The 105,815-nt window shown below is 34.8% G+C and overlaps 14 protein-coding genes and 1 long non-coding RNA gene across 24 annotated transcripts; 9 read left to right on the top strand and 6 right to left on the bottom strand.

The window, feature by feature from the left end:
* Positions 1 to 2,940: 2,940 nt before the first annotated feature.
* On the top strand, positions 2,941 to 5,701 carry LOC130747625 (F-box/kelch-repeat protein At3g23880-like). Its single transcript, XM_057600602.1, has 2 exons — positions 2,941 to 4,095; positions 5,089 to 5,701. Exon 1 carries the CDS (start codon positions 2,948 to 2,950, stop codon positions 4,091 to 4,093), a length of 1,146 nt encoding a protein of 381 aa, XP_057456585.1. The 5' UTR covers positions 2,941 to 2,947; the 3' UTR covers positions 4,094 to 4,095; positions 5,089 to 5,701.
* A 4,274-nt stretch (positions 5,702 to 9,975) lies between these two features.
* Positions 9,976 to 11,288, top strand: LOC130747626 (metacaspase-7-like). The gene is made up of 2 exons (XM_057600603.1): positions 9,976 to 10,509; positions 10,639 to 11,288. The coding sequence occupies exons 1-2, from the start codon at positions 10,188 to 10,190 to the stop codon at positions 11,139 to 11,141; spliced, it is 825 nt and encodes a 274-aa protein (XP_057456586.1). The 5' UTR covers positions 9,976 to 10,187; the 3' UTR covers positions 11,142 to 11,288.
* A 145-nt stretch (positions 11,289 to 11,433) lies between these two features.
* On the bottom strand, positions 11,434 to 14,227 carry LOC130747624 (probable amidase At4g34880). The gene is made up of 5 exons (XM_057600601.1): positions 13,466 to 14,227; positions 12,797 to 13,011; positions 12,441 to 12,683; positions 12,065 to 12,263; positions 11,434 to 11,859 (listed from the first exon to the last, which is right to left on the bottom strand). Exons 1-5 carry the CDS (start codon positions 14,012 to 14,014, stop codon positions 11,506 to 11,508), a joined length of 1,560 nt encoding a protein of 519 aa, XP_057456584.1. The 5' UTR covers positions 14,015 to 14,227; the 3' UTR covers positions 11,434 to 11,505.
* A 4,056-nt stretch (positions 14,228 to 18,283) lies between these two features.
* Positions 18,284 to 20,933, bottom strand: LOC130747628 (eukaryotic translation initiation factor 4B3). The gene is made up of 2 exons (XM_057600606.1): positions 19,607 to 20,933; positions 18,284 to 18,670 (listed from the first exon to the last, which is right to left on the bottom strand). Exons 1-2 carry the CDS (start codon positions 20,830 to 20,832, stop codon positions 18,631 to 18,633), a joined length of 1,266 nt encoding a protein of 421 aa, XP_057456589.1. The 5' UTR covers positions 20,833 to 20,933; the 3' UTR covers positions 18,284 to 18,630.
* A 2,006-nt stretch (positions 20,934 to 22,939) lies between these two features.
* LOC130747629 (probable magnesium transporter NIPA6) lies at positions 22,940 to 26,125 on the bottom strand. The gene is made up of 9 exons (XM_057600607.1): positions 25,804 to 26,125; positions 25,646 to 25,702; positions 25,469 to 25,559; positions 25,120 to 25,280; positions 24,898 to 25,025; positions 24,643 to 24,780; positions 23,956 to 24,048; positions 23,721 to 23,838; positions 22,940 to 23,593 (listed from the first exon to the last, which is right to left on the bottom strand). The coding sequence occupies exons 1-9, from the start codon at positions 25,925 to 25,927 to the stop codon at positions 23,487 to 23,489; spliced, it is 1,017 nt and encodes a 338-aa protein (XP_057456590.1). The 5' UTR covers positions 25,928 to 26,125; the 3' UTR covers positions 22,940 to 23,486.
* Positions 26,126 to 31,505: 5,380 nt separating this feature from the next.
* Positions 31,506 to 34,894, top strand: LOC130747630 (endo-1,4-beta-xylanase 5-like). Its single transcript, XM_057600608.1, has 7 exons — positions 31,506 to 31,651; positions 32,327 to 32,373; positions 32,475 to 32,694; positions 32,826 to 32,989; positions 33,133 to 33,231; positions 33,390 to 34,181; positions 34,408 to 34,894. Exons 1-7 carry the CDS (start codon positions 31,579 to 31,581, stop codon positions 34,765 to 34,767), a joined length of 1,755 nt encoding a protein of 584 aa, XP_057456591.1. The 5' UTR covers positions 31,506 to 31,578; the 3' UTR covers positions 34,768 to 34,894.
* A 2,381-nt stretch (positions 34,895 to 37,275) lies between these two features.
* On the top strand, positions 37,276 to 41,411 carry LOC130743055 (endo-1,4-beta-xylanase 5-like). The gene is made up of 7 exons (XM_057595161.1): positions 37,276 to 37,318; positions 38,390 to 38,436; positions 38,532 to 38,751; positions 38,918 to 39,081; positions 39,365 to 39,463; positions 39,607 to 40,398; positions 41,052 to 41,411. Exons 1-7 carry the CDS (start codon positions 37,276 to 37,278, stop codon positions 41,409 to 41,411), a joined length of 1,725 nt encoding a protein of 574 aa, XP_057451144.1.
* Positions 41,412 to 43,842: 2,431 nt separating this feature from the next.
* On the top strand, positions 43,843 to 50,486 carry LOC130747632 (inactive leucine-rich repeat receptor-like serine/threonine-protein kinase At1g60630). Of its 3 annotated transcripts, XM_057600612.1 has the most exons (4): positions 43,843 to 44,115; positions 44,249 to 46,197; positions 48,596 to 49,263; positions 49,939 to 50,486. In XM_057600612.1, exons 2-3 carry the CDS (start codon positions 44,799 to 44,801, stop codon positions 49,258 to 49,260), a joined length of 2,064 nt encoding a protein of 687 aa, XP_057456595.1. In that variant the 5' UTR covers positions 43,843 to 44,115; positions 44,249 to 44,798; the 3' UTR covers positions 49,261 to 49,263; positions 49,939 to 50,486. The 3 variants fall into 3 exon arrangements, with proteins under 3 accessions (XP_057456595.1, XP_057456593.1, XP_057456594.1); XM_057600610.1 differs by lacking the exon at positions 49,939 to 50,486 and having other exon boundaries at positions 43,844 to 44,115; positions 48,596 to 49,577; XM_057600611.1 differs by lacking the exon at positions 49,939 to 50,486 and having other exon boundaries at positions 43,844 to 44,107; positions 48,596 to 49,577.
* An 896-nt stretch (positions 50,487 to 51,382) lies between these two features.
* LOC130747634 (uncharacterized) lies at positions 51,383 to 58,182 on the top strand. Of its 5 annotated transcripts, XM_057600616.1 has the most exons (10): positions 51,383 to 51,717; positions 51,837 to 51,911; positions 51,989 to 52,638; positions 53,197 to 53,296; positions 53,975 to 54,031; positions 54,641 to 54,758; positions 56,402 to 56,484; positions 57,189 to 57,250; positions 57,363 to 57,459; positions 57,543 to 58,182. In XM_057600616.1, the coding sequence occupies exons 3-9, from the start codon at positions 52,307 to 52,309 to the stop codon at positions 57,457 to 57,459; spliced, it is 849 nt and encodes a 282-aa protein (XP_057456599.1). In that variant the 5' UTR covers positions 51,383 to 51,717; positions 51,837 to 51,911; positions 51,989 to 52,306; the 3' UTR covers positions 57,543 to 58,182. The 5 variants fall into 5 exon arrangements, with proteins under 5 accessions (XP_057456599.1, XP_057456596.1, XP_057456597.1 ...); XM_057600613.1 differs by having other exon boundaries at positions 51,837 to 52,638; XM_057600614.1 differs by having other exon boundaries at positions 51,837 to 52,638; positions 57,553 to 58,182.
* A 3,104-nt stretch (positions 58,183 to 61,286) lies between these two features.
* On the top strand, positions 61,287 to 64,419 carry LOC130747635 (gibberellin 2-beta-dioxygenase 6-like). The gene is made up of 3 exons (XM_057600619.1): positions 61,287 to 61,843; positions 62,617 to 62,941; positions 63,995 to 64,419. Exons 1-3 carry the CDS (start codon positions 61,386 to 61,388, stop codon positions 64,223 to 64,225), a joined length of 1,014 nt encoding a protein of 337 aa, XP_057456602.1. The 5' UTR covers positions 61,287 to 61,385; the 3' UTR covers positions 64,226 to 64,419.
* An 864-nt stretch (positions 64,420 to 65,283) lies between these two features.
* LOC130747636 (cell wall integrity transcriptional regulator CAS5-like) lies at positions 65,284 to 67,588 on the bottom strand. Its single transcript, XM_057600620.1, has 3 exons — positions 67,413 to 67,588; positions 66,650 to 67,083; positions 65,284 to 66,418 (listed from the first exon to the last, which is right to left on the bottom strand). The coding sequence occupies exons 2-3, from the start codon at positions 67,079 to 67,081 to the stop codon at positions 66,116 to 66,118; spliced, it is 735 nt and encodes a 244-aa protein (XP_057456603.1). The 5' UTR covers positions 67,082 to 67,083; positions 67,413 to 67,588; the 3' UTR covers positions 65,284 to 66,115.
* Positions 67,589 to 68,640: 1,052 nt separating this feature from the next.
* LOC130747637 (ADP-ribosylation factor GTPase-activating protein AGD4-like) lies at positions 68,641 to 80,171 on the bottom strand. 4 transcript variants are annotated; one of them, XM_057600621.1, is made up of 19 exons: positions 79,984 to 80,171; positions 79,005 to 79,081; positions 78,280 to 78,380; positions 77,722 to 77,792; positions 77,266 to 77,328; positions 77,080 to 77,124; positions 76,596 to 76,661; positions 75,591 to 75,638; positions 75,396 to 75,491; positions 75,258 to 75,299; positions 74,173 to 74,391; positions 73,900 to 74,031; positions 73,607 to 73,825; positions 73,215 to 73,301; positions 72,843 to 73,115; positions 72,327 to 72,448; positions 72,061 to 72,142; positions 69,269 to 69,690; positions 68,641 to 69,031 (listed from the first exon to the last, which is right to left on the bottom strand). In XM_057600621.1, exons 1-19 carry the CDS (start codon positions 80,032 to 80,034, stop codon positions 68,917 to 68,919), a joined length of 2,331 nt encoding a protein of 776 aa, XP_057456604.1. In that variant the 5' UTR covers positions 80,035 to 80,171; the 3' UTR covers positions 68,641 to 68,916. The 4 variants fall into 4 exon arrangements, with proteins under 4 accessions (XP_057456604.1, XP_057456605.1, XP_057456606.1 ...); XM_057600622.1 differs by having other exon boundaries at positions 72,061 to 72,139; positions 79,984 to 80,170; XM_057600623.1 differs by lacking the exon at positions 79,984 to 80,171 and having other exon boundaries at positions 78,280 to 78,375; positions 79,005 to 79,072.
* A 651-nt stretch (positions 80,172 to 80,822) lies between these two features.
* Positions 80,823 to 83,026, bottom strand: LOC130747638 (pentatricopeptide repeat-containing protein At1g50270). Its single transcript, XM_057600625.1, has one exon. The coding sequence runs from the start codon at positions 82,973 to 82,975 to the stop codon at positions 81,263 to 81,265; it is 1,713 nt and encodes a 570-aa protein (XP_057456608.1). The 5' UTR covers positions 82,976 to 83,026; the 3' UTR covers positions 80,823 to 81,262.
* Positions 83,027 to 90,781: 7,755 nt separating this feature from the next.
* Positions 90,782 to 91,382, top strand: LOC130743057 (uncharacterized). Its single transcript, XR_009021337.1, has 2 exons — positions 90,782 to 90,897; positions 91,040 to 91,382. It is a non-coding gene; the product is annotated as an uncharacterized LOC130743057 (long non-coding RNA).
* A 4,673-nt stretch (positions 91,383 to 96,055) lies between these two features.
* On the top strand, positions 96,056 to 97,495 carry LOC130745059 (uncharacterized). Its single transcript, XM_057597205.1, has one exon. The coding sequence runs from the start codon at positions 96,056 to 96,058 to the stop codon at positions 97,493 to 97,495; it is 1,440 nt and encodes a 479-aa protein (XP_057453188.1).
* The last annotated feature ends 8,320 nt before the right edge of the window (positions 97,496 to 105,815 follow it).

A 105,815-nucleotide genomic window follows, 5' to 3' on the forward strand; every position in this document is an offset into this window, starting at 1 on the left:
CTACAGTTATGCCTTTTACTTCATACTTCTTTGCATATAATTTTTTCATGTGCATTATGGTTCATCTGGTTTATTACAGATTGTTTAGCATAGATGGAGACTATGAACTAGTGGTTGAGCTTGCTGACCTCCATATGTTTTAACAAATGTCTTTTTCTTCATAAAGACTATTATATGTTGTTATTTACATGGTTCTGATCCTTGTACTAAGGTAATATCTAAGAAGATCTTAAGTTAACTTCATGATTAAGTTTCCATGCAACAATGGCACTACACAAGTTATACATGAATAGTTCACAAATGACTTTTGTTGTTCTATGAATTATAATAGTAAAAGTTGGAAGCTAAATACAGTTAAGAGGTCGTTCATTCATATTTGTAAATACAAGAGCCATATAGATAAGAGTTAGCAACTTTTTATTTGATGCAAAGGAAGAACTGTTCAGTACATCCATGGTTATATTGTTTGGCTTCTAACTTTCAGTTCCAGTTTGTTCAGAGATAAAAAAAAAATGTACAGTATCATTTCTTTTTCTTTTAGCTCCCTATAACTTGTAGGAATCACTCATTTGTTTGCAATTTTCAATTGTTATTGGAGGAGCAAAACTTGAGACATGGCGTAGAAAGGCTATATGGAACCATGTGAAAGACTTCCATTTCCTTTGAAACACTGATCATGTAGGCTTTGAAACATTGTGCATACTTTTAGTCTTCATGAGCATGTTTTTATTATAACCTGGCTTGTTCTGTCAGTGTTGACTTTTACTATTTGGCAAAAGTACCTATTCAAGCACTTACTATTCTTCATACTCTTTCTTAGTGCATGGAGAAAAAATTGTTTGTTTTCTTTATTTTGTAGGTGAGGGCATCATCTTCAATAAACTGAAAGGATTGGAGAGTTATATCAAATGAAGCTGTCACTCACCTTGTTAAGTGAAAGTTGAGGTAAGTTTTTCTTGTTTACCTCTTTGTTCTTTTATTTTCTGGAATTTTTCATACATAGTATGATGAAGGGACATGATATCAACTGAATTTAGTCATGGTCTTCGATCTTCATCTTTTCTGATTTCTTTGCATTCCCCTTCACCTTTTTAGATTGATTGCTCTTAATGTAAGTGCCACTATTAATTCATTCTTGACTTCTTGAATAGTTTATTGATTAGATTCTTGTAATCCTTACATTTAGGAAAGATAATGTTAGTATAAATTGTAAGGTTTGTATTATAAATATTACTTAGCAAATTGAGTTGTTCTGCATTTTGCTTTTTTTCTTTCATTTTCCTAACTTTCCAGTGGAGTTAATTGTTCTTGTTGTTCTTAGACTGTCACTCCTTTTCGCTTTGTTGAATAATTTTTCTGTTTTTGGACGAAAGGAAGATTAAATTCACTACTTGAGAGGTTATGAAAAGAACTTACTGGAGGCGAAAGAATTTAAAATATTTTTTTTAATCAAAATTCACTACTTGCGGCGGTTGTAAACCGCCACCAATTTGGATAACACTGCGGCGGTTGAAACCGCCGCGGATCGTATTAGAAACTCCACAAACAAAAGTATACTGCGGCGGTGTAAACCGAACCGCCGCAATTTGCTAGATGTCTTTAGCGGCGGCTATTCCAGCGGTTGGTTCAAACCGCCGCAGAACGCTTGGCGACGCTAGTAACTGCGACGGTTGGCAAACCGCCGCGAGAAGCGTACTGCGGCGGTTTAAACCGCCGCAAAATGCCCTGACAACCGCCGCATAATGCCCTTTTTTTTTGTAGTGATACTTTTTTTTTCTCACATACTTTTTTTCAATCATCATACGTATTTCTCTAAGCTCTTATTTTTTATTATGATTACATTGAGCTTCCATCTCATTTTTCATCTTCCAATCACATTCAATGGGAGAAAATTGAAGGAGTATAAAATACATGGGTATGAAATCACATTAATCATTTAGTCAGAAAGTCAATAAACTTGATACATTAGAACAAAATCTATAATGGATATAGGGAATAATTAAGAAATTTCCAAAAGATACAACCTGCAAGCTCAGGCACGTTGCTGCTCAATCCCTTCAACCTCATGCAACTCAGGTGCAACATCATGTTGGAATGTTCTTTGCTTAGTTCTTTTCCTTGGTTCAGCATCACATATTGGTGCACGGTTCACATGGTTTTGGCTAGGAACTCTGTTCCACATAATCATTCTTAGCCTGAAACATGCAGCTGATTCCTTATACAATGTCTACGAAACAGGCAGCTTCAAGGGCATCTTTGAGGAGGCTCTATGCGAACATGGAGAAATTACGTACCCGTTTAAAAAACGGTTAAATATGTTTTTTTTGTCTCGAACTATAGCAAGTTTTTGGTTTTCATTTCTATACTAAACTATCTCGATCAGTTTTAACTCCCTTAACTTGTTGGATTGGTTCATTTTCATCCATTGACTAATTTGACATGTGAGGTGGCAGGCCAAACATGCATGGAGATAAAACTTGATGTGCAAATTTTCCAGATTTTAAATCATTTTAATTACACGTGTAAATTTTTAATGATGTTGGCGGAATCATGCATGGCTGCAGCTTCCCTCTATTTCCATAAAAAACTTAAGATAGTCCACTTTGGAAAACCAATATATTTTCTTTTTAGAATAAAGGGAAAAAAACGAATTTTAACCGTAAAAGTAAAAGAAAGAGTAGATTATTTCTAGAGATCTCTAACAGAATGATTATAGTGGGTTGTTATTTTTCAAATAATTTGATTTCAGTTTTTTTAAAATGATAAAATCTTATTAATTATTTTTTTATAATTTAAAAATACATTTTAAAAGAATTTGAAACAGTCTCACTTGAAAGCCAAAAATGCCAGAACTCCTAGTCGTAAGGGAATATAGTTGAGGTAATATATAAGAAGCGTAACTCTTTATGCGAATGGAGTAGCCTTTTTCGGCAACCACCAACTAACCATGGAACACCCACGTCCGTTTCTCCCTGAAGAACTCGGGGTAGAAATCTTATCATGGCTTCCAGTAAAATCCTTAGTGCGATTCAGGTGTGTTTCTAAGTCATGGAACTCTACTATCTCTGATTCTCAGTTCATCAAACTTCACCTTCACCGATCTTATTCTACAAGAAACTTAGATTTGGCCCACCTCCGCTCACTGATAACTTTGCCATTGGAAAACCGTCCAGCAATTGTAGAAACAAGGCCAAGTTGTCTTTTAGAGTACGGCTTCGTTGAAACCTTCAACGGGTTAATTTGTTTGCGTTTTGTATCAGAATATGACCGTGAACTTAAACACTACGTCTCTCGTGTCCGTTTATGGAACCCAGCCACGAGGTCATCGTCTCAACCTTCACCACCTCTAATTCACCCCACCACCTGTTGTTATTTTGGGTTTGGTTGTGATTCTTCAACTGACACCTACAAGGTGGTGGCAGTGATGTTCTCTCAGCATCGGTTCGATCAAGATCGGGAGAAAACGGTGCATGTTTACAACATGGGTGCTACTTGTTGGAGAACAATTCAAGTTCCCCTTCTTCCCTGTATGGATCATGCAAGTGGTGCAGTTTATGTCAGCAACTCTCTTAACTGGGTAGTAGCTCTAACTTGGGATGTAATAATCTATGGGAAAGGTGAATTATTTAACTATGATCCGTACATGATTTTTTCGTTTGATTTGGGAGAAGAAAAATGTGTACAACTGTCATTGCCTTATTGTTCTCGACGTAGAGATGAATTCAACGATTTTATGCCAACTCTTGGGGTTTTGAGAGGTTGTCTATGTATTTGTCAAACTCAAGACAAGAAGATACATTTTGAGATTTGGCATATGAAGGAGTTTGGAGTGCACGAGTCTTGGACTTTGTTGTTTAACATTGCTAACTATGAAAGTATTACTCGAAATATAGATCGATGGCCCTGTCTTACAATGTACATGTCTGAGAATGATGATATCTTGTTGTTGTCAAAATCTATTTATCACCCATACGAAGCACAAGCAGTTCTCTATACACACAAAGACAATGACTTACAAGTCATGAACATTGCTAAAGACATTGGTGATTTCTATGCCAATAATTACATTGAAAGCTTGGTTTCACCTTATTAAAAGTAAGTGACATTTAGTTATCATCCTTGGACTTTATTATTAAATCATGTATCATGCATCCAGACTCTTACGATCATTGTACACTGAAGTTACTTCAATGAAATCAGCTTATAAAAAAAAACTTCAATGAAATCAATTTTCTTTTTTCTTCCATGGTCGTTCACTCGTTTGTATCAATTTGGTATGCACTTATCAGATTCACATGTAAATTTCATTTGAAGGGAAAGTGTAACAATGAAGGTTGAAGTATTGAATTAGATCATGCGAGGAAGTTAAGGATAGTCATAGGTTGTATATTATATTAAATCTTGTGATTGTAAATTTGGTTCCATTGCTTTAAACAGATTTGTGTTGAAACTTGTGTAGTTCAACTTATTTTCCTTTTCCATTACTGTACTTTTGGAGTTTTGATTTGCTTTGATGATCCAACTTTCTGAATTTGACTTTTATTCTATCATTGTTTGATATTTACTTTATATATGCATGGTGTGAGTGGTGACTACATTATCATTTCTTATCCAGTATATGTTTGGTCGTCTATAGTGTGTTAACTATAGGTTACATGAGTTCGTTTAAACAAGTGATCTTGGATGAAGTTTCAAAACATCAGTTGCAACTAGCTACCTTATTATTTGGTTCGATGAAACTAGGATAGCTTGTAATATTTTCCTTGAATAAAGACTGTTCAAAGCAGAGGACATCTTAATATGGTGAAAATGTAAATGATTATCAGCGCTTTATCTAATAGGTGCAAAATTTTGTGATGGCATTTGGTTTGAAACAACTTTTATTTACATTTAAGCATGGCTAAAACAAATAAGCAACCATAGTTTTAGCCATGCTTAATAAAATGGTTTCAAATCCGTTTTTAATGCAATTGGTGCAGATTGCATATGGCTTTACCCACTTTTAATTTGTTACACGTTTTTGTGATAAATGGTTGAAATCAGCTTGTTGGTGGTCACTTTTCTGATATTACTATTTTCCAAATGTAGGAGTATTAAGAGAGATGGAGGAATGCTTGCTTCAGATGTTGGATGACTTTGTCACTCAGAATAGCATATTGGATCTTTACTCTTTTGTTTCCTTGCATCTCCTTGTTGACCGAAGCTATATATCAATGAATGCTATCATGTTAGCAATAATAGATATTATAAATATGCTTTGCTAAAATTTATTCATGATGGATTGGAGGGAAGTGTCAAATACTATTCTTTCACAATTTCTGTAGTTGTTCTGGCTCCTCCCTTCACAAGACTAGTCTTGTTATATCTTATGATCATCACTTTACTACTCAGAAAATGGGTGAGATTAATTGATCAAGTTATTTTGTCTGAGCTACCAACACCAGCTCCATCATGTTGTTCCCTTGAATCCAAATTTTTACTTTTTAACAACTGAGAAATTCCCCTTTTGGTCTCAAAGTCCATCTTACCATCCTATAAACCAACGCTCTCCAACTCCAAGCTGTCATTTTTTCCAACATTTTTGTACATTTCATACATACAATTACAGTGCCTAGTTTCATCTCCAAGAATTGAGAGAAGAAGAATTAGGAAAGTCTGAAGCATTGCCTTTCATATGGTTCAAAATAGTAAAGTATTTTGGTGAAGAATGTAATGATGGAAGTCTAAGAATGTGTTTGGATTTCAGTTTGTAAAACAGAATTTGTGTGAATGTAGATTTGCAAATCAGAGTTTGAGTTAATGTTGCCTGGTTGTAATGTGATTTATGTTTGGATACTTTTATTTCAAAACAAAGTTTCATAAAATGAATCTTATTTGGATAATAATTGTTAAAAGCACTTTTAAGTTGTATAATTACTAAAAAGGGTATGAGTTTTATAATTAAATTAATATAAAAATATAATTTGATTATTTTTTAACTACAGTGAAATTCATAAATAAGCACATTTAGATGAAAGAACCATAGAAAAGAAGAACACTTAGAGAAAAGACTCATTTAGAAAAAAATAAGATCATTATCCTCTAATACCATGCACAATGAAATTCGTAAATAAACAAAGTCACAAAGGCTATGTTTGGTACGCCTAGCTGAAAGTTCAAAAGCTACGTAATTGAAACAAAATTGTTTGGTAAAACTAACTGTTGAACAAGCTGAAATTGTAAAATGACTTAAAAGAACATACTTGTATAATTCTTTTTATATTTAACATTACTTTATTTTCACATTAATACATATATGATATTAATATCAAAATTATTATAAATGTTTTAATTTCACCAAGGTATTTATCATCTTAAAAATACAATATTAATTTTTACTTATTTAATTTTATATATTTTTATTAAATTAAATAGAATAAAACAAATAATTTGTAATTTGTAACATAAAATTATTTGTTTTATTCCAAAGTAGTAATTATTTGTGTGGTATGCATATGAGACAAGTGTGATAATTGATAAGTAAATAAATTCAGTAAAAAACATATAAGACTAAAGGTGAAATTTTAATAAAATAATAAGGATAAAAGTGAGAATATATTTAATAAGCTATAGGCTATGTTTGACATGTTTAGCTGATAAGGAGAAAGGAGAGGAGATTATGACAATGGAGAAAGGAGAGGGTCAATTATGACAATGTGATCGTGTTGATTAGTTTCAATCTATCTATCTATTTATTACAATATAGAAATTGTGAAGCGAGCAATGTAGCAGCCCAAAGATTTTTTATGTAGTGCACCAAAGAAGGGAGTGATGGTCTTTCCTTTGATTGGGAGTCTGGTCTTGCAGAGTTGGTTGGGGACTTCAAAATCCATTTTCACAATTGCCAAGGAGTTTTTCCCTAATATAAATTTGGGTTAAATATTCTTTCCGTCCCTAAACGATAGCGAATTTTTGGTTTCCGTCCCTGAACTAAAATTACGATGGTTTCCATCCCTGTACTTAGTAAACCGTTTGTTTTTTACCCTTTGACCATGTTGACTGCTCATGTGTGATTCTAGCGTGTTGGTCAGTGCTGGTGTGGCGGTAATTATGCCGGTTTTTCAATTTTTTTATTTTTATCAACAGAAAATCCTTTTTTTTTATTTATTTTTTATCACCTTCATATTTACCCCCTAATCATCAATTTAGGGTTTTCAGATAATTTGAGAAAGGGATCGAGACAGACATGGAAGAGAGGAGGCGAAGGCTGTGAAGGTTGCAGCGTGCTCAAATCGAAGGGCGACGAAGAGGTGATTTATGCAGTTGGCACTACCGATAATAGCGTTTGTTGCTTTATGCAGTTGTAACGTTTTATTATTTTATGATTTTTGGTTGGCATACAGATTCAGAGACAGAGCTTAATTGGATCACTCACTCAACCACCATTGAAGAAACAAGTGAGTGAACAAAGATGAAGTGATGATGATTTATAGAAACCAACAACGTGATTAGAAGCTAAGTGAGTAGTGAGGCTACTATGGAGATGTTGTCTTTGCCATTAAACCTTGAAACCACATTCCCTGACAGAGGCAGCGGTTGTTTGAAGCTCACGCCGTTTTCTGGGTTCTTCCTTCGTCATCCAGTAACAGCTGCGGCCAACCCTCGAATGGCATCTTCATCGCTGCCAGAAAGACATTCCTACCATCTGTGCAAGACACCAAACATTCGTTGCTCGCGTGAAATAAGGGCCCGATGGAGATGGAGGACTGGGCGACTCCGGCACAGACGCGATGATCACACTCTCTGATATTTGAGGACGACCCTAGATCGCCGAGAACTCCCCACGTTTTCCTTCGCCGCTTTAACATTCTTAGGCCGACCGTGAGGACAGGGTATCGGAGGGGAAAATCAAAAGCGGGATCATCACCAAAGTCAGCAACATTCACCTTAAGATAAAGTGCACTCTTTAGAAATTGATCTCTAGACCTTCCCACCCTAACCTATATGTCTCTCAACTCGTACCACTTGAAGTATTATATTATTTGGGGACATTTATATATAATTTGGAAATAGTACCCTAGTTTACTAATTAAATACTAATTTTGTGACCAATACAATTTTTCTGTGTGTCGTAGAATCATGAATTTAAAACCCTTACTTATCAAAGAATAATGCCATGGCATTCCAATGACAGGTATAATCTATATGAATTTTCGGTGTAAAATAATTTTTTTACAACACTAAATAAAATGATATCACATAGCATCAAACATTATCTTTTGGAATTAATTCTATTAAAAAAAACATTTGGAATTAATTTTAGGATAATTACCTAATATAGAAGGATCAACAAAATTTCATACCAAAATCACATGCATGATTATTTTAGAGATAAATATGAAAATGGTCCCTAAACTATGAGCGAAAGTTGGTTTTGGTCCCTCGCCGACGTAACTTCTGGAAATAGTCCCTCCGGTGCGGCGAAACACCGTGCCTGAGATTTGGTCAGCCATTTCCGGCACGGTGGTTCGCCTCACCGGAGGGACTATTTCCGGAAGTTACGCCGGCGAGGGACCAAAACCAGCTTTCACTCATAGTTCAGGGACCATTTTCATATTTATCCCATTATTTTTTTTGGTACATCGGAAAATTAACAAAACAGAGAGAAGAAACTAAGGAACACCTAAGGAATCCTTGAGCAGTAGAACTTGAAGCTCTGAGCTTGGGGATTCTACTATCCGCAAGCCGGTAGGGGGGGAGAGGGCTCCTTGCCGTGCAAGCCAATCCGCTGAAGCATTCCCCTCACGCGGCACCCAATCTAGGGAAACCGTCCACTCCCTAGCCAATTTATGCAATAAGAATTAGCTCTTTAAGATTATTTCGTTGAGAAATAATCAAATATACTTTCAAATTTGATAAATTTTTCACTTGAGTATCATCTCTCGTTCATAAGTGTGTCAATTTTTTTAAAATCCATTTTCAATTTCGACACAAGTGTACTCTGTCAGTTGTTTATCTTAAGTCACTTTTTGTAAGTTTTTTTCTTTAATATAAGACTTTTTTTTAACATTGAAAAGAATATAAGTCATTTTCTAATATCTATAAAACATTATATAAATTATTCTCAATTTACCCTCATATTTAATATGAAATAGATGGTGAAATTTTAAAATATTTGGTGAGAGAATTCATAAAAAGTTAAACAAGGATAATTTAGGAAAGTTAATAAGTTTTTTACAAATTTATTGTTGAAAATTAAGTAAAAGTGACTTATATATTCATAAAGAGAGTATAAATTAAAAGTTTCAATTTAAAAATCCAATTAACCAAATTTTATGACCGCAACCAGCACCCACCGGTTTATAAAGAGTAATGATATATACACACCTTATTTTTTAAACACTCAATTTCCACTTCTTTTTATTTCTATCTCTCTCATCTTATCATCTATCACATCGCATATTTTCTCTTTCTTACTTTTTCTTTTCTTCCTAACTCTCTCATCATTCCACCTCTTCACCTCAAAAGAGAGGTGTGGATAAAATATTACCCGTTTATAAATGTATCAAATAAACACCCCATAATAAATTGACATGAGATTCATTAATCATAATTTTTTTTTCAACCGCCTAATTAAAATAAATGCAACTTTACTTTATCATATAAAAAAATTAAAATGAAATTCTAGGGTATAGGTTTGGTACAGTCCTATATATATCTATCAATCACTTAAAGTCTTAAACACTTATTTTTATTTCTTTTTGGGATAAATACGTGTATGACTATTAATTGCTAGTCTGCTAGATGTAGTTGTTATTGATTGGTCCTTGGAGTGAGGCATGGATCGTTGATTGATGGAGGGCTGTGATGGTACCATGCTATGATCCAACGGTCCATGAGAGAGAGATGAAGCACAAACCGCCAAAACCACATGGTTTGGTAAAACCGTGGGCAAAACCGCTTGGCCATGCTCAACACGCTATCATACGGTCTGCTACTCTGCTGCCCCATGCCCAACAACTCACATGCAGCACTCTCTTTGTTCCAATGAGTCCAAACTCATTTCTTTCATCCTTTCAAATTTTTTCCCTTTCTTGCAAATGTACTGGCTGTTGAATTAAATACCAAAAAAATGAAGTTCAATCTCAACCTCTATATACCCCAACATTTCCATCTTCATTCTCCACTCCATTGTGTTAAACTTAAAAATGAAGAAAGCACTTATGATTGGTATCAAGTATCCAAACCAAGTTCCAAGCGAACAAGTGATAAGCAGCTACAATAATATTGACACTGTCCGGGATAAGCTTGTTACACTTAAAGGATTCGACCACAAGAATATCACCATCCTAAAGGATGATGGTGAAACGGATCCCCCAACTCAAAAGAACATAGAAATGTACGTGGATTCCGCTGTTACAGCTGCAATGAGCACGGGTGATAAGCTCTTGATTTATTTCAGCGCCCATGGCCGTCATGACAAAGAGGGTGAGTTGGGAATACTTGCCAGCGACCTTCAAGTCGTACCAGGTATATTTCTTTTCCTGCGCTATTATGAAAATCAGAAAGTTTTTATCCCTTCCACCTTTCGTTTCCTTTACTATTTAAGTTCTAATGGTTGACTTATTTATTCATTCACCTTTAATTTATTTTCCATAGGTCGCTTCTTCAGAAATCTGCTTAATCCAGCTAGAGAGAAGACCCGTGTTACTATGATATGTGAAGTTTGCGAATCAAGCGCCTTCTTTCCAAAGGACTACTTTGGAAGTAGGCCCTTTGGAACTATGGTCGATTCAGCAAAGGAATCTCTACAGCTATTCATTGGTACAAAACCCATTGCAAAGGGTCTTGTCTTTTTTAGTGCAAGTAGAGAATTGAGTGGAGTTGAAAGAAGCCTCCCCAAGGAAGAGAGAGAAAAGCTCCTTGCTGTGCAGAAATGTGCTTCTAAGGGAGTAGAGGTCACTTGCCCCCTTGGGGTTTTCACCGCTGAGTTGGTAAATTGCTTGGTGGAAGCTGATAAGGAGGGAAGAAGGATCACTAATAGAGAGCTTATAAACTCTATTCAGTGTCAAATTGAACTGAATAAGGGCGTGAACAGCTCTAAACAAATTGCGGGCATGGAAGGGGATGATTGTCTGGAAGATTTTTATTTTTCAGATTGATATGAATGTAACTTTAACTTTTTAAATGTTTTAATTTAGGCAAGCTTAAAAATGCTGTTTGTGTTTTAAACAGCAGCCATGCTCCCCTATAATGACCAATAATAAAATGCTATGATGCCATGTCATCTTTTTGACTAGTAAATTTTATATTATAAACTTTAGTCCCCAACTTTTTAAGTTTTTCATTTTAGCCCCAAGTTTTTATATACTGCATGTATCTTTTAAGAAAATTTCATCTAAAATGGTTCAATTCCACTCTGCGAAATAACACTACATACATAAATTTATCCAAACTAGACCTGATTTTATTGATCAATTCTTAAATCATCTGTTATCCTTCAGTACATGGTATCCCTTTGGTAAATTAAAAATTAGGTGGAGGCTTCCTTGCCTTAGTAGCTTGCTCAAAGTCATAAGCAATCTCAATTAATTTTGGCTCAGTTCCCTTTAACCCCCCAAAAGAGATGCCAAATGGCAATCCATTGCTATCATACCCAGCTGGGACAGTGATTGCAGGATACCCTCCAATTGCTAAAACCCTAGAAGCATCAGAGCCTAAGGTCACTAGTGCATCCAATTGATTCTCCTTCATCAGCTTCTCAAACCCATTTTGTGATAATTGCTTCATCATCTCCATTGCCACATATTCCTTTTGTCCAAAGCCATTGGTCATATTTGATGCAATAAACAAATCCTGTCCAAACTCATTTGTCTTTTCCTACAAATGCACAAATAGTTCATTATTGCTAAATCAAATTAAGAAATTGATAAAGCCAAAATATAATGTTTTTCAAATGATAGTTTCAAATATTATAAATATAAGATATAAATGATTGATCAAATAAATTTAATGAATATAAAAAAAAATTACTGTCATATAGAAGATATATATAATTAACTGAGTGATAGTGGATTGTACTTACTAAACCAGGGTTATTGAAGTTGAACTCAATAATCTCAGTTAATGACCTCACAGGAGAAGAAACAAGTTCTTGCAGATACTCATTGATGGACAACTTGAACTCTGCTAGTAAGGCTATTGCTTCACCACTTTGGAAAGGATTGAGAATAATGGTCACATTTGCTATTTCCAAATTATCTACCACTGTTGCACCTCTTTGCCTTCAAATTGAAAAAGCAACATAATTGATCTCAGTGTTCATATTAAACAAATTTTCCCTTTTTTTTGCATTTTAATGTATAAAAATATAGTGTGTGCCAGTGAAGCTTAATTAGCAAAGAAGGCCATGGCAATGTGGTATTATTCTCAAGCAATTGGTGAGCACTGTTTTTATTTACCTTAACACATTAAGATGATCATCAAAGATGGAAATGGCATTGGATCCATTAAAGGACTTGAAAAAAGGGTCCCTCACAACACCAAGTTTCTTTCCTTTAAGCCCTTCTTTCTTGAGGAACTGCTTATAACCACCTTGAGGTATAAACTTGGCTGCTGACTCTGTAGCTTCAGAGTCTCTGGGATCAAACCCAACAATCACATCAAGCACATGAACTGCATCTGAAACTGTCCTGCATATTGGCCTACACAAGTGCAAAAACACATATCAACCTTCAGCAAGCTAATAAGTGATGTATGTTAATATGAAAACAGAACAAAACAGGGGAAGACAGAGCAAACCAGAGCAAGTTGTTACCCAATTGTATCCTGACGAGGTGAAACTGGTATGACACCTGCTCTGCTAATGAGTCCAACGGTGGGCTTGAACCCCACTACTGAGTTGTGATCAGCTGGGCAGATAATGGAGCCATCAGTTTCAGTCCCCAGTGAAACTGCAACCATGTTTGTTGCCACTGAAATAGCGGGTCCAGAGCTAGAACCACATGGACTTTGAGACTCCACATAAGGATTCTGTTTATTAGAAAAATTCACCATTTCGTTACATACTATTCTAATGAAATTATCTACAAGAGAAGTGAAAAATGTAATAGATTGGTTCTGGGTTGGGGCTACAATCAATTTTTGGTGCAGTGACTCCCATTAAGGTTCTCCACCTTAAAATAAAGATCAAATTATTTTAACTTCAATGCAATAAATTATATGTAAATCATGTTCTTAGAATTGATTTGCGCAATGTTAGTTGACTGAGATTGCTTAACTGCACAATGATTGCACCAAAAATTGATTGTCAGATGGTAATGTGATATGAAAATTGAAAAAAAAATCCATGCAAAAGTTAAAGTTGACATGAAGTTTGTTTGTATCAGAGTGAAGAACATTTGTTAGAATTTTTCTACTAAAACATGCACTAGATAAACAACAATATAAAACTCTTTGATCCGCATCCAAACAGACTCATACTAACCAATGCTTGTCCACCTCTGGCGCACCAAGCTTGTGGCATGGTGGAAGAACGAACCCCATACCACTCACTGAGACTAGCTTTCCCAAGAATCACAGCACCAACGTCTCTCAGCTTCGCCACCACGTGCGCGTCTCGTGGAACCCTTGACCCGAGCAACGCAAAAGACCCTGCCGTGGTGTTCAGCTCATCCGCGGTGGCAATGCTGTCCTTGAGCAGCACGGGCACCCCGTGCAGCAATGAACGGTTCTGATTTCCTCGCCTTCTCTCGCGATCAGCCTGGTCCGCTTGATCAAGCGCGTCCGGATTGACTTCCAGCACGGCGCGAAGTGTAGGATTGAGGGCTTGAATCCTCTGCAGGTAGAAGTCAACAAGTTTCCTGGACGTTAGGTGGTTTTGTGTGAAGGCTTTTTGTATGTCCTCTATAGTGGCTTCCTTGATGTTGAAGCTGAACCCTTCTTCATACTCAACTGCATTGATCACATCTCTGAAAACCACTGCTAATAACACCACACAGACATAAAACTTAGCTGTTGTTGTAATTGTTCCCATCTTTTGATTTGTTGAAACCAAGGCAAGATGGAAACTAAAGCTACTAGCAACTATACTATATATACCAAGTTTAATACATTAATGTGTCACATTTGACATTTATATATACATTAAGCTCAGAAGCTGAGCCTACAGGACACAGGCTACATGGGATTAGGCTGGGCTCGCCGGCGCTACCTTAGAAGACCACATGTGAAAGCTTCTTCAGCAGGATCACATATTCACAACTGAATACTACAAAGTTACAAATTACAATAAGGCATTTTTAATTGGTTTTGAGATAAAAGTACTAATATCCCTCTTTGCGGTCCCCTATCCCTTTTAATTATGGCAGCTAATAGTGGAAGGAATATACATATAGTATATGTACATGCTCAAGGAATATACATATATATGCATTCAACTCTGATTCATTCATACGCACCACTTAGGAGGAAAGAGATCATCTTCTTCATAAACACCATACATATAGTATTGATTAACTAGCTAGATTGAAAGCTGATTATGTTTGGAGATTTGTGAACTTCAATTTCTTGTTCGAAGGAGAAATGTTTATGAAGAAACCACGTATAGTATTTTTTTGAAAAGAAAAGTGATTTTGAAAGACTTAAACCAAACAGAAAGTGTAAGTCTTAAGACGGAAAGAATTTTCAAAATTATTGAGACCTCAATAATTATTGATTCTAAAGTGCTATATCTATAGACTAAGATTTCTTAAGGTTTTTATACGACTGCAAAGTTCAAATAATGAAATCTTATCTTATTCTAATCTATAAAATATAATTCTAAAATCATATCCAAACATCTCAATAAAATTTTAAATTTTTAAATATATTTACAGTCATTTCTGACGAGAAACTGAAAAAGTGAGGGTAAATATCTCAATATATCAAAATTCTAATCTTACTATTTTAATATTCAACAAAATATATGTTGAGATAAGATATTAGGAGATATCTATTCGTATTATTTTCCGGAGAAAAATATCTATAAGCATATATATATCTACTGAGTTGAGTTGAGACATGGTAGTGGTTGTTCAGAAAGTAAAATGTTTATTTAGTAATTTGTAGATGGATATTTTAACATTTAAATATCTAAATAGAGCACAAATATAATTTCACTTTTTTAGATGTTACTAGTTTTAATAGCAAAATATATCCCGTAAAAAATAACAAAATATATCATATAAAAATAGATGTACGACTTTTATGTTATAATATCATAAGTTTTACTATGTTTTGTTATTGATATTGATTAATATATTTAGAATATAAAAAAATATTATTTAGTTACACACGGTTGGACCACGGTTCAACCTCAGTCCAACCAATAAACATTAAACCGGTGTCGTTCTATAAACATTCAGTAGTATTCATTCATTAAATCGATAAAGTCATAACTAGAGTAAACTTATTGGGTATTTTCAGTAGATTTCAAGAATTTTTAATGAATTCCATATTAATTTACTTCAGCATCACACAAAAAGTTGAGTTCAAATCAAATTTTCTTCAAATAGTATAGCACGACCAATTTCATGGAAATTCTTCAAAAAAACCTAAACATTCATTTAATCATATTTCTTAAGTTGGCCAACTAAACATCACATCATGATGCCCTTATATGAAAATTCTCTCAAATTTTTGTATCTATTTAATATGATATTTTTTATTGCACCAAATTATCTCCACAATCATGAGATTATTCTCAACTCTGAAATCACATTAAAAGGTATTCTTTCCTCAATAAATTCTTCTCGAATATCAATGTTTGAAATTGATTGAAAATTACGGGAAAAAAATTTAAAGGCAAACAAAAGAAAACATCATGATTCATGAAACAGAGCATTCATGCTCACAAGCGAAAGGGAGGAAGAGAGATTACTTGTTGGAGTCAATCGTAGTGGTAGGGACAGTGAAAGCTTGGACGGGTATCTGGCAAGTACAGGGCTGTAACTTCCTCAAGCATGGCTTAAAACAACCTAACAGAGAAAAAGATGAGTTCAGAAAGATGAAACTAAAAATTTATAATACAAGAGGGAAAGAGAAAAAGAACTTGATAGAAGAGGAAATCACACTTAATAGTAAGCGTTTTCATAAACAATCAAATTCAATTAGAACTAAAAAAAAAATTGCAAACATATATAATTTTGTTTGTAAATATATTATATCATTCATACTTACATATTAACAGATTTATACATTATTATATGACAATTAGAGTAAATATTTCAAGTAATTAAATATGCTTCAAAGTGAACACATGTGATCATAATCTTTAAAATATTGGTTATATTATAATTTGTGAATATTATATATTTCAAGTAATTATTTCTCATTGTATTAATATTATATATTATATAATTTTAGATTTATATACTATAATCTCAAATGGGGAAAAGTTAAACTGAAATAAAAAAATCAATCCAATCCAAATCACTATAATTTGGAGTTCGCTGATGAGGGAGGAGGATAATGGGATCCTCAGAAGTTGAGATAAAATGGGGTGGAAGTTGCAAAGAAGAGAGGGAAGATGAATTGAAAGTGATTCTACAACAATTAAATGTCATAGTGAAACCGTCAAAAAAAATTAAATGACATTTATTGTTTGCGTTGAATTTGAGTCGATGTTTTTACGATAAGAGGATCAGAGAGAGCCACAAATATGAGGGACAGTGACGACTTGGAGGTTAGTGACGAGCCTGAAACGGAAAGAGAAATAGTGGTAGAAGGGTGAAGAGAAGGGTGGAAATATGAATTGAAAGTGATGGCATGACAACTACTCATGACTTAGGTAAGGTTGGAGATGGAAGTCGAGCTGGAAGGCGGCGGAAAGAGAGGATGGTGGTAGGAGGGTGCAAAGAAGAGAGGGAATGAAATTAAAAGTGATGGCATTGAATGTTTAAAGAACTTGCATGTCCTAGAGAGTCCTTTAAGTAAATAAATGTCATTTATTGTGTTGCATTGATTTTGAGTCAACGTTGTTACAATAGGATGACGAGGGAGATTTAAAGAGATGAGGTACAATGGCGATTTGGAGTTCGCTGATGAGGGAGGAGGATAGTGGGAGCCTTAGAAGTTGAGATAGAAAGAGAATGGGGTGGAAGGTGCAAAGAAGAGGAAAATGAATTGAAAGTGATTCTACAACAATTAAATGTCATAGTGAAACTGTAAAAAAAAATTAAATGACACTTTTTGTTTGCGTTGAATTTGAGTCGATGTTTTTACAACAAGAGGATCAGAGAGAGCCACAAATATAAGGGACAGTGACGACTTGGAGGTTAGTGACGAGCCTGAAACGGAAAGAGAAATGGTGGTAGAAGGGTGAAGAGAAGGGTGGAAAAATGAATTGATGGCATGACATCTACTCATGACTTAGGTAAGGTTGGAGATGGAAGTCGAGCTGAGTGTCCTTGAAACTAGTGACTTAGGCTCCCCAAATACAAGAAAAAACAAGGTACAAGTAGCAGAAGGCAAAGGGGAGCCACTGCAGACTCAGAGTTACTTGCATATAGCCCTTACAGTAAATACAGTTACAGTACGATAAAGCCCACACTATACAGGCAAAGGTCAAAATCCCAACTAGAACCCATGACAGACAGATAATGCCCAAAACCATGTCATTCAAGTACTGTAGCGTGAACACACATGACAGATGCTTGAAATTTCCTTCCAATCCAATGCCAAAGTTGAAAATAAATCGTAAGACATACCCAAGGTAGCAGAGGAACAATGACTGTCCAAGGCACCACATCTAACATTCCAACCCACCTTTGACATCAATGCTCATTCTCCCACAGTATTCATCAGGAAACAGGAGAATAAATATGGCGAACTCATATCATAATACAATTGAATCAGCTTCTTCATGGTTGAATTAACTGGCGAATTCCAGAGGGCTGCACTTGATGCTTACATTGGTGTCTACATTCATTAAGCACATGTTTAGTTTTTTTCTAAATCTTCATATAGGAGCTTTCTAATATACAGGGGTTCATAGTGAATTGGACGCAGTTCCAAACATACTTAGTATGCCCTCAAAGTGTTAGGCTTAGGACTTTGACTTAGTGAAATTACAAATTAGAAAGTTACTTTGCAAATAGACTATACGAGCTATTATGTTCACAACACTTTACTATGTTACAAGGTAACCAGCCAAGCATCCGTTGCACAATGTTATCTTATGGAAAAATAAAACCCATGTTCTCTTTAGAGAAAAACATGGCAAGAATCTGAATATTTGGAGCTCACAATCCAATAGGCATACAAATATTAAACATAAATATCATTGAACATAGAAGGGGAACGAGGAAAACATAAGACACCAAAATCGGCAGTTCACCGCCTAAGCGTATACAGAATATGAAAGGTGAAAATCAAAACCAAACTTCGGCGACATTCAGCTACAAACATAGCCATAAAAACTAAGACTGCCTAAGCTACCAGCATCCCTATCAAAAATGTCTTCAACAGTTTCCGTATAGTGTTTCACAATAAAACATATCATAATTGAAGACAAAACTTCAATGGAAACAAAAAAATTAAGTTTTTGATGTTCAATTTTCTTTTCCAACTCTCGCTAATCAGTCTGCAGAGATAAAAGTAATTGAGAGCTCTTCAGTTTTCTTCAACGTGTTCTTCCTCCACTTTCTCAGCACTGCATTAACAGGGTAAGAAGCTCAGCAGCGTTATTAGTATGTCAAATAGGCAAAATAATTCAAGGAAACAAGCTCCAGCGCTTGCATATAAGATTTTGTTGCATGCTCTAAACACGGTGTAGGATTATGCTAATTCCATTCCAACATTGACATTTCAAACTGGGCTAATTGATGATGGAGTCAATCACTCACATGATATCATATGTTGATATTTTTTTATTTCCTAATTAAAAAATGAGGCTTAGTATGTAAGTGAGTGATGAGTGCATCATTAATCAAGGCCAAAATGTAAAAACATGAATAGAATGAACAATAATCTCTTATACATAATGCACCCGGAAGCATATAACAATCTCTACTTGCATAGAGCTAGGATCTTCAACCAATGTATATTATCAGGCTGGCTGAATGATCCAAAACATCATAAAATGCATGTCCTCAAGAGAAACAGCACCGTTATATACACTTAAACCAAAAAATCAACATAAAGACAGGATGCAAGATCAAATGCAGTGTGAACCTAAGCTAAGAAACTGTTAAAATCTCAACAAACACTGATAAATTTATTCAAATAAGCATATCTTATTTGCGTTTCATAGAGTAGCATATGCACAAATGAACTTATGAGCACAGAATTTATTGACAGGCAAGCCAAAAGTGAAGCAACAGGTTGGATGGAACATTGCTGAGCACACATCACAACATGCAAATTAACAGCCCCAAGCCATTTGTTCACTAAGTTTCCAGCTTTTGGTATCAGCTAGAAGGTGAGTGTTGAGTCAGCACTATCAAAAGAAGCTCATTGTAGTCAGAAACACCCCATCTTCAAATTAGCATAAAAGATGCATGAAGCAAGTAACAAAGCTTAATAGCTAATATCATTAACAAATAATAAAGGTAACCACAACCATGATGGTTTGAAATTCTTAACAAACCTTTTTGGACGAACATCATCAATCAGAGCCTTCCTCCAACTCCTCTCAGTCTTCTCTTCTGGCAATCTAGCACCTCCATTGCTAGATCCAAAACCCTTTTTCACAGGCAAATCCACTGTCTCCTTAATCTTCACGCTCTCGAGCTGCTCATCAATCTTCTTCCAATCTTGCCCTTTCTCAGCCAAAACCTGCTCCCTCGGCCTCGCCTCTCCAAAGGGGTTCACACCTTTAGGCTTCCCCACTTTCCCAGGACCAGTTTCCTCGGTCTCATTACTCGCCGACAGTGACCGAGGTTGCAGCACAAGCCTCGGCCTTGCACCAACAACACCAGCACTCTCAGTTCTGTCACTTCCAACGCTGAATTCCCCTTTCTTCTTGTTCCAATTATCCGAATCCGCACCACCGCTGGTACCAAACCCCACCTTCCTCTCCCCCTCAAACCCACCGCCGCCACCACCAACACCAACATTCTCAGTTCTCTCACTCCCAACGCTGAATTCACCTTTCTTCTTGTTCCAATTATCCGAATCTGCACCACCACTGGTACCAAACCCTACCTTCCTCTCCCTCTCAAACCCTCCCCCACCACCGGAGCTAAACCTCCGCCCCTCCGACGGGGCAAAGCTCTTACTCGAAACCCATCTATCCGATTCATCAGCACGCGACTGCGAATCGAAAAACCCGCCTCTCTCCTTCTCCCTATCCCTCCTCTCAAACCCATTCCCAGTCGATTTCTTCCCAGCAGCCCAGTTATCAACTTCATCAGCACGCGACGGCTCAATCTCGCGATTCGAATCCCTAAACGAACCACCGTTCCTCCGGCTCTCATCAGAAACCCTAGACGAACCCCATCTCGAACTGGAATCCTCGCCGCCGGAATTCCGGTTGGATCGGTCACCACCATACGACCTGAACCCACCTCCGAGGTGGGTCCGGTCGAGCTCCTCAGCGGTTCGCTCGCGCGGACCGGTTGGCAGCTCAACGGGATCTTCGTGGCGGGTGAAGAGGGAGTCAGGCTTGGCAGCGAACTCAGCCAAGGAAAGAGTCTGGGCCTTCTTCTTCTTGGGCTTGGTGGCAGCGGCGACGGCGAGGGGAGGGAAGTCGGCAACGGCGGTGTCGTTTGTGGTGGTTTTGATGTCGTTTTGTTGAAGGAGTTCCTCTTCGTGTTGCTCGGAATCAAGTGCCCATGCTCCGGGCTTGGACCACGCAGACACAGTAGCCGCCATTCTCTTCTTCTTCTTCGCAACCCTGTTTCTTTCGATTGCGTTTTTTGGCAGCAAAACACAGAGGTTCGGCGCTAACGGTGGATAGATGTTATATACGACATCGGATGCTGGAGGTTTGGACTATGATGTTTTGATGAACGGTCTGGATTAGTTCCTTCTTTCATCTAAATTAGTACTAGTAAGATTTTTTGTTTGAAGAAATGGAAACTGAAATTTGAAGAAAAAAGAAAATAGGGTTTTAGGATTTGATAAAAAATCAATACAAACTAGGAAAAAAATAAGATAACGATTAAAAGTTTATTTGATTTGAGTAAAAGAGGATAAGATTATTTGGCTAAGCTTGGAGCGTCTAGCCGTCTACTACGAGCATGTTTGTATTTCAGTTGCGCTCACTCAACCGCCAACTCTACTCCATTCCCACTTTCACGTTCAATGCCTTGGAAAGCCGCACTTCAATGCTGTTGAACGCCAGCTTGGTGAGAAACTCAAACATGCACTACGACCGCTAGTAGTTTTTGGGTGGTGTTCAAACAAGTTGACACTATAGGATGAGAATTTGAATTTATTTTAAAATTAGTAGAATTACAAGAAAAAGTTGAAAAATATTTTGAATTTGATATTTAAAAATAAAGGATTAGAAATTAATATTTGAAAGTATTTCAATTTAGATAATCTTTTTTTTTTTTAAAGTTCAATTTAGATAATCACAATGTAGGAGAATATCATTCTCATTCTTATGCTTAAGGCTCACCACACACACACAATAAGAGAATAAAGAAAATATAAAAGTGTATGTTATTTGACAGTATAGAAAATCATAGCCAAAACTCCAAAATGAGTGGGTGGAGGAGGGAAAGAGGAGGTGTCTTTTTTGGTACAGAAAAGAGAGAGGACTGAGGAGGTATCTGAGGATGGATTTGGATCATGTGCAGTTTAACTTTTAACTTCAACAGATCTTAGCCACAGAATATTACATGTTTTATAATCAAATTAACAATATAAATGTAATGGTTTATTTTCTCACAATTGGATTAAACTGCAGCGCCGCAGCGGGAATGCAGTTTGAGAATTTTGGATACTCTCGTTGTACTAAGCACCCAGTACTCTTACTACAAAATTAGAGTTAACTCTCAATTTTGAAAAGTTTTTTTTTTTTGAGTTCGAACCCTTCTCATTGTCATTACAATGCATATCCCACAAATTCACCACCTAAGCTATCTATAACTCATGAACTAACCTTAATCATAATTGGAGAATTTTTTTCAATACTTTCATAATGTATACTTGGTAAGTTATTCCTATTTTTAAAAATTCAACTGAAAAATGAGTAAAACTGTCAAATAAATTGTGATAGGTGATATTCTGTAACGCTAAAAACTGGTTCTACCATTAGAGCTAGAAATTGGTCAAGCTGGGCATGAATCCAACCTACTTTTCAAACTTAACTTATGTGTAACTTACTTACATAATATTGACATTTTTCCAAACGCCTGGTTAATTTGTCCCTGTTAAGTCGATGTCGATCTTAATCTGTATAGGACTTTAATTTCAAGATCACAAGAGAGGAATAGGTATTGTAATGACCAAAGCATATTTATCCATATTGGGTTTATTTACGCCTTAATTTTTCTTTCCACTTTATCTAATGCTCAAACGTCGTTGAGTACCTGACTAAAATTTTAGGAACAGAAAGGTATGGACGCAAGTGATAGAGATGAATGTCTGATTGGTTTCCCAATACGCAAAAGAAGACATAAGATTTTGTGACGTGACTTCAACGCAAATTAGCTTTGAATTCAATGAAAAGTCAAATACACTATAGTTCATCAGAAAAGGCATATATACCTATGATCATTATCAGTGCATGAGAGTGTTTGCTTTGAATCGAAGCAACAATTTAAAGACTTATCTATAAATCACATTCAGTAAGATAGAACAACAAAGATTCAAAGATGCCATACAAAAGCACCTTAGACTCGCCAACAACATATGCTTTGGTGCGAACAAACTGAACTGTGCACACATAGTGTTGTCAACTATCATTTCCATTTGGATCTTTATTAGCTAATGCTCGAATCTTAACAAAGAAATCATGATAAAAAGTAGATAACAAAACCACATCCATCAAATTAGGCAAGCATTTGTTGCAGAAGATGAGAAGAAAAATATTTCCAATAATTTTAGCAGAAGCCGACAAAATACAATCAACATCATTTACCAAATTCGCAAAAAGAAACTATACAAATCTAATTTAGATGAGAAAATACTTACCAGACAATATAGACAATTACTCACTTTCTGCAGAAATTGAAAAAGTAAAATCACATTGACCCCCATGGACAGTAGAACAGGCCATGAGATCGCTCCAAAAATCTCAATGGTTGCAATGAGACACAGCAATCCTATTTCAGTTTCAAACGATCCAGCACTTGAACCACGTTTAGCGTATCACACGAGTTTTCAGATGGCTCCATCGAACAGCCACATGTGCAACACGGCCTGTGGAGAAATGGTCAGAAACTATAGCACCATGGGATGCTTGAATTTAAGCTCTCCAGGATCTAAGACATGCAATCCAAACAGCAAATGCACCAGATCATGGACCCAGGGCAGGCTCAATTCATAGTATTGTTGATAGAACATGCTCTCTTACATCAACCTCGAAAAGAAACACGTTCATAATCCGAATCACGTATAAAGATCATGTGTTCATCCTCAATGCACTTCGTTGAATCCTCACCAATATACCATGTCAAGTTCCCTGCATCAAATAAATAAGATATCATACCATCACTTCATCAGATTTAATTGTCACTGCAGGTTGTGAGACAGTCTAAAATGCATTAGCATAGAAGGCATCTGATTGGAAGTAACATTTTACTCTGTACCTTGCATATTACGTTCTTCCTTTTCTCTAGTCCCATGCAGTATGATTGTTCCTGAAAGAACAGTGATGAATCCACATATTTCAGAGGCTATGCTGCTGGCATCCTGACCTGACCAATCCTGCATGGGAAATCAATAAAAGCAAATAGCCAAGCTTGTCATATCCTAGTTTCCAATAAAATGAAAAGTTTGATACATCACTGAATGAATCCAAAAAATACGAATCTATAACCATACCTTGAACATTATTACACTGGCAATAATAGTGAGAGTTGTGAACATTACATAATATACAGGAGAAACAATTGCTGCATTAAATGTATCCAGAGCCTGATACATGGTAAAAAAAAAAAAAAAATTAGTTCAAGAGTTGTCAATAGAATAAGGGAGTCAAAGATATACCATAGAGCAATGACAAGAAAATTAATGTCAGTGGGAACTCAAAGACAAAGATCAGTTGGGAAAACATTATTACAACTAATTCTGTTCATTAGTTTGCAACTTCGTATCAAAGGGTGAAACTTTGGATCAAGTATAACGTATTTAGATGGAAACACTCAATACTAAATATGATTGAACCAAACAAAGCGTTGTTCACAAGATAGCCTTTTACAGTTCTATGTTTTTTGGATCATGTTTAAATTGGATCAGTCCTGTAAATAGATAGCATTTTAAATAGCTCTGCTCTTTTGCTCTTTTTATTAAAAGGAACACCAATTACTGCGTTTTGATCAGTTTTCCTCTTATTAAATAAAAAGAAAAGACGCTTTGCCTTATGGAACCATACTAGAAATAAGAAATCATAGATCATCCATCAAGTCCAAGGCTAAACTGGAAATTGTTTTGCCTTCAGCACATTAATAAACAACAGCTTATAATTTCAGTCATAAGTTGCACCAGCTGAATTCATAACTCTGCACTCACCTTGTTAAGGTAATTCAATTGTGTAAGGACACATATTGTGGCCACGGAAACAAAAAACCAAGTCTGAGGATAAGCTGCTTGACTTATCCCATCAAGTGTAAGCTTTATTGCAATTCCAATGGCCTTTATGCTCACAACCTGAATAATGTAAAAAAAAATCAATGATGAACAGACTAAGTACACAGTTCATTTCATTACAATATTAATATGAAACCTTGAAACTGCCATCTACATGATTGGTACAAACTTCATTACCGTGAGTGAGCCCATTAATGAGCAAATTCCCAAGTAGACGAGCATATTAGTCTGTCCGTAACGAGGTTCAAAGTGTAAAATCAAGGCCAAAACTGCTGAAACTGTTGCTACTGCATAAACCACGAATGCTGTTGCAAAGAAAGGATCAAGAACAACAATTACCAGACTGGATACGAATTAATTAAATTCAAGAGTAACATAAAACAGGAAATAGAATTCAACCTGGTTCAGTGGCCAGATTCCATACTTCTAGGACAGAGTTTGGAGTATGCTCTTGCGGCGCATGGATGACAATAACAATCGATCCCACAATGCAAGATACACACCCCACCACCCCCATCTGCTGAAGCCGTTCCTTCAACAAGAAGTGAGCCAAAACAGCACTGGCAACACATGCCGGACACATTAGTTCCTATCTAAAAGCAACCTTCTACATTCAATTCATGTTTAGTTCCACCGGAAAATGCTTTAAAATCACTTCTAGTTAAAAGTTACAAGTCTTAGCTTCTGACTAAACATGTCCGTATTCTGTGCAAATTGCGAAACCAAATATATACTAAATCAATATTACCTGACAATAATACTAAGTGCACCAAGGGGAGTAACCAGAACTGCTGGAGCATAGATATAAGCAACAAAATTTGCAATCTCCCCAATAATCACTGAAAACAGTGTAAGAAACCAAACAGTTCAAGATCCATGTGAGTTTCATTTCAAAATCAAACCAAAGCAGCTTTGTAAAACTTACTTGTTACCATGCCAGCCCACCAAAGTGGTTCAAGTAGATAAGTGTAACCACCAACTCCTGCAAAATTTCAAAGAAACAAAGAACTCAAATCACAAGCAATAATTACAAATCCGATCTAGAATTGATGATTGTTGATTGAATTGATGAAAATGGAGGACCTGCACGGGTTCCATGGGAAGCAGCACGCTTAAGACCCTTCTTCTTCAAGATGAAGCTTGCGCCGATGAATGCACTTGAACCCACCGCCAGTACCAACCCCTTGCTGTTCTCCGAAACCCCCATGGATGACTACGACGTCGTTGCTGCGGTTGGATTTCCCGCCAAAACAACAGATTGCAACTTGTTCTTCGGAAGAGAAATTCAAGTGATTGAATCTGATAGATGAAGAGAGAAAGAGAAGAGTAGTCGCTATTAGCAGCAGCAAAAGCAAAAGCACTTTTATAATTCACTTTTTTGCTTCTTGTGAATGTGATTATTGACAAAATGAAATAAATAGTAGGAAGTACTTGCCATGTCAGAAGTTTCCGCCGTTATACAGCGGGGATGTAGTTGTCTCTGGCGACAAATCCGCTTTCAGATCTGCTTGTTAAATGCTGGTAATCCATGTCATACAATTCACTGTTTTTTTTAAGGTGAATGTTTTTTTTTTAAACTACAAATATCCTCTATTGAGATAATTTATTTCACTCAAGAGCAAGTAAAAATTGAAAGTATTGAGATAATTTATTTGACTCAAGTGCAAGTAAAAATTAAAATTCTTTCGCATGAGAATGCAGCTTCTTTAAAATTCAAACAGTTACCTTTAATTACTGTGAGCAGATATTCATTAGGTAACTAATATATGCATGTTTGTGTATACATGTAGAAAATAATTGTATTGGAAAAAATGAAATTGAGGAGGTGTGAACTATAACTAATTTTATTTTCACACACTTGATGTATAGGTATACTAGCAAGAGGAAAAAGAGAAAGAAATGTATAACATAATATATGATGAGATAAAAAAAACAAAAGTGAAATCAAAATGAAAAAAGAGAAGTTAAAAAAAAAAGACAAAAGAGAAAATAAATCTCTAATTATATATCGAAATACTAACGGGTGATTAGTTCAAGTGGTATATGCTTGATTTTCTTAAGTAAGATAACGGGTTTGATTTTCTTGCGAGAGTTAGTCATCTCATATTGTAGATGTTTTCGGCTCAAACAAGATTATCTCTAAAAAATGACACATATCTTAAAAATAAAAATTATGTATCAAATTGATAAGTGATATGTAACAAAAGAAAGTATACTTTCGAAAAAAAAAACAGAAGAAACTATAAATAATGAAAAAGGGACGATATCATTTATACACAACACGTTTTTTTTAATATGGAGCTTACAAAGTACATAAAGAGAATAAAATAAATGCATTAATGTATTTGCCCTTGCCGTCTGAACTGGCAATGGAAGGAAGCTTCCCCGTGTAATTTCCCAGGCATGAGAAGACCAGTAGAAAGGTATACGCGTACAAACTTCGTGTACTATTTTAAATAATATCTTCATTTCAAAACTTGTATTGTTAAGTTTACGCGCAAAATTTAAAAATCATTAGTTAATTTATAATTCGATCAAAACAATCTTAACTTTTTTACATTGAGTAGACTAAGACCAAAGAAAAGAACTACATAAGAGCAGAGTGTGGGAAAAAATTCCCATACAATCAAACATAATAAGGTTCGAATACTTAGAATGAGGACCCTCAAAGCAATGAGTGCCTACAGCAAGGTCATGAGCATATTAGACAAACTGTCACCAACTTTGTTTGCTTCACGTTGAACATGGACACAAAGGATCTCTCACTCTTCATACATCATGACTCTAATCTGATTCACCAAAGAAGCATAAAGGTGCAAACTAGTACAACCTTCATTAACAAGTTTCACAACAACTAGAGAATCGATTTCCACAATAATTTTGTCCGGAGCGAGAGTAACCATTGTGAAAATAGCACAAAGATCGACCTAAAGAACATTAGAAGACCCAATATTTCAGCTAAAGCCAGACACCCATCGACTATTTGAGTCTCTATAGACACCATCGTAGCATGCTGACAAAGAAGGACCCCTAACCAAGCTATTTGTATTACACTTCAAACACAAGAGGGGGAGGGGAAGCCCACATAGATTTGACGGTACCCGCGAGGAGCAGGGGCCAAGGGGACTTGAAGCACGTTGTGACTCTGCAACAAATAAACTTGTGCCTTCAGCACTAAGAAGAAGACATGTTGCAGATCAAAAGTTTCACCCTTGAAATTGCACCTCACACTCTTATTTAAAATTTAGATTTATTAAAGAGAAATAATTTTTATATGTTAAGTAATCGGTGATAATCATGATAGGTGAAATAAGAGGTAATATGTGAGATATATAATATTTCGTATTCCAAAAAATACAATAAATCTACCTTAGGCCAATGTGTGGCAAATTACACTATTATAAATATGGAGAGCACGGTGGAGTTAGTGGTGCAGTAAGTATCCACGTTGGTGGAGGTACCTGCAAATAATTCATCAACGCTTAAGTCAGTGAGGAAACTTAAAGATACTTCTCCAAGATCAAACTTGTATTTCTAGTGGTTTAACCCTGTAGTAGTACAAGTACTCAACATTTGCTAGGTTGTCTCGTTTTAGGTGTCTTATAACTTAGTCAATTGTTTGGTAAACTTATATGAACGTTAGCTTGGTCTTCTGGTCGTACTGGCTGACCAGGACGACGTTCACTTGTTCGTGAACCTTCTGGGGCGACCAAAATGACTAAAATCAATGTGATATCTAGATCGGCAGTTCAAAGCACCTCAGTGAATAGTTTCAATACTACGAAATTCACCATTATTTATTTACCCGTTCAGACATACGCTATTTTAATATTACCAACAACCACTTTCGTTACAAGTGGGCCAATTACATTAACTCTTTATTATTTTTTATTGTCTAACCTAAAAGAAAAACCCAGAACAACAAATAAAAATACGTTCTAAACAAACAATGGGCCTTTGGCCCAGCAACATCACACACTTATTCTCTTACCCACACGTGCACACACACACACAAAAAAAGCATAGTTTTTTTTGAAAATTCAAATATGTTAATAATAATAGAGAAGAGAGCGGCGAAGCTCGAGAATAGGACAAAGAGAAAAACAAAAACAAAAGTCATCAATCATCCACAAAAATACGCAATCACTTAACCATCTCTGAAAGATATAAAGAACAAGAACTTCCCTGAAAAAAAAAGAAAAAAAAACCAACAGACGCAAAAGCGAAGACCTAAACCAGATCCAAAAGCCAACATCAAAAGCTTATCATCGCTCAAGGCGGCCACCACTCCTCCATTTCTTCAGCCAGACCGCGGATAGCCGTCTCGTCCCCACCGTCAAAGGTACAACCCACAAGCTTACCAAGCATCCAACAAACCCAATGCAACGCAACACACTGAATATTTTTAATTCATTAATTTATTTATTTTTTTAAAAACAATTACAATGTTAAATTCTAAAAATATTAATTTACAATAAATAAAATTTTAAATATTATGCACTTTTTAATGAAAGGAAAATTTCAACATTATTCATTATTTATATCATATGTATTATCATTATTCAATTCACCTCAAACACAAAATAGATAAAGGTCTATCATATTTTTATCCAACTATCTCATCTTATAAAGTTTCACCCTATCTTAACTACCAAATGAACTTTATGTATTAATGATAAAATTAATTAGTTACTCATACTAGGATATTAATTATTTTCCCCCTTACCTTGATGGATCCACCTCCACCTCAAATTTGAGAGGGCAAAATTAATCTCACTTCCATACGATCATTTCAATAGTTGGCTTTTACCTGTCATGCATACTACTAGACCAACTCACTGTTGGTGTCTTTGGATATTTATTCAATCAAGAGATAGAAAATTTATATTAAAAATATATAACATTTAATATATTTTTTTTTGAACTTAACATTGAATATATTGATAACATTCGATTTTCAACAAAAATATATATATGATAACATTCAAAGTTATGCTATACATCAACTAAGAAATAATTGGTTCAAGTTGTAAATATATGAATTTTATTCAGGAAAAATTTTGGTTCGAATCTTGTGTGAAAAAAAAAATTATATTGGAATAACTAATCTAGTAATTTTGATAATATTTCAATATTTAATTATTTTTATTATTTATCACTTGTCACTACTAAGTAAAAATCCACCTGTTACTTGTATAATTCTAATTTAAATAGGAAATTAATAAAATTGATTATTTTTAGTTACTTTTAAAGTCTAGACTAATTTCTAAAAATTAAAAAATAATTTTAACATATTTAATGTTCTGTTAAAGTTTTAACAGATTTATTACTCTTTAAAAAAATATCAATTTTGAAAAATATTATGCACTTTTATAAGGAAAATTTTCAATAATTTCTCATTATTTATACTATATATATCCTATAATTATCCATTCTACTTCAAACACAAGATAGAATAACACCTTATCTTGCTCTTATCAAATCTTATTTTTATCCAACTTTCTTATATTTTTTTTTATAAGCATCCAACTGTCTTAACAAATCAAGTGGTTACTCATATAATTATCATTTAAATAGACCAATTAATAAAAAAAATTATTTTAGTTACTTATAAAACCTACCCATTTATAAAAATGAAATAAATGATTTTATTAGATTAATCACTTTAAAAAAAATATTAATATAGAAAAATGAAATTTCAAAAATTATTATACACTTTTTTATTGAAAGGAAAATTTCAATCATTATTCATTTTTTGTATTATGTGCAGTTATTATCTAGTCCATCTCAAATACAAAATAGAGTAATGCTCTTATCATATATATCATATCTCAGTCTTATCCAATTCTGTTACAATATAGAATCTTATCCTATTCAGATAACCAAACAATGGATCCTTAGTATTTGTGACAACATTAATTAGTTTAATTGCTTTTAAGATATTAATTATTGAGTTGAATGGATATGCATTGTTGATGTAAACTTGTTTTACACTGAACCAATCACGACATGTCTCGTAGGAAAAATAATAAATTTTACTTATAAATTTTAATTAAAACAAAAATATTTTATGATGTGGCAGAATTCAATTGGATAACAGTGTAAAATTTATTTACACTTTTTTTTGGTTAAAAAATTTATTTACACTAACCGTATAAAAAAACAACAAATTAAGATATTTTTTATTTTAGAGTGGTGACCATGAGATTTGAAACTCCAACATTGCAAGTAAAATTTCAATTCCACTAAGAAGTAACACTCCTGAGTAAATTAAAGGATCAACTTAATGGTGCTAAAGTCAATTCCATTAAAGCAATTCATTATAATTGACTTAATGTATAAGTTTTATTGGTAGAGTTTGATGGATATGCACATTGACAACTAATTACAGTATGTCACGTAGGAGAAATAATTACTTTAATTTTAAATTTTAATGAAAATAAAAAAAATTATTTTCTTAATTTCATGAAATTTAATTGGATGATTATGTAAGGAAAATTTAATCTGACAGTGCACAGACTTTTAATCTTAAGATGTCACAAGTATTTAATTCAATTTTTTCACATGTAATTTGCCAAAAGTTGTGGGGCGTTTTGACATAATGGAAATAAATATTAATTAATTAAAATATTTAATGTATTGACTTTTTGAGAGTGTCAATTAAATGGTTCATCAGTTTGTGCCTCATTACATGCAGACGTTATGCCTATAAAAACCATGGTTTGCTTCAACTCATGATATCACTCTTCTCTAACTGTTGTTATAGATTGTGCACTCAATCTTTGCAACCTCTAAATTTCTACCTCCCATAATTTTGTTGTTTGCTTTTCTTTTCTTCTCCCTAGATTAGATTCTCAAATGTGTCAATTGAAGCAGGTTGGAAACAAAATTATGAGTCTTGTCCTTCTAATATGTGTGATCATTTTAGCAGGTTTGTTTTCTTGTCCTTACTCGACTCATATTGATAGTTTTACAAAAGGTTTTCATGTTCAGGTAAATAAGTATAACAAAAGTTCCTAAAAATAACTTTTGTGGGTGGAGAATGATTTGTGAAGATTAAAAATGAATCCAAATATACATCTTTTTTTTTATAAATCATTTTTTTTCTCTCTAGCTATCTCATTTTTTTTTGTCGTATCACATCATATATCACAGCTATAATTTATTTCTCATCTTTTCCTATCTCACTCTTTTTTTTTTCGATACATCGGAAATTTTTCCTATCTCACTCTAAATGTATACACTAATATTATTGTTTTTATGTAAAAAATAAATTGAAATTGGGAGGTTAATTTGCTTTGACATGTGAAAAACTCTATTTCTTTTAGATGAGATAGATAAAATTGAAATTTTAAACATTTATTTACATTTTATTATTTTAATCATTATATTTATAAAATAAATTTATTTATTTTGATGCACTAAAGTTTAAAACTTTTTTATGCAAATATTAAATTATTTAATTTAATGCCATATTATCAAAAACAATTATTTTCTTTTTTATTTTAATTAAACTAAAAAATTATTTTTTAATGTGACAACCAATTATTGGATGTCAGTGCACACAAATTAAAATCCAACTAATATATCTCATTTTCCACCACAGGTTTTGAAGTTGAAGCACTATCCTATGATTACTCTGCCAGCATTGAAGTAAGATCTCTCTCCAACATTTATTTTCAAAGGTGTTATACATTACAGTACTGAAAAATTTCACTCTAATACGTTTGGGTATTACATGTTTTCAACTTCAGTGTTTGGCAAATCCACAAAAGCCTCAGTACAATGGAGGAATCATCCAAAACCCAGAACTGAATGATGGACTCAAAGGGTGGACTGCATTTAGGGGTGCAAAAATAGAACATAGAGAATCATCAAACAACAAATATGTGGTAGCCCATAGCAGAAATCAAACACATGATAGTGTTTCTCAGAAGATTTACTTGCAAAAGGATAACCATTATACCTTATCAGGTAAATTTTGTACTAATTCAGCACTGTTGCTCTTACCTGATGTGATTATTTATATATGTATATGAAAGATCAATAAGATAATAACCCTACTGCTTTTTTTTCTTATATGATTCTGGGTTGAAATTATCCAGCTTGGATACAAGTGAGTGATGGAAAAGTTCCAGTAAGAGCATTTGTCAAAACAACTGAAGGACTCAAATTTGCTGGTGCCACTTTTGCTGAGTCTAATTGTTGGTCTATGCTTAAGGGTGGTCTCACAGCAAATACATCAGGAACTGCTGAGCTTTATTTTGAGGTACTTCTAAAATATTATTGATAATTTTATTTCTGTACTGTTTTGATCAAATGAGAAGTAAGGGATTTTCTCATGTAATGAAAATTAGTCATTAGTATTTTCCCGGAATTTTTCTTAAGTCTTCAAAATGCTGAATTATGCAGAGCGAAAACACTTCAGTGGAAATTTGGATTGATAGCATTTCCTTGCAACCTTTCACACAAAAGCAATGGAGTTCTCATCAACATCAAAGCACTGAGAAGGTAAGAATTACATAAACATCACAAGTTAAAATAACAAGGATTGGAAACCTTGTACAATCGATTATGAAGTCAGAATTAATTATGAAGAGAAGTTTGTGTGAGTTGAGTAGTTTTTGGGTTCTGATTAATAGGTGACAAATTTGATTCTGACTTTGCAGGCTCGCAAGAGCAAGGTATTAGTCCAAGCAATTGATGAACAAGGAAATCCTTTACCAAATGCAAGCATACACATTACACAAAAGAGGTTAGGTTTTCCATTTGGGAGTGCCATTAACCACAGCATCCTGAACAATGGGGCATATCAAAATTGGTTCACCTCAAGGTTCACAGTGACCACATTTGAGAATGAAATGAAGTGGTACATGACAGAAACAACACAAGGCAAGCCTAACTACTATTATGCTGATGCCATGTTAAAGTTTGCCAAGCAACACAACATCGCGGTTCGCGGCCACAACATTTTCTGGGATGATCCTCAATTCCAACCTGGTTGGCTTTCTTCACTCTCACCATTCCAACTCAAATCAGCAGTGAGAAACAGGATCAATTCCCTTGTGTATAAATACAGGGGCCAACTCATTGGTTGGGATGTTGTGAATGAAAATATGCACAATTCATTGTTTGAAAGCAAACTTGGACAAACTTTTTCAGCCCAGACTTTCAAAGTGGTTCATTTTATTGATGGCCATACCACTTTGTTTTTAAATGAATATAACACCATTGAGGACCAGAGAGATGGTGCAGCAAACCCTGCAAGGTACCTCCAGAAGATCAAAGAGATCCAAAGTTATCCGGGAAATAAAGGATTGCCTCTTGGAATTGGATTGGAGTCTCATTTCCCTGAATTCCCTCCAAACATGCCTTACATGAGAGCTTCCATTGATACTCTTGCAGCCACTGGTTTACCTATTTGGATCACAGAACTAGATGTAAAAAACCAGAATGGACAGGTAAAGTTAAACAATCACTTATTTTCAAAAAAAATTCACTTATTTAAAAATTGTACTACACTTTGCAGCTTCTCCCCAGAAGTGATTATGAGACTTCTGACAGAACCAAACATACTATTAGATATATTGCTTATATATACTAATCTTTGCATCAAATTTTGGTTCTACCATTAATCCATTGATGAATTACTTCACTAAAGTGTATTTCCATTCATGATATGTGCAGGCAGGAGTTCTTGAGCAGGTTCTAAGAGAAATACACTCTCACCCTGCGATTCGAGGCATTGTAATGTGGACAGCATGGTCGCCACAAGGTTGCTATACAATGTGCTTAACAGATAACAATTTCAAAAACTTGCCAACAGGGAATGTTGTGGACAAGCTTCTTCATGAGTGGGGTTGGTCGAAAACGTTATCAGGGACAACAGACCAGAATGGGAACCTTGAGGTGTCACTTTTTCATGGAGATTATGAAGTGGAAATTAGTCACCCTGCTAAGAAGAATTATACTCTCACTCATCATGTTCAAGTAGTTCCAAATGATGAGTCTGGGAAATCATCTCAATTTGTACAACTTTCTATGTAGTTCATTTATTTTGTAGGTTAGAGTTGTGGTTCAAAATGGGAACCATAAACTTATGACAAAATGTTTTAAAAATTGGATTGATTATGTGATTTACAGTTTAAAAAAAAATAGTTCAGTCATGTTTAAATTGAAGATGAACTCGTGATAAGTTTTTTCATATTAAATTATATTTAGTAATAAACTAATATAAATATTAAGAAATTAATATAAGATGATCATATTATATATATTTTGTAAGATAAAAATAAAGCATAAACATTAAAAATCTATCTATTATTATAATTTGTTATTGACCATATAAAATTAATTTCCTATTATTTTTTTTGTAAAAATAGGAAATTTTGAAAAAAACATTTAAAAAATGAGTCGATCCCTTTTGGACCAATTAAACTAGCTTCTAAGTGTCTGTTTGGTATCACTTTAGGTTTTTTTTTATTTTGTAATTTTTTTTCATTTCACCGTGTTATTTGGGGTACAAAAGAGTGTTAGTAAAAAGTGAGTTTCACTAATCCAAAAAAGTGAGTTTCAAAAAAGTGAGAAATTTATACTTCTTTCTTTTTTGATTTTTCATATTAATATATGGAGTAAAATATATTAGATATGCAAATTAGTGGTTAAAAAATTAAATTAATAATTAAATTTTTAAGATAAATTAATAATTAATATAATACTACCTTCGTATACATTCTCATATTAATTATCATGATGAAATCTTCATGGTTTTTTATTTTAAATTTTATTTGTATGCACTAACGATATAAAAAAAATGAAAATTTATCTAATCATATTTCTCCAATTTCTATTTTAAATAATTAAAATTAAAATTAAATTATAATAAGATAAATTGATGGATTCTAATTAAATAGCCGTGTAAAACTCTTTTACAGAGTAAATGTTGTGCATAGTAATTAAACTGATTTATTTTTATTGTTGTTAAATGAATTTTAATACTAAATACCAATTAACAAGATTAGAGTCTGAGGTGTCACTTCGTCTTGCAGGTTTGGTTAACAGTGGGATTTCTAAAAGCGAGCGTGGTTGTTCAAAGAAGCTTAGGGAGACTCACCTAGAGCCATCTCCCGCAGCTGCGGTGAGACTAAAATTTCGAGTCCTAGGGAAAGATCCAGGAAAATTGAGAAGAAAGGTAGGAAGTAGAAGAATCTTAGTAAGTTTGGTAGTGGTGAGACTAAAATTTCGAGTCCTACAGGAATATCCATTGAAAGCAAACGAAGTGTTGTATCTTGTTTGGTTTTGCTCCATTGCTTGGCTATTGGATGTGGTTTTGGTTGGTTTTTTGGCTCCGGTATTGTTGGGCTGTTTATAGGACTTTTTGTTGACGGTCCTCTATGGATTTTTTTAAGTTGACTCATTTTTCCTTTGATGCCTCACACACACACACACACACATATATATATATATATATATATATATTATCATTGTAAAATTTGAATTCATATATTAATATGTAAGAAAATTAGACATCAATATTGCAATGCAAAAAAATTAAAACTCGAGTAATAATTACAACATAATAGCATTTCATCAATTTTTTTGGAACATAAAAAAACTAAACAAACAAACAAAATTACACCCCTAAATCATTCTTGAAAATCAACGGGACAATTCGATAAGAAGATCCTAAAAAATAGTAGGAGAAAAACCCATCTTTGCATGATCATTAGCTTTCTAAGGGATATATCTAAGGTGAACCTCCGAATCTCGGACCAATAATTGGGGAACATCGACAAACTCACTAATATAAACATGCTCGGAACCTGATCATCCCTAATCTCTTTCCACGCATACTCCAAACAGACAATCTCACATGAGTCACACCGGACCTTCTCCTAATACTCCAAACATTTCATCAATCTCTTTTATTTTTGGTTACAAACGGAAAGAAATCATCAATCTCATTCAATATTACATTATTACAATTTCAAAAAGCGAAATATATAATCCAATACAATAATAAATCATAAACAAGAACCTGACTTTCTTATCCAAGCCATTTGTCAATTACAATCCATAATTATTCCTTTCTCACCAAAATTTTCTATCATTAGTTATTTTTATAACAAATTAACTACAATACCTAATTAAAAGATTGCTGACATAAAATAATATAATGTTCATAATAATTAATAAATGTTGAATTGTGTGGATAATAGTTCGAGTCACATGTTAATTGGCTTAGTTATGTTCATGAAAAGGACCAAGCTTCATAGTTATTCTTTTTTTTTGAAGGGATCCTGCTTCCTCCCAAAAATAATCAATTGCATCACAATGAGGAAGGGACGAGACAAAAGCCATAATTGAGGCTAACAAACGTGGAATGAGTTAAAGCTCATTTACGATGTAATTAAACGCTAGTTAGTAGTATAAAAAGGGAAGGACAAATTTACACGACATGTCTCATTTGTATTCTAGAGGCTGAGTGTGAATCACTTTGTTTCTATCTCAACCTTAGGGTTCACTACCTGAATGATCCGGTTCTAAACAAACAATATGAGTCTTATCCTTCATATGTGTGTCATCATCCTTTTTGCAGGTTTGTTTTCTTGTCTATAAGCGTCTTATATTTAATTTAACAATTTAACTATGCATTATGAAAATGACAAAATCATCATTGACTAGAATTATATTTTTCTTCATTTTACAACCACAAATTTTTTTTTACCAGAGAAAAACATACAACCACAAATTAACCGTTCCATGAAGTGTTTTTTTTTTCCTTTTCTTTTCCATTTTGCACATATTCTTTCTAAGGCTTTCATCATTAATGAACACTTAAAAAAGTCACATGACTTAATGTTTTAATCTTGACCGTTGATGGTTAGATCTAACGGTCGTGATTTATTCTCATTTTCTCACATAAGATTACCTTTCTCATAAGATACATCTTCTATATATATATATATATATATATATATATATATATAAATTTTTAACGTATGAAAAAAATACACATTTGTTTTTTTAATATTAGAAAAAAAGATCATATTCTAATTAGCCAAAAAAGTGGTTTTTTTTTGTTTTAACTAAAATATCATACTGTCGGTATCGTAAGACTAATCTCTCACTCATAGTCAACGCACTAAGCTATTAGAATAAACATTTGAATATTAAAAATAGAAAAAACTCTATTTTAATCAATTTAGTCCTTTAAAATACCCATCATTTTACTCATTTATTAAGGTTTTTTTTTGAAATTTTTTATTAAGGATTTGATAATAATGCATGTAAGTATAAACATTTTAGACACAATATACATTCAATGATAAGTCGTCAAATCAGTGATAGTCTTTTCTTCTTATTTCTGATAGGCGTCAAATTAGTGATAGTAATGCATGTAAGTATGTGCACCGTCAATGTAAACTTTGTTTGAATATGTAACATACTAACATTCAATTATTGGACGTGTAACAATTTTTTACATTAGATGTGCTCAACCATTAAACTTCATTATTAATGTTTGATAAAAAAAAAATTTTACACTAGATGTGCTCAACCATTAAACTTCATTATTAATGTTTGATAAAAAAAATTGTGCATTTCTAATTTCAAGAGTTTGATTGATAAATTTTATTTTTTTAAAAATTATTCATTTGACACCATGTAGGTGTCAAAGCTGAAGCATTATCCTATGATTACACTGCCAGCATTGAAGTAAGCTCTCTCTCCAACATTTATTTTTCCAAATTGTTACACATATTTCTGAAAATTTTCACTCTAATCTTGGGTTTACATGTTTTCAACCTCAGTGTTTGGCAAATCCACATAAACCTCAGTATAATGGAGGAATCATCCAAAACCCAGAACTGAATGATGGACTAAAAGGGTGGACTGCATTTGGGGATGCAAAAATAGAACATAGAGAATCATCAAACAACAAATATGTGGTAGCCCATAGCAGAAATCAAGCACATGATAGTGTTTCCCAGAAAATTTACCTGCAAAAGGAGAAGCATTATACCTTATCAGGTAAATTTTGTGCTAATTCAGCATTGTTCCTCTCACCAATTGTGACTATTATATATGTGAATGAAAGATCAATAAGAACATAGAGTGAGGGAAATTATGCAGCATTGTTCAGCATTAATCCTACTGCATTTATGTTTTTATATGGTTTTGGGTTGAAATTATGCAGCTTGGATACAAGTGAGTGAGGGAAATGTTCCAGTTACAGCAATTGTCAAAACAACTAAAGGATTCAAATTTGCTGGTGCCACTTTTGCCGAGTCTAAGTGCTGGTCTATGCTTAAGGGTGGTCTCACAGCAGATACCTCAGAAATTGCTGAGCTTTATTTTGAGGTACATCCTATAGGTTATTGATAATTTTATTTCTGTACTTTTTTTTTGTTCCTTGACCTGTCATCTGTTTGGGAAAATGTACATGTCCTCCTAACAAATCATTTTTCTAGGATTCGAACATCTGTTTAGGAGCTAATTTGCTTATCAATAGACCAACACCATGTTGATATTTATGTACTATTAATCGAATGGAAATCTATGATTTTCCTAATTTAAGGAAAGTTAATTAGTCACTAGTAATTTATTGATTTAACTCAACTCTTCAAAATGTTGAACTTTGTAGAGCAATAATACTTCTGTGGAAATATGGATAGACAACATTTCCTTACAACCATTTACAGAAAAGCAATGGAAGTTTCATCAAGATCAAAGCATTGAGAAGGTAATCATTACTTATTTTTAAACTGCACTTACAACAAGTCCTCTTGCCTGATGCCTCGTCGTCCGCTCTGATATTACATATCATCTATGCAAAACTAAATCAAAAGGATCAAATTTGCAGTGAATTTTATTTTGTCTTGACAGGCTCGCAAGAGGAAGGTATTAATCCAAGCAATTGATGAACAAGGAAACCCTTTACCAAATGCTAGTATATCTATCACACAGAAGAAGTCAAGGTTTCCATTTGGAAGTGCCATAAACAATTACATCCTGAACAACAAGGCATACCAGAACTGGTTCACATCAAGGTTCACAGTCACCACATTTGCAAATGAAATGAAGTGGTACACCACAGAATATGCAGAGGGAAAGGAGAGCTACAATGTTGCTGATGCCATGATGCAGTTCGCAAAGCAACACAACATTGCGGTTCGCGGCCACAACATATTCTGGGAAGATCCAAAGTACCAACCAAGTTGGGTTCCTTCACTCTCACCACACAAACTCAGCTCAGCAGTTGTTAAGAGGGTGAGTTCCCTTGTGTCTAGATACAAGGGCCAACTTATTGGTTGGGATGTTGTGAATGAGAAGCTGCACTTCTCATTCTTTGAAGATAAGCTTGGACGAGATTTTTCAGGACAGACTTTCAAATTGGCTCACTATATTGATGGGAAAACTACTTTGTTCTTGAATGAGTATAACACCATTGAGGATGGTAGAGATGGTTTATCAACCCCTGCAAGGTATATCCAGAAAATCAGACAGATCCTAAGTTATCCCGGAAATAGAGGATTGCCACTTGGAATTGGGTTGGAGTCTCATTTCCCTAACTTCCCTCCTAACTTGCCTTTCATGAGAGCTTCCATTGACACTCTTGCTTCCACTGGTTTTCCAATTTGGATTACAGAATTAGATGTTGCAAACCAACCTAGACAGGTAATGTTAATAATTCCCCCCAAACCCAATTAAGTTATCTTTGTGTGCAGAGTTTTATATTTCTCATGCAACACCTTGAAATTCTTAAATTGACGGAGTTAGAGAATCTGAGCCGTTTGATAAAGATTAGATGACTCACATTTTAAGCTTTCAATATCTAAGTTGTTTGATCTTAATGAAATATATAAGTCAAACCAATCTTGATCGAACGACTCAAATTCCTTGCTTAACTACGTGAATGTATGAATGCGTGTCACACACAAATCCAACAATTTGATGTTGTTGGAACTTGGAAGAACATCATGGCAATTTAGTTTATAAATAATATACTAATGAATAATGATAGTTAGACACCCAAACAATGCAGAAACCCCACACATGCACTCTGTTTTTCTCTGTATGTCTCTCTTCTTTTTACATTCGTTATACATTGCATCATTTATTTCTCTCTCTTTTATTCTTCTCCAAGTACTTGGAGCGTTTGTTGAATGTCTACACTATACGGATGTCTACAAATCAATTTCCTAAATGATAATACATGTTAGACAAATTGCTTATGTTGATATTTGTATTAAAATGTGGTTTCAGTATTTTATCCAATGATGCATATTAAGTCACTAAAGTTTTCTATTTATGATGCGTATGCATTGCAGGCAGAGTATTTTGAACAAGTTCTTAGAGAAGCTCACGCACATCCAAAGATTCATGGCATTGTAATGTGGACAGCATGGTCACCAAATGGAGATTGTTATAGGATTTGCTTGGTAGATAACAATTTCAAGAACTTGCCTGCAGGGGATGTTGTGGACAAGCTGCTAAATGAATGGGGGTTAAGAAAACTATCAGGGAAGACAGACCAAAATGGGTTCCTTGAACTCTCTTTATTTCATGGAGATTATGAAATTGAAATTAGTCACCCAGTCAAGAAGGATTCCACTTTCACTCAAAATGTACAAGTGATTCCAAAAGATGAGTCCAAGAAAGCAACACAATTTGTACAACTTTCTATGTAGTTCTTTGTTTTCACACGTTAGACTTTTGGAATTAATAAATTTTAAAAAATACATTTTTATTAATATCGAAAATATAAATTACATAATGAAGTAACTTTCCTCTCCAGAGTTCATGTGTCCCGACTTTTACCACTTACCTATCCTCGAGTGAATAGTTTTATTCATATAAATTTTATTTAATGTTAATAATATCATAAAAACATATTGTCCGTTAATATATTTATAAGTTGCATTAAATGGTTGAAAATAAAATTTAACCATATATGGTATAGCTACTGGATACTGTTGTTATTTGTTGTCTTGGGACAAAACACACATATTGCGGCAATTTAATTTGACCGAAATTCATGGTTCAGCTTTCAGGCTCAGTTTCAGTAGGACCTATATTTTCGGCTTGGTCTCTAGTCAACCAAACACAGTCATAAATCTTACCTTCGCATTCAATCGCACCTCACAAGTATGTCTTGTTTTTACTCTCCTTGTCAAATGCTTATCAAAAAAAAAAAAACTCTCCTTGTCAAATTTGAAGATAAATGGAGAGAGAAATACAAAGTAAAGAGGAAAACGTGAGAGATAAAATAAAATTAATACTATGAAAGAAAATAAAAGAAAAAGTAAGACAAATATGGAATGAGTGTGAAATTTGACTAATGAATTTTTTTTTTAAACCTATATATTATAAATTTTAAGTTTTGTTTCTTATGGAAGATGATTGACATTCAAACTTATAAATTAATCTTAAAAACTATAATCATAGACATACGATAATAATGTAAAAGCAATATGGATTAAACCTTTTTACACAAATATCTAATCATATATTATCATAATTTTTTAATTTTTTAAATTTATTTACTAATGTGGCAAACTAGTTGTTTTGTCGTTTCATCTCCCTACAGCTCGACGATCGGTCGAGCCTCTTTGTCCTCTCCCCCCCGACCATTCGCTCTCCTATGTGTTGTTCTTGTTCCTCCGTGCATGACCATCGATCGCGGGTTTCTCCACGTATTTTGCTATGTTCACACTTTCTCTATTCCTTGCGTTTAGATCGGTGCACCATCTCCCTCATCCGTTGATTGCACGCCTTTCCACATTCGTCGTTTTCGTGCTCTACCGTCATCTGTCATATCCTTTGGTCCGTCGTTTCTTTCTTCACATATCTGTTTGTTGTTGTCTTCCTTCACAAATCTGTTGCGTCTCTTCTGTGAAGGTATGAAGTTTCTGAGTGGTTGATTTGGACGATCGATTAGGCGTTTCCGTACTCGCGTCGACCGATGGTTACCCCTGGCCGTTGAAGGTGAGCAATTTCGGTCACGATGGTGAGAAGTTTGGGGAGGAGGGAGGTGGTTCTGGGTTGGATGTTGATTGTCGAACAACCTGCTCTACGTGTTTCATCGAAGACGGCAAAATTTTCTCATTTGATTTGTTTAGTAGTGGTAGTTGGTTCATTTGAGACCCTTAGCGATTTGCCAATTCAAGTTGCGTCTTTTTGCGTTTTTTTATGTTTTTTTCTTTGGTAAGATTGTTATTATCCTAGGTTAGACGTTTTTGGTACATCGAAAAAATAAATTACTCTTTAGTGATTGACTCCTAAACATTTTCCTCTCTAACTCATATTTCTTGTTTAATAAAATATAAAAAATAATTAAAATGTCATAGGAGTACCTTGCTAATACAAATTACACAAAAAAAAAAAAACCAATATAACAACTGGCATGAAGCTCAACTACCTACAAACTCACTTTTTCCCTTTCCCCTCATTTAATAATAACACGTGGCAGCTGTAGGTTTCTTTTATTCTTCTCCTCACATCTTCACAAAAGTGAATCAAAACATCATATTCACTCTTCTACTCTTGAGCGTTCAATCAATACGGTCACCAATTTCCTGAGAAAGAAAGAGAACCTTTGCCTCCAAAACAAGAAGGAAAAAGGGGCATGTTCTATCATGTCCTTTCTCTCACTTTCTCATCACAGAGCCAGTAGTAGTAACTAATTTACAATCAAGACGTACCAGAACTAGAACTAGTAAATAGTATTGCTTTATAAGCATCTATGAAAAATGTGTATGAATAATAATTTATTGTAAGAAATTTATTTACTTAATGTGATACGAGAGTCTCATTAAAATTAAAATTAGTCTTATAGTTGCGGGTCTTGACATCTTTAATCTTTAATATAAGGGGTTATCTAAATGACCTATGATAAAGTTTGAATTAAATAACTCAACATCCAATTACATTGGAGATGAATGAGTTGGAAATAAATTAATAAATAAAATATAGAAATTCCAATTCATTTATCTTCAATGTGATTGGATGATCGATTATTTAACCCAAACTTTATCATGACTCATCTAATAAAAGAAAAGTCAGTAACGCTTATGGCAGATAACCTATTTCTTCTTCTCTCTCTAAAATTATTACCTACACAAACCCATTCATTCACACTACACATGGGATTACAGAGGTTTTAGTAGCTGGAATCTGCACTCACACCATGTGTGTCACTGCCACAACCACAACTACTCTTATTTTTATCTTGAAATTACCTTCTTGAACCTCTCCTAGCCCTTCATCATTCACTCCATTCATTAGCCATTGCAAATTGCAATGATTCTAACGAAGAGAGTATTGGATCCCACTTCACCCAAGTTTTAAAACTGCTAAATTCTATGTGTACGAGCAACCCAAGAAGGTAATTAAGTAAGTACAAAATTACATAATCTACAACAATAGGATAAATTTTTTTTGTACATTATATTAAAAAATGAATGTATTATGTACTTGTTTTTGTTTGCTTGCTTAGTTGTTCACTGTTGTTAAATAATGCTTGCAGTTGAAGAATAGAGAAATCATAGAGAGCAGAAAAGAATGGTTATTATTTGATTTCACGTGAGACTTCTGTCATTGTGTCCGTGAGAGTTTTGCGGGAAACCAAGAAGAAGCTGAGTGAGCCACTTTCACCACAGTAAGTGTCTCCAATTTCATGGATTCCCAGAACTCACCAATGGAGCTCTTGCTTTCACTTCTTCACACTGCCACCATGTTTCTGTTCAACCCCATTTTCAATTTGGGTCAGAATCAGATGAGTAGGGTAGCAATTTGTTAGTCTCTTCAGGCAAGGAAGCACAATGGTAGTAGATCTGAAGAGTTTAGAGTGAGTTACAAGAGAAAGAAAAACCAAACAGGAAAGAAAAAAGCAAGGATCTCTGCCTCAAAGTCTCAACTGTTTCTCAGCTAATTTGAGTAGGTTAGAACATTCACAAGTTTACATGCATTAAAGAACATTGATACCTTCCAATTTTCTCTCTTGCAATTGCAACTGTGTCCACAAAGGTAGGGTAGCTAGTTTGTTGCTCAAACTCCCTCTTCTCTTCCTTCTCACCATGAAGAAATCCTCTGTTTCCTCTGTTTCCCCTGTTTCCTATGTTTCCTCTGTTTTCTTCATCTTCTCTATGCTTTTTCTCCTCCTTCTCCAACCTGCTAGATCAGAAAACGGTGATTCCCAAGCACTATTAGCCCTCAAATCCTCCATTGATGTTCACAACAAGCTTCCATGGCGAGAAGGAAGCGATGTGTGCACATGGGTAGGAGTCAGAGATTGTTTCAAAGGAAGAGTGAGTAAGCTTGTGCTGGAGTATTTGAACTTGACCGGAACCTTGGACTCGAAGATCTTGACTCGTTTGGATCAACTCAGAGTCCTCAGCTTCAAAGGGAACTCGCTCTCTGGTCCAATCCCGGATCTCTCTGGCTTGATCAACCTCAAATCCATATACCTCAACGATAACAGCTTCTCCGGCGAGTTTCCTGCTTCAGTTTCGCTTCTCCACCGCGCCAAGGTCATTGTCTTCTCCGGTAACAAAATCTCCGGCGACATTCCGGCGTCGCTGCTCAACCTCCCGAGGCTCTACGTTCTCTACCTGCAAGACAACTTGCTCACCGGAACCATACCGCGTTTCAACCAAGGCGGCCTCAAGTACCTGAACGTCTCCAACAACCGACTCTCCGGCGAGATTCCGGTGACGTCAGCTTTGGCCCAGTTCAACTCGTCGTCATTTTCCGGCAACCCGGGTCTCTGCGGCGAGCAGATCCACCGGAAATGCAAGAGCAGCATCCTGTTCCCGCCGGCGGTGAGCCCTGTTTCTCCGGCGACGACACCAGGAGGAAACACCGCATCAAAATCAAAACCCACCTCGAAATCATCGAACCGGAGGAAGCTGATTAAGATTATCGGAGGAAGCGTTGGTGGGGTGGTTCTGTTACTGATATGCTTGCTTCTTCTGTGCGTGATTTGCAAGAATCGAAGGAAGAGAGTGGTGGGTGCTGTTTCAGCATCAACAAGGAAGAAGAACGGTGGTGACGTGGCGGCGGAGGAACAGGGTGGTGCCGGAGTGAGTGGCGGCGGAGGAGGTAGTAACGAGAGAAAGCAAGGTGGTTTTGCGTGGGAATGTGAGGGTCTAGGGAGATTGGTGTTCTGCGGAGCAGGGGATCGGGAGATGAGTTACAGTTTAGAGGATTTGCTCAAGGCTTCTGCAGAGACATTGGGGAGGGGTATTATGGGAAGTACATATAAAGCGGTGATGGAGTCAGGGTTCATAGTTACTGTGAAGAGGTTGAAGGATGCTAGGTACCCTGAGTTAGAGGAGTTTAGGGCACAAATTGAGGTACTTGGGAGGTTGAGGCACCCTAATTTGGTCCCACTCAGGGCTTACTTTCAGGCAAAGGAGGAACGTCTTCTGGTCTATGATTACTTTCCCAATGGCAGCCTCTTCTCTCTAATTCATGGTATGTTTATCTTGCTCTGCTCTAATGTAATGTTAAAGTAAATATGTCAGTTTGTTTGTGTTCGAATTCCTGTTGAGTGCAATGCGAACGAGTTTTCATCTTAGGAAAGGGATTTTGCAGTTAGGGAATTCCGACATTCACACAATCTGAGTTATTTGATTAAAATTGTTCGGCTTAGATTTTAAGTTTATATTGGCCGTCAGATGTTGATGAAATATATGAACTGATCTTTGATCGGAGAAGTCAGATTGTGTGACCGTAGAATATTCCATAGTGCAAGAACCCAAATCCTTCATAATAATTTATGAGAAAAGTTGTGTTTACTTTTTGAGTCAAAGTGAGTGTTAACATTCTTGTTCCAATGACATGCTTCATTCCCCTTAAATGGTGTTTTGAATTTGCATTTTGTGTATGGAGCAATTCGTGCTCTAGTTTCGGATTTGGCTTGACTGCAATCAATTTTCAGTGCAACCACTGCAGTTAAGAGATCTCAACTCTAGACCAAAGATTGGTTGAGTTTAACAAATCATATGTTAAAACATTTTCATCCAATGGTTGAAATTCATTGACTGCATTAAAAATTGACTGCTGTGGAGGTTTCTAGCTGCATTAGAATAAATTAGTTATGGTCAGGAAAAAAATGTTTAGTGTTGATTACAAGTCATGGTACTTAAGGAATTTTTCATGTGAAGGGGATTTAATCATGTAACTATTATTATATGGGTGTGGTTTGGTTTAGTCCTGATGAATGAAAAGTTTATTGTCTTTTGGGGTACTGGGGGCCCTTCTTTGACATCCAATAATAATGTCCATGCACTAAATCTTTCCCTCTCTCAGAGATTTAGTTAGATAAGGACAATAGGGGTTGCTTTCTCTGTGGAATTGTTTAATGTAATTTCAGACTTTACAATGAGGCGTGTGCTTCTTCTCCCTTTGACAACTCATTTATGACTGTGACCCCATGTTAGTGTTGTCCCACTCAAAACCATTGGAAAATTAAATAGAGTTGAATGAGCTTGTGCTTTTATTGTGCTGCCACGACCTTCCACAGTCATAATGAATAAAACCATGTACATATTTAACATGTAGTAATTGGGAATGTTTCAACTTTCAACTGTGAGAAATGAATTTCAAATTTCAAAAAAATAAAACTGAGAAATAGTTATTTTATTAAAAATAAACAATTTTTTTTAAAATATGTTATTTCAAACACATGAAATTTAGGCTGAAATATCATAATTTGTTTGAGTGCATGTTTATATACACTGTGGAAAACCATACAGGAAAGTCAAAATCACAATAGACAGCCACAAAAGTTAAGGGAAGTTACTTCTTTCTATTGCGATTCTGGCTCACATAGATTTTTCACCGTGTTTACAAACATGGAGTGAAACTATCTCACTCTCTCTTCCCTACTAAGCCCATCACCTTTAGCTACCTTTACTCATGATTCTCTAATGGTAGTAGAATTACTTTTGAAAAGATTTTATATTGTTTTTTAGATTACATGAAAGAAAAGTGTTATGTTTGCTAGACAATACAAAAAGGTTAGAATTATTAGCTGGAAAAGCATATCCATTACTCCTAGAGGGAACATCCCCCTTGTTCATTTCTGCAAAGTATGAGATAATATGCTTTTTGCAGAGCATTTAACAAATCAAGATGATGCCATGTTGGGCTCTCTCTTGTCTTAGAAATGATGGTGGAATCATAATATCTAAAAAGTAATCAATCATTCCAATTGCCAAGATCTTCACATGTATTTTGCTGGCTTGAAGTTAATGTTTTTCTCTTCACACGCACTGAGCTGTTTTATTTTCAATACTAAATCCTTGGAAGCTTTTAGTTTTCATGCAAGTCTACCAAGTTGTTGGGTCTTGATAATTCAACAATTATTGTGATAAAACTTTGACTACATGAGTGGAAGGTAAATATAGAATCCAAGAGATAACATGTTTGAGTTACCTTGATAATGTAAGGTTAAGGCTATGATTGGATATCTTTTGGCTCCAGGGCAAACAGGCATTAGCACACATTTCATGACCAAAAGTGAACAAAACTCTTTTTTCATAAATTGGGATGAAAGTTCGTTTCTATTGAACTCATTGATATCTATACACACACTAAGCTATCCTCTGGTAACTAAAATATGTGAATGTGACCTGCATATCTATACCATTTAGTTCTACATGTTTGTATTTCTTATGTGAGCCTTTTGGAGGAATCACTCACAACTTTAAATCATGATATATGCTAATATAAGCTGTGAATGGGATTCATAACAAAACTTTCATCATTCCATTAACTAAGAACTAAATTGCAAATTTCTGCATCTTAGCACTGTTCTCAAACAAATAACTACTGACAGAGGACCTGTTGAAACATGTTATTAATGCAGGATCAAAAACATCTGGTGGGGGAAAGCCTCTTCACTGGACATCCTGCCTCAAAATCGCCGAAGATCTCGCAACTGGCCTCCTCTACATTCACCAGAACCCGGGCTTGACTCACGGAAACCTGAAATCTTCCAATGTGTTGTTGGGTTCTGACTTTGAGTCCTGTCTTACAGACTATGGTCTCACAGTGTTTCTTAACCCTGATTCAATGGATGAACCAAGTGCCACTTCTTACTTCTACAGAGCACCCGAGTGTCGCGGCTTTCACGGGTCACAAACTCAACCAGCTGATGTGTACAGCTTCGGGGTCCTTCTCCTTGAGCTCATGACAGGCAAAACACCCTACCAAGACCTCGTTCAAGCACATGGTTCGGATATACCAAGTTGGGTTCGGTCGGTGCGCGAAGAAGAGACCGAATCCGGGGACGATCCTGCTTCTTCAGGGAATGAAGCATCTGAAGAGAAGCTTCAGGCTTTATTGAACATAGCAATGGCCTGTGTTTCACTAGTGCCGGAGAACCGGCCTGCAATGAGAGAAGTTTTGAAGATGATAAGAGATACAAGAGGGGAAGCTCAGGTCTCATCTAACAACAGCAGTGATCATTCACCTGGTAGATGGTCAGATACTGTTCAAAGCTTTCCAAGGGAAGAGCACTTGAGCATATGATTGGTAAATTTTTGACTGGTCAATAGTTAATTAGTACTATGGAGATTCTGATTTTTCATGAATTGATTATTGATTCCACTCATAGCTAGGTGGTGTGAAACTCATGATGGAAACACCTATTCTTAGTCTCTTGCTTTGTGAGTATTTGTGCAGTTGAGAGGTAGTTGAGGATTCATCATTCATTTATTTTATAGAGTCAGCAAAGATTCAGCTTGCAAAAGATGTGGAGGATAATCCTTTTAGCTTTCAACTAATATCATGTTTGTATCCATTTATTTTTTCTCAATCAAATTTGACACTCAAAACCTACTCACAAACAGTTTCTCTCTAGAACTGATTATGGCTTTAGAATGGATTTCTAACCATGTACTAAGAACAGCATAGTGGCATTGCACATAAACCATTTGGAAAGTTTTTTTAACAACAGTGGTTTGAAAAATTCATGGGGGTATATTGTTAGAATTAAAATATAGAGTTATTCACATGATATGACCAAGCCGAGTTTTAAAACACAGGTTCCAAGGGCCTCTGTTACAATGAAAGGGTATAGACCAATTCCAAGTACCTCATTGATTGTTACTGATTTATCGTAGGTTTTTTTCAAAAATATTGATCTTACTCCTTTAATACACGATCCTCCATAGGTTGTTTCTGACTCTTCTTTAATTTCTCCTACAGGGTCACAAACACAACTGCCACAGTTACAACCACCATCACTATTTTCTGTTTCTGCTGATCTTTCTCTTAATTCTTCCATATTGCCTGATAATGCCTCTAATATCTTTCATATGATAACCTTCCTATAAAAGTTGTGTCTCTCTTTCTCAAAATTATAGGCCTAAGGCTTGCAAACAAGCAACTGGTTATGGTTGTTGGAAGGTGGCAAAGGACTAAGAAATTGTAACTCTTGAACATAATCATACTTGGACCATTACTGAACATCCTCCCAATAAACAAAATATTGGATGCAAATGAGTTTATAAAGTTAAAGGAAACGTAATGGGCAGTGTTGAGAGGTATACGGCAAGGTTGGTTTATTGGGTTGCAAGCCAGTTTTTACTCTAATGCTTCTTGCTACAAAGTTGAGTAAAGACATGTGCCAACCTTATGAAGACCCCTAAGCATATCAGAGGCTTATTGGAAAGCTTTTGTATCTCACTAACAATAAACCTGATTTATGTTATGTGGTCAAAATCCTTAGCCAGTTTTTTTCAAATCCAAGCAGTCAAGTCACATTATAAGCAAACTCTCAAGAGTTCTGAAATACGTTCAAGGAAGTTCACTCAAAATAGCATGTAAGAGTAACTTATTGTTGGGTGATAAAATAGGTTGAACCCTTTGGGTCTAGCCACTAAAATTGGGAGGGGAGGTTGTGCTTTTAGGCCCATTGATTCGATTGGATCCATCTGGCCTAATCCACCAAAAAAGCGGGTTGATGGCCTGTTGAGTTTATTATTTTTTACTTTTTAAGTTTAATACTTTTACAATATCATTGTTATTAAATATTTTTCTATTTTAAAAATAACAGCTCACAGTTCATATTCTTTTATTTATTTATTTTTTTCGGGGTCAATCCGTCAATCCATTATAAAACATAACATAATGCATTATCTAACTCATTTCTCAAATGCGAAATGAGTCCGATTAACAAATTCAAGCGGGTTAATAAAGGAGCATGGAATTGACCAAAAAAAAAAAGAAAAACAAAGGACCATGGTTGCACACATTACCATGTTTTACCACCCCTTTATTCATTCAATTGGCCTTCATTTAATCATGTCCCATCAACAAAAACATACATTAACTTGGTTCACAAACTATTCACAATTTTATGGTTCTGAAATTCCTTGATAGAAATAGAACCATTTTTTCAACCTGATTCCATGATATGAACAAGTCTAAAAGCTCAACAAGGGAAGTGGAAGGAAGACCTTGTAGATAATGATGATCACTGGCTTGACAACAAAACCACACATGTTGTTGTTCTCTTGGCATCCATCCATGTACTTGTTCCCTATGCTTTTGAATAAAATAATATTCCTTCCTTCCAACTTTACATTTAAAATCAAAATACTACTACTAGTGAAAACACAGTAAAATGAAGCAAAAAGGAGAGGTGGAGTCCACAATGATTAGCATCAAATGCTTATTGGGATTCCCACTTTTTGCTGAATTCCAAGATCCACAACCATCCATTATTATCTCTCTATTTTCCTTTATGCTGCTTCCTCATTGGTGGAAGTAGAAGCCATCTCTTGTCTCTCTCTCTGGTGAATGTGTGTGTGTGTGTCACCAAAGCAAAGCAGTGTACCCCGCAACCCAGAAAGTAGTAGCAAGTGCCAAATGGTAGTGCAGTAAATAGCATTCTAGTGTATTGAAAGTGTAGTTAGTGAGAACCAAAAAGCACCACCACCATCAACACCGTCCAACACCAACGTTTCTGTTTCTGCTGAAAAGGTATCTCTATCTCTCTCTCTCTTTCTCTCTTTCTCTCACTATCCACTCCCTGTTGTTCTGTTACGACACGTCTGATTTGCGGTTATTGTGGCTTTTTATCGTTTTCCATTGCTTTTCAGGACCATTATTGTCTCCTTTCAACATGAACCTTTCTCCTTTCTTCTAGACACTCAATTGGGGTTTCAGGGTTTCAGGTTTCTTCGCCTTTGTGGTTTTCTCTGTATTTCTTTTCTGGGTTTTCCACTTTTCAGCTAAACTCTTGATTTTTCAGGGTTTTTCATCCTAGGGTTTCTGCTTTTTCATATGGGGTATCACTAAATTCCCTTAATCAGCTATAGTCTTGATTTTTGAGGGTTTTTCATTGTGGGTTTCTGATTTTTCATCTGGGGTATCACCAAATTCCCTTAATCAGCTATGGTTCCTTGATAGAGGGTATTTCGGTTCTTGGATTGATACCCTGAACCTGTGAATTGGTGTGGATTTTTGGTTATTGGTAACTTTCTTTGTGTGAAGATGGTTGTTGGTATAGCTTGTGGGTTATAGTGATTTGGGGGAATCTTTAGATACAACTAGGAACAAAGGGATAAGGATGGCAGCAGAGTCAAACGCAGGGTTTCATCATCAGGATATAGATTCTACTTGGAACCGTCATGCAATATCATTTCAGCCTGGTGCTATTAATAGCTTGTCCGAGATGGTTCCGATGGGTAACTATTTTGGGTTAAGTAGTAGTTCTTCTGGGATGATGATGTATCCTGGGAATTCAAACATGGTTAACAGCAATCCTGTGATGAGTCAAGTTGGTAATTCGCCTGGTTCTTCTCTTATGCTTGATTCAGCCCCGGGGCTGAAGCATGACACTGGTTTGGCTGTTGAGTGGTCTGTTGATGAACAATACAAATTGAAGGAGGGTCTTGCCAAGTAAGTAGTTTGTTGTTACTAGTAATTTTTAGGTTTTTTTTTCCCAACTTGATTTTGCCATCTCTGTGTCACATTGGTTCTTTGTTACTTGTTTCCAATTCACTTTCTCATGAAAAGATGTTTCTGATCTTAGATTTCAGAATTTTAAAATTTTTTGTAAGGTTGAAGCAATTGTCAATTGGCTCTTTATATATGTGGTGGATTAATCATGCTGTTTGTATCTGCAAGATTAATCTGGAAGCATGAGACTAAACATGCTTTCGGCCTTTGTATCTGTGGCCTGTATGCATTATTATTCGTATGATGACCTTTCGCATTTCCCAATATGATTTTGGTTTGACATTTCAATTCCAATTTAAAATGCTCCTAAGTTCTATTTTCTTTGCTTAACTGCTAATATTTAGTTGCTGTCATGCTTTTCTCTTCGAGAATCACTTTGGTTGTAGTGACTATGCTTGTTAATTGTTGAATGGTATATATGTTTATGCTATTTCTTTAACTTCCTATGGCTTATATTTCATGACCCTTGTTTTCATGAATCTTTGGTTTCATGACTAGCTATGCTGATGAGCCAAGTATCATGAGGTACATAAAAATTGCTGCCTCATTGCCTGATAAAACTGTTCGTGATGTTGCTTTGAGGTGTAGGTGGTTGACAGTAAGCTCTTTCTATTTCAACAATGTCTAATCTCCATATTTCAATGCTGCCTATTAACGACTACAGAAGACAATTTTAAATTCTAAATGCTCTGAAGTCAGTTGAATAATATGTTGCAATTAACCAATTTCCAATTTATTCAAAATTAACTCATCTTCTGTCCTATGTCTCACTTCCTCCTATATCTTAGTTTTGGCATTGTTGCAATGGCTTAAGCGTTACATGGCTATGTAGCTAAACTGTTGTATAAGTGACCTTGATCTCAGTGGTTTAAAGGCAAGATTTTAGGTTTTGCTTGCTGTCGTGGTAGCAGTTCCAGAATTTGCAAAAAAAAATGCAGGAAAATAAGGCTGATGGAACTTTTAATTAGACCAAAATATGGTTGTGGTGGCTGCCACAACACTATTGTGGCTACAATTGCCACTGCATATAACAATTTTGAATTTTAGTTAAAGGTCGTGTCGTGTTTCATCTCATTATTCCTTGCCCCTTTTTCCGTTTGAAAGTGGAAAAATTGTTTGGGTCCATTATAACATTTTATCACACAAAAAATAAAATAAAAGAAAGTTGCACACTGCATGAACATAATGCATTAAGCAATGAACTTGTATACTCATGTAGGTTGCACCTTTACATCTGTTTATGGAAGCTTAAAATACTGTTTTAACCATTTTGTAGAGGAAGCGAAGGAAACAAGAAGAATACAGTATGGGAAAGAAGGTCTATAACAGAAAGGTACAAGTTTGGGAAGCTATACTATTTTTCTTTTTGTGTTCGTTGAGGAGTTGTCAAGTTAATATGAAGTTTTTTTCTCACCTATTCTCTACTTGACATTTTAAATAGATTTTGAATTTCAAATATCTGTTTGAAGATTAAAGAAAAATTCATTTTAAACTGAAGGAGAGATCGAAAAAATAAATATTCTGTTACATTATTGGTTGTCGGTTGAAGTAACTTTCATTATAACTTATAAGTCGTTTCAAAATATTAAGTCCTGTATAAATTTTGAAGTCCTGTATACGTGGTCCCCCAGATTCTATTTTTATTCCTTGGTAACCCATGCACTGGGGATACTCACTAGAAAACTCCTTATTATTGTTATTGCTGTTGTTCCTGTAGTCCAAACTGGTACCGTTGAATAAAATGAGTTTCTTTGAATCCTCTCAACCTGCCTAACTGTCCTGTCAAGGATGTTGATGATAACTCAAATGTTATGTTAATTACAAAACATGCTTATGTTGCATCCCATTAATGGGATTCCATTTTTGATATATTGAATCAATTAATGTCTTTAGGATCTAATGTTGATTGATGAACCAGTATTCTAAAGTCATGCTTCTTCAGGATAAGCCGTTGGAGTCAGCATCAAAGACAAATTTGCATTCAGCTGTGCCCCCGAGCATGGGTCCGTATTCTCACATGTCTCACCATTTTGACCGTGGTCACCAGATACCATACGATGGTTAGTATATCAATTGTTTTTCGACTTAAATTATAATGTCGATTCTCATCATGTGTGCAACTGAATTATTTCTTATTTTTAAGTTTTCTGCTCAGTTAACCTGAAATTAGGGCTCTTGATTGGTATTCTAAACTGAAATTTAGAGCTCAGTTGCACATCTCTTTGGTAGGCTATGGTGCAGTTCTATGTTGTTTAATGTTCTGTTATATTTAGTTGAAGTTCTGGTAGCTTTTAGTTTGTGTCAGGTAAATAGAATGGCAGGGCGTGTTTTTGTTATCACTGCTCTTTTACTTTATGGGTGCCCACTAGGGTGGGCTACTTATATTTTGGTCCACCGGTGGACCAAAGGGTAATTTTGACTATTCCCCCTTCCCTTTACCTTTCCCTTCTCCCCTTTCTCCTTCACTGTACTGTGCCTCTCTCTCCTTCTTCATTCATTCTGGTTTGTGCATCAAACCCTTTCAAACTTTTTCATCACCAATTCACCATCATCTTCTTCTTCTTCGGGGTTAAGAGTGTTGTGTTCTTTGAAGCTTTCTTCGAGAACAATGGCTTGATCTTTGGAGAGTCTGAGTTTTTTCCTTGAAGTTTCACCACCGTCATCATCTTCATCGCTGATTCCTCTGGAGCAATCTCTCTCCTCCACGTCACGCTCTTCGCCATTGCCTTCCCTCTCACTCTGCTTGCCGTTCACGCTGGAGACGGTGCTGTTCGGAGATGAAACCCCTGCTTCATCTTCGCAATCGAAGCCAGACGGTAACCGATTCACATCGATTCCGATTCCGCCGAGGGAAAAACCGCCTTCGCCACCCCTGCATGTTTCCGAATCTCGATCTGCATGCAAAAACAGGGGTTTAATTAGAATGAATCGTTGAGAGATCTGTTCAATTTTGGGAACTTTTTGAAAGAGGGGAAAAATTTAGTGCACTTTTTATGAATGCGAATAAACAGGAAAATCGACATTTTCTACCACCGCTAGTGAGGACCCTGATCCCTTTTTCGATTTGGATTGGGATTGGGTTTGGGTTGGATTAGGGTTAGGGTTTGAGGTGGTGGATGATGATGAAGAGTAGCGGTGGTAGAAAATGTCATCTTTTTCATCGCTATCGCTCTGTTTCCCCCCTTTCTTCTAGCTTCAGAGTTGGACTCCGACCTCACCGTCACAGATCCTGTTCTTTACCTTTGTTAAATCAAGACCAATTGTTAAATCTGAACATGAACATGGACATTTTTCACTTCAATCTAATCAAAACCCAATTTAATTTTCACCGTATCCATAACATTAGAAACACTGATTCCGGCATCATGGCAAAAATTCAGGAATGGATCTCCATCAGAAATGTGAAGGGAGAAGAAGAGGGGTCTATTTACACTATTGCCCTTTTATCATCCATCAAATCCTAACCACTCAAATAAGGAATATTCTAAGATTCTTAAATCCAACGGTATTTAGGACTGGTCCACCGGTGGACCAAAATATAATTAGCCCACCCTAGTGGGCACCCTTCTTTTTAATATATTTACCTAATCCTTTTGGATTATAATAAGGTGTTAGACCCTTCAAGATTTTATTGCTTCTCTCTTTTGTCACTTGAACCAGTGTCTATATTTCACTAAATACTTAATTCCTTGTGTATGATTAGGAATTTGCGGTCCCATGAAGCAACTCATGGAGCAGAATGCTCAAGCTTTTAGACAAATCAGTACCAATTTATCTACTTACAAGGTAAATAAGCTCAGCTATCATATGTTTTAGTGCTGTACCTATAAATACTGGCACCGCTTATGATTTTAGGCCCTTCACAAATTCAGAACATCTTCACCATTTTTAACAACTGATTTAGTTGCTGTAATACTAACCATATGTGGCATTTCATCTGCATAGATTTTTTTCGTGGATGATTAATTAATTTCATGTTTAGGAAAATATATAATTGTTAGACTTAGGAGTTAGGAGAAAGGTATCCCATTCACTTATTCACATTTGCTCATATCGCTAGACTCAAGGTTTGATATTCCATCTAAGATAGTGATCAATTTTGCTTTGTCTGATTGCTCTAGTTAAACATCTTAACGAATGGATTACTATGATGCTTTGATGAATTTCAAAATTGACCTCTTTTATTATTGTGCGAAGTATTGCATTAGTTTCCCAATGCCAGTTTTGTTAACTAGGTTCTCCATTCACTTCATTTCACTTTGAATTTTATGATTTGAAAAAGGGTTGTAATCCTGACATAGAACTCTGTCTTCTAAGTTCAAACCATCTGAGCTGGACTTTTTCTCAATGTTAATGCTTAACATTTATTGAAATCTGAGTCGAGCATCAGTTTGTAGGCAAATGGCTTTATGCTTTCTCTTTTATTCTCTAAGTTCTTTCAACATTCATATATAATTATATACAGAGTGATCACTTCCTTTCGTTAACAGTTCCAGGATAACATTGACCTCTTCTGCCGCACAAAGCACAACCTCAATACCATTCTAAATGAGTATGTGAATTTTTTGAATTTTATTGTTAACATCAGGCAAATTCATTTTAATTTACACATATATATTTGATGTATATGAACAATATAAGCTCACTAATTAAGTTTTGTGCAGCATGAGAAGGGTGCCTGGGATTATGAGTCAAATGCCGCCACTTCCTGTTACCATTGACGAGGATCTTGCAAGTAGTATTTTGCCTAATAGAACTTAGGTAAGAATCTCTTGGTCATTTTAACACAAATGTTTGATCATATTTGTATATTATAGAATATCAAAATGTATTACTAATTCAAGTGAGGCATAGTGCTGACTCCATCAACATTGCTTCAAAAATCAAATGCATCAGTGGAGAGGTTTGCATTTATATGGGGAATTCATTGCTGCAACTGTTTTGGTGCCACATGCAATTGAAGAGCCAGGGAGTAACTGACAAGTACACATATGAGGAGTTTCCGGAGTTTCTAATCCAGCTTTGATCTTACTACTCCCTGGTTTATTCGTTGTATTTGATTGAAGGAAAAATTTGAACTCCTGTTGTATAACTAAGACCATCTTCCTTACAAAAAAAAAATTGAAAATATGAGAGCAATTAATATAACAATGGTTTGAGTTGAATTCACCATTATTGATTTCAGGGTGTTGGTGTTTCTACCATGCCAGAGAAACTTTGTAGATCTATGTTGCTAGCTTGCCATGGACAAAATTTAAGTAATGATTGTGTGTTTAACTCCTGATAGCTGTTATGTAATTTGTAAAGGGAAATCATTATGTACATATTATGTTGATTGTTTATGAGAGAATCAAGTTATGTCAGGTTGTAGTAAGACAAGCCACCATGCAGCAAACAGCTTCTACTTTTTTTAATCATAGTGTGTTTGGATACTGATTCAATGCAACGTGAACCTTCATTGTAATTCATTAGAAGAGTTGTGTTCATAGTGTGTTTGGATACTGATTCAATGCATGCTGATATTTGTTTGCGTTGGTGCCTGCAGATATCTAAGCATAATAATTAGGTTCAACTTACAAGCACTACCCTACTGTAATAGGGTAGTATATTGCCCTACTTTTAGCAGCCATATTTATTTATGCGGATAATGCAGCAGTTATATGACTGGTTTATTAAATAGGTTGGTGTCTGACAACCCCTTGAAATGTGTGGCATGTCCTAAGAATTTTAATTCAATGGAATCAACCGCCCTATTTTGCGGCTTCTGAAGTAGGCATGTTACTCTTATTTGAATTTCTACTAGTCTGCTACTCTCTTCACACCATGTTTGAACTTTGAAATAGCTGAGCAGGATTTCACATTAGCATGTAGTAATAAACTAAGTATAATTTCAGTTAGGGAGAAAACTTATTTTGATAGTAGCCAATTAGTGACATGTCTAAGATCTTAAAGGGTTGGTTAAGAACTGTTTCTTTTTTGTCTTTGATCCGGACGTACTCACTCACTCGAGAAACTGTAGTTGCCTCTCCTAACAAATGTCTTTCACGTGATTTAAACTTATATTCTCACTCTTATCAGAATTTAATTTACTTAACAATAAACCAAACATTGTTGGAATACGATTTGTCTCTAGGGTGCTCAACATATTCTCATATGGCAGCATAGTCCCTAGGCCTAATGGAATCTCCCTAAGCATTGTTTTTTCTTGTAGGTGAGGAAATACACATTCAAATCAAGATTAATACTTCTTCCGTTTCAAATTGATAATCACTTATGAACTTTTAGCTTTTTTTGAAATTTGTTTGTCACATTAGAAAACTAGGAATGACACCAATTAGTACTTTTAGTATTCACAATTACGTCTCTTTTCCCTTTGTCCTTGTCATTTCAGTGAATGTAATGAGAGTGCATTAGTAGAATGATAACATATATAGAAACTTCATTACTCCTAACGCAAGATCTCAATCAATTATTATGCAACGAATTAAGCATCTAAATATCTTGGAATTTTCTTTAGCATGAAAAAACCTAGTGTTTCTACCAAATTTTTCTAAGGAGTTTTCAACAAGCTGTAAATTACTACTAAATTTTTATTATAATTTTTCTACGGTATCAAACAAATAAAAAATATTTATTTTTATTGTTAAATAAAAATCAAATAATTAAAGTAGTGAAACTTTTTACAAACGTTGTTTATAGAAAAGAAAACTCTACAGGGGAATTCAGCCATTTTGTCTACCAAAAGAAAATAGAACCAGTTCTATTAGGGAGGATTTTTCCACCCATAATTTGTGTTCTTTTATTAGTTTGTGTTTAAAAATTTGGAAATAATACTTTTGCTTTCATATATGAGATTCTTGGCTAGGTAACGCAAAAGCAAACATGTTGGAAGCCTATAATCCGTTAAAAATAGGATTCTTTTCTTTTGTTTTTACAAAATTGAACATAACTAACATCTATGCTCTGGTTAGATAGGAGTAGGACTACTGTGTTTGTAGTATGAATACATGAAAGTTAGCTATGGATCATTGAAATGTAGCTAATACTCCATAGCTAACGGGACTTAATCATTAACTAAGATTTATCTATAGATCAACTTAATAACTAATTGATAGCTAATATGCATGTGTACCCATACACCACCATATCTCTAACCTAGTCTTTACACCGTATTTTAGGGCACTACTTTTATATTAGACCTTTCGTATCAGATGACATCGCTGTCATCTTTACATGGTTTGTAAATTGTCATTTTAATTTTTTTATTCTAATATTGATTATTATTTATTTCTTTTATTCTACTTATACTTTAAGTTGCATGTCATAAATCTTAATCTTTTAGTACCTCGGAAATCACACGAAAAGAAACCCCTTATAATAGTAGGTATGAGGACTATCTTTAAGAACTTTTTGGGTTAGTAGGACTAAATCTAATTACCATCACTTCTAAATATAATAGGTGTAAATCCAACATTTGACTAAATAAACTTATGAACGTGTGGACTTATGGGTATAATAACATTTTCCTGACAATTTTAGTTGACAAAAGTGGTAAATGCAGATCCTCTAAATACCGAATGGAGATTATTTAGCTGGACAAGGCCGGGGGAGCAAGTAATGAAAACATTGTCATTTACAAGCCGTATCAGAAGATCAGAAGATAATGCCATTAAGATACCAACAAATTTTGGCACAACATTTATTTAAGAGTTTATATATTGCAAGACAGATCAACCACTCAAGGTCATTGCTACTTATCTTTTGTGGGAATATCCTGTTCTCTAGTCATGTTTTTTCTGTCATACTCATAAAGAGTCAAAAGCATAAACAAAAGGACCTAACATATCAAATATTTTTTGCAACACACAGGGCAAATGCACACTTAAAGTTTTGTCTCAGACGTGGAAATCAACTTTTTTAATGTGTCATGAACAAAGTCAAGAAAGGAAGTTAGGTTGTTTGAATACTTTTTCGTTCTTATTTGACAACTTCGGTTTGCTGTGACCTTTTCACACTATTTTATAGTATCCCTTTAGGACACGGTCTGTGGGAGGAGGAGTTCTAAATTGCTATCCACCTGACATTTGTCATGGTTTGAAAAGCCCTGTTTGTACCTTGTCCTAAGTGATTGTCCATACTAGCCTTTCTAAAAATCATTCATGGGTTTTCATGTAAAAGCTTAAATGCATATTTGAATTAGTGTTCTTACAATTGATTTCGGTAAAATTGATAGTAGTAGAAGTGAGTTGATTCATGTTTAAATATATTCATGGAAAAAAGTAATTTTTGTAGAATACCGTCGTGAAATCTAGTTAAAAAATTTCACAATTGATTATACTCAACACTGAAGTTACTCTCTCTAGCTTCGACACGTAATTAATTTCGTAATTGAAATCAATCATGAGATTACTCCCAATTATCTATATTGCATCCAAAAGTAATTTTACTTATTGAGAATCCATTGATTTTTTCAACGGGGAACCAAACATACACTAACCTTTTGAAATAGTTTATTCATGCTATCAAGTGATTTAGAGTTCTCCCATTATTCTAATAATAAAAACCTTGCCTTCATTCTTCAATCCAACCATATAAAGGCAATTTCCAACCCAATCTCCAACACATTCTCTTCTACCCTTGAACAGCTTATTTATAGCTCCTCCTCACATATACAACTAGGTGCAACAATGATCGACTCAAATCCACCACTCTTGCACCAGTATGGAGCACTTGTGCGAAAATCTGCTGAACCCCAAAAGGCTAAAAAATTTAGTCATCAAAAGCATCCTGTAGTGGATGCATGTAGTCTGCCATTGATAGACCTTAATGGTCTTAAAAGTTCAAATGAAGGAGAAAGACTGGCTTGCACAGTAGCAATATGCAAGGCAGCATCAGAATGGGGTTTTTTCCAAGTCATAAACCATGGGATAAACCTTGAGCTACTAAGAAACATGAGGGAAGAGCAAATGAAGTTGTTTGAAGTGCCCTTTGAGAGGAAGGTCACTAGTGGGCTTCTAAATAACCCCTACAGTTGGGGGACACCAACAGCTACAAGTGCAAATCACTTCTCATGGTCAGAATCTTTCCACATTCCTCTCACCATGATTTCAGAAGCAGCTTCCTGGGGGGAATTCAATTCTTTAAGGTATAAGGTCTTAGACTTTTTTGACATTGTTTGCTTGGCTGAAAATTTTCTCTTCCTGTTACTTCTTGATAACAATTCTAAACCATGAGTACTGAGCAAAGACCTAAAAATGAATGCAGAACAAAGATCAAAAAACAAAGTGACACCAACTTGTATTAGGTTGGGGAGAAAGTAGTCACCACCTGCTTTTGAGATGTTATTTTCCCTGCCTAAAAAACATATTTAAGTGCACTGATATCATGTTTGGATCAGTTTCAGTTTTTTTATAATCAATGCTGGCACTTAAAAATACTCATAAAAGCTTCTCTCCTAGATTGATTTTGATTTTAGAATCAATTGTAGAATGATTTCCAAACATGCTAACAATCTCTCACTATTACCTTAGTATAAGTAGGCATTAATAGATAGATATGTATAGGTTTTTGAACTATAAGGAACATTGGTGCAATTTGATATTTTTGCTCTTTGCACTATGATCAAGTACGAGGATATTACATTAATCTTTAGATAATATTTAACTATAGGAGAACTCAAATAAGAACCAATATACATAAATATTTAAACATAAAGACTAAACAACACTGTTCAGGGTAGTCCATATCTTGACAGGTTGGCTTGTAAATTTTTTGCTCAGACAAGAACTGGTCCTTCTTATAAGCAACGAAATTGTCTTGAACCAACCTGCTTCAGATGACAGAGGACAGTTATGTTGTGCATGCATGACTTCACCTTTATAGAACAGCAAGTTAATTTGTCTCTAACTCTGTCTACAGGGAAGCAATAAATGAGTTTGCACCAGCTATGTTAGAAGTATCTAGGCTATTGGCAAGCATTCTCGTGGAGAACATGGGCCACCCATCTGATGCAATTGAAAAGCTCTGTGATGCTAGCACATGCTTTCTGAGATTAAATCACTACCCATGCTGCCCAAAATCTAAAGAAGAAATTTTTGGATTAGTGCCTCACACTGACAGTGATTTCCTTACAATCCTGTATCAAGACCAAGTCGGTGGACTCCAACTCATGAAAGATTCTAAATGGGTTGCTGTAAAACCAAATCCAGATGCTCTGATTGTTAACATTGGAGACCTTTTCCAGGTAAAAGTTAGTTTGACGTGTTCGTGCGTGTGTTTGAATATTAATTGAGTGAAACGTGAACAATACTTTTATCTCACTCCATAAGATAAGCCGTGTTCACTTTTTAACTCATGATAACATCCACTTGCAATCGGGTCAACAAATATCCATAATATTATTGAAGGAAGTTTGGTGTCATTTCAACCATAAATCATAAATGTATCATTTCTAACATCTACAGCCATTACTGAATATCATACTACCTTCGGTCCTATTTATAAGCATGAAAGAGAAGAAAATTTTTGGTCATTTTTATAAGAACTAAATGAAAGTTTGAGCTATATTAATTATTTTTTTCCCATGATGCCCTTATTAATTCTAACTTGTTAAATGTGTCTCATTAATTATTATATCTCTTTCCCACTTTCCAACACTAATAACAAAGGGTAATTTTGAAAGTTTATTTTGATTCAAGACATATTTAATGCATTTTATCTAGTTTTTTTTTTTTGGTTACAGGAGGAAAAGTGCATTTTATCTAGTTTAACTACATTTCTTAAACTGTGTGAATTTTTTTGGTTTCTTAACTACATTTAATGCTTATAAAAACTTTCCAAATTCAGGAGTTTTATACTTAAACTAGTTATGATAATGAGCGGTGCCAAATTTTTTTCAAAGGAATATATTCCATTATTAGCAAGTGAGTCAAAGGAATCAATCAAGATTCCATCCTTAGAATAGAATAAAAGGCTATTTGTAGCATTCTTCAACTAGAACTGTGCCTCTTTCGAATGCTACAAATGAAAAGTAATAGAAAAACTAAAGAAACAGTTTCCTTATTCTTCTTAGCCATAGTCTCAGTAATTATTATAACAAAATCAACAAGGAAGTGCCGGAGCAGCATCCATTCTTGACCAAAGACGCATGAATGATCACATCAAACAATTTGCTACTAAAGATCCTTTGGCTAGAGAAAGTTTTGTTGTGTTTTTTTCATGGTAAAAAAGTTGTTGGTGACACATCAATGATTCATTTCACTAACAAGGTCCTTCCTTTCTGGGAACCCAATTACAGGCCTGGAGTAATAATGAGTACAAAAGTGTGGAGCACAAGGTGGTGGCAAATGACAAAGTGGAAAGATACTCCATTGCTTACTTCCTGTGCCCTTCTTACAGTACTATGATAAGTGGTTGCAGAGAACCTTCTGTGTATAGAAAGTTCACATTTGGAGAATACCGGCATCAAAATAAAGAGGATGTCAAGAAAATAGGACACAAGATTGGACTTCCAAGATTTCTAGTTTAATATACATTCACACTGATATCAGATAGAGCACTGAACATTGTTCACCTGAGGGATTCATAGTTAAGACTATAAGGCCTTCCTAGTAATAGGGAAAGTCGCATTTCCCATATTCTTTATTTCTATTATCAACATTTCAGCTTATAGTAAAAAATCAAGATTGTTTAGCATCATAATAGAAAAAAGGCTTTCTTTCAGTAGTTTTCTTCTTCCCTGTTTGCTATTTTCATCATTTCAGCTTCAATGGTGGGAAAACAAAATCACTTAAACATGTATCAATGTAGCTTCTACCAATTGGTAATATGATCATATAGTTTCTGAACAAAATAAAAGTTGTCCAACATGTGAATTTTTCACAAGGTTTATGAAGCTCTGGGTTATCACAGAGAAGGAAAGGAAATACTTAGAGAATGAAAAGGTGGATCTTATTGATCAGGACTTACAAGTGAATGCATAATATACAGTCTCTCTTCACACAATTTACTAAATAACAATAACTACCAAATACCTCCAACTACTTCCACTAGACAGTTACTAACTGAATAACATAAAACCCAATTTTCTTGACAGATGAATAAACTGATTAAAAACAATGCAATTAAGTTGTAGCGTATTACTCCCCTCAAGTCGGGACAAAGATGTTGAGGAGGGCCAACTTGGATATGAGATTGTGAAATTGAGTTATAGGCCAGGAAATGAGTACGAAGAAGGAAAAGGAAAATAAGATAATCTCCTAACAAAAAGCTATGAAGTATAAAGAACATCCTTAGGTTCAAACAAATGCATCAAAACAATGGAGCTAGAAAAAAACGCCTATTGGTTTCAGTTAAAAGGAGGTTCCTCCTAAGTAATGTCTCGGTTTTGAAATTTATGAATAGGAAAAATAGATGGTTAAAGAGTTTGGCTTCTCTTAAGTGGGCAAATCAGACTTGGAGATTAATTGCGGTTCAATATGGCTAAGATACCAGGGTTCCAAGACAACAAAAAAACAGGGGAAAAAAACAGAGCTACCTAGTCCCTCTTCACCCATGTTGTTAGAATCTTAGTAGTGAAACAAGTGCTGAACCATATAAAAAGGCTATTAAATCAGTTCTGTGTACAAAGATTTCCCCTTAAGAGACACAAGCATTTTTCTACAACCAAAGGCACCAAAGGACAATACAGACAGCAACTACCATAAGGCATCCCCTCCTTTCTCAGACCATAACCCTGAACTTAATATCAAATTATCAAGGTATGGGCAAGATTTAAAAAAAACAACCATGAAGCCTACATGATAAACAACCTAATCTACATAAACATCCATATTCTATAATCATTGCAATTTACTTTATTATCTTCTCTCATTCATCATCAATATTAAATCCAAATGCTCTACAGTTCAAGGAGATACGAGAGCTCATGCTAATTACGTTGCTTGCCTGACTTCTATAGATGATGTGATCATAATGCACCATGGAATCTTCATAGTAGCAGCCTCTAATAACCTTTTACTTTATGATATGTCAATCATATATTCTGCACCGTTGTGTAAAGATGAGCTCTCTCAAGCCTCCCCACTCCCCTGACAATGGGGTGATTGGCATTTAGTTTTTTCGTACCAGAATTTGATCTATAAGGAACTAAATACACCTGCATCAACATTATCACTGAGGAATTTTGACCAACTAGGGCGAGACTGCAGTTGTCAAAGTGAAGTTATTACTTTGTGTCAGTGCAATGATTCTGATTCATTGCCTTGTCATGAGATGTATATTTGTGTTGTTTAATCTACATATCTCAGCCAAGAAACAATGCCACCTTGTCTTTCAAAGTTTTCTTTTCTTTATAAAGGGGCCCTTTCTTCTCAAACAAGTTCATCTTGATGTTGCCTCGTGAACTCATGGGTTATCTCTATAAACTTTCTTGAGTAGATTTGCTCTTCTCCTTCTCAAGGGTTGTCCTAAACAATGGACCTAAGAACACGTCCAACATGTCCAGAGCAGGATGATCTGTGTAGGATGAGCTTGTAGCAATTAACTCGCCAGTTGTTGGAGCAGAATTATATAAACCTTCCCCTTCAGAACTAGATGATCTTTCATTCTCACAAAGGGCACCACGTGTAGTTCCTGTTTCAGTTGAGGCTGAAAATTGCCAATTTGATTCACACTGTTTAGATGCTTCTTGCCTCTCCTTGCTCTCATGATCTTTGACATACTGCATGCACATGATAAATGTTAAAATGTTAAGCATCGGCAGGGTGAATCTAAAATCTCCATTACTATCATCAACTTTGAATTAGGAGGCAATATTTAAAATCCACTCAATTATGTAATGATATTATGATAGAAAGAAATGCTAATGTAGTAAAAACATATTCCGATTCCAATTACTCAAGCAACGCAAAAGCTACTTTCCCCCTTCAGTCTTAGCCGAAAAGAAAATTACCTGTTCTGCTATAGCCACTAAATCTTCAACTGTGAGCTCCATGTCATCATCATCAGATACTTGAACTCGATATACATCATCATCATCATTACCATGGCTAAGATCCTCTAAATTTTGGTCCTTCTTTTTCGAAGATCTTAAAACTCTATCCCTAGACCTATTGCCTTTTCTCTTCTTTTTCTTTTGAGTAACATTATCATCACTTCCATCCTGTTGGTCTAAATTTCTTCTTCTCTTAACTTCACGCCTCGCATTTAAGTTTGACTTACTCCTCGAAGTTTCCTTCTTCTGATCTTTCTTCGTCACATTTTCTATAACGATGTCTCCATTTTCCTTAGAACAATTAGTTTCAGCAACATTTTCAGATTTATTCACATGGCTTGCATCAACCTTCTGCATCATCCATGATGGTAACTGGCGTTTACTAAGCATTCCTACAACATAATATCAACAAACACTTTCAATTTACAATCAAAGTAGAAAAATTACTTAACATTGAATCATCTTAGCAGATAACAACAAAAAATTTAATCAAAAAACAACAAGGTTGGTTCTTTTTTAACAATTGCAATAAAAAGTAAGCAAATTTAGCCATGATGTTTGTGCAAAATAGTGTAAGAACTTCAGTTGGGGGTAAAATTAGGGTTTCTCAATAAAGGGTTATTCGTTAACTTTCAGAAAAGGAAAAGCAAATCCCAGATTTGTTGAAACTGCAATTAGTATATATAAAGACGACGAAAATATTGAATTTTTGTGTTGATACCTGTAAATTTGACACCCAAATTCAATGTTAGAGCTTATTGGATTTTGAGTTGAAAATGGATGAAGATGAAGAAGAAGATGCAGTGCAAAGAGAATAGAGATGTGAATTGAAATCACACGAATGAATAATGAGTTTCCGTGCTAATAGCTTTTGGCGACGGATTTCAACAATTTGAATTGTTTTCTTCCTGGACCAAAATTTAGATTTTTTTTTTTAAATATTAAATTGTTCATGAGGATAATTTTCCTCCTGTAACCAAAAATTTTTTGTTTATGAGGATTATTAGGGATTTATTTTTCTTTTATTGGGATAAGTTTTTTTGAAAAAAAAAGGCATTATAATTTTTATAAATAATAAAAATTAGCTTTACTTTTTTTTGGTACGAAAATTGAGTTTTTTTTTACATCGGAAAGATAAATTGCACCAGCTAGGAATCGATCTTTGAACCTCCCCTACCTAACTCATATATCCCTCAGCTCATATCACTTGAGCTATCCTACGGGAACAATTGAGTTTCATTTAGGAAGATGATTGATATTCCAAAAGATGTTTAAATAAAATAAATCAGTGGATCAAATGATAGAAGAGAGAAAAACCTCCAAAGTGCAAGACACTCACTGAATGCCGACTTATAGAAAAGTGAGTGAAATCTAAAACATGTGGCTAGTTGTGCAATCTATATTGACACTTTCCTTAATTTCTGAAAACATCTTAAGAAGTTAGCGCATAGTTAAGGTCCAGTTAAGTTTGGTGAATTTGCTGTTGTGTGTTGGTTAATTAGGCGATTTGGATATTTCAGCTTGCGTCAACAGTTTTGATGTGGTTTTGGAGTTCTGAGGATGATGATGTATGGTTTGTTCCCATGTCATGGAGAAAAATGCATAAAACCCATGACTAATGTGTTGTATGAAATTTGGGTTCGCATCAAAATCAAACTAAGAGTAGACGTGAATCTCCAATGAGCAAGTTACTTGTGTAGCTTGAGGTGATCAGGTGGAAGATTCTACTTATTTATTCTTTGAGTGCTCAGAATTGTCTCTAGTTAGGTATTCAATTTTACAATGGTTAGGTTTCTATTCAGCTTTGCATCATTTCCCTTAAGAGACCTTTTCTACAATTCCAACGTGTTTATGTTTGTCTGAAAGAAGAAAGAATTTGATGAAGCAACAATATGGTCTATAATAGTCATTGATATTTTTAGAAAAAATCTAAATAAGGGTACAAAACATTTGGAAAACAATGAAAGAACTCAAACGAGGTTTTTTTTTTTCAGGAATAACTTGATGAATATACTTCAAAAAAATTCAATAAGATACATGGGAAATGTTTTCTGTAATAACTGTAAGAAATATGGATCAAGATAAATAACAAAAGTTAATGAACTTCCTTTTGGTGAATTAGGCATGCTACAATAAGACATTCTAAACAATGTTTGCTATGCTTGTTGAACAACAGCTTAGTACCCTCAACTTTCTAAACACAATAGTATATACCAGTTCCATCTTTACTGGCACTCAGCAAGCAGGAGAAATAGCTCTTCGTCAGTTATTGCTCCCATCTCCATTGCTCTTTCAAGTACAGTGTGTCCACCTGCATCTTTTACTGAAGGTTTTGCGCCCCTGATCGTGGCAATTTGACATGTTAGTTTATCCTTTCACTGGAAGTGTGTGCATTAGATAGAGACGCATGTATGCAAACAAACAAGTTCTCTAGCACACTTAGGCTACATTTGGATACTCATTAACACCAGTGCAAGGTGTTAGAACTTCTAAACAAAAAGTGAATGGAACTTTTCTTATAAATTGGAATGAAAGTCAAATGCAGTTAAACAAACTGGCTTAAAATGAAAGTATTACCTTCTCAGTAGAAACTTTGCCAATGGATTTTTCCCAGTAGTAATGCAATGGTGCAAGGGAGTCCTTCCATGATAGTCGCACATGTTTATATCAGCACCAAATTGGAGCAACAGCTCAACCATTAGTGCACTGTCTGAATGACATGCCAGATGTAATAATGACCAGCCCCGGAAACACGTCATAGATTCATTAGTCTCTGTAATTTTCAGACATGCTTCAGGATCATGCTGCTGATGTTCTTCAGCATCAGCATGGCAAACCACATCGCCATGTTTCATGTTTACGATATTTGAAGTTGATGTGACAATAAGGCGATACACTTCTCGTACATTTATACCCTGAACTGCTTGCCAGATTCTTGTGGAAACTGAAGGATTCCCGTCTATATCCTCTTCTCGGATGATTAGTGATTTCTCTACATACTGATTAAGAAAACACGAGTTACAACAATGTTTACTTCAAAGTAAGAACTGTGTAGAAAGCAAAGGCTTCCTGATATGAATGTACGAGACTATTAGAGATAATTAGTTCAGGGTTATTTTTGTAATATTCTATATTTTATATTTTATGTTTTACTTATCTAGCCTTGCCTATGTGGCGGCTACACTTAAGTGACAATCTAGGGTTTGCTTGCTTGCTGTGCAAGCACTTGCTGTCCTAGGTCTCTATATATAGAGAGCCTCCCTATTGTATCTTTTCACGTGAAAATAATATAAGTTATTCTACGTTTTTCAACATGGTATCAGAGCCTCTATGGCCGAGAGGTCTAGAGTTCGATCCTTGCTCCCCTCACTTTCTAATTAAAAAAGTGGAATTTGATTAAGCACATGGTAGGTGGGCCTGTGCAATTATCCACGCTTCAAGCCCAAAGGGCTCTTGCGTGAGGGGGCATGTTAGAATATAATATAAAACCATTAATGTGGCCCTTACCCAATAGCTTAAGCTTTTGGGATAAGTGGTTATTTGACATGGATATTATAGTTACTGGTCCCTCGGAATCTTTGGTCAAATTGTTTGTGTCCAAGTTAAAAGCAGTTTTTGCTTTGAAAGATCTTGGGCAACTTGACTACTTTTTGGGTATTGAGGTGAAGCACTTGGCAGATCACTCAATTCTTTTGTCTCAAAGAAAATATATAAGGGACTTACTTGAAAAGACCAAGATGGAGGATTGTCGACCTATTTCTTCTCCTATGGTGACTGGTTTGAGGCTTATTAGAGAAGGTAGTACTCCCTTTCAAGATCCTACTCTCTATCGGTCCACTGTAGGCGCCCTACAATATGTCACTATCACGAGACCAGAACTGAGTTTTTCTGTTAATAAAGTCTGCCAGTTCATGGCACAACCTCAAGAGAGTCACTGGCTGGCAGTGAAGCGCATTTTGAGGTATCTCAAAGGGACACAACATTGTGGTTTGATTCTGAAGCCTGCTCCACGCAGCATTCCATTGTCCTTAATTGGTTATTGTGACGCAGACTGGGCTACTGATCCAAATGATCGCAGGTCTACTTCAGGAGCTTGTATCTTCCTTGGTCCCAATCTAATTACTTGGTGGTCAAGGAAGCAAACTGTTGTTGCTCGCAGCAGTTGTGAGGCTGAATACAGGATTAGCACATGCTACAGCAGATATGCTATGGATTCAGTCTCTTCTACAAGAGCTTAAAGTAGCAACTACTGTCCCTACTCTGCTGTGTGACAATTTAAGTACAGTCATGCTTGCACATAACCCGGTTCAGCACTCTCGGACTAAACATATGGAGCTGGATTTGTTCTTTGTTCGTGAGAAGGTCCTAGCAAACCAGCTGTTAGTAAAACATATTTCTGCACCAGACCAGCTTGCTGATGTTCTCACCAAACCCCTCAGCTCCACTTTGTTCAAGGATTTGAGAGACAAACTGACTGTGACAGATCTGCACAGTTCAGTTTGTGGGGGGAGTATTAGAGATAATTAGTTCAGGGTTATTTTTGTAATATTCTATATTTTATATTTTATGTTTTACTTATCTAGCCTTGCCTATGTGGCGGCTACACTTAAGTGACAATCTAGGGTTTGCTTGCTTGCTGTGCAAGCACTTGCTGTCCTAGGTCTCTATATATAGAGAGCCTCCCTATTGTATCTTTTCACGTGAAAATAATATAAGTTATTCTACGTTTTTCAACAGAGACATATAATGTCAAGTTGCAAAACTGACACACGACTAGCAAAAACAAAATGTATGCAAGGGAGAAATAAAATACAAGACCGGAAATGTTAACTACATTATAATCAAAATTCAACTATTCAAAAAGAGCAGAGATCTGGGTACATAATCTCTCCATACAAGCAACTATCAACTATCTTAATTCTAATTCTATTAGTAATAAAAATTAATAATTAAAATTTATAACCACTGCGATGAAGTCAAACCCACAAAATACTCTTGAACTCCAATTGAAGGCCAAACTATACAACTTCAAAATTCGATAGTTGATAACTATAATCTTCATAGTCCACAAAACATTTACAAAATAATCCTGAATGCTGGTGTTTATGGGCATTAACCAAACACCTTAACAAACACACCAACAAAATAGACTTAATTTTTTTTTTTTGCCAGTGGGTAGAAATGAGTGAATAATGAATTAAAATCCATATTGAAGAGACATAAAATACAATAAAAATTACAATTATGCTATCTCACTCATGGTTAATTGTCACTGTCTAACGTATCCATGCATTATCAAGCTGCCGCTATTATAGTTAGCCATGAAAACCTTCCCACATTAAAAGTGAAATTAAAATTAAATTGTTTACCTTAGCATGGATGTACTTTTCCTTGTGTTGGAAAGCATCGGTTGAGCATGGTTTCATAGGCATATTTGGTTCACCTACTCTGCTGACAATTGTTCACAAAAGAAAGTATTACAACTCAACTCACTCGATCACTCAAGTATGTATGTGTGTGTGTGTGTGTGTATATATATACCATATAGCATGGGGTATAGCACATATTGTGCTAAATGAACTTACAACACATATAGCACATATTATATGTTGCTTAAAGAGAGCCAAAAATTTACCTTTCACTGTCAAGTAGAAGCAAACCCTCCCAGACAGAATTACAATAAGCATTGCCTAAGTTATTGAATAACTCCATAATTGTAGGTTCCCAAACCCTGACGTCTAATGTTATAGACCTCACCTGCAGTTGGCAAACAACATCTAATGACCTTTAGAAAACGGTAATCAATTGTTAATACTTAATACCAACCAGAAAACACATTATTTATGAAAACTGACTCAGATTATAAAGACAAAATCAGAAGTGCATATTATTTCTCAAGAGTTCTTAAAGTGAAAGCCCTAAACACGAAGAATGAGAGAGTTGCAAAAAATTGTAAGCACTTAACTTAAATATGACCATCCTAGAACAAAAAAAGTGAAGAAGTAAAACTTTTACAATCCCAAACCATGGATGCTTCAATATCAAAGATAATTGTCAAAACAAATTTCAACGAGTTACCACATTTTCTAATTTCCACATTATGAATACAGAAGAAAATAAATGGTTTGCATTTATGTCTGAAAGAATGCACCTTTGAGATATGAACTCCAAGATTTCGATGCACTCCAGAGCATTCAATGCATAGCAATATGCCAAGGTTTAGAGATGCCCAGTCTGGTTGAGGGGCACTGCACTCAGCACACTTGTCATTCCCAGGAATTCCCCTTAAAATCATAGAGACACTTCCCACTTCTTTTGAAGATTTTCCATCCATCAAATATTTATGATTATCCTCTGATTGATTAGTCAAAGAAGCACCAGCTGCTGAGTTTTTATTTTCTAAATGGAATCGATCAAACTGAGGCTGCAGCAATTATAAATGGAATAGTGTTGACAATTGACATAACATCTTAAATGAACACCTTGGTATGAAGTTATGCTTCAAAAAAGTTGAATAGTTAACCTGTTGAAGAAACTGAGAATTGAACAGAGATGTGATAGCTCCAGTAATTTTGTTTACCCAGTCCATCCTATCGGCTTCATTTTCAGCCTGGTAAAACCAATTTAGAGAATCAACTAACAAAAAACCAATCCAGAACTGAATAATACCAGCACACAGAATTTGATGAAAGATGTAGCAAAAAAGCTCAATCCAAAAATGCAAGATTACAACTTTAACCAACAAAGTGTCCCATATCTATATTTACGTAACATAACTTTACAAAAACTATCAAACAAATGAGAGGTCAGTAAAAGATAAGAAATTATGTATGGTTGTCACCGACATAAGTTAACACATTGCTGAGAAATTATTCTAAGACTCGTTCAAATATATGAAATAGTTTCATGAGTCACCTGCAATGTATATGTTTTTGAGGGAGAAATGATCCGGAAGCAAAGTCGTAGATCTGTATTCTCTGCATCCATCTTTATGATGGATGTGCAAAGATCAACAGCACAACAACCCAAAATATCATCATTCAGGGATGCTGCCCTGTTGTGCTTTGAACGGAATCTACCAAACATGCCACTATTTTGTTCAGAAGAACGACTGTAATGATATGACTGAGAGCCCTGGGGATAGATTGGAAGAAAAACGTTAGCTGGGCCCTTGAGATGTGATAACAAATGTAAGACAAGAAAACTACCATGGGTTTGGCTCCCTTCACTCTATAATAGTATAAACTGCCTTGGTTATCAAGTACAAAAAACCTCCGTTTCCAATCTCCCCGTGTGCTTGATGATCGTTTTAACAGATAGCCCTGTTTAACTGTTTGAACCTAAAAAAGCAAGGGTGAAAATTTACAATTATGTGACACAAAATAAGACATCAAAATGAAAAAAAATGAAAAATAAAAAACAATGTAATTAACATAAACAAGAGAAATTCACATTTTAACCTGAAAAGGGAAATTACATACCTCCCCTTTGGTTGTAGGCTGCACCCCTGCTTCAAAGCTTTTGTAAGAGCTCATGCCTACAACGCGGGTGCCATCAGCACCAGGCACAGGTTCTGTATAGCTGTTAGTAGCTCGTATATTTTCCAGCTCCGCCTGTGTTCTGAATTCCTGGATTCTTTTTGCAAGCTTATCTTGCTCAATGTTGGCCAGTTCTTTAGATTGTTGTGCGTATGTTAGCACCTAAGTTCAGCGCAGTCACCAAATATATAAAATCGGGTGAATTTTCATGCACCAATGTAGGTTTGAGTCATTGAAACCAACCAGCATCAAATATCAAAGAGATTACTTCAAAGTTTATCACTATAAAATATAACTTATTCAAAGATTATATATTTCAGTCAGAACGCATAATTACGACCCATTGTACATAATATGCCCAAACCAGGTAGAAGAACTAAAAAGGATAGTACAAACAAAACACTTGCAGAAGTCCTAGTAAAAGTATAAGGCAACCACTCGCAATAGATATCCCTTAACTCAAGCTACTAGGGATTCAAATTGTGCATAAATATTAAATAATTCAAACGCAAACAATACTAGGCATGCAGAGTGATTATACCCCTATTTAGTACCTACGCTAAAAAATTTAGCGTGGATTAATCAACACTCCTAGCAACCCCAAATTGATATTTAAAGCAAATATTAACTAAAACAACAGAGACAAAGATAAACAACTATTTGGTGTTATAAAATTCTCGCCATTGGGGTTCCGGGGAACGGTTGGACCTGCTGTGGGTCTATTAAGACTATCTTATCTTACAATGGTAAGAAGCTGATTCCACGACTAGCTATGACGACATTATACTTGGAGGCTTGCAATTGACAAGCCTGCTCTGAACTGCTTCGTTGTAGAGACTCTAATATTATGTCATGAACTATCATAACAGCTTAAGTTGTTAAGTGAAGTCATGGCTTATAAAAAAAAAGTTGTTAAGTGAAGTCATGTGGGTAGTTTATAGTATATCTCTAATATGATCAAATATGTTCATAATCACATTGTCCGACATTTCCCCTTTTAAGAAATGAAAGAAAACCACACTTTGTACCTGGTGAATATATGGCTCCATTTGGCTCAGTAAGTCATAACCCTGAAGCGTAAGAGGTAAATTGTTAAATAAAAAATAAAGGTTATATATAAAGGTGCGAGTTCAATAATGAATTATCAGCAACCAACTTTTACGGACCAGTTTAAAGTATCTCAAATGAGCATCCATTATTGCACTAATGGACTCCAAGAACGCGTACTTCTTTTTCACTTCAACAGTCATGAGAGAGTTTACCTGCACTCCTTAAAACCCAATAACCAGGTTCACGCTTCACAATATAAAAAAGGTTGTCGAAATGTCAGCAAAATAAATCCATAATTGTAGAAGACATACTAGATTGAAGCGACTTTTTTCAAATGCTGACTTTGAATTTTGTAGATCCTGCCATGGACCAAAATATGATATGATTGATTAAATATTTTGACTCACAAATAGTCATGAAAGAACATGCCAATACTTAAAAAAGATAAAGTAAAAGAGAAAACAATGGATTATAAACCATGTGAACAAGCATGTGGAATGTTAATAAAGATCAACAAGATAACAAATTAGAACCAACTAGCCCGATGACAACAGAACCACCAACACATAAAGGATTTAAAACATAAGGTAGCTCTCACTGGAACTATACTATAAGACATACCTATTGGTCTCATTATACCATCCCTTAAATATCATGTTTTCCAATTTTGATATTACATACTGCATTTAATCCTTTTGGCCTACAGATTGGTCATAGTTTCAGATTTAGAATCATTGAAGATATCAAGATGCTAGGTGCTGATACATGTCATACACTCCACAACGCCAAATGGATTTTGGAGCACCTTTCAGGTTCAGAAATGATGCTGATCTCAGTGAGTGTGTGACAGTTAACCTAGCTGCTATAGACTCGAAATTGACATAAATCCATAACTTACAAAAGGCCTCTGGATGACAGGGAAGCACCTTAAGACCTATTGGCTACCGCAGGTTCCACAAGATATATAGCTCATAAATACTACTGTAAGGTAAGAGAATAAAAGTGGCGAAACTATTTCAACCTTTTACCATCAACTATAAAACTAAAGCTTCAGCAGAACAAGAACCGCCGTTCACTTGAACACTCATTACAATTACAATAATAAATTGTACATTAAAGCAGGAAAATGATGAAATACATTCTAGAATCTAGACTAGGTGTCAACAACTGTGGCAGGCAAAGTAAGTGCACAATTGAACTGAAAAAGTTTCACCACAATCTGAAATCATGGCGCAGCATAAGAAAGATGACGGAATCTCAGATAAGACTACAATTTTTTAGAAGTAATTAATCAAATACAAATTTAGACAGCAAACCTCTTCCATTTCAGAAACAATGTCGTCTGGCGTATTCTTCTTCAAAGACACAAACTTTTCTCGTGACTGGAGAAAAGAGTAAATGAACACTATTAGAAACCATTATTAATATTAAAAGTGAGAAATTAGATATCTGGAATTCTGGATTCAAATATAGACATAATTGAATAAATGTAAGATAAATGGACGCTGATGTTGAAGTCAGGATGTATGGAAATTGCAGTTTCAAACGAGCCATTCATGTGCAAATTGGAAATTCACTTAAGGACAAAACTTCTATATATGATTTAAATCAGCATTTAAGCCATTGAAGTTAGACAAGCCTCTACCATTTATAAAGACTTTTTTGGCCATACCCCTAGTCAATATGGGACCTTAACACACACCCCTCACGCCTAGGAGCACAAATTATAGTTATATTTACATTAGCTATAATGTTAAAAAAATCATTACAAAGTTTGAAAATGGATTTTTTTCTAAATACCTGATCATAAGAATGCACAGATTTGTCAAAGCGACGGCGTGACTCCTGATACAGGAAAGAAAAAATGGAAAATACAGGAGGGAGAGTGTAAGAAATTTAACCAGCCATATTAAGCATGTACTTAAACAAAAAAGTAACAGAATTTTACAAAAGAAACATTAAGCCTAAAGAAAAGAAAGTAAATACCTTTGCTTCTTGCAAATCAACAGTCATAAACTCTGCCAGCCGATCAATCAACACATGCTCTACCTATACAAGGAATCTATCAAGTAGTTACTCAAACAGAAATGTTTGTCATCAGAAGTCAGAACAACTTATAATCCTGTCAAACTTGCAACTATTCAGGTTAAGGCAAGAGATAATTTTTATGTTTGTTTTAGAAAAACTGAGCAAGTCGAATAAGTAGACTAAAAATCCATTGCTTTCAAGATAAAACAAAGGCAAGTCTCACAGTCACCACTCTCTTTTGAAAAAGGATAAAAAAAATCCTGTGCTTTAAAGCCTCCGCTATAGTGGGGTTTATGAAAAGGTCGAACCTGCCGTGAATCTATTATAGGCAGTCTTACCTTACATTTGCAAGAGATTGATTCCATGACTGAAACCTAAATATTAGAAGTGCAGCATTCTGGTTCAAGGAGTTACCTGTGAGCGAAGAAGCTCTTTAAAAGTAGCTAGCTCACGCAGTGTTGAAATAAACTTAGATATGACGGGTCCTGGATAAAAATAATAGTTCATAGGAAAAAGACACTTTTAGTAATGGTCAACGTTGTCTTCTTGATGTCAGGTGACCCAATTATCACCAGATAGCAAAGCAGCTTATGCAGAGCTTGAATGGTGACAAAGCTGTCCCCTGAGTGATACAGTAAAAGCTACTATACAATTGTGTAAAGATGAAAGGAAAAGACTGGTCAGGAATTAGATAAAAATCCATTCATTAAAAATTAGGGTAAAGGTTTGTGAAGTTTAAACCTTTTACCAGTTAACGAAAAAGTAATTAAACTTTAGATTACTAAAAAGGATTATGTTGATAAACAAATTTGGTATTTGTAAGATACTAAACTAAGTAAACTAACACATTTTACGGTACACGATAATAAAAATATAGCTCTTCCATAATAAGTATAAAAGAAGCACGTTTCAGGTTTGTTTACTTGTACAGAAGAGGAAATAAAACAATATATAAAAATATATCACAACAACCTCCAATTGATACACTAACAGGGTCATCCTGACCACCACCAAATTCTTCTAACAAATCAGCAAAGGCAGTTTCTCCATTATATGCTTCCCCCAGAACTGTCCTGAGGACATACAGAACAAGGAATTAATAAGTTGACCCTAGTGTGGTTCCAACAAAAAGTGTAATGGGAAAATTCGGTTGGTGAAATTTTCAACCAAAACATGATGCTTCTAGTTCTATGTTTAAAGCCACATCTTTAGCCACGACAATTCCACTGCTAAATTTTTGTTAGACAAATAATAAACATTATTCTGAAAATCCTAGCTCTTTTCTTTTCCTTTCTTAATTAACCATAAAAGAACATTAATAGGTAGATATTCCACATATTCATGGCCAAGTTTGGTAGCACTGACAACACTTCTAGATTTTAACAAATTGGCATTTAATTAACCAATTCATTGTTTCAAAAACCATAATAAAAATTTTATGAATCAATACTGAATACTATTAGGAAGAAAGTAGAGAAGGGCAAATGCAACAGGGCTGTTCAATTTCTTTGCATATATAACTAATAATAGAAATAACGTTGAAACAACCATGAGCAGAGGAGAAATTTAAGCCTTATTATTTCTGCTTATTAAAGAAAAATATTCACAGATAAAGATATAGCTTCAAATCTAGGACTAATTTGGTAAATGCAAAATTACATCTTATAATGTATATAGGAATACCATCAAGCACTTACATAAACTTCTTGCACCCTTGGTATAGTTTCTGGCACCGACCCTTTAACTCGTCAGCTGATTCTTCAAGAGAAAATAACTGTCCCATGGAAAATAAACAAATTACTTCAAGGAATCGTCTTTCTAAATCTGGTAAAGAACTATTTATTTTACTAAAATGAAAAAATAACCTTGATCGGTTGGTTAGTAAATAGAAATGCACATATCCGTACTTATTTTTCGAAAACCGGAAAATTTAAAGGGATTGAAAGAGTAAACGAGTACAAAAGTAGATAACAAGGAATCTTCTAGAGAGTAACGACAACGATCAAACAAGACAGGAAGATAAAAAAATACACAGAAAAGTCAACAAATCAACCCCAATGCAATTATGGCAGAGAAAATAAAAGTGTTTAGATGAGCACCATAAAGCAGCCAAGAAGCAATGGCAGCTATTTCTTCCTAAAACCTTGCATACTTACACAATTCCTTATTTCCTTAGGCTGTGTTTGTATATCCGCCGGCACAACGCAATTTAAGACAAAAAGTGAATGAAACTCTTTGATGGATGCTCACAAGTCTGCTCACGTTGCGCTCAACTGTTGGCTTATCCAAACACACATACTAATTCCCAATCAAATGAAGAAAAATGAAAAATCCCAAAGCCTTATTATTCCACAATATCCTTCAAACTGCTACTATTACTCTAATTTTCTTCAAAATTCTAAACTAACTATCCATCCAATTCCAACCAAAGTGAATGTATATTATATGATTATATCCTTGGTATCCTTGTGGCTCAGCTATGAAACAGTACAGTATTTCACGAAACAAATCAAAACTCAACAACTTGTATCAGCGAAAGGGAAACCAGCTATCATGGATAAAATAAACGCAAAACATGCTAATGCTGTGAGACTAATTGTGAATTCAAATCCAGATAGAAGCTCGATGCAGCAGCAAATTCGATTGGGAAATGGAATTGAAGAGTGAAATTGAAACCTGCTTCTGGAACATTGGGGAATCATCGAGCTTGATGAAGGAGGATGCCATTGAAGCTCGCTCTGTCGCGTCGCTGTCGTGTGGTGGCTGGGTCTTAGATTTTACAAGTTAGATCGATCGCATGTCAATTCTTAAGAGGAACACAACAACAACAACATGAAGATCCAGATGCAGGTGCAGCTGGTAACGTGACTATTTTGTCCCTGCTTTTCAACTCACACGTGTCTTCTTCTTCTTCTACTTTTTTTTTTTCAAAATTACTGTCACTATTTGAGTTCATTTTTAATTCCATGCTAGAAAACTATGGTGAGCCCAAAATTACATTAGACATAAAGTTCTTATCATGTTGTTGTAATTTTCTACTGTATATCCAAACTTTGAGTGTCATATTGATTGATTATCCCTTAGAATCATGATGTTTGAGTTCCAAAAATTTGTTTGTGATGAAGGATGAATGTTGAATGGAAACCAAGTTATTAAAATCTCTACATTTTTAATTCATTCTAATATATAATATTTTACTTATTTAGAATGTAAATATTCATGCCTAATGATAACGAGTTTAATAAGGCGGTATAAAAAAGTTTTTCACTTCAATTAGAATCCATCATTAGTTCCAATGATAATAATAAGCACTACTAGATGTATGATATATCATTTAATCGTCATATGAGATGATTGATTTTTTTCACATATAATAAGCATCATTGCACTGGTAGTGCTGTATTTGTGTTGCCTTTTATACTGTCGAAGACTTTATTGGCTATCTGTCACATACATTATCAGAGGAAAGGAGAAGGTCCCTAATGTGAAACGGGTGCAAATAGTTGACATAATAATGACCATTAAAGCTTTTTATATTTTTTTATTAGGGGCAATGAGATTGGCACCCACATTCTGTGGCTGGACATGGTTCCATCACAACTTCCTTTAATATTGGAAACTCGTTCAGAAACCAAGTTAAAGCTATAATCATAGTGGAGATAAGCTACTTCCCTTAGCTTCTCCAATAGCAGATTGATTCTGGGTCTTGGAGACATAAAACGAAGCATACACTTCATGACCCACATTAGTGTTGGATGCTAGGTTAAAATCTCCATTCAGTTGAGCTTGAGCAGCCAGTTTAAAAGCATGTTAGGATTGGTTTCTCTTTCATCACAGTCATTCTAAAGCTCAAAAGCTAATGAAATTTCTCCTTGGAATTGATTTTGGCTTCAAAATCAACTGTAGAAGAGTTTCCAAACATGCATTGTTGCAATATTAAGCTCTCCAACATTGGTTAACCACCAGATGATTTGACATGTGAATGGTCAATTGCTTTGAACTCATGAATTAAACCAGCCCCTTCAATCCAACTATATCCTGGAGTCTTTTCCACCTGTCTTTCTTTCATGAGCTTCCTCACCTGAGAAGCTGCTTCCCAGTTTTCACACATTGAGTACAAGTTTGCCAGAAGTGCATATCCACCACTGTGGTTTGGCTGCAGATTAACAAAGGCATTGCCTACATTCTCACCCATTACAAAATCCTTGTGAATCATGCAGGCACCAAATAAAGCTCCCAACACACCAGGGCTAGGCTTCATTGGCATGTTATCAATGATTTGTTTTGCATCTTCTAAGTGCCCTGCCCGGCCAAGTAGATCAACCATGCATCCATAATGCTCCATGTTTGGCTTCAGATGATAAGTATGAATCATTTGTTCAAATAACCTTTTCGCCTCGTCAACAAAACCTCCATGAGAACAAGCATCGAGAACACCAATGAAGGTAACTCCATTAGGTTGAACACCATTCTCCAACATGCGTGAAAAGACTTCCAATGCTCCTAAGGCGTCCCCATGCACAGCCAACCCATTAATAATGGCTGTCCAAGTCTGCACGTTTTTTACTGGCAAGTTTTCAAATACCCTTAAAGCTTCATCCACGCACCCACATTTTGCATACATATCAACCAATGCTGTCCCAAGCTCCACCGAATTTAGGCTAACCTTTTTACATTCTATGTATTGATGAACCAACTTTCCTTGATCCAATGCCCCTGAGTGAGCACAAGCACTAAGAACACTTGTCAGCGTAAATTCATTCGGCACAACATTGTCTGATAGCATGTTCCAGAAGACACGAATAGCATCTTGAAACTTGTTACATTGCACATAACCAGCCACAAGCACAGACCAACAAACAACATCTCTGTAACTATAAGGCATTTCATCAAACACTTTGCAAGCATCATCACAATGACCACACTTGAAGTACATATCCATAAGAGCACTCCAAACATAACCATCCAATTGCACTCTTCCTGCCTGAACATAAAAACCATGAACCCACTTTCCAAAATTATCATCACCCGCCATCGCAGCTGCACGTAGAACGCTAACGACAGTGAGCGCATCAACACCCGTCCCCGTCGACCTCATCTTCACAAAACACTTAAGAGCCTCACTAGGGAGATCATTTTTAACATATCCATTGATCAAGGCAGTCCAAGCAATAATATCCTTCACAGAACTTTCATCAAACACCTGGCATGCACTTCCAATAAACCCAGAATTCGCAAAAGCTGAAATCAAAGCATTACCAGCAAAACGATCAAGATCAAACCCAAGTTTAAAAATTTGAGCATAAATCATAAAAGGGTCTTCAACAACCGGTTTTGAGAACATCTTGAGAAGCAAAGGGAAGGTGTGTTGGTCTGGCTCCACACCCTTTTGCCGCATTCGTGCATAGCAATGAAGGGTTGTTTGTGGGTGAGCACTGGTGGAGAATGCTGCGATGAGTTTGTTGAAGAGGCGAGTGTTGGGAGTGTGGATGGTGTTGAAGAGAGAGGCGGTTTGAGTGTGAGAGAATGGCGCGCATTGGAGGAGTTTGGTGATGAAAATGGCGTCGTGGTTTGAGTATACACCAGAGGTGATGATGATGGATTGAACATGTTTGGAATTTTGGTGTTTGTTGAATAGGGACACAATTGCGTTGCGCAGAGATGACATTGAAGTCACGAAATAGACAAAATTACAAAATAAACTCCCATGGGACAAATATTTTACTTGACAACAATTAAATCTTAAAATTAATAGAAAATAAATTTGTAGTTCTTTTTTATAAATCTTTCAATGATTGTAGTAGTAAATAAATATATATAAGAATATGATAATTTAATAGTGATTTTTTTTTGTACATGGACAAGAAAACTGTAATGCACATAAAGTCTATATTTCTTTATGTTTGAATTATAAGATAAAATGTATTAACAAGGTGGAACATCTTATTTGAAAATGAGAAAATTAATATAAATACAAATTTTAATATAATTTCAGTACTATTTTCACATTTCTTTAAATAATTTGAGTAGTCCATATAATTTGTAGTATGTATTTACTTATGTTTACATTATAATATAAAAAGATCCCATGGGAGGAATATCGTTCATAAATTTATTTTTATGTTAAATTCAATACAAAAGTAAATTTTTGTATAGTTTCAGTATACTTTCAGTATATATATTCTGCATTTATTTTTGATAAAATTACAAGATAAAGAGATCTCACGGGAGGAGTTTTTTTTACATGAGAATAAATATACCTTAAAATTAGTAGAAAAATAAATTTACAATAAAATCAGTATTTTTATCATAACTTTTCCACGGAGAATAACATTTACATTATAATATTTTTCAAGTTTAAAATAACAAAAAATAAATTTCTATATAATTTTAGATTTCTTGTCATAAGTATAGAAATATATATATATATATATATATATGAAATTTTGATACTAAAAATTTCTCACACGAGGATTTAAATAAATCAACATATTTTTGTCTATATTGTAGAAAAAAGTACAAAAGATTATGAACGATATTCCTCCCATGGGTGAACACACTAGTTTGGGAACAAAAGATTATATTCCATTATAACTCGGTGCCTACTATAGTGAACAACTTTTTTTTGGTCCACCGGTGCGCGATAATTAATCACCATTAGATCTAAGAATCTTAGAATATTCTTTAATTCAATAGTTAGAATTGGTTGGATGGTAAAAGGGCAAAAACATAAATTAACAACCCCTCTAATTAACCATCTCCTTAATTAAAACAGAGTCGGCCTTCAATCATCTTCTTCCTTTTGAAGCCACTATCTCAGCCACCATCAACCCTTAAATAACCTCTAGAAAACACCACAATCCTCGCCATTCATTCTTCCACCTTCTCAATACCCTTCCATCTTCTTTCATCCCTCAGCGGCCATTACTGCCTTCAACCTCGCACGTTTTTGTCTCCAGCACCCTCTACCTTCCCACCTTCACCTCCATACTCTCTTTACAAAACCCAGAAATAGAGAACTGAGGAGAATTAAGAACTAGCATTGGAGATGCTCTTATTATAAAACAAAGCAAAGTTCAGAGAGAAAGACACAAAACGTTGGTTGGGAACTGGGAAGTAATGGAGAAGTGAATAAGTGTTTGGCTTTTTCTTCAAGCAATGACTGGGGTTACGCTTTTGATTAAACACTTTACTTGATTTACCATGAAATAAAGTTGTGTTGTTTGCATTCATGTACTGTCCAGATGAAGAAGTACATGTGCAAGGAGGGTGAGGAAAGTGGGAGGAAGAAGGAGAGGAAGGGGTAAAATCTGAAGTACCCTGATGCCGGTGGACAAAAAAAAGTTGCCCACCCTAGTGGACACCTGCAAACTCATTATACGTCTCTTACATATCACCATAAGTTGCCTGACATTTCCATTGCAACTCATTAAGGCCTTGTTTTCAATTTTCAAAACTTAAAACCGTGTTTCAGTTTTTCTGTTTTCAAATACTCCTCATTAAAATCAGTTGCCAAAAACCAGTAGCAAAAAGCTCATCTATGTTTGTTGCACTGAACAAATACACCTCATTAAGTCATGTAGAAACAAGATTAATAACAATTCTATTTACGAAGCAACTATATATAGAGAGAAAAGATGGAGATTAGGAAAAGAGGAAAACAAAACAACAGCACCATGAAATTTGAGAAAGAAAAAACAACAAAGGTCGAGAGCCTTGGCTGGAGAGGATCCAAATTCAAGAGAAGGCACTCACTAGAAAGATGTGACTTGGAGCTCTCAGGGACGCAGAAAAGGTTATAGAGAGAAGCCAAACGTGAAAGCACCCTTTGTGCACCAAACTAAAATCAATAAACTGAAAACCTTTTTTTTTTTATTGTTTTCAAAATAGGGTGTAAAATGTTTTAAAACAGGCTAAAAACTAACTTCAACCCCACTTTATGCCACCCCGAACAGGGCCTAAGTGAGCCAATTCTTAGCTTCTCCTATTGTGACATTAAGGATGTTCAACAAGTTTTGAGACACTTCAAATGATCTCCAAAATTTATATTTTCACTCTTAGATCTTTCAAAATTTATCACTTTCTCAGTTTAGGTAGACAAAGTGAATAACAAGATTTTTGCAAAGCAAAAACTCTTAATGTTGAGAGAAAAGGAATATAGAAATTGTTTATTATATATATTCAGAATGAATGAATGAACTAACTCAAGTCTAGATACATGTGTGACTGTATTTATATTAGCTAGATTATTTATTCTATAACAGAAATCAGTTTCCGTAACAAACCATGTTAACGTACTAAGTACACTATCAAAAACTATGAACTTCAAAATTGAAGAGGCACTTGAATTAAGCTCTAATTACAGGAGAGGAACAATCGTAAATCCTGGGTTGATAACAATCAAGTAAAGAGGAAAGTAATTCTTCTTATACTCAATCGAATGACATTGAAATTAAAACATCTTGACTTTACCGTAAAAATTTTCCTACATCAAGGGACTGAGAAATTTGCATCAAACTCTCAACAAAACCCCATATCAGAACTGAAGTCTTAATATCATCCATCACTCATTCCTTTTCTTAGGTTTCGAATAACCCTTCATCAACCCCTCCTGTACTAGGAGCTGCTGACAAATGGAAAATCATGGGGTTGAACCAGTACCCCTCCCTTATTTCCTCCCCTGTTTCCTCCTCTCTACCGTCTTCTTCGTTTTATCAATATTCATATCCGGCTGAGCCCTTCTCCAGAACATCCACAAATTCAATTGGAGGGTCATCATATTCTTTGAACTCTTTCTTTTGTCTCCACTGTGGTCATAAGATGGGCAGCTAGTTTCACGCTTTATCACCCCAACTCTCGACTCAAATTCACATATGTTGAGTTATAGGGCTTAAATCAAAGCCTTACAACTCAATAGAGGTGAATTCGAGTAAACAGTTGTGGTGATAAAGAGTGAAACTAACCAAGCTGCTCATTTTATGGCCCAATTAGCAATGGTGTAAGAAGATTCACAGAATATCATAAACCTCCAACTGAAGTTGTTGAGATTCGGAAAAAAGACTCAAACTTAAGTGGATTTGAATGATAAAATTTGAATCAGTTCTCCCCTCAAGATCCCCAGTTCAAATGATACTTTCTTGATTTCAGCAACCCTCATTCAAACTATTAAAATTCATAAAATCATCAAACATGATTCCCAAAAACTCAAAGTAAATTAGCAACAGTAACAAAGACCTTTTGACTTTAAAATACACAAAGAAAACATTTTCTGATTATGATTGGAAGAAAGTTACTTCATACTTGACAATTTATAGAAATAAAAAAGAAGGCTTAAATACTCTTTTGATCCCTGAAATTGCAAAGGGAATCAAATCTGATCCTTGTAAAATTTTCGCATCAAATTAGGTCCTTAAATTATTTTTTTTTAATCTAATTGGGTCCAAAGTGTGTCTTGGTCTGATGTGGCTTATTTTTTATCTCACTCAGCTTTTCCACGTGGCTTTTTTATTTTATTTTAAATATAATTAATTATTATTCCTTTTTTTTAAATCCAACTCATATCATTAAAAAAATTCTAATCTAATAAAAAAAAACTAACTGAATCTGAGAAAAAACCTAATCAACAATTTGACAGAAAAAATCCCTGGGTTCTAATTTCTCAAAACCTCATCAACACTGATTAAATCCCTTGGTTCCATATTTTCCCAAATCCCTCATCAACGATTTATTTGATTTGAACTTTGAAGTTGAAGGAAGGAAGAGGAAAAATAAGTGAAGAGACACGTTCTGGATCCTCAATCTGAATTTGAAACCCATATGACAGAGGAAGAGGAACCTCAATTTGGATCTAAAACCCAGATCAAAACCATGGTGCTTTCCGTGGCCGATTCGAGGTAGTTCACAGCTTGTTCCATGGCAGCCTCTGCTTCTTCCACTTTTTGGTCTTGCTCAAGCTTTGCTGCTGAATTTGTTTATGTTTTATCACACACTGCAATGACAATTCCTCTCTAGATCCAAGATCGACACCCATACCTATAGCCATGTCGACCACAACCCTACCCCTGTTATCTCCCAACCTCTCTTTCAGTGGCAGCCTCATCGGGTTTTCACCCAAAGCACCCAGATTCTCTCAGGTGAAGCGTTTCGCCGCAAACGACGATGAGAGCGGAGCGGGTCCTTCCGTTGGGGTGGATGAAGCTGAGAAAGAGGCTAGAGGGCAGAGCACCATGCCGGGCTAGATTGATCTTTCTTCTCTGTTTGTGCGTTTGGTTATCCAGAAAAAAAATGGGGGAAAAGGGGAAGTAAACAAAATTGGATCAGTTCCTTCTTTCTTCACTAACCTTAGTTAATTAGGGCTTAATTAGGAATTCATGTTAATTTTCATTTAATCATATCAGGTGGCATTAGTTTGTATTAAAAAAAAAGATAAAATCCACGTGGAAAAGCTGACAATGAAAAAATTAAGACACATCAGCGGCAAGTACACTTTGTCCTTAATTGAATTAAAAAAAAAATTGGGGATCCAATTTGATACGAAAATTTTATAAGGACCAGGTTTGATTCCCTTTACAATTTCAAGGACCAATAGAGTATTTAAGCCAAAAAAGAACTAAATGACCTGGTCTAGAAGGAGGTATTTGATAGCAATGGCGTTTGAGAATAGCCAAGCAAAAGGGACCAGCGCATTAGTGATGCTTGGAGAACTACGGTTTGGGGTGGTGTGCTCTTGGCTTCGAACAACCAAAGGTTCCTCCTCTTCCAAATTGCCCAGGTGAGGGAGAATAGCCAAGGTAGGCCTTCCTTTGGCCGGTTAGTCATCATTGCTTCAAGTCAACTCTTGAAATCAAGGACCTCTGCTTCCTCTATGTGGAGACCTAGGGGGAAAAACCATATTCTGCGTACCTCAGGGCAAGTGAGCAGGGCATGTGTGGTGGTTTCATTCGTGTCCCCGCGTAACTGACAAATCTGGTCCACCTCCAAACCTCGTCGGTGCAGATTGTGCTTCACAGGTGGCGCTTGCTGGGCAGCTCTCCATAGTAACTCTTTGCAGCGTAGTTGAATATCCACAGCCCACTGCTTTGTCCAGAACGAGTTTGAGCTTGAGTCTGATGAAGTGGCTTCGTTCAAGTCCAGTTGGAGAAAGTGGTGCCCCGATTTCACTGAATAGTTTCCATGCTTTGTGTGAGACCACATCAATCTATCTGGTTTCGCGTGAAGGGGAAGGGGAATCTTCAGGATTTGCTCTGCCTCATAAGGGGAGAATGTTGCAGTGATCAGTTGGGTCTTCCAAGAGTTTGTCTCCTTGTTGATCAGGTCCGCCACCAGATTGAGAGAATGAGGGTGCTGCTCACGTTGCCCCGATCTTTATGTTAGTTTGTGTTGTAGCCAAGTGTCTTGCCAGATTTTAACCTGGCTTCCATCACCAATTCTCCATGAAGTGCCCCTGTCAATGACTTCTTTTGCACCATAAATACTTCTCCAAGTAAAGATAGGTTTGTAACCCAGCCGAGCCTTTGTAACATCCCTGGATGGGTGGTATTTAGCTTGCATCGTTCTAGCTAGGAGTGAATTGGGGCGGGGCTGGTCCTGAGCCTCCAACATTGCTTGGCCATAAGGGCTTTGTTGAAATCTTTAAACTTCCTAAAACCGAGACCTCATTTCGCCTTCCTTCTGGTAATTTTCTGCCAACTAAGCCAATGCATCTTCTTTTTCTCCACATCGCCCCCCCAGTAGAAGCAACTTATAAGGTTCTCTATGTGGTTGCAAAGGGTAGCCGGTAATTCGAAGCATCCCATTATGCAGGTGGAGATTGCTTGGGTAATTGATTTGACTAACACTTCACGACCTACTCTTGATAAGGATTTTTCTTTCCATCATTTCAATTTCTTCCAAACTCTGTCTCTTACAAAGGAAAAAACCTGAGATTTCGAGCGTCTCACAATCGTGGGCAGCCCCAAGTACTTGGGATGACTCTCCACCGCATTCATTCCCAACAGCTACTTGAGCTCATCAATGCGGGTACTAGGCACACCTCGGCTTCAGGAGAGTTCTTACTTGTCAAGGTTGACCTTTATCCTGAGTGGTTTGTTTGCTTTATGAGAGAAAGTGAGAAAAGAGAAGATAAGTAGAAAATGAGATGGTTTAATATGAGAGAAATAATAGAAGAGAAAGAAAGCGGTAAATTATAGTAAAATGACACTATCACCCAAGTAAATAAATAAAGTATTATCTAAGGGTATATATGAGAGGAAAGTGAGTAAAATAATACTTCACTTCCATATTTCATTCGTTCGCAGTTCGCACATGTGAGGAGATACTTAAAAGTAAGTGTATCTCACATCAACCCTCCCCACTTTTCATAATCTGGACTCTACCAAACAAAGTTGTCTTGTTCTCTCTGTTTATCTCTCTTTTCTTTTTCTTATCTCTCCTCACAATTTCTCCTCCACCAAACAAATTAAATCCAAGAGAAATGAATTTACTTGTAAAAATTATATTACAAACGTCAACGCTCCAATGTTTTACTCTACCCACTCTGGAGTTAGCGTCCCATGTATGCTAGAACATGCACTTTTTTTTGCTAGAACATGCACTTAAGCATGCTAAAGATATATTTAATTAAGAAAGTCACCTTTGAACAAGCCAACAACCCTACCAAACAAACATAAAATAAGGTTTATTATAAATAAATAAAACACCTAAGAAAGACAAAGTAGATAAACACCTAAACAAAAGCTAAATTACTACAAAATTACTATAAAACACCATTTATTTAAGACATCTATATTCTGCAATACAAAGATATATTTAATTAAGAAAATATTATTATTTTTTCAGTGTTCTAGAGTGTCCGCCCGCTCAATATGTGAGAGATTCATGGGTTGGGTACCGTCAAGCAAAAAGTTAGGAGGACGTCTTCCAACCGTTTATTTTCATACACATACAAAAAAATACAGTAGTAGGTACTGAAATACAAAATGTGAAGTAGGGACGAAATACAAAATGTGAGTTAATTTAAAGAGATGACAAGATGATAGTTTCAAAATACAAGCTTATAACCAACAAGCTTCAACATAACATAATTGATAGATAGTTGTTGAGTTTTTTAAACATTTAGTTAAGTATTTTTTTATTACAAATATTTAGTTAAGTATTTAGTTAATTATTGAACGTTGTGTACAAAAATTATTTGTTAAGAAAGATATACATATTTAATGCAATTTTCAAGTCTTATAAAAATTAGTTTAATTTATAGTTGTCAATTATGAAGTAATATCCATAATATATACATTCAGGGATTTTTCTAGGTCCAATCATCGCATACGTGGCATCTCATGATTGGCTAATTTCTTTAAAAATCCTACATGGCAATCATTTCTCCTTTCCTCTTAATGTACACCCTTCTCCTTAACCTACACTCCTCTCTATTTAAAAGTCTATATAAGACTCTTATTCTTCATTCATCTCTCCAATATTTGGATTTCTCCTTAACCTACACTGCTTCTTCAATCATCTCCTGTGTTTTGTATTTTTTGAGTCTTTCTACATGGCTTTAAGATCTCATTTTGTGGTTCTTCATGATTATACAAGGTATGTACTTTTTCTCATCTGAAATCAATTTTTCATGTCTTTGGTGTGTGTTATTGTAATCTAATCTCATTCCTTCAAAATTAATGTTTTACTAACCCTAATATGCTATTCTCCTCATTCCCTTTCAACAATTTTTTTACAGGATTATGGTGTCATTAGACCTATAGACGCTGAAAATAACAATTTCACGGATATGGATAAAGGGTATATTATTATTATTGATTCCGTGAGTGTTCTGCAAATTAATGGAAATTAGAGGCGGTGACATAGTTTGTTTTAGGTTTGAAAGAATAGCAAATATAATTATTGAAGTTAAGGTGGTGTATGGAAATATTTAGTTAGTTGTTAATCATTCCAAAATTTAATCAGTTGTTGTTTTGTCTTGGGTATCTTTTCGTGGTTTTGTTTTTCTCAATCTACATGAGAGGATTGTTCTCATGATTTACTTTATTTATCAAATAAAATCCAAGATTAATTGTTATTTTTTTCATTTTGGAATTGTTCTCATGATTTACTTTGTTTTTCCTTTGTTTTACACGTACAATTTTTTCCTTGACTTCATCACTTTGTCTTGTGGGCTGAATCAAGCTTGATATATTTGACAATTTTGCATTCACCGGCGATTTATAATAATAAGATACCCATATATGCCCAATGGTGCTTCTTTTTTTTTTTTTTTTTTGAAAATGAAAAGTATATATTTAATATGAGCGCTTGAGCCAATAGCAAACCAAGCGAGAACCAAGAACAATCTGAACTGAACTCGAACGACCTATGAACAAGTTGGCCGAACAAAAATTAACCCACCACCAACCCACAAAATGGCATAAACGAAATCCCAAGATAGAGCCTCATTAAAACCTTGCTAGGCAAAACCCAATGGGAAAAAAACCTAGCAAGGAAAAAGAGAACTACAATCATGAGATAGTCATTCTGTACCTGAGTTCAATGATAATACATCCTTTAGCACAATGCATTAAAACAAATACTCTAAAACTAAGACGGCCACTAGAAGTCGAAGCACCAACAGGTTCATCCCCAAGTATCCATTACGACCTCAACCTTATTAATCAGCAAAACCAGCAGCAGCATGTGTAAAAGACCTTCCATTTTCGCACCATCAGTAACAACAACAGTAGTTTTAATTTGACAGCCACAACATCTGGTTTATAACAACAGCAACAACATATTTCTTTTGACAGCAACAACAAGCATCTACATCCTTATTAATCAGCAAAACCAGCAACAACGAGCGTCCATTTTCGCACCAGCAGCAACAGCAACAACAGTTTTAATTTGACAGCAGCAGCAGCTGGTTTATGACAGCAACAACATCATATTTCTTTTGACAGCAACAGCAAGCATCTACACCAGCACTTAATACCAGCTTCAGCAACAGCATATCAGCACAACAGCAAACACAGGTACAACAACAACATCTGCCACAGCTGAAAAGTAGCAGCAGTAGTAGTTTGCATTCAACAGCAGCCAATTAACAACAGCAACAGCGATTGTCAGCAGCAGCAACAACAACATCAGGAGCAACCGATTGTGTTCAACAGCATCAGAATTGACGGAACAGCAACAAAACAACAACAGCAACCAGCACCAAATAACAGCAATAGTAATGACAACAACCACAAACGCTACTCATTTAATTGTGTTTCTCAAAGAAAAAGTAATTCTAGTTTCAGCTGCTGAATTTTTTTTTTTTTCTCAATCTCCCTCTTCATTGTTCCTCCTAGCCCACATGCATTCCATATGAGCCAAGGCCCCGACATCTCACTTAAGATGAGGGTGGTTTTCACAAATTTGAGCTTCCAATCCTCTCAACATCAATGCTTCAGAACCTCGAGGTTTTAATCCTAACTCCTTTCCAAGCAACCAAGCTCGCTGCGCGCGTGTTGTCACCCCATCTTCCCCTGTCACTGGCTCGAGATAATCATCTGGTAAAGCAATAGGTTTATTTTTGCTGCCCTTTGACCTTCCCCTCTGCGAACTTTTCTTGGAAGAGTTTGTGTTTGGCGAGTTGTGAGGCGTGGGTGTTGTTAAATCCGCCGGCGGAATGTCTAGCTTCCTGGAAGGCGATTGGGACTCCTGGGGGACGCACGGTTGAGGTAGGGAAGCATTGTCGGGAAGGATTTGCCTGACAATTTGGTGAGGGGATGTTCTAACGTAATGATCTTGATTGCCATAGTCTTGTACATTGAACGCAGAAGCAAAATACGCTGTCCAATACGTTGCCAGCCTCAGGAAATCAGTTCTGTCGTTTAAACCTTGGGGCAAACAGGGCCTTTGCAATTGTTGAACTTGAAGTGGGTCCCATTAAGTTGAGTATAAAGGCCAGCTATATTTTTTAGCCATATCCAGAGTGTTGAAAGAATAACCTGTAACAGAAAACTGGTTATTTAAAATAAAATCAGGATTTTTTAAATCATGAGGGAAGATTTGATTTTTGGATATCTTTATTGCTTCTGCTTTAATATTGCTCTTCCATTCCTCAATTTCCTCCAACGTATAACCCGTTTCTTTCAAATCCTGTAGCTGCTCCATGACTTCCTCTCCTGCGTTGAAAGCTCCATTGATTACGTTTGAATTTGAAAATTTTTTCTCCTCCCCCGTCTGGTGCAGAACCGGCCGGTCATGGGCTGCCTCCACCGCCGGCGATGCGTACGAATCCAGGGACAAATTCTTATCACGACCATCCAATGAAGTACCAAGCTCAAGCAACTCTGTTGAATTCGTTTCAGATTGTTTCTCCTCTACATCCACAATGCTTTGAAGCCCTTCTAGTTTATCATTCTTGAAAACCTCATCTTGTTCTCCTACTTCAACATCAGCAACAGAATCATACCCTTTATCAAAGTCAAGAATTAGCGCAGATGCCTCCTCATCAAGAATGTTATCATTAGTCCCCGAATCATCACCGAAATCTGTAGCATCCTCCGAGTTGTATACCTTCACTGGCGTTGATGGCATGGACTCCATCTTTCCGTAATAAAAAACAGACTCATCTTTCTCTACCAGAATTACACATGTCGTGCCCTCCATGTTTACTGACATGGTAAAACAGTGAAGAAGCGGGTGATGCATGCGTACAAGGATGCGAGCAAAATCAGCCCGATGGCGATATTTAGTTGCATCATCCAGATTCACATATCTGCCAATTCTATTCCCTACTGCTGTGAAAAAAGAATCAGACCATAAACATAATGGGACTTGCCATAGACGAATCCACACCAAATGTGCAACCCCAAAGGTAAGCGGAGTGCAGGGATGCAAGTCTGCTAACTTCTGTTCCAGGAAAAAGCTACATTCTGCTAAAGTATCCTCCATCTCCTCCTTACTCTCAAATTCTAACAGAACCTCATCTACACCAAGCGGTATGAAGCGAAAATTGTACATACCAATCTGAGCGAGTTCATCCTGGATAACATCAACTGGTTTAGCCTCAAGCGTACGAGCTCGTGCGCAGCGTTGGTACCACATATTATCCATATCAGAAGCTGTAAAACTCAATTGACCAATTCCTGGTTGTCCTGCTTCCCCTTGTGACTGAACATAATTCTCTTCCTTTGTTGGCTCCTTTTTTCCGTCAGGGATTGCTTGATGTTGTTGTATCTTTGGTCGCCATATCTTTTTGAGGCCTGAATTAGTGGAAGTTTGTTTGTCGTTTGCCCTTTTAACCACGAGGTAGTTGCCATCCACCCGCCACCCATTGAGTATCCGAATTGCCTTGCAGGCCTCTTCATCATTCTGGAAACGGACAAACCCATACCGGAAACGACACTGAAATTTTCTCTTGAATTGGATAAAAACATCTGTGACTCTCCCTGCCTTTCCAAAGATTGATTTCAATTTTAACAAGGTAATCCTATCACTCAAACCATCAACATAGACAGAAAAAGACAGCCCCTGTGTCTTCACGTTTTTCTGATCATAAAATGCCTGCTGATGCTGAGGAATTTTCCTTTCCGGAACCGCTGTGTTGGCCGCCTGTTTGTGTTGATCATTCCGACCATATCCACGTCGAGTTCTCCACTGATGTTGATCCTTCTGCCGTCATGATGGCCATGGAGGGCGCTGGACATACCTTGTATTTGAACCCCTCACTGATCGTGCATTTGGATATTGACCCTTGAAACCATACCTTGGATTTGAACCCCTCACCGATCGTTGAACATGCTCCTGCGCCGGCCACCACCGCGGCTGCGCCACCCACCCAGAGCTTCTCTCTCTACTCTCCCTCTCTCTCATCTAGTTTTCAGGTTGCTTCTTTTCTTTATCATCCTTTTACGGTCAAGATCCAAACAAGATTATATATAAAAAAGAACTTTAGTCAAATACCAAAAACACTTTTTTACCATACATTTTTGAAAAAAAAATTTGTTTTTAATAGCCAATTTAAGTTAGTCTAATAACAATATTATTCATGTCAATATATTGCTTTATACGATTTTTTTAAAAAAAATCCCTTTTGAAATAAGTTCCATTTTTAAGATGAAAAAAAAACGTTTAAATAATTAATTACGAGAATCCCATTTTCCTTGGTTTTAAAATAATTTCAAATTTTAAAATGATAAGAAAAGGTAAAAAAAATTAATTACTTTTTAAATTTGGTAGCCAAATTTATATAAGGAAAAATATTTTCGACATTAATTATTTATTTCCTTCAATTTCCTTATATAAACCACTTAATTATATTAATTTCCTTAATTAAAATCATAAAAACATTAAATGTCTTATGGAATAAATGCTATTTTTCGTATTTTTTAAACAAGGAAATTTAAAATAATTAAATAAATTTTAATGCATTGACTATTTATTTAAGGAAATATTTTCGAAATTAATTAATTATTTCCTTCAATTTCCTTATATAAACTACTTATTTACATTAATTTCCTTATATAAATCCTTATATAAATCCTCCTTCAATTTCCTTATATAAACTACTAATAAAATAATGTGGGTGGCTTGGGAGGATTTATGTAAGGGGAATAGGTATGGGGGATTGGGGGTAGGCTTTCTTGAGTGGAAAAATAAGGCAATGCTACTAAAATGGGTTTGGAGGTTTGGAAAAGAGAAAGAGGCTTTATGGCGGGAGGTGATTTGTAGAAAATATTATTTGCCTGTGGAATTAATATCGTTGAACTTAGATATGTTAGACCAGAAAAAATTATCTACACCTTTGGCAGATGTGCGTGCAATATGGAGTGAAAGTGGTTTGGTTGGGAGTGTTTTCAGGGATGGTTTGGCTTGTCAGGTGGGACAGGGGGCTGGTGTATTATTTTGGATAGATCATTGGACAGGTCCGGGACCTTTCAGGCTCATCTTCCCTCGTGTATTTGCACCAGCTTCGCATAAGAGAGCCACAGTTCTAGAATGCGGAACGACGGCAGGCCATAAATGGGTATGGAATATATCTTTTGTGCGGGACTTTCTGGGTTGGGAAAGAGAACAACATAACGACTTCCAGGCTGTTCTACAGCAATTGGTTCCTAAGCAAGGGGTAAATGTAGATTCAGATTGCATTGTATGGAAACATGATAATATGGGTTTCTTTACTGTGAAGTCCCTTTGTGCAGTTGTTGAGGCACGCTGGTTCACAGAGGAGGGTTGGATGGTTCCAAATTTATTAAGGCCTATTTTACCGTCAAAAATTGCTTTATTTATGTGGCAGGTGCAGAAAAACAGAATGGCTACAAAGGAGAACTTGGCGCGTCGAGGAGTGGCTTTGGAGGAAGGAGTGGCATGCGTGTTCTGTTCATCACAAGCTGAATCCGTGACCCATCTTTTCTTGCATTGTCCGAAGGTATGGATCTTATGGGTAGCTGTATTGTATAGAGAGGGTGTCTGGTGGACGATACCTGGTTCTTTTCAGGTGTGCTTGGCAGAATGGGGTTCACTACGTCAAAGTACTTCAAGAATCCTCTGGGATTTGATCCCATATGCGATATGCTGGGTGGTGTGGCGGGCTCGTAATGATGTTATTTTTAATGACAAAGTGTATATTGCAGAAGAAGCGTGGGAATCTCACCTGTTTATGTTATTCTCTTGGATAAAGGCATGGTGGAAGGAGTGTCCTTACGGGGCCGATCAGTTTGCTAGAGGATTCACAAAAATTGATGTTATTGAAAAGGTTAGTGCTCGCTTGGCTGTGCCTTGGAAACCCCCGCAAGGCCTTACCTTAAAATTTAATGTGGACGGGTCTTTTCAAGCTGGTTGTGGTGGGGTCGGTGGGATCTTGAGGAATAGTGCGGGGATTGTGGTTGGAAAATTTTCTAGAAAAGTAGAGGTCCAGAGAGCTGATGAGGCGGAGGTCCTGGCCATTTTGTATGCGTTGCTTTTTTGCCAACAACATTTGATTGTTTCTGTGGAGGTGGAAAGCGATTCCACTTTAGCAGTTGGCTGGGTCAAAGGGGAAAAAAATAGACCATGGAAGCTCACAAATGAATTGAACATGATAGATTATTTAATGCCGCTGGTGGTGTGTAATGGGGTAAACCACATTTTGAGGGAAGGGAATGCAGAGGCGGATGAGTTGGCTAAACAAGGGTGTTTCTGTGAGGAGCCCGTCTGGTTATTTTTTGAGGTTTAATCTTACGGGAGGCTGGTTGTGAGTTTGTTGGTTGGTATTTTTGTTTCTTGTGTTTGCAGGTAATTAGCAAAGACATCTAATATTTGCTCGCAATTTGCTGGAGTGTGTGTCGTGATCATGAAGTGCTGCTATAGTTATGTCCCTTGCTGTTTTGCTGTTGAGATTATTGCTGGTGCTGTTGCTGAAATTATTGTTTCTTTGCTGCTGTTGTGTTCGTTGTTGCTGATTGATGCTAGTGTGCTGATGTTGTTTTTTCTGCTGAACTTGGATCCTGGTTTGCAATTGTTGTTGCTGGATCTCTCGCTGGTTCTGTTTGCTGTTGTTGGAGTGCCGTTGTTTTTGTTGCTGTTGTTGCTGATCTGCTGGTGTGCTGTTGCTGCTATTGCATGCTGTTGCTGTTATTGATTGCTGTTGCTGTAACCGATTGCTGTTGTTGTTGATCCCGCTGGTGCTGTTTGCTGTTTCTGTAAATGCTGTTGTTTTTGCTGCTGTTTCTTGCTGCTGCTGTTGCTGATTGATGCTGCTGCATTCTTGCAGTTTTTTACGCGGATCTGGATTGCTGGTGCTGGTTATGTCTTGTTGTTGCTGGTGCTGCCGTTGAGGCGTTTGCTGTTATTGTTTTTCATTGTTTTGCTCTTAGGTAAAGGAACTTAGACCAGAGGAGGGCAACAAATGTATTGTTTTTGATCGTTTGCAGAATGACTAACCCAAGACAGTGGTACTCTTTTTTCTGGTAGGTTTTTATCCCACTGGGTTTTTCCTAACAAGGTTTTAATGAGGCCTTGTCTTGGGTGATGTTTGTAGTCATTTTGCGGGTTGGTGGTGGGTTTCTATATAGCTCTGGGTTGTTATTGAGCTAGTTTGTGCTTAGACAGATTATTCATTCTGTACTATTTCACCTCGAGTTATTTTGGCTTAGGTCTTTATATTAATAATATCCATTTAGCTTTCTAAAAAAAAATTTCCTAATTTAACATCATAAAAGACATCAAATACTTTATGAAATAAATCCTATTTTCGTTTTTTCAAATAAGGAAATTCAAAATAACTAAATAAATTTTAATGCATTGACTATTTATTTAAGGAAAATATTTTCGAAATTAATTATTTATTTCCTTCAATTCCTTATATAAACCACTTAATTATATTAATTTCCTTATTTAAAATCATAAAAGACATTAAATGCATTATGTAATAAATGCTATTTTCATTTTTTTAAATAAATAAATTTAAAATAATTAAATAAATTTTAATTCCTTGACTATTTATTTTAGGAAAATATTTTCAAAATTAATTATTTATTCCTTCAATTTCCTTATATAAACCACTCAATTATATTAATTTCCTTATTTAAAATTATAAAAGACATTAAATGCTTTATGAAATAAATGTTATTTTCGTTTTTTTAAATAAGGAAATTTAAAATAATTAAATAAATTTTAATGCATTGACTATGTATCTATGGAAAATATTTTCGAAATTGATTATTTATTTCCTTCAATTTCCTTATATAAACCTTTAATTTTATTAATTTCCTTATTTAAAATCATAAAAGACATTAAATTCTTTATGAAATAAATGCTATTTTCGTTTTTTTTTAATAAGGAAATTTAAAATAACTAAATAAATTTTAATTCCATGATTATTTATTTATGAAAATATTTTCGAAATTAATTATTTATTTCCTTCTATTTCCTTATATAAAACACTTAATTATATTAATTTCCTTATTTAAAATCATAAAAGACATTAAATGCTTTATGGAATAAATGCTATTTTCATTTTTTTTAAATAAGGAAATTTAAAATAATTAAATAAATTTTAATGTATTGACTATTTATTTAAGGAAAATATTATTCAAAATTAATTGATTAATTCCTTCTATTTCCTTATATAAAATATTTAATTACGTGAAACACGTTTTCTTTATTTAAAATAATTTCCATTTTCAAACTGGAAAAAAAACATTTAAATAATTAATTACGTATTAAATAATCGATTTCCTTATATAAAAAAATTAATGACATGAATCCCCTTTTCTTTAGTTGTAAAATAATTTCAAATTATAAAAAAAAGTTAAAAATATTTCAAAACTTTTAAAATTCGGTAGCTAAGTCTTATGTAAGGAAATTAATGTTCAAAATTAATTGTTTATTTCCTTCAATTTCCTTATATAAATTACGTAATTATATTAATTTCCTTATATAAAATCTTAAAAGACATTAAATGCTTTATGTAATTTAACTCAACTTCCGAGATGATACTTGGTTCCATCAAATTAATGATTTTCCCATAAGTCGCTCACCCTACTCTTTTATCCGATTACCCGATGTCCTAAACCTATATGTCGGCTACAACTGTTTAATCGATGAGACTTTGTTAAACCTAGATGTCGGCTATATTTTTCTGATTTTTAAAAATTATAGATGTAATTGGAGTTTTAACTAAAGTTGGAAGAGTTCAAGAATACAATGTTCACGGAAATGTCGAGAAGATCGTTCAATTTGAGCTTTCTACAGCAGGGTAACCGTATTGGCCTTGATGTGAAAATAATTTCAATCTTTTTTTAGACCAAAAAGTCTAATGTATTTCATTATTTGATTTTGTAGAGCCAAAATAAAATGTGCTTTGATAAGGAACTTTGTAGACGAATACATTGATTTCGTCTCCACTGGTCGTGCACACGGAGCAGTGGTTTTGATTCCGCTTGGGAAAGTAAAGACGTACCCAAGTATGTTGCGTGTACAATTTTTCATTGCCAAATTAGTGTTTTCAAATTTACTATTTAGTTATTTCTTAATTTATAAAATATATGTTGTTCACCGATGTAGGCACTACTGACAGATATATAGCTGCAATATTTGGTCCAACCATAATTTTTTATCGAGCAGCTATTTGAAGAAGATTTAATGGTGAAGTAACGCTCCCAGATCGTTGTCTTCACCTTAACAGAATGAAGACCCAATTGTTTTCATAAATTCCAGCAAATTTAGCATTTGAGTTGTAGTGAAATTTTGATGAACTTTGTTTCTGTTCTTCACTATGATAAACCTAATTCTTGTCAGTACTATTATGACGATTTGTTTTGTTTCTTAAGGGCTGCATCACACGAACTTGAACTATTTTTCATTTTCATTTTTATTTTTAGACATTGATAAAATCAATGATTAGTATAGCTCAATCATTTTTTATAAAAACAATACATAGTCACGCATTTAATGATTTGTTTCTATATTAAATTTTAGTTAATTAATAATAACACGCATTTCCTATTTTTAAAATTCAAAATGTTAAATAAAGGTCTTTATCAAAATATAATTGAAACAAAAAATTACTTTAATTCTTGAATGTTTTTACTATTGTTTATTAAAAAGGGAAACAACATTATTGTAATTACATTACAATTAATTGTGTAACCAGTTTCCAAAAAAAAAATGTGTAACCAAAAAAAATTACGTTCACTTACATTCAAGAAGGTCGTTAACTGTAAAAAAAAATGGACGTTCGTTTTAATGCGTAACAAAATTAATTTCGATTATTTGTTACAAATATTACAAATTTACTGCATTATTAAGTAGTTACATTGAATTAATTACATTGACAAGCATCTTCAGTCTAATGGGAAGTCTCTAAAAGAATTTATATGTTTCTCGGATGTTGATTTTTCTGAAGTTATCCAATTCACAACCTAAATAATTCTGAATTTTATGAAATTTGTATGACGGTAAAATTTACGAGGCATCACAAATTTACATAAATTAGTCCAATGTGATTGCAAATTTTAATTTTGACGACATTATTTAATTTGCTTAACAATTCTATTTTATGTTGTTGTTATTATTGGTTTTCTTTATACGTTTTGCTTCTTTACTAATTGTCCAAAAATATTGTTAAACAATCATATTGAAACATATTACACTGCGAATTTAATAATAAATAAATTAATTAAAGTAGTGATTAAAAATCATAACTTCTCACATTACAAATTAATAAACGCATTTTGATGACTTTTTCCTACATTTACTTTTATTCCTTAAATAATCACGCGCATTTATGTGTTTTTGTATTTAAAAATTAAAATTAAAATAAATGTATTTTTCAACTTTAATTTGTAGAAAAAAATTATTTAATGCTTGACTTTTTTTAACAATTTGATTACTAAACTTTAGAAAATAAAATTTCTAAAATTTTAATTACTTATAATTTCATTCAAGGGCGTAATCCTGTTAAAAAAAAAGAAATTACATAACTATAATGAAATTATAATTTAATTAATGTTTAAATGCGTAAAAAAATGAATAACCATCACTTATTATAAATATTCCAAATTTATTGCATTAATAACTAGATATTCTAAAATAAATACAAAAGAACAAAATAGTTTAACTGCATTAATTACGTTCAATTATTTTTATAATGAATCTGTTAAAGTTTATCATTAATTCAGTTGACTAATCTTTAAAAATTCATGACAAAATTAATTTTATTTCCTTAATTACAATGATTTCATTATATTTTTTCTCTTTTTAAAACACAATGATTTAATTATATACTTTAATTAATGCTTAAACATGAAATTAGTCATAAATTTAATGATTTTTTACTGCATTAACTTTTAGTCAATTAATAATCACACGCGTTTATGATTTTTAACATTTAAAAAGTAAAAATTTTAAAAATGTATTTTTCAACCTTTATTGGTACAAAAAAAACTTGATTTAATGCTTGACTTTTTTTTTAACAATTTGATTATTAAAATTTATAAAATAAAATAAAATTTATTTAATTGCAGTTACTCCCCTGTTACTAAAAAAAACTACTTAACTACAAATAAATTATAATTTAATTAAGTTTTAATGGGTAAAAATAGTAATAACCATCATTTATTCCAAATTTATTGCATTAATTACGACATATTGTAAAATAAATTAAAAATAACAAAATATTTTAACTGCATTAATTACGTTCAATTATTTTTAGAATGAATCCGTAAAAGTTTTTCATTAATTTGGTTGACTTATCTTTAAAAATTCATGACAAAATTTATTTTATTTCCTTAATTACAGTGATTTAATTATATAATTTAAGTTACGTGTACGAAAAAATTATTAGTCACGCATTTAATGATTTTTTTCTGCATTAACTTTTACTCAATATATAATCAAGCGCATTTATAATGTTTAGCATTTAAAAAAATTAAAATTTAAATAAAGGTATTTTTCAACCTTTAATGCGTAAAAAAACCATATTTATTAAAAATATACCAAATTTATTGCATTAATAACGCGAGAAAGTACATTAAATTCAAAATAACAAAATAGTCTAACTGCATTAATTATATTCAATTATTTTTAACAAATATTCCTTAAAAATATCTTTCCTTAAAACCGTTGACTGCTATTTAGGAAAATCGAATAAAAATACTTTTAAATTAGAATAAAAAAAATAATAACATTATTTAATTTTAAAATTCATCCATCACAATTAAGTACATTAATTACATCGATTTATTTTTAAAAAAACAAGCAACAACTTAGTAATAATTCCTTAATTACAATTACTTGATTATATACATTAATTATACAAAATTATGTGCATTAATTAAGTAAATAAAACCTACATACATAAATGAAAAATTCGGAATCAAGTAAAAAATTGAATAACGCATTAAATTTTTTAAAATTTTCAACTTATACTAATAAAAATTCGAGCTTCAACCAAAAAAAAAAATTAAAACAAAATCAATTAGGAATCACAGAAGAGCAATAAGCCTATATATATACTTTAGTATACATCTCCTATGATACACAAGTTCAGGCCAAAATCACTAGACGTTAGTTTTCATCTCCAAAACTTCCATGCATCATGAATCCGAACTATAGCCTACTTGACCAACTAACTCCTTTAGCACATGATTGGACTATTGTCGTTCGAGTAATAAGGGTGTGGTTTGCTGAAGAAGAGGAGGAAGAAGATGAGGAAGGACGCGACGGTTCTTTCTATAATCTGTTGTTGATGGATCGAAAGGTATGTAAACCAGAAACAATTTCGCTATTATTAAATATGTAATTGTATTTTAATTTAATTCACGGACATAAATTCATATGTAACTCCTTCATTTCTAGGGTCAAACAGTCCATGCAGAGTGTAGGCGTAACTTACCTTCATTAACGTTTTGCCAACAGAATCACGGAAGGTTTGGTATAGCGTTTTGATTATTTCTGGGTATGGCATAATTTCCGAGGTGTTAGTGAATCTAGGCATATCTACAAGATACACTTGCAAAGTAGGACAAGGATGGTTCGATATAATAAAGATGTGTTTCCTATGCGTGATTTGATATTTGACAACGTGCATGAAATTCTAAATCCTGACTTTGATGAGCGGTTCTTAGTTGGTATGTAAATAGCTTCATTTAAATAACTTCAAATACATCAACTCTTCCATGTATTGACATTACCATTAAACAAATGTTATGGGAGAAGTAACGCACGTCGGATATTACAACGAATTTGAGCGGAACGGAGTCCATACGCAGAGCAGAGACATTGAAATTGAATCTCAAGGGTAAATTTGCTTTTATCAATAACAAATTAGTATTATTAATTTCTATAAATTCCTACGGAAGAAAGTTAACAAACTTTTATTTAATTTTTTTCCAGCAAAAAAATTAAATGTTTTTTATACGGCCAATTTGTCGACGAATTGGATGCACTTCTAAATTCAAAAGACCACAAACATGTTGTTATTATCATATTGTTGGGAGTTGTAACAATTCATCAAGGTACATTTAATTATTTTGACCAACAAAAAAACATAAACTTCTATATAATAAATCAACATGTTCAAACTTAAACTTACAATCGATCGCTAATTTGTTTCCAGGGGAATATAAACTAACTGCTGGGTTAAACTGCACTAAAGTAATGTTCAATCCTGACATTCCACAAGCAGTGTCCTACAGAGAAAGGTATGTATGTACTGTGGATTTCATATTACTTTGAACAAATTTAAATGACAAATAACAACATAATATTTGTTTCTTCGCAGATTATTTGAGTGTGACGCAGTTCATACTCAAGTAATGAACGTTGTAATTGAAAGATTAAACGTTACTGAAAAAGATGAGTTCCTGACGCTTTTCCCAAGCATAAGTATTAAAAATTTGGTTACTTGCAGATCGGTATGTTCTCATCACTTTTAATTTAATTTATTAGACATTTTTTTATTAAAAAAAAAGACATTGATTTTCATTCAATGTTTTAATTAAATAAAACAATTACTTATTATATTATTAACTTATTATTAATGAATAAATTATTAAATTAGTAAATAAAATTTAATGTTAGTACACTAAACAAAAATGCATTTTAAATACAAAATTCATGGGGTTAGAGTTTTTTAAACACTAACAACAAACTTAAATACTTATTAAACTAATTTAATAATCACCTATTATGGCAAATTAACAACACATGAACAGTGAGATAAAATATCAATTAATTAGACCATAAACTCTTATACTTTTTCATTGAATTTAATTGCTTTAAATTCATAACGTTATAATAGGAAAAAAAGATTTTGATACACGTTTTGAACATTTTTAAAAAAGATTAATTCATAGTCAACAACTACTATATTCAATTCTTAAAAAAAAACGTTTTAATTTTTTTGTAAAAAAAAAATCTACTTAAAGGTCTTTTAACGAGTATTTTAATTATCATTTAATAAATATAAAAATTCTTATATAAAAGTATTTTTTTGTTACTATATAAACGTATTTAATGGATCTTAAATAGTGTGTTTTATATTGAGTTATAACAACAGTAGACACTATAATCCCTCCTTTTAGAAAAATAAAGTTTACACTATACAAATTTAATTACTTTTTCTATAAATAAATTACTATCTAAAAAATAACAACAAAATCAAGTACAATCATTTCTCATTTTAAAAAACATGTTACTGAGTATTTACATTTAAACGTAATACATTTACTTATGTTATCATCACTGTTAATCTAATAAGGAAAATGCTGTGGGGCACGACCTTGGGGCTCGTGCACCACGCACGAAGCATTTTCTGGCGGTTAGAAACCGCCAGAAACCGTAGCTTTTCTTTTTATTTGGACAGTTGTAATTTTGTGGCGGTTTTGAACCGCCAGAAATAGTAGGTTTGCTTTTTTTTTGGCAGTTGTAATTTTGTGGCGGTTTAAAACCGCCACAAAATTACTCTCGTGCATTCTTCGTACGTGCCCTCTCGTACTATATAGCATTGCTCATCTAATAATCAGTTGTAACTACGAATTTTTTTTTTTACA

This window comes from Lotus japonicus, chromosome 3 (genome assembly GCF_012489685.1).
Source record: "Lotus japonicus ecotype B-129 chromosome 3, LjGifu_v1.2".
NCBI classification, from domain to species: Eukaryota; Viridiplantae; Streptophyta; class Magnoliopsida; order Fabales; family Fabaceae; genus Lotus; species Lotus japonicus.

Bases quoted from the DNA above. Each gene is read 5' to 3' on its own strand.
- LOC130747625 (XM_057600602.1), top strand. From the start codon at position 2,948: ATGGAACACCCACGTCCGTTTCTCCCTGAAGAACTCGGGGTAGAAATC.
- LOC130747626 (XM_057600603.1), top strand. From the start codon at position 10,188: ATGAAGAAAGCACTTATGATTGGTATCAAGTATCCAAACCAAGTTCCA. The intron at 10,510-10,638 runs GTATATTTCTTT...TATTTTCCATAG, and splicing joins CGACCTTCAAGTCGTACCAG to GTCGCTTCTTCAGAAATCTG.
- LOC130747624 (XM_057600601.1), bottom strand. From the start codon at position 14,014: ATGGGAACAATTACAACAACAGCTAAGTTTTATGTCTGTGTGGTGTTA. The intron at 12,264-12,440 runs GTAAATAAAAAC...TTCAATTTGAAG, and splicing joins GATCATCTTAATGTGTTAAG to GCAAAGAGGTGCAACAGTGG. The intron at 11,860-12,064 runs GTAAGTACAATC...GTGCATTTGTAG, and splicing joins ACTTCAATAACCCTGGTTTA to GAAAAGACAAATGAGTTTGG.
- LOC130747628 (XM_057600606.1), bottom strand. From the start codon at position 20,832: ATGGCGGCTACTGTGTCTGCGTGGTCCAAGCCCGGAGCATGGGCACTT. The intron at 18,671-19,606 runs GTTTGTTAAGAA...CTGTTAATGCAG, and splicing joins GATGATGTTCGTCCAAAAAG to TGCTGAGAAAGTGGAGGAAG.
- LOC130747629 (XM_057600607.1), bottom strand. From the start codon at position 25,927: ATGGGGGTTTCGGAGAACAGCAAGGGGTTGGTACTGGCGGTGGGTTCA. The intron at 25,026-25,119 runs GTTGAATTCTAT...TCTTTGCAACAG, and splicing joins GAATCTGGCCACTGAACCAG to CATTCGTGGTTTATGCAGTA. The intron at 24,781-24,897 runs GTAATGAAGTTT...TACATTATTCAG, and splicing joins CATTAATGGGCTCACTCACG to GTTGTGAGCATAAAGGCCAT.
- LOC130747630 (XM_057600608.1), top strand. From the start codon at position 31,579: ATGTGTCAATTGAAGCAGGTTGGAAACAAAATTATGAGTCTTGTCCTT. The intron at 32,374-32,474 runs GTAAGATCTCTC...TTTCAACTTCAG, and splicing joins ATTACTCTGCCAGCATTGAA to TGTTTGGCAAATCCACAAAA. The intron at 34,182-34,407 runs GTAAAGTTAAAC...TGATATGTGCAG, and splicing joins TAAAAAACCAGAATGGACAG to GCAGGAGTTCTTGAGCAGGT.
- LOC130743055 (XM_057595161.1), top strand. From the start codon at position 37,276: ATGAGTCTTATCCTTCATATGTGTGTCATCATCCTTTTTGCAG. The intron at 38,437-38,531 runs GTAAGCTCTCTC...TTTCAACCTCAG, and splicing joins ATTACACTGCCAGCATTGAA to TGTTTGGCAAATCCACATAA. The intron at 39,464-39,606 runs GTAATCATTACT...TTGTCTTGACAG, and splicing joins AAGATCAAAGCATTGAGAAG to GCTCGCAAGAGGAAGGTATT.
- LOC130747632 (XM_057600612.1), top strand. From the start codon at position 44,799: ATGAAGAAATCCTCTGTTTCCTCTGTTTCCCCTGTTTCCTATGTTTCC. The intron at 46,198-48,595 runs GTATGTTTATCT...TTATTAATGCAG, and splicing joins CCTCTTCTCTCTAATTCATG to GATCAAAAACATCTGGTGGG.
- LOC130747634 (XM_057600613.1), top strand. From the start codon at position 52,307: ATGGCAGCAGAGTCAAACGCAGGGTTTCATCATCAGGATATAGATTCT. The intron at 53,297-53,974 runs GTAAGCTCTTTC...ACCATTTTGTAG, and splicing joins TGAGGTGTAGGTGGTTGACA to AGGAAGCGAAGGAAACAAGA. The intron at 54,759-56,401 runs GTTAGTATATCA...GTGTATGATTAG, and splicing joins TCACCAGATACCATACGATG to GAATTTGCGGTCCCATGAAG.
- LOC130747635 (XM_057600619.1), top strand. From the start codon at position 61,386: ATGATCGACTCAAATCCACCACTCTTGCACCAGTATGGAGCACTTGTG. The intron at 61,844-62,616 runs GTATAAGGTCTT...CTCTGTCTACAG, and splicing joins GGGGAATTCAATTCTTTAAG to GGAAGCAATAAATGAGTTTG. The intron at 62,942-63,994 runs GTAAAAGTTAGT...ACCCAATTACAG, and splicing joins ACATTGGAGACCTTTTCCAG to GCCTGGAGTAATAATGAGTA.
- LOC130747636 (XM_057600620.1), bottom strand. From the start codon at position 67,081: ATGCTTAGTAAACGCCAGTTACCATCATGGATGATGCAGAAGGTTGAT. The intron at 66,419-66,649 runs GTAATTTTCTTT...ATGTGCATGCAG, and splicing joins TAGTGGCTATAGCAGAACAG to TATGTCAAAGATCATGAGAG.
- LOC130747637 (XM_057600621.1), bottom strand. From the start codon at position 80,034: ATGGCATCCTCCTTCATCAAGCTCGATGATTCCCCAATGTTCCAGAAG. The intron at 75,492-75,590 runs GTATGTCTTCTA...TAAGGAGTGCAG, and splicing joins AAAAAAGTCGCTTCAATCTA to GTAAACTCTCTCATGACTGT. The intron at 73,116-73,214 runs GTTAACTATTCA...TAATTGCTGCAG, and splicing joins ATTCTCAGTTTCTTCAACAG to CCTCAGTTTGATCGATTCCA.
- LOC130747638 (XM_057600625.1), bottom strand. From the start codon at position 82,975: ATGTCATCTCTGCGCAACGCAATTGTGTCCCTATTCAACAAACACCAA.
- LOC130745059 (XM_057597205.1), top strand. From the start codon at position 96,056: ATGTTAGACCAGAAAAAATTATCTACACCTTTGGCAGATGTGCGTGCA.